The sequence below is a fragment of the Anolis sagrei genome, chromosome 1 (assembly GCF_037176765.1).
Source record: "Anolis sagrei isolate rAnoSag1 chromosome 1, rAnoSag1.mat, whole genome shotgun sequence".
Taxonomy (NCBI): domain Eukaryota; kingdom Metazoa; phylum Chordata; class Lepidosauria; order Squamata; family Dactyloidae; genus Anolis; species Anolis sagrei.
In genome coordinates, this window is record NC_090021.1 from 80,411,308 (window position 1) to 80,555,486 (window position 144,179).

The following is a 144,179-nucleotide window of genomic DNA, read 5'->3' on the forward strand; positions in this document are numbered from 1 at the left end:
ACATTGACATTAATTGCAAACAAATTAAGCTTACAATTGTTCTTTGTTTGTTTCTTTCCTTTTTTTCTTTTTTTGCATTGCGTGAATTAGTTCACACAAATGCTCTCCACCCATCTGCCACTGGGCCAGCCCATGTCTGATATATGCAGATTATATTATAATGTATAGTATAAAAACATTTATTGGGGCTCCACGAGAAACTTTTGCTTCAAAAGGGGCTCCATGGCTGAAAAGGTTTGAGAACCTCTGCATTAAAGAATATAATGCTCAGTAAAGTAGAAGGCAATAGAAAGACCACATTTTAGATGGAGTGACTCAGTCAAGAAAGCCATGGACTCAAGTTTGGAAGGCCTGAGTTTGGAAGGCCTGGAGTTCTCTCTTTCATAAATAAATATAAATTGAAGATGACTTGATGCCAAATAACAGCAAACAGAAGTATAACGAAGTCTACCAAGTAAATTTTAATATAAAGAATTCTAAGAAGCTGGAAAACTTTTGATAACAGTAGTGTTTTATTTCTTCTACATGAGATGCTAAATCATGAAGGAAATCAGCAAAAACAGATTTACAACTTATCTGCAAATGGCTCCAGGGATTTTATGTTATAAATATGATTACAAGTTGTCTGTTTTTCATTTGGGGTTTATTTTCTGCTCCAAATTCTACTGATGTTCCTGCCACCTCCAGTCCTACAGGAGCTGAGTTACTTTTTCTCTTTTTGAAAGGAGTCTTCGACTTCTTTCTGAGATTCTGAAATGCCTTGTACTAAATCCTCAGGTGAAAAAGTACACATGTTAAATTACTAAAGGGAGGAAAAATCCCAAAAGTTTGATTTTGCAACATTGCTAATATAAAATATGTGATAAATCCACAAGGGATCTTAAATATTCTTGGAACAGAAAACTACTTCAGTATCATCAGCCAGGATAGCAAAATGGTAGAAAACCCCTGACTGACAACAAGAGTCAGTAACCTATTATCCTGAGGCCCAGCATGGTTCTCACATCCACCACCCACTGGTGCTGAACACATATCCACATGACATGTGATATGCACCCTATAGACTCATGTATAAATCTAGATATGTTAATCAAAATTGTGCCTTAACTCTTATAAGAAAAAGTAACCATTCCCTTCTCTGAATAGAGTGGTGAAAGGCAAGACCTTGGTCTATCCCAGGAAAATGTAAAAGGAGCACTAACCCTCTCTACTCTGTACTGTGGCACTGTTTCTGGACTTCGTGAATGGCTTGATTGGGAAATGACGGAGGCAGTTGAGGGAAGACTGGTGCTCTCCCCTCTCTAAGAAATAACTCTTGAGTTATTTACAGGACATAAAAAAATCTACAGTTTTCACCCCAAAACCTGCCCTCAACTGATACATGAGGTTGACTTATACATGAAGTACCATATATACTCATGTATGAGTGGGCTGGTCCATGAGGTTACGAAGAGTCGGAAATGACTGAACGAATGAACAACAACTATATACATATACATATACGTATACGTATATATATATATATATATAGTCCGGAAAGCAAGGTTACAAGGCACATAGCTCTCATGGGGAATTTTCTCAGGGGCAGTTAGTTGGTATCACTGCCGTGTAGCAGGATGCCAGTGGAAGTGAACGTGCTGTAATAAGCGCAGCTAAATGCTAAGGCCATGAACGTCGCTGCGATTTATCACAAAATCATTTCAGTTTATGGAGAGTACGTAATGTCAAGACAGCATATGACAAAATGGGTATGGAATATATTGTGAGACCATGAAGAAACTTCGCAGAGCCATCCAAAACAAACGTCGTGGGATGCTGACAGCGAGAGTTTATCTCCTTCATGACAATGAGCGTCCACACATCGCTCATGCAACACAAGAGTTGTTCATTTGGTTGGGATGTTTTAAGCCCCTCACACAACCCTGATTTCCCACCCAGTGACTATCATCTGTTCACTAAATTGAAGTAACACCTTGGTGGAAAACACCTTTCTGATGATGATGATGATGAGGTGAAAATTGAAGTGACAAACTGGCTGAAAAAGGCAGAGGGAAACTTCTATGACACATGCATCAAAAACTCATCCCACAGATGACAAAATGTATTGAACTGGATGGTGATTATGTGGAAAAATAATGTAATACCTATGCTACAATCCATATAAGTTTTATTAAATTATATTTGTATTTTTAAAAAATCTTGTAACTTTGCTTTCTGCATAACAACTCATATAAGGTCAGTGCATTGCATACTGTATTTCCGCTACATATTACATAATAAATATGTCATTTATTGCATTATACAATATAATTTTCTGAGCTAATTCCAATCCAATAAGCCTTTATTGGCATATGCATAGCAAAAAGGTATAAAATACAGTACAAACCACAGAAAAGGGAACTTCACATTTCCTACACATTCAGTTCACAGACTTTGTTCAGGAATCTTGCCACTAAAAGGCAACAGTTAAAATCTTGACAATTTTAAAAACAAAATTACTTTGTCTGGATCACTGAGATAATTACAGAATTGTGAATAGAACCAGTGTATATGTAATAGAATTTTACTATTCATGTGCAAAAACTCATGGAGATGTGATTGCAAAGACCAGCAGAAAGTATGAAATGCTCTTTAAAATGGTTTCAGGAAAAATCTCAAAATTAATTTTTTGATATAAAAATCAATGAATGTATATAACTTCATTGCCACCTAGAGGACTGTTTGTAAATTACGGATACTTCTACACTGAGATTTCATCTACATTTCCTCTTCTTTTTCCTCAACGTGTGCCCCGCTTGATAACAGGGACTGCTTTACTGGTTTTTGTATTATACATTTCCTGTACATTATAATGCAGGTAACAGCATTTTCTTTTCTTTTTTAAGTCCATCATCATTATTTTCAAAATATGTGCCACATTTGGAGCTATTAAATATGTAACAAAATTTGAAAAGTTTTCTGTTTCTAGTTTGAAAATGTTATTTCGTGTTTAACTGTGCAATACTTACTTTAAAAGTAGTTGTTATACTCTAGAAACTTCATTTTTCTACTTGCCACAAACTATGTTGAATTGGTTGAGATTATTCAGATATTAATCAGGTAACTCATGGAAAAACTATAGCAAAATGTGCTGCAGGATGTCCCACAAAACCAAAGTTTTTGCAGTTTAATAAACTTTTTCTATTTTTTATGATAGAATCAATTAGGAAATGACATTTATAATATAGGAACAAAAATTGTGTTACATAGTGTTATCCATCTTAAACATAGATCTCATTCAAACTGCCATATAATGCATATTGACTGTATTACATGAATCTACACTGACCATTATAATACAGTTTTAAACTTCATTATATGCCAGTGTAAATGGGTCCACAGTTATCTAAAACCCAAAGTATGTGTATGTGAGAAGGATCTTCAACAATAATTAATGCAAATTTCCTCATGGGGGAGAGGGGATTCAAATGAATTTAATTTGGAAAATGACTAAAAAGCATAAAAGACCACCCCACATAACTTGAGTTATGTTTAAGTCTAATATCTACTACTGATAAATATTTTTAAAGTTTGGTGTAAAAAGATTAATTTAAACATAATTAAAAATACCTTTAAAGGGTTCCAGACATGTTCAGAAATATGAAAATTACAAAGAAATAAAAATGATATGTCGCTATTTTCTTGTATATGAATGGTTTAGTCACCAAAATATATTAGCAATTTAAAATATAAAACCAATACAAATTTATTTATTTATTTATTTAATTGTGTCATCAGCAACCATACCATTGTGTTACAATTCTAACAGAACAAAACAATACAAATTGTTCTGACCAATACAAATAAGTTCAAATAGAAGAATCTGACCAGCAATGTATCAAAATTCACTACGTTTAATCTGTTGTTCATTCGTTCAGTCGTCTCCGACTCTTCGTGACCTCATGGACCAGCCCACGCCAGAGCTCCCTGTCGGCCGTTACCACCCCCAGCTCCTTCAAGGTCAGTCCAGTCACTTCAAGGATACCATCCATCCATCTTGCCCTTGGTCGGCCCCTCTTCCTTTTGCCTTCCACTTTCCCCAGCATAATTGTCTTCTCTAGGCTTTCCTGTCTCCTCATGATGTGGCCAAAGTACTTCAACTCTGTCTCTAGTATCTTTCCCTCCAGTGAGCAGTCGGGCTTTATTTCCTGGAGGATGGACTGGTTGGATCTTCTCGCAGTCCAAGGCACTCTCAGCACTTTCCTCCAACACCACAGCTCAAAAGCATCAATCTTCCTTCGCTCAGCCTTCCCCAAGGTCCAGCTCTCACATCCGTAGGTGACTACAGGGAATACGTTTAATCTAGGAAGTTTTAAATTTGAGCTGTGTGTAATGTAGTTGCCTTGTAATTGAATAGGGTTCATTTATCTACAATGCAATAAATTAGAAACTCTGGAACTCCCTTCCTAAAGAAGTTAGAATGGCTCCTTCACTACTATCATTAAGGAATCAAGTAAAAACTTCCCTGTGAAACCAGGAGAACAATAGTACTGAAAATGCCAGATCTATCGTGTGCAATGTTTGAACTGCAATGGACCTGACTACAACCTAAATGAATTGATACCAGATGGGGTTTTTAATGTATTGAATGTTTAATTGCATTTTTGTTAGTCATTAATGTCCATTTTTATCATTTTATTAGATATGGCTATGCTTATGATGGTTTTGCCTACTTTTATTGCATGCTATGTTGTTGCTTTTTGTATGTAGTTTGCCGCTTTGATTTCTGAGCTGGGAAAAAAGCAGGAGAGAAATAAATAAACAAGAAACTGATTGTTTTACTGACACAAAAAGACAGTATGTCACAGCAAACGAGATCTATATGCTGGATTTCGTATCACAAAATCACAAGTCAAACATTTCCCAAGTGTCTAGGACTGTGTGATGTATTTTCAAATGATGTGCGCTGATCCATCATAAGGTGGCCTTTTACAGTTGACAGATTGTCATTTTGTCGATGTTTATTTTTTCCAAATGCTGGCTGAGATCTTTTGGCAAGGCACCCACTGGGACCACCTGTACTGGTCTTTGCAGTTCAATTAGGAGCCCCCGGTGGCGCAGTGGGTTAAACCCCTTGTGCCAGCAGGACTGAAGACCAACAGGTCGCAGGTTCGAATCTGGGAAGAGGCGGATGAGCTCCCTCTATCAGCTCCAGCTCCTCATGTGGGGACATGAGAGAAGCTTCCCACAAGGATGATAAAAACATCAAATCATCCAGGCGTCCCCTGGGAAACGTCCTTGCAGATGGCCAATTCTCTCACACCAGAAGCGACTTGCAGTTTCTCAAGTCACCCCTTACATGACCAAAAAAAAAAGTTTGATTTTGAGTCTTGACAGCGTTTTTCCTGTTGTTTTTCCTCAATGTGACTGTCACCTGGTATGGCAACATCAATAATCCAGACTTTTTTCTTTTCCACAATTGTGATGTCTTGAGTGTTATGTTCCAAAACTTTGTCAGTCTGGATTCGAAAGTCCTACAGTATTTTTGCATGTTCATTTTCCATGACCTAAGAAACTTATTATTATTATTATTATTATTATTAGAAACCAATTAATTGGACTGACCCTAGGGACTGACACAGGAACAGCAGAACAGTAGAGTTTCCTAAATTTAGGGTGCATTTGTTTATTTATATCCATCCCGCTTTATCTCTCCATATAAAGATAAAGCTGACATTAATTAAGTCTAGTTGTGTTCAACTCTGAGGGTTGGTGCTCATCTCCATTTTTAAGCCGAAGTGCTGGCGTTGTCCGTAGCCGCCTCCTAGGTCATGTGGCCAGCATGACTGCCTGGAACACTGTTATTTTCCTGCAGAAGCAGTACCTATTGATCTACTCACATTTGCATGTTTTCGAACTGCTAGGTTGACAGAAGCTGGGCCTAACAGCAGGAGCTCACCCCACTCCCCAGATTCAAACCGCTAATCTTTTGGTCAGCAAGTTCAGCAGCTCAGTGGTTTAACCCGCTGCACCACCAGGGGGCTTTGATCAGAGGTTCAAATCAAAAACATTACAACTTCAAATATATCAAAATAAAACAGTATATTATATATTATTAGTAAAGGTAAAGGTAGTCCCCTGACATTAAGTCCAGTCATGTCTGACTCTGGGGTGTGGTGCTCATCTCCATTTCTAAGCCAGTGTTGTCCGTAGACACCTCCAAGGTCATGTGGCGGCATGACTGCATGGAACGCAGTCATATATATATATATATAGATAGATAATATTATATTATTATATAATATAATTTTATATATATATATATATATATATTAGTAGTAGTAGTAATTATATTTAATATATTAGTATTACTATATTAGAGTATTATATATTATTATATTGTATTATTAGTAGCATTATATTGTATGACATCTATTGCATCTACACTGTATAGAATTAATGCGGTTTGAGACCCCTTGAATTGTCATCGCTGGAGGCAATGGAAGCCTGGGATTTGGAGTTTGGTGAGTAACCAACCCTGCTTGAGAGGGAAAGGCTAGAGATCTCCCCGGCTTCCACAGCGCGCTTAAAAGTCCTGCCAAACCCATTCATTCTGCATCTCGAAGGCGGAGGGAGAGGAAATCCTCCTGTAGTCTTATCCCGTTGAGGCTGAGTGAGCGCCAGGGCGCATGCTCGCCCTGTCCTGCTATCACGTGCCCTCCCCGCCGTCGCCTAGCAGCCGCTCGTCCCGCCCCCTTCCTCTTCGAGGTCCCCGGCGCGCGCTCAGCGGTAGGTAGGCGATGACTTGATTGGCATGTTCTGAGGGAGGGGAGGGGGGATGAGGGCGAGGCGAGGGGGCTTTGCCGTTCCCCTCCTAAAAGGTGCCCGTTATTCCCTTTCTTCCCTCAGAAGAAAAGTCTCAGTTGGAGGGCCTTCTCGCGTCCCTATGGCGAGCTTTTGTTTCCCACCCTTCCCATTTGGAGTTTAACCCAAAATGACTGTGTGTTGGGGAGGGGGGAGGGGTGAATCCGTAATTGAGAAAAACCAACAACCATAAAGCCTCCTGTGAAGGCAGCGAAAGCCTCAAATCTCAGGCTTTCTCTTTGGGGCCTCATCCCAGCCTGGATACAGTCAACACTTGCCAAGTGGAGTGAATTCGCTCTATGTTCAAAATACTTCAGCAGGGGGTGCTAGAGCCCTTTGGAAAGAGCATTAGGAAGAGGCCAAGGGTGTGCTTTAGTTTTTATGTTTTTCCTCTCTGGGATGAATTAAACCCATGGAGAGGTAGTGAGGTATGAGCTGCCTTGCCTCAGTCCCACAGAATGCTGGGGTTTGTAGTGTGTGTAGCTCTCTGACAGAAGGATGAAGGTGAAGCAACAAAGCCCAGGGCTCTAGAGCAGTAACCAACCCTCTTTGAAACTTGGGCAAACTTGGGCCCTCCAGAGGTTTTGGACTCCAACTCCCACAATTCCTAACAACCTCAGGCCCCTTCCTTCCCCCATCCTCAAAACATCTGAGGGGGTGGCAAACTCTGGAGGGCCCAAGTTTATCCATAACATTGAGCCAAATGATGTCAAACAGATACGTGGGTTCAATGAAAAGTAATGCCTCCCCCTTCGTAACTTCTCAACAGTACTGCTCTCAACCCCATCACTATTGCAAACACGGTTAATGGGGATGAGAGACAGGGCCTTCTCAGCAGTGCCCCCCCCCAGAGGGAATGCCCTCCCTAGAGATATCAGATTGGCCACTTCCCTCTCGTCTTTTAGAAAGAAAATCAAGACCTGGTTATGGGACCAAGCATTTGATCAGTGAGCAGCAAGTGGAAGAAGATCACATAACTTATGGCAATGAATTGACGCGGACTTGTTTTTGAATTTTGATTTTAATGGATGTGTCTTAATTAATTGTTTTAATTTTTAAAAATTTGATTGTACTGTGGTTGTTTTTATGATGCTAGCATCGGATGATGCTTTTGTTAGGCCGCCCTGAGTCCCCCTTCGGGGGGAGAAGGGCGGGGTATAAATATAGGAAATAAATAAATATGCGGCAGGTGCTGGCTTGTTCAGTAGACTCTCCTCTACAGTCCCATTTTGACAGGAAGCCTTAGCATTGAATGCTTGTGTTGTTATAATGTGAAGTATGGAACCCTGTGCAGACGATCGGCCAGTGCGACTTAAGCAACGTGCAGTCATTGAATTCTTGACAGCAGAAGGTGTCACCCTAAAGGAGATTCATCAGAGAATGCGAGCTGTTTATGGTGATTGTGTTGATGTGAGTACTGTAAGTCGTTGGATGAGAAAGTTTAAAGATGCTGTGGTGGGAACATCTGACTTGCATGACAGACAAAGAGTTGGACGTCCTGTGATAGCAACCACCGAGCTTCACAAGCAAAAGGTTGACAGATTGATTCAGGATGATCGTCGTATCACTCAGAGAGAAATTTCAAGCATAATCGGCATTTCACAAGAACGTGTGGGTCACATTATTGCTTTGCTTGGCTATCGGAAGATCTGTGCATGATGGGTATCCACGATGTAGACTTGAAAATTCAGAGACTGGATCTCACCACCATACAACATCCTCCATACAGTCCAGATTTAGCACCGTCAGATTTCCATCTGTTCCTGATAATGAAAGAAGATCTGCGGGGGCATCAATTTGCTTCTGATAAAGACATAGAGAGAATTGTGAGATGTGGGTTGCGGATACAGAGTGTCGACTTCTTCCGTGATGGCTTCAGAAAACTTGTTCATCATTGGCAGAAATGTATCCAATTGTCTGGTGATTATGTGGCAAAATGAATAGCAGTAGTTAAAGAGCACATTCTAAGGATTATTTCTGCGTTTGATTTATGAAAATATTCCCATCCAAACCCAAGTTATGAAGGTGGAGGCATTACTTTTCATTCAACCCTCGTACAATTCTTGCAGTGTGGCTACATTAACAACATTATATCCCACGTTTTCTCTCTAAAAGGAGACAAAGTGGCTTGCATAGCATAGGCATCACCCACTGTTTTGTTATCAATCTCTGCCTTGTGTGTGGTGTATTTGAATTTCAAACATTAGTAACCTTTATTTATATCCCACCCCCTCTCCACAAGGACTCGGGGGGGGGGGGGGAGTTTGCAACAGAATCAAGTTACAATACATACATAAATAAAAGCCAAAAAAGTCAAAACATAATAAATAACCAATAATCATAAACAAAAATCTTGAAAAATGATAAACACGCAGGTTAAGAATTATACTGGGTTTAAAAACATACTGCACCGTGGAGGCAAAACCAGTTTAAAGCCAATAGGTATTGACAAGGCTTAAAGACCACCATCATAATGAATAGTCAACCGTTTTCGAAAGCCAGCTTCCAATTCCAGATTTTTAGTTCTTTCCTGAAGTTAGCTAGAGTGGTCACCTGTATGATTTCTTTAGGGCAGTGGTTCTCAAGATGTTTTGCCCTTCAATTCACAGAAATCCTAACAGCTGGTAAACTGGCTGGGATTTCTGGGAGTTGTAGGCCAGAACACCTGGGGACCCACATTGTTGTGAATCACTGCTTTAGGGAGAGCATTCCAAAGGCAGGGGGGCACCACCGAGAAGGCCCTTTCTCTCATTCCCACCCGCCATGCTTGTGAGGGTGGCGGAACTGTGAGAAAGGCCCCTTGAAGGACCTTAAAGCCCGAGGTGGTTCATAAGGGGAAATGCAGTCACACAGATAGGCTAGACCGAAACCCTAAAAACATTGCCAGAATGTTTTTAGTTAAGATGGTTGCTTAAAAAAATAGAGATTATTTGTAATGAAATGTAACACATCATTGATAAGTTTAAGTTTGTTGTTGTTGTTGTTGTTGTTGTTGTTGTTGTTTTGATTACTGGCTGTTTCATTTTTTCCCATGAAACTTTTCCTCTTATAAAACTAAAAAACAAAACAAAAACCCAATTCTTTATGGTCTAGAACCCTTTGAACTTCATGAAAATCATCATATTTTGACAAGCAACCTGAAGCCACACACACAAATGGCCCAAAAAGCAATGCAGTAGACCCTTAATTAACAGGAACTCAAGAAAACAGCAATAAAATTAACTAAAATTACATTAACTTATGTTTGTCTTGGAGCCTGCGGTGATGCAGCAGGTTAAACGGCTGAGCTGCTGAACTTGCTGACCAAAATGTCGGCGGTTTGAATCCAGGGAGTGAGGTGAGCTCCCACTCTTAGTCCCAGCTTCTGTCAACCTAGCACTCCATGCAGTCATGCCGGCCACATGACCTAGGAGAAACCTACAGACAACATCAGCTCTTTGGCTTAGAAAAGGAGATGAGCACCACCCCCTAGAGTAGGACACAAATAGACTTAATGTCAAGGGGAAACCTTTACCTTTTATGTTTGTCTTTATTTGTCTTTATTTTCTTTTAATTACTATATTCCAATATTAATATCACATCAATACAAAGTTTCTGGTATAGTATGGAGTATAGTACTATGCTCATATTTAGGAGTAATTCTCAAGCAACAAGAAACTAAATGTATCCAGCACCAATCCCCATGGGTGCCAGTTAACTTAAAGTCTACTGTATTTTGGACTTCATGGTTCTATTTATGGAAGTTTGCTATACATAATGTATAATACTGACAACCCTGCATCAAGTGGATTCAGCAAGGCTTAGTTTTGTGCAGAAGAGGGTTGAACTGTAAATTAAAAATAGAGTTCTTATATAGGACGAAGCCCTATTGTAGGCAAACCTCCTGGTTGTTGCCTATTTCATTAGGTTTGTCTCTGAGAAGCAGATATTGGCATACTTATGCCATATAATAGCCTGCTTTATTGTGTTCTTTTGTTAGCTATACATCATGATGGGCCTACTATTCAATACATGAGTCCATCCAGCTATTCATTGGGTCTTGGGTGAAGATGGTTTCTGAGTATAGAAAACACCGGATTCGGAATCGAGGAGTTGAAAAAGGCCGACTAGGTGATAATTGTTTGGGTACTCCTTCCATCCCTCTTTGAAGATAAGGACAACGTGATGATGCTTCTGAGTAGAACCTAATGATGAAGCAGTATGATCAGAATTGATAAACCTATGATAGCTTTCTGCATCACATTTTATAATTTGTCTTTAATTGTCATTTAGAAATGGTCTCAATTAGTAATACCCTGTAATATGTTTGGCTTTTTGTGCAGAATGAAGAACCCGGATGAATACAAGTGCCGTATGTTGAATTACATTTGAGAGACATGAAAATGCCAGCAGGTACAAACATTTGCATACCATATAAAATATTACAATATCATTAAATAGTTGCCATAGTATTGTGAGTATATCAGGATAATCATCGGTTGTTATTTTTATGAGTTCAAAGAAGTGTTTTTAATTCTGATTAATTTTTTTCATGAATGAATGCTTGGGCCATGGTTGAGATACAGTAGTCTTGCTTATCCAACATAAACGGGCCGGCAGAACATTGGATAAATGAAAATGTAGGATAATACAGAGTCCCCTACTGCTCCCTGTCTGACACGGTGCTAGACACCTGGAATAATGACAACAAGGACTCAAAGGGTTAAGGCAAGGCAACGCCGCCAGGTTAGAGAAGCCCAACAGGAAGTTCCTGGAGGAGCATGGAAATCACAGAGGGAAGGGGGGAAGACACTTCCACTTCTGTTCCTGCCTCTTTTTCCCCTTTCTGCCCTCCTCCTCTTCCTTGTCTTGCTTTTTTCACTTATTGGGAATGGAGAGAGAGTTGGGGAGCACTCCTTTAATTGAAGGGGAAATGCTGGAAGCAAAGGGGGCATGAGATAAGAGCGTAAGATAATATTTAAATGAAAGATTTTCATGTGTCCCCATATAATTTTTATTACAATATATGTATGTTTCTGTATCTTTTATAAGTTGTTTTAATCTCCAGTTTGCTAGTATAACTGAATTACTGTGTTGTGAAATGATCAATGTTTTAAAAAGTGTGTCACCAACATGCTCAGATCTACATGGTACTATGCTGACAAATGCTGCAACGGTGAAATTGTGAAGATAGAATTCTCAGGGCATTACTGTTATGTCTGCTACAATATCTTTTTTTCCTGTGCAAAAATAGCACTAGAGATCCATAAACATGTCCCTCCTCCACATTGAGGACTGTCTTCTGAAAACAGGGTGTTTGCCCAGGCTTTTTGTACAGCATGGAATTGTTCCTCTTGTATTACTTATGTACAACATTTTGAGAGACAGTTTTCTTTCTTGAACTAGCTGAAGTTATCACATTCTTACTTAATTTTTCCAGAGGAGAGTGAGGCCAAGGCAAAGACCAAGGTCCGCTTTGAAGAAATATTCAGGAGCCATGTTGGCCTAACAGATAAAAAGAAATTAAAAGAGAAGCAACAAAGTATTCCAGATAATATTGTGGTGAGTTTGATGGGCTCTCTTTGTACACAGTTCTGAAATGCAAACTACTTTTTTGTTTCAATGTGAAAGTATTTGAAATGTTGTAAAGAAAATTTGTTCCTTTCTAAGCAGAAAGATTGATAGTCATACAGTTTTACAGATATTCCCTACCAACACCATTTCCATTTTGGATTTTGAAAACTACAACCTTTTTATGTTTCAGATTTGATATTGCTGTCTTTGTCATTACTGCTGGCATGCTGTAATTAGTAGAGGTAGGGTAGTGATTGTACTGTTTTATCATTTCCTTTATAGAACACAGTTTTTTAAATTTATTTTTCTGTAATAAAATATTTCTACCCTGCCCTACAGGCTAAGACCCAAAAGGAGCTTACAAATAAAATAGAACAGGTTAAATCTGTTAAAGAATAATAAAATCAATTTTAATTAAACAAAAGCATCAAATATAATAACAGTATTAGAAAAGACTCGAGAAATATTAGAAAAATTCATAACCTTTTTATTCAGACAGTCTTTTAAAGATTTGGGTTTTTAAGATCTAGTCAGGGAGTGCTGTGGTTTTTAACTTATGAATATATTTTAATGGATTATATCTGAATTTTTTTAGTGCTGTTTGTGTTTAATTCTGTTTTAATGTTTGTATATTTGTATATTTCAAATTGTATACTAATGCTTTTATGTCAAGCCATTTTGAGCCACTTTTGGGGAGATAAAGCGGGGTATAAATATAACAACAACAACAACAACAACAACAACAACAGAAATCAATGAGGCTGTGATGAATGGCCAAGTTTTCATCTTGCCTAAGTGAAATAAGTGTTAGAACCTATTGGATCTCCAGAGATTGGGTGCCAAGATTGAGAGCCCCTTCTTCCATGTCCTCATACTATATACTACATTTAGTGTCAATTGAGAAAAAAGAACAGGAGGTAGAAGCTTATCAGTATTTCAGAATTACTGCAGGTTGCACAAAATCCTTGTACAATATCATTAATTACTGCTAAGAGTTATTACAAATTGTTTTGATTGCTCTAAAAGCAGTAATTGAAGCAGTAACTCATGGCACCTATGCTATGGTAATCTAAGGTGATTTTAGGACTTTATCACACCAGCCTGTTATCTCACACCAGTCATGTTTTGGAAGCGAATAGGAACATATTGGCAACATACTGGTCTTTCCACATACCCACCTCAATTTATTTCTAATCATCAGAGAAATAGATGTGATTCTCTTTCTTTCTTTTTTCTTATCACCTTTGATAAGGGGTTAACTGGGAGAACAACGTTGATATTATCAGCCTTCATAGACTATGTTTACTTCTCAGATGGGTCTCTAAGGTGCTTCCATATCCCTTTTGTATGTGAATATTCCAGACCAACAGAGCTGTGTCTGAAATCTATGCCAGGATGATAAATCGAGTATAATAATAAATGGAATATCATTGTTCTATCAGAAATACTGTGAAATTATCTCCTTGCCCCTTGCCTTGCAGCTGATTGTATCTAATGGAACTTAGCAGTACTTCAACCATAGCTAAATCAGCTTAGATTGTTGCCCTTCAGTTATGCTTCAAAGACCATCCACCAGGGTGGAAGAACTGGGCTTACTGTACCTGAAGCCAGAGTAAGAATACGAAGATACAGTAGTATCTATGATTATAGGAATAATGAATGAGCAATTGAGAAAGAAGAGATAGATAGAGTAATAAAATGGACTAAAAATTGTCCTATTGGTTCAAGAGTTCGTTATTCTGGCTCTAGTACTGTCCTAGAAGGGGTAGGAAGAGTAACTTCATTCTTTTTTGTTCAAAAGTGTATTACTCTCACTTTATTACTGTCCAGTCAGATACCCCCAAAGAGGTCATGATGAAGATAGGCTAGCCCTGTTTGTCTCCACCACCTTGCAAATGGGTGTTTTTTTCCCAGTGTTCTGCCCCTAGGTGGATATGTGGCATTCTGTTTAAGATATTGTCTTCTATTTTCCTGCCTTTTTGCTTTTTCAATTTTGTTTTGTGTTGTATAGTGCCCTGAAATATGGGACGGCAAAGGGCAATTTAAAATGTTTCCAGTAATCATTTCTGTTTATGAAATTAATTGACTTGTTTCCTCGTCTCTAATTAGTGTGACATTTTTAGCGATTTTGCTGCATTCTTGAAACAGTTGTATAAGTTGGACCTAAACCACTGAAAGCTTTAAAGGTTAAAATCAAACCTTGAATCAGGCTCTGAAACAAACTGGCAAACAGTGAAGGTGCTGTAGTAGGGCGGTGGTATGCTTCTTGTGTCCAGCACCTGTTAGTAACATGACTGCAGCAATTTGGACTAGTTGGAGTTTCCGAGCACTTTTCAGGGGCAGCTCCACATAGAGTATGTTAAATTGGATGGCCATCTGTCAGGGGTGATTTGAATGCAATATTCCTGCTTCTTGGCAGGGGGTTGGACTGGATGGCCCATGAGGTCTCTTCCAACTCTTTGCTTCTATGATTCTATGAGTATAATCATAAATTGGAATATCAGTGGGTTGTAACCAAGGCATGGACTTCCATGGCCAGATCTGTCTTTTCAAGGTAGAGACACAGCCGGTGCACAAGCTCTAATTGTGCAAAGGCCCTCCTAGACACTGCTGACACCTGAGCCTCCATATTTAGTGCTGAATCCAGAAGTACCCCCAAGCTGCGGACCTGTGATTTCAAGGGGAGTGTTACCCCATACAACACAGGTTGCCACCCTATACTCTGATCTGCCTTACAACTGACCAGGAGGATGTCTGTCTTGTCAGGATTCAATTTTAATTTGTTTGTCCTCATCCAGTCCATTACTGCTGATAGGCACCAGTTCAAAGTCTTGGCCATTTCCTTGGCTTTTGGCGGAAATGAATAATAGAGTTCAGTGTCATCTGTGTACAGGTGGCACAGAACTCCAAAACTCTGGATACTCTCTCCCAGCGGTTTCATGTAGATGTTAAACAACTTGGGGGAAAGTACTTGTCATGCAGGACCCCACATGACAATAACCATGAGGTTGAGCAGGAATCCCCCAGTACTACTTTCTGGGTCCCTCTTTCCAGAAAGGAACAGAGCCACGATAAAACAGTGCCCTCAAGTCCCATCCCAGCTAGATGGTTCAGAAGGATACCATGGTCGATGGTATTGAAGGCCGCTGAGAGTTCCAGGAGGACCAACGGGTACCCACACACACGCTGTCTAGTTCTCTGCGTAGATCATCTACCAAGGTGACCAGAGCCGTCTCAGTCCCATGGTTGGGCCTAAAACCAGATTGAAATAGATCTAGAAAATCCCATTTCATCCAGGAATCCTTGGAGTTGTGGGCTCACCACATTCTCCAGAACCTTGCCCAAGAATGGAAGGTTAGAAACTGGGCAGTTATTACCCAATGTTGATTTCTTTAGTAAAGGTCTTACAACAGCCATTTTCAGGCTGGATGGAAATTATCCTTGACTTAAGGAAGCATTTGCCACCCTCTTCACCCAGTCTACCAATCCCCCCCCCCCCGGCTTGTTTGATTAGCCAGAAAAAAACTGAACTCCTAACTTGAAGCTCCCAAAACAGGCAGCTTGACACATGAAAATCCAACATTGATCTCCCCACCAAACATTGACTACAATTTCTTAAGAATACTCCCTCTTGCCCATGAGTTCACTCTTTCTCACACCTGCATTCCCTTTGTTTATCTTTCAGTCTCTTGGAACATCAGATTTGTCTCTGTTTTGCACTATCCTAGAATCAAAGAATCATAGAATCAAAGAGTTGGAAGAGACCTCATGGGCCATCCAGTCCAACCCCCTGCCAAGAAGCAGGAATATTGCATTCAAATCACCCCTGACAAATGGCCATCCAGCCTCTGCTTAAAAGCTTCCAAAGAAGGAGCCTCCACCACACAGAGAGAGTTCCACTGTTGAACGGCTCTCACAGTCAGGAAGTTCTTCCTAATGTTCAGATGGAATCTCCTCTCTTGTAGTTTGAAGCCATTGTTCCGCGTCCTAGTCTCCAAGGAAGCAGAAAACAAGCTTGCTCCCTCCTCCCTGTGGCTTCCTCTCACATATTTATACATGGCTATCATATCTCCTCTCAGCCTTCTCTTCTTCAGGCTAAACATGCCCAGTTCCCTGAGCCGCTCCTCATAGGGCTTGTTCTCCAGACCATTGATCATTTTAGTCGCCCTCCTCTGGACACATTCCAGCTTGTCAATATCTCTCTTGAATTGTGGTGCCCAGAATTGGACACAATATTCCAGATGTGGTCTAACCAAAGCAGAATAGAGGGGTAGCATTACTTCCTTAGATCTAGACACTATGTTCTGTTGGATGTGTAAATGCTGGGTTATCTGTAACCGTCCTGTCTCCTCCACATTCCTATCAGAGTCAGTCCCTGGCCGATTCTCATGATTGGTCCATGACAACAGATCTATAGATAGTTCCTCCATCATCATCATCCCATCCTGTACAGAAGATCAAGTCCAAAATGTGTCCAGCAGCATGAGTGGGGCCAGATATAACCTGGGACAGTCCATGGTTGTCATTGCAACAATGAACTCCTGAGCCACCCCTAACAGGCTAGTCTTGGTGTAAACACTGGAGTCCCCGAACACTATTAACCATTGGGATTCCCATGCTAAGGCAGAGACCAGTCTGATTAGCTGAGAGGTAGGGAGACTACTGAGCAGTGGGGTGGGCAGTACACCAACAGAATTCCTATGCTGGCTGCCAACCTTTAAATAGACACCCTCGAACTTGGGTGATTGCAGGATGGGGCACCTGGTCAGGGAGATGGAATCCCAATAGACCACTGCAACATCTCCTCCCTGCCCCCCAGGTCTATTCTGCTGCTGTGCTAAAAAAAAACTGGAGGGCAAAGCCAAGAGAGAATACCCCCCCCCCACTCCCTAGCTTCACCCAACCATGTTTCAGTAATACATACCAGGACAGTTTGTTCATCCAGGATCAAATCCTAGGTGATAGTTGTTTTGCCATTAACTGACCTGGCATTTAACAGCAGCAGCTTCAACCTTTTGGAACTGCCATCTTGGACATCCAGGTTATGTACCGGAGGCGACAATCTGTTGGTGGTAAGGAATCTCCTACACTCCCCATGATGGTGATACTGTCTCCACCTCAACATCTCCTGCCCTGAATCACTTCCCCTACAAACACAATCCATCTACACTCTGTACAATTCATGCAAGAAAAGCTGACTGGTACTGGCAGCAGTTGTTTTGTTTGTGCAAAGTGTACAAGCAGTCCAAAGAAATAATGCAGTGGGTTTACGTTTGCAGAGAAAAACAGTAAAGAAACTGGGTTCCTCCAGACAAGGCATTTATTGTGGTAATATCCTTGTGTTATTTATGGGTTGTTGTTTTTTTTTTTTCGCAGTGGGTGGTCTGTGCCCTTCTTGTATTTATTTCCCACATTTCCTTAGATACTTTCTTGTCATTAAAAGACATCCACGAGGAAGTCTAAGTCAGAATAGCCTTACAGTTTTCAATTTGATAATGTTCTATTGGAGGGTGAAATCCACCATGTGTTCAGTAGATCCATGCCTTTTTGTCTTATAAAAATAGTCTAGGACTTTCTTGATGGCTGTTTCTAAGCTCTGGAATCCCCTTTCTTAAAAGCTTAGAATGGCTGTCCTTCATTTGGCAGTAAAGGCATTTTTATTCCACCAGGGCTTTAAGAATGATATGTTTTTATTGCACATTTAATTTTTTGCATTACCACTTTTAATTGGCTTGCTTTAAACCATTGTTTAATTTTTTCATTTGTATGCTTTGAATTATCTCAGATTTAATTACATTTATTATTTTTTGCTATATTATATTTGTTTTACTTTATAAGCAGTATTAAGTTAAGGTTTGAGGGAAGAGTTGAATATAAATAAAATTAATAGTAGCACTCCTTCCAGTAGGAACACTCCATCTAGCTTCTGAAGATCTAAGAGGGAAGAAGGACAAAACAGAAATTTTTGGTAATGGGCAGAGAGTAGGAGCCAACTTTAGATATGAGTAAAACCAGACTTTAAGGAATATGGATAGGAGAAGATGTTTACAAATATGCATAAATACTTTAAATCTCTCCAGCATTTGTAATGAGTTGTCTTTCGATGAAAAAATGATACTTTAAAGTTTAATCTACATTCAGTTGTTCCCAGTTGGAATAGATTCATTGGATCTGTGGAATGTACATAATTTTGAGTTAGCAAATTCCTGCTGACTTTCTACCACTGCGACAAATAATTGGATATAGACCTTAGTGCGGGTTTTTTAAAAGTCTGCCCTTTAAACATTTTTTGAGTAGCTTTCTATCATTCCTAGCATATAGATACTTAAAACTGTTTTAAATGAACAGTTTGGCTAAATCTCCTTAAAGATGTTGTTCATATGTAACAGAACTTTCAAAATATATTTTTTTGCTGTCTTATCTTTCAATTTCCCACTTTTTTTTCAGAAGTGCTAGGTCTGTGATTAGTCACCAGACATGTACATCCTTCCTCACATAATAGTTATGTTACATATAAATTTGATGTGGAAAATGTTTGAACATGTATTTTTAAAATATGTTATTTGGGCACATGAGCAAAAGAAGGTACTCTAGAATGTGTTTGAGGGATTTTTTTATTATAACAAAATTGGAAACTGAGTATGAAAAACTTGCTGAAATTGAGACTCCTCATGTTTCAAATGAATTGCATCTATTGGATGCTGCTTACAAAAAGAGTTGTATTTTTTTTAGTTCACAGAATACAATTAGCATTGTACCTAACATTAATATTATTATAACCTGCTTGTAATTTACTGATATATTTTTCATTGTTTTTGTTTTGATTGCAGCTTGAGACATTCAAAAACCATCTTGATCCTTCCAAAGAAAATGATGAGATCATTATAAACAACACTTATAACCCAGAGGAAAGAAGCCTGCACAAGCTTGGAAGCAAAGCCCCAGTTGCCGTAAAAATAAATGATAATGTTGTTAGTGGAGAGAATATCAAGCAAACAAAGACGAACAAGAAGAAGAAGGCAGCATTACAAAAACAACTTAATGAGGAGGAAACGTTATCTGAAATGAAATTGGATGGTTTTGAAAAAGAGCTTCATGTTTTTTCAAAGAAAAAAACCAAAAGTATATTACAGGCAGATGCACTTCATCAAAAAGGGGACAGCAACATAAAAGGTGCCTTGAATGGAGTGAGAGATATGTCTGAGTTAGATGAGGAAGAGCAGTTAATCCAAGTTTATGAGCAGCAAGTGGCTGAAGAGGAAGCAAATGCAATTAAGAAGAAAATAAAAAAGAAACTTAAAGAACAGATGTCTGAATTCACCTCCAATGTTCAAAGCCATGAAGTAACACTGAACAATGAAATGAGTAAAAAGAAGAAAAAGAAAAAAGAATTCCCAGTTTTATCAGCAGCTCACTCAAGGTATGGTGGGGAAAAGTAAATCAGCTTGCATTTCAGTCTTTCAACAGTTCTTTGACTTTTTTTTGAGATTGGAAAGAGTTTTACTTCTTTTATTCATCATGATTTTGTAAAGGAAAATATAATGTTACCGTACCTATAAACATGTTGATTGCATCAGTTTTTTCCTCCAGCCTGAAAAATATACCTATCACTGGGGGATTTTGTTGTGATTCATTAGAAGTGTAAGGTTTTAGTTTTTGTACTTTTACTCAGACAGAAGAAATAAGTGAAATAGGGCTTTGTGCACAAACATATACATACATACATACACACATAAAAGTTTGGTTTTGAGCCTGATTCATTTGTTTGGATCTCAACCAAATTCCAAGATAAATACCATATTTATGAGATTCTAATGTTCACCTTTTTTATATAAGGGGGAGGCCCGGCAAGCCAGAGTGAAGGGGGTTGCTTTTGCTGCCTCCTCCTCCACTGCTGCCACTGCTTCAGGGCCTGTGGCTGAAAAGGGAGCTGGCCCTTATGAGGCAGCAACCCAGGCAAGGAGGAAGATTGTAAAGGCAGCTGCTCACCGCAGGTCCCAGGAGCTGAGGAGGCTGCTCCTCCACCTCCTTTTCCTTTTCTCCTTGGCTTCTGGGACCTCTTGCTACTTTGCCGGCTATCCCCAGGAGCTAGCCCCAGGAGCCAAGCATCTGCTGCTCTTCCTCCTCCACATTCGCCTTCACCTCTTCATCCTTGGCTCCAGGGGCTTGCAGTGAACAACCAGCAAAGGTACCTGTGATGCAAGCAGGGCTTTTGGTGCAAGCAGGGCCTTCAGCAAGGGCAGGGCCTTTGGCACGACTGGGACTTGCATTGCAAGCAGGGCCTTTGACATGATTGGGGCTTGTGGCACGAGTGGGACCTTTGGCAAGAGTAGGGCTAGTGGAGAGCGCAATGAGCAGCCAAAACACAGAAAGCAGACAGCAAAGGCACCGAGGAGGAAGAGGAGGCAGCTTGTCAGGGTCTTTCCCTCAGTGGAGCCACCTTTGGCTGCACCGCTTCAGAGCTCCTTTCCTTTTTTTACTTTCTCCCTTCCACTTTTCCTTCTTGCTGACTTTTCTTTCTTAAATCTTCTTTCCATTCTCTTTCCCTCTCGGTCTATTCTTTCAAGACTCCTTTCTCCCCTTCCTTCTGGCACATTCTTTCTATTCTACCTCCTTCTCTCTGCCTTTCTTTCAAGATTCCTTTCTCCCCTTCATTCTTGTAGCTTCTTTCCATTCTCTTTCTGCTGTGCATTACATTTGCCAGAAAATCCCCTTTTTTGGTTTCAGTGTTTGAAAATTGAGGTAAGCATTAGATTTGATGGCACATTAGATTTGAGTAAATATGGTATTATTGTCAAGAACTGAGATAGGTTAATAGTGGGTAGCAACAGTATTTCTTTTACAAGCAGCAATTATGGCTTTGACATGTTCTGAGGCCGATGTGTTGTGCATATATCAATGTATCCTAGATAACTGTGGAATCTACTTTGTTACAGTGTCATGACCCTATCTGAACTGCAGAGATTTCCAGAAGAGGAAAGTAGCAGCAAAAAGAGTTCATTGGAGAGACCACTCATATCAAAGTCTGCAGAAGATGCATTAATAGAGACACCACACTGGGAGGAAGATGCTGAAAAACCAAAATCTAAAGGGAAAAAAGTAAAAAGAAAATCCAAAAAAGGTTTGTTTAGGTAGAATTCAAACCCATTTAGCATTATTTCACAAAACTGAGATCAGACTTGCAAATTGATGTATTGTCGGTTTTCACCCTTCATTTCAGCATTTCTTGTGGCAAAAAGCTCTAATTTTTTTTGTGTGCTCAGGCTTTCCAAATGTATATTGATGAATTGTCTTTAACCAAATTAAGTATGGAGCTTTAAGGTACCCATTGGAAATCAATCTTCATTCTTTGTTTAATTACATATATATGGGAACAAATATACAATCGAATGTACTGAGTCAATTTTCATAAACAATTGTGCATATGGCAGACTAGTTATGATAATAACTATGTGTTGTAAAGTTTAATTTAAATGATTATTCACTCACAGAAGGCTATTTTCTTCATCCTAGCACTTGAAGAAGATGCTGAGCAACCAGGCGAAAGTACGTCATATGTTGCTTCTAGTGTTTCAACAGAACCAAAACCAATTTTTGATGACAGCCTCGTTTTAGGTGTTTACATCCACCGAACCGATCGGCTTAAAACTGATCTCATGGTGTCACATCCCATGGTTAAGATTCACGTGATTGATCAGAACACTGGTCTGTATGTCAAGAAAGAGAATAGGTGATTTAAACAACTTTATAAAAATCTGTTTTATATTATTATCATCTTTTTTCTCTCTGATTTTTCAAATGTTCAGTTGAATTGTTGATGTTTCTAAATTAGGATGGGCAACAGTCAGGAGCTAGGGTGCTACATGGGAAGTTGTATGACCCTGAAGTTATATAGATACAGATATAGACATATTGGATAGATAGATACATAGATAGATATAATTTCAATGTCATACAAGTGATACATATAATTTCAGAGTCATACAAGTGTGTGTGTGTGTGTACACATATACACATATACATACAATATATTATTTGTGTGTATTTGCAGTGTTTCACTGCAGTTGTTTGACCTAAAATTATCCAGTATAGTGAACATGTGGATGTGGAAAGAATGCCCTTTTGTAACGAGATGACTTCAAGTTGTGGGAACTGTGTGGCTTTCAAGATAAATTTCAATTTGAATTAATTCTTTAATCAACCGAAAGTTACTGAGTTTAATATACAAAATATTAACATATTATACGCTGTTTTGAAAGATTAAAGACAAAATGAATTTAGTATTCATATCAATTTTTTCTGGCCTTGAGGGAGCTGGGGGTGGTAACGGCCGACAGGGAGCTCTGGCGTGGGCTGGTCCATGAGGTCACGAAGAGTCGGAGACGACTGAACGAATGAACAACAACAAAGAGGAAGAATATTTGTTCCCATTTAACTGTGCAGACTAGACTAATAGGAATTCTAGTACAACAATTTCTGAAGGGCTACAAAATCACACTAATCTAATAATGGATGGTGCTTTATTTGAAAAATATCAAACACAGTTGGACTCAACATAATTTATTGTTTTCATACAGCAGCCGACCTGTTTCTTCTTTCTATGAACAAGAAAAAGTAGGACACATTCTTCCTATTATGACCCAACCTTATGATTTCAAAAAATTTAAGTCAACACTTCCAGAATGGGAGGAGCAAATAATATTTAATGAACGTTTTAACTATTTTCTTCAAGATTCTGAAGAAAGCCCAAGGGTGATACTGTTTTTTGAGGTATGGAATCATGTTTTACATTTTCCGTTGTATGCCCTGCTTAATTCTGTCTTTCCTGAGGCTTTCATTTATCTTGTATATATTATTTGATACTAGTGCTTTGATTGTGCTTTTCCTGTATGGCAGAGGGTTGGACTGGATAGCGCTTGTGATCTCTTCCAACTCTGATTCTATGAAAGTCATGAAGAGCTTAAATTATGATATATAATATATAATATTTATATAATGGAGAATCTTGATCGTGCAATCTAAATAACTAAATGAAAGCTTCCTTCCATGTGCCTACTGAGTGCTTGATGGCCAGAGTGATGTGGGAGGGGGGAGAACAGGAATCACTTCCTCTTCCCTCCCTTCTCCAGTTGCTTTGGTGTTTTGAACATTGGTCCAAATGACGAGTGGCTGACATGAGCCATATCATGCCCGCTGGCCACCACAACAGTGACTGGAGGGTGAGAATGGGGGCAGGGATAATGTGTGCTATTCTGTGTCCCTAGGCTGCCTACACCTGGAGAATATGGAGTGACCAGGTAACCAGTTGTGGTTGGTTCCATTTCAGAACTGACCCAACTGTTCATGTGAATCCGAAGTTGGGGTTTGCTCCAGTTCTTGGATAGTATTCAGAACAACTCACAATTTTGCTTAACACAGTTTGAGGTTGCATTGAAGTGCCCTATGTTAACCTGGAACAGCTCCATATGGCATTTAACTGCCATGGAACTGACTCGCCAGCCCTTCATGATAAATTGTAGATGCCTGCAAAATAGTAGCTGTGAAACTTCCTAGATTTCTAATTTATTTCCTCCCCTTTAAAAAGAAAACGTAGAAAGCCACCATCTATCATGAGTTTCTGTTTTCTTCTTAGTGGGTATCCCATTTTGAATGATTTGGGATTAATCAAGTATAAGAGCACTTTGAATTTCTGTTCTAGATATTAAAATTTGAATTCACCATGTAGAGTATTAGTTCGGGGAAATAATACCTAAAATGACTTGAAAAAACATTCATGTTTGCTACATAATTGACAAAATTGTGTGTGTGTGTGTGTGTGTGTCTAATTGTTCTGAATGAAACTGATTTTCTACTTTTCTTCCAGATCCTTGATTTTTTAAGTATGAATGATGTGAAAGCCAACTTTGATGGTCAAGCTCAGGAAAGTGGCTTTCGAAAAATCTGTTGGGCATTTTTGAAGGTATTTCAGTGTTTGTTTTTCAAGTGTTTAAATAAAAGCTCTGTTGTTACATTTGGTTTAACTGTAAATATTTTGCTCTTTTCAGCTTGTAGGTGCAAATGGAGTATTGAATGTTGGGGGAAAACTGCGTCTTCAGCTATATTCACCTCCTCCCAGGGCCAAGTCACAGCTAAACGTTGTGGAAGTTTATGACTGGTGGGCAAAATGTCCCAGAAACCATTATCCTTCAACACTCTATGTAACCATAAAAGGCATTAAACTTCCAGAACATGTAAGTTAGGTTGTAGGTATGCTTACAAAAAATCATTGAAGATATTTATGTCAACATGGAACTGGGAAAATTTGTTTTTGGGAGTCCTTATAAAGTTGCTGTGAAAAGGAGCCTTGCACATCTGCATGTTATTACTTTAATCTACTTTGGTACTTTAAATAAATTTCTCAATTTTTCCAATAAATACATGATGATATTCATCAAACATTTTACATCCAATTCAGTAAAGCAGGCTGAAGTAGCATTTTTTTTTACTTAGATGAACCTACTGTATATACTTGAGTACAAGCCGACCCGAATATAAGCTGGGGCACTTAATTTTACCTCAAAAAACTAGGAACATTATTGACTCGAGTATAAACTGAGGGTGGGAAGTTCAGCAGCCACTGTTGGTAACATATGACCATATGACAACTGAGCATATACAGGTAAATGGGAAGTAATGGGAAAAAATAGGAGCAGTTCTCAAAAATGATGTCTCATGAATCATCTGAAGTTGTCAAACAAAAACTAACATGTTTAAGATCGTTCCCACATTGCATAATAATAGCAGGTTCTGTCCTATGAAATCTTAGGATTTATAGTTTGGGGATTTATAGTTTGTAGATATATTCTGTATTCATGTCAGTTAAGATGGGAGTTGTGGGAGTTGAAGTCCAAAATCCCTGGAGGGCCCAGGTTTGCCCATGCCTGCTCTAACCTGGAGTGAGTTGTAGGAGTTTAAGTCCAAAACCCTTGGAGGGCCCAAATTTGCCCATACCTGTCCTAACTTGGATGGAGTTGTGGAATTTGAAGTCCAAAACACCTGGAGGCCTCAAGTTTGCCCATGCCTGCACTATGGGGCTGGTGAAAATAATCCTTGAAGATGGCAAGGGTGTGTTCGTTGGTGATGGTAGCCTCCTCTTTTTGCTATGCACCTCCCTCTGCTAACCAGGGAGTAGCCTCCATCATCCTGGCAACCCCGGCCTTCAACTCTTTAGTAAAAGGAAGGGTGCGCACCAGTGGCACCAACTTCCTGTTCTTGCTGCACACACCTCTCGCCTCCCTCTTCTTTTTGCGCGAAGAGGGAGGTGAGAGGTATGTGCGGAGAGAACAGAAAGTTGGTCCTGCTGGAATGTACACCCTTCCCATTACTGAAGAGTTGAAGGCCGGGGTTGCCAGGGTGACAGAGACTACTCCTTAGCTTTCCCTCAGCTAGAAGAGGGAGGTGTGTGGTGAAAAGCGGAGGCTGCTGCCACCAACGCATGCGCTCTTGCCATCTCCAAGGATTATTTTCACCTGCCCCATAGTGCAGGCATGGACAAACTTGGGCCCTCCAGGGGCTTTGAACTTCAACTCCCACAGAGCTCACTCAAGTATAAGCCAAGGGGAACATTTCAGCCTTAAAAAGGGTCCCAAAAACTTGGCTGATACTCGAGTATATATGGTATTTCTTGGTAAATCCATATTTTTAAGCTATTTTTTCATCAAAAGTCCAGAAACATTGGTTATTTTTAAAATAACATTTGCTACTGGTAGACAAGCATTCAAACCTATTTCAGAGGGCAGGGCAGAAGCATATTTCTCTTTTCCATTGTGAGAAGTAAATATTTAACATAGGAGGAAAATAAACACTTTCCTTTGGCTTCATGTATGTATGTATGTATATACATCTGTATTTATTTATATCCTATCTCTTTCCCAGCCCAGGGACTTAGTACAGATTTTACATAAAACATGTAGATAAAAAGCTCACACAAATAAAAAATGTAACAAAATTAAAATATCATTAAATGATCAGTGGAACTAAAAGCTATTAAAACCATATCCATCAAAAAAATAAGAAATAAGAGCACTATAGCACAATTATTTAAAAAGTCAGTTCCTAAATGTCTGCCAGAATGAGAAGATTTTTATGTACTGCCAGAAGAACATCAGGAATAGAGCCCACCTGTCCTCTGTATAATGTGAGTTCTAGAGCCTGGGATCAGTTACCAACAAACCCTCTCCCGCATTCTCACCAGAGGTACCTATCAAGATGGCGAGACAGAGAGGAGGGCCTTCTTTGAAGATATCAAAACTTGGATAGACCCATCTTAGTGAATCATCTACCACATAGTGCCTTCCTTCTTTTCTGCGTGATAGGCTTGACTTACTTAGCATAAAATAGTGATGCCTCAGTTTTAAGGGAAATAATTTGTTAACAATTTGGACAATGCATTGATCATAGCTTAGTGAAATACCCATTTCTCAGTGATACAGCATCTGTTTTGCACAAAAAGATCCAGTGCTGTGGTTTTGGCTTTACCTGCTAGAGCAGGAAAGGACCTCTGTCAAAAACCATGGAGAGGTGTTGTATATCAGTGTTGATAATATTTATAATACAAGCCTGTGTATGTTTACTTGAAGGTAAAACCTATTACATTAAATGAATATTTGTTTATTTGGGATTACAGACTTAATTGATTAATTAATCTGTCTTATTTATACTCTTAAGCAATGTTCTTTGCCTGTATAGGGATGCAGCATGCTTAGCAATTTGAGTTGATTCATACATATAAATACTTCACTTGATGGCTGTAATCCTATTGTTACTTCAGTAGACTTTACATACATTTTTATTCAACATTCAACAATTTATCCACTGGGTGTAGTCAGGACTCAGTGTCAATTTGGGTCAATAACTTCAATATCAAATGCTGGCTTTCTTCACTTGATACGGCAGCATCATGGCTTCACCTGCGAGTGCGCCATCACAAAGCTAGCATTATAGAAGATCCTTGTATCACCATTAATATTTTCAAATTCTATGTATTTGCTGCTGGGTCTGTTCATATATATTTAGGTTTGGGCCATAAAACAGAAATAAAACTGTATTACTCATCTTAATTGTGTGCTTAAAATTTAATAATGAAACAAGTTTTAATAGTATTTTGTTTAAAAAATGTACATTTCCATATTGTTTGATGTTTTTCTGTTTGTAGGTAGATCCTTCATTACGTTCTATGATGGCTGTTCAGCAAGAATACAATTCTCCATCATTCTTGGAGTTACAAAGGGAAGTAGCTAAAAAAGCTAATAATTCTGGTCCACAGAACAAAAAGGAAGAACCTTTTAAGTGGTCAAAACTCCCTGGACAGGCAAGTCCTCTTAAAATATATATTTTTGTATGTATACATTAACTTTTTGTAGCAACCCATTTTTTATGTAAAGACAAAGTTGATGTTTTGTTTTTCATTTTCCTCGGTGTACAGGGAATATCTACCACAGTTAACTTATATGTCATTTGTGGTTAGTTTGCAGTTGTCCGAGTAGAGACTTAAATTTAAAATATGATTTTTTATTAAGGATATGACAATCAAATGAAGGCATGGCATAATAAGCAACCTGTGAAATGCAGTGGAGAGCAGTATTACTACTGGCAGTTTTCATATTGTGTGAAGGCATTGCATCACTCATGGTATTCTACATCTGTTATTGGCAAAAGAAAAAAAGCCTTGAGCTCATGCATTTCTTGCCATGCTAGCCTCAATGCAGAAAGTCCATTATTAGTGTTTTCAGTAAAAGATGGATTTATTACAAGATCCATCTTACAAGGATTAAGGATACGCCACTCATAATAGCAGGCTCTGCCTGGCTCAAACTAGGTCTTTGTGTTTTTACAGGAGTATGGTTATAGTGATGCCTTTATTCTTAGAAAAAAAGTAGTTTATAATCTTAGTCTGAAATGTGCTTCAGATATGGTCTGCGGTCAAATGTTTGTTTTACGTCAGTCTCTACAGGAAGCAGTTTGACCACCTTTAGAGCAAGTGGTGTTGCGGCCAGTGGTGGTGGGATTAAATCGGAGATTGATACAGACCCAGAATACACAGAATGTAGTTCCACAGCTTTTTGTTCTTCAAAATTGTCCAGTTTAACTATGCTTTTATAAAAATATCAATATAAACCTACCCAATTTGGAATTTTTCTAATGTGCAAGATCACAGCTTTCAAAATCAGTTGAGTAGCAGCAGTTCCCCATGGTTTCGGGCAAGGTCATTTCCAGTCCTACCAGGATGCATATCATAGCTAGCACTGGGATAATGAGTACACGTGTGAACTTATAGGTAAAGGTAAAGGTAGTCCCCTGACATTAAGTCCAGTCATGTCTGACTCTGGGGTGTGGTGCTCATCTCCATTTCTAAGCCAAAGAGCCAGCGTTGTCCGTAGACACCTCCAAGGTCATGTGGCCGGCATGACTGCATGGAGCGCCGTTACCTTCCCGCCGGAGCGGTACCTATTGATCTACTTACATTTGCATGTTTTCGAACTGCTAGGTTGGCAGAAGCTAGGGCTGACAGCGGAAGCTCACGCCGCTCCCCGGAATCGAACCTGCGACCTTTCGATCAACAAGCTCAGCAGCTCAGTGCTTTAACCCACTGCGCCACCGGGGGCTCCGTGAACTTATATGTTTCTAAATATCTAGAAAGAACCACATTGGAGAAGGTTAAAATAATGCATAAGTTGGAACTCTGCACTTGTTACCAAGTACCTGTTCAGAAGCAAGCAGTAGTGAGGAAGATGTAAGAATGATATATGTCAATTGAAGCCCTGTTACCGATTTCACATGTATTCACGAGAATGAAAAGCAACCAAATTAATCATATAATTTTACTGTGTACAATCCATCCATATTTTATAATCTACCAATTTGGGGTAACATTATACATCTGATAGAGTATAGTCTATTAAAGTTTATATTATAATGTATTGATTTAAGTGTTTGAAATACCATACATATATATATATATATCTTGTAAGCCGCTCTGAGTCCCCTTCGGGGTGAGAAGGGCAGCATATAAATGTCGTAAATAAATAAATAAATGTGCCTCTTCATTTTTTGTGGTTGAGGCTAATGCCGCTGTTCTGGAAAGAATTCAATTTATCACACTGTTAATATAACAGTTGTGCCAATCATTATTTCCTTTGAAAATGCAGGTTTGTCGTATACCAAACAAGTATCTGTTTTCTCTACGAGCCGGAGATATGGGATGTTTTTGTATTCGCTTCTCAGAAGATGGTCGGACATTAGCAGCAGGTTGTGCAGGAAGAGATGGTTATCCAATTCTTTGTAAGTTACAGTCCCAAGATATACTTGCATTTCAATATAGAAACAAAAAAGTTTTTTACCACATTTGGTTTTGTAATAAAAAGCTTACACTAGAAAATGCATTTTGCTGTACGGCGAAATATTCCTTAAAAATGACAGCTAGGATTGAAATACCTGTATACAAACTACAGAGCTTTACCTATGCTCTGGTGTTTTTCTCACCATTTGCTCCTCTTACAGTTGTCTTTGCTATATCTCAGCTTTTTCTGTTGGTGAGCTGCTGTGGAGCATGAGAGGGAAACTGAAATAAGCCATTTTTTTCCTTATTTGTCCTCTCTTTTAGTCATATTTAAACAATTTAGGCTTGATATATTTTATACTTGCCAAGCACTAGATGGCAGCAGCTCCCTGTTTGGTTATTCTCAATTTAAATAGAATAATAGAATCCTAGACTGGAAGAGACCACAAGGACCATCCAATCCAACCCCTTGTCATTCAGGGATACACAGTCAAAGTTGTCTCAACAGCCTCTGTTTGAAAACTTCAACATACATCCCAAGGCAGCATATTCCACTATGAACAGCTTGAGGAAGTTTTTCCAAATGTGTAGGTGGGTCCTAAGTACTGCACATGTGATGGCTCTTATTCCTTTAGGTGGAACACTACAGATTTTACCTAAACACTGTAGATTCCACCTCTTGGTTCCCTCGATGATCACCCTTTACTCCTATTGATGCAGCCTAGAATCTCACTGACTTTTAAAAACTGCTATGTCATACTGTTGACTCATATTCAGCTTGAGGCCTATGAAGACTCCTAGATCCGTTCACATTTATAGTTTTCAAATACTCATTTTTTAATTTTGCATTTCATTTTTTCTACGTTTTGCCATCTTCTCCATTCAGTGGCCCTATAATTTCTTTCTTCTTTTTGCTACAGACATAACCTAAAAACACTTTATTGTTTTGAATCTTTCTCTAGTAAGACTGAGGTCATTCTGTATTGGTTTTTCTGGCTGTCTCCACCATTCATTTGAGTTCCCACTTTTCCTCTTTCTTGTAAATGTTGCTTTTAAATCAGTTCAGTTGAAAAATCCTTTAGTGATTCATCCTAGTTTCCTTAGTATCTGTAGCTCTAAACTCACAGAATGATCCCCATACCTTCTACTTCTGTGTGTCATATTCCTCCAAATATCTGACTTCCTCCTTGGAAATATCCCCTGGGTGTTCCTCATCCAGGATAGTCTGTTCCATTCTGTCTGAGGAAATCTCATGCTCCCTTAATTTGCTGGACCTTCTTTTTCTCTCAGGCAAACAACTTGCATTTATTGTACGTGCAGTTACCCACATCCTCCAGCAAGAACACAAACATACTACAGTTGTTTCAGGTGACGGCAACAACTTCCTCACTATATTCAGAAGTGTTAATGGCACAAAAACAGAAATCTAGGCTGCCTCTTCACAACTCCCATGTGAAATACCTTTTGGCAGAGCTCCTGTTCAACTTTTAATGATATGACTATTCACTGCATAACACGCACCACTGACCCTGTGAGTTGTAAAGACAGAGGAATTCAGCAGAAGCCCAGCCCTCTTGGGCCATGTGCTCAGACAGAGCAGACCTTCAAAAATAAACAAGGGCCCCACACAAACCTTTGAAAACACAGACACTGAGATTGGAAGATAATTGAATGAATACATTAATTGACAATGAAAATAGAGTATATGATTTTATAGCATTCGTTATTGCAAACATTAGTTTATATGAATTGTTTTTCAAGGCTTCAATCCTGCCTGTGGTTACCTAGGAGTCAATCCCACTGAACTCTTGTTGTGTGCCTTCATGTTGTTTCCAATTTATGGTGGCCTAAGTCATACTCTTACAGGGTTTTCTTGGTAAGATTTATTCCTCTGAGGCTGGGAGAGTAAGACGCATACCTAATTTCTATGGCTGAGTGGGAATTTAAATCCTGGCCTGCAGAGACAAAGTCCAACACTCAATCCACTACAGGACTTAATTCTACATAGACATTAATGGTTGTATATAGTCAAACTGTTTATAATAAAACAGAAAGAGTCAAAGTCCTGTCTGGTCCAGTATTCTTGTTTCCATGTTGGTCAGTTAAATGCCTGTGGGAAATCCTGAAGGACATGAATGCAATGGCACCCTTCACCCTGCTTTAGTTATCCAGTAATTGCTATGTATGGAGATATTGCCTTTAATGTTATTATATATAGTCATAATGTCTTACTTTTCATGAATTCTTTCTTACCTGCCTTTAAGACCATCCAAGCAGGGAACTATTGGTAAAACTTGTGGCAGTAAATGCTATAAAATATTTATGCATTATATAAAGAAGGACTTTTTAATATTACAGACTTCATAATTTAATGTATTTTCAAAGCTTTACAAATTCATTTTCTGTGTTCATTAGTATATGAAATTCCTTCTGGGCAGTACCTCCGGGAATTTTATGGGCATTTGAATATTGTCTATGATATTTGCTGGTCAAAGGATAATCAACATTTACTTACTGCATCATCAGATGGCACTGCAAGGTCAGTAAAATTGTGTTTGTCCTATTAAAATTTAGAGGGGGGGGGGGGTCAGCAAAATACCTCTAGTTGTTGCAGCTTCATTATAGGAAGGAATAATTTGCTTATTTAGTCATTCAAATAAATAAATATGGATTATTTTAAAAATATAACTATTTTTCTCATAGATAGTTTTTCTAAGATGGCAATCCCTTGAGAAGAAAAAACAAAACTGTAAAGCCTTCCTTGCTTTACAGTATTTTAAACATATAATAATAGTGCTGCCTTTCTCACAAGGTTCGGGTTTAGAATTAAGAATTTGGTGGATCTGCCACTGCAGGAGCTTTAACTGTATTTGTTGTTTTTTCATGGGTATGCTTTTAAATCAGTTGTAATTCTATTGCTAATTTTCATATATTTTAAATTGTATATATTTTAGTGATGTGAATTTTTATCTGTACAATGGCCTCTCCAGATCTGTGTGAGTTTGATTCCAGTACCTATGTGGATGCTAAAAATAGTGGATGATCATGCTCTATATTATCAAAGAGTAGCAACATTCACATGGCTCCCTGTTCACATTGCCACCATTTTTGTGTAGGACATGACAGTCTGTAGTCAGTGGAAATCATATATCATGAGCTATTTATTATTTTATCTTTTGTATCCACTTGGAATCCTAGAGATGGGAGAAGGTAGGAGATGAATACTAATAATGATAAATCCTCTCTGTATCTGCTCCAAATTGATATCAGGAGGTCCTCTGGTGCTAAATCTCTGGGAAGAGACATACAACACTAGGAGAGCATCTGTTTAGATCTTAACAACTTCAGGAATAGTGACAGTAAAATCAAGAGTGAATTCTCCGTCTCCACAGCAGCAGATTCACTGGCCATTCCTGTCTGGGAACTTTATGGTAGTGCAATAGAAATGAATTATGTTGCAGATAGAGAATGCGAATATGGAAAGTAATGTTAAGATTTGCTTGGATTTAGATTCTGCTGTGCCCTGGGCAAGTCACAAATTAATCCCATGGTCAGGATGAAATGAAAAAAGGCACTTGTTATGTAGCACTAAACTTCTTTAAGGAATGAGAGAATACAAATGTGATTACACAAACTACCTAAATAGCTATATTGTTGTATTTTGTAATCTACAGTGTATCAGCTACAAAGTAGTATTGTTTTACCACGGTTGATACATAAGAATAAAGATTGAAACAATATATACTGCTTCTTAGGAAAGCATGCTATAAAGTCCTTTGTAATTTTGAAGGCTTTAATCTATGTGTCCAAAGCTTTCTTTCTTGTGTGACACATACGTCTTCTTTGAAAAACAAATGCTGCCATGTTGCTATTCAGTACCTGGCAACATGTTCCACACTGGAAATTTCAGCAGTATCCCAGGGCGTTTTTTATATTTAGCATCATTACATGTTTGATCTCCAAAGTACTCTTTGTCATTTTAATTGCCATGGCTTAATGCTAAGGAATCCTGGGGTTTCTAATTTAGTGAGGCTTCAGCACTCTTTGGCAGAGAAAGTGAAACGTCTTGTAAAACTACAATTTTCATGATTTCATACCACTGAACCTTACGGTTAAAGTGGTGTCAGACTGCATTAATTCTACAGTGTAGATTTACCCATCCAGATGAACCCTCTTCCCCGTTCTATTTTAAAGCAAACTTTAACTCTTATGCTAGAAGGGAATAAGGCTGTGGAAGAGAGCAAAGTAATGTTACAGTAGCACAGGTTGTGAGCCACCTTTCATACTGTAGCCATGGGCTGCTTTCCTAGGAATAGTGTCATTTTCAGGGCCAAGACATCCAAGACACAGGCCCGTAGCCAGGATTTCGTTTCGGGGGGGGGGTGAATTTTTTTTTCGGGGGGGGGCTGAGTCTGAGTGAAAGAGGGTCTAGCCTAGCAAACCTTTTGTATCATTACCCCAATACCCCCATGCATATGGGATATATTGAGTATGGTGATCAGATCATGATATGAATAAAAATAACAGTTTAAATAATGCACCAATAAGGCCTTTTCGCGAACCACCATGAGAATTTCGGGGGGGGGGCTGAAGCCCCCCGAGCCCCCCCCCCCCCGGCTACATGCCTGCCAAGACATCTCCATCCTACTCAGGGTTGAATGTAGCCCATGCATTCTGCTGAAAGAATGCATGTGCTACATATGAAAATTAGCAATAGAACATCGCAAGATGGGGAAGATCATCACAGTCAGCCGTTCCCAGTTATCCCACACTCCTAATAGATTTTTTTCTTTTTTTATACTTCTTTTCCAAATTTGGCTACATGCCACTTACGTTTGCTCCATTACTTTTTAGGTCAGAAACTGAAATTGAAGGTTATGAAAAAATTGAGCGCAATGTTGCATTAGCAGCACTTTACTAGTTGATTCCAGACACCTTAAAACATCTTAATATTTTAAATATTTTAAAAAGTCAACTAGGAATTCTTTGGAAGAATGCACATAATAAAGGATATCTGCCTTGTATGGAAACTGAATTTATAAGCACAGAAATGATAGCTATTTCACATAAAGTAGATGTCAAAAGCATATATTTATCTGAATCAACTTATTTGCAGATTATGTTTTTATAATAGGTTTACTTATTGTTGCTTGCTTCTAGGATGTGGAAATTAGAAATCCAGATTACCTCTGCCATGAAAGTTTTCCCTCATCCATCCTTTGTCTATTCTGCTAAATACCACCCAACAGCTGAGTATATCATAGTGACAGGATGTTATGATGCAGTGATAAGAGTTTGGAACGCAAAAGTGAAGGAAATACATGGACAGCTTGTACAAGAGTTTGATGGCCACAGAGGATTTATCAATACATTATGTTTTGATGCAGAAGGTATGCATCAGTTACCCATTTCATAGTGAGACACTGTAGCTAATGATTTCTACCTTGTAATCTGTGAGGTGTCATGTTAGAGTTGCCATTTTGTAAAGTAATTTAGGGGTCATTTTTGGGATTGGGAAGGACCATGTTTGGTTTTGGTTTGGTTTGTGTGTGTTTAAATTTTTTAGAAATGTAAAGGTAATAGCCACATTTTGTGAACGTGCAAGTTTTCTGCTCTTTCTTCTTCGTAGTCTCTGTGAATTACACATATGGGACTTTCTGTGCATGGGCATTCTGTTCAGAATCTCCTAGAAGCTCTAGGACACATTTTGGCAGCATCCCAGCCCAGACTCCCAATGAAGGTATCTAGCCAGTGGGAAGGGCTGTAAGCCTCGGCTGTTACATCAATACCTCCTTCTTCCAGTGGCCGTTTTTACTGTGCCAGTGCCACAGGAACTTTCTTGTCCCGCTCTCCTGCTGGAGTTAGAAGACATGCGCACTATGGCGCAAACCACTCCATCAGACTCCCAGCCCCCACCATCGGCTGATGAGCACCAGACCGGCACCCCACCTGTGTTGGAGTTCTCAGCAGAGGCAGGAAACAGCACCTTGGGCCCTTCCTTGGCTCTGTTGCCCTCCTACAGAGCGAGGACTGAGTTTCCCTGCTTGGAGAGCTCTAAACCGAGATTGTGTGGGCGTTCTACCTTCCAATGATCATATCATATTTAAAATACTGCAGTATTCTTACTACTCAGAATTGAGAGATGGGTCACCTGCAACACCATAGTGGACCTCCAAGTTATGTAGCCCCTCCCAAGGCACTTTATATTACTGGGGGTCCTCACCCTGAGACCAGGGTTTTTTGTTATCACTCCCCTCCTTACTATAAGGAAAGGGAACTTAGAGGCTTCGAATTTGGCGTTGCAAGTGGCGCAGTCCTCTATGCAAGTGGCTGCTGCATCTGCACCCCCCTCCCTGCACCAGCTGATGAGTCTGACAAAGATTCTGATTCATCCAACGATATGCATGAGACTTCCCCATCTGTGGCCCTGGCTGAGACTGAGCTACCCTCAACTGATGAATTCAATAATTTCACAGCACTGGTGGTGTGCCTAGCATGTGCCTTAAACTTACCTACGGCACAACCACCAGCTCCTGTGGATAATACTATATTCCCTTCAGAATAGCAGTATGCTCCAGTTCCTATGATACTGCCCCTGCCACCCTATCTTCTCCAGTTGACTAGATTTCCAAATCTCGCCCCAGCTTCTTCCTGGCAGTGTCAAAGCAAATTGATAGTCTATATCATGCTAATTTGGCATCAACAGAAAGGGCGGGTAAACCACACAAGCCCAACTCTGTGCATAGAGGACCAGGCTACTTGCAGAGCCAAATTCGAAGCAATTTCCTGTAATACTGAATTTGGTGCAGTCAGTGTGGTTAGGTGGCCCCAATGACACTCCTCATCGCCGGATACAATGGCCAAAAATAGTAGAAGGTGCCTCGAGGCGAGCGGTGACAGTAGTCCTGGTAATCAGGGACATAATAAGGACCTCTGAATTCCAAACTGACTGTGCAGGAAATCCCATATGTGTGAATTTCACAGATGACCACTCGAAGAAACATGGTTACAGGTACGCAACCCTTTCTTGTGCGGCATATTTCAAAATAAAAAGTGAACATTTCATTGTTTTGTTATTTTGTAAAAGATCTGTGTGGGTCTTTGGGGAAGTGTCATCTTTGTGCAAACACATCCCAATTTTGAGGGGTGGATAAATTAGATTACAAAAGATTCACTGATTTTACAAACAGATTTTTTATTTTCCCTTTTCACATTGGTTGTAAAAGTTTTATGTGTATGTGTGTGTTTGCTATTCCTACAACTGGTGGGAAGAAATATTAGGCGGGTGAAGTGGAATACAAAATCTCTAAAGGAATGGAGAAAAAGGATTGGAGGAAAATGAATTTTTTTAAATAATTTTTATTGTGCATTTTAATATTTACAACAAGACTGAGTGAAACATAACTTCATAGACATTGAAAACATCCAAAACATCAAAAACATCGTAGACATCAAAACATCAAAAACATCCAAACATCAAAGCATCAAAACCATGGTCGCACAATCATCCCAAACACCCAAGACATAACATCACCACCACCATCTCCCACCATTACATTAATAGAGTGAAGGCACTTCCCAAAGTCTTCTGTGGATTAATTAACTTTTGGATTATCTTAAAATGATTCGTTCTAATCTTCTCATGATCACTCAAGTTGATTTCCCTTGGTTCACAGGTTAGACAAATCTATCAAAACTGGAATCTTTCTGGATTTAATAAAGTCTCTAAAGCCTGACCAGTCTGTTTTTTTTGGGGTGTTGTTTAGTTTTTGAGTTAGACTGTCAATTTGTACTAGATCAAATACCTTGATTATCCAGTCTTCCACTATGGGGACTTCTTCTTGCTTCCACAGTCTTGCAAGTTGTAGTCTCGCTGCGGTACTAAGTAGAAAGAGCATCTTATCTTGGTTTTTGGTTAGCGTTGCTTCAGATACACCTAATAGATAGGTCTCTGGTTTTAGGGGGAAGCTAGCTTTTAGAATTTTTTGGGTCAGAGAGTGAATTTCCTTCCAATATTTTTTGATTCGTTTGCATGACCACCATGCATGAATGAAGGTCCCTTTTTCTTCCTTACATTTCCAGCAGGTGCTGGATATCCCTTTGTTAAATTTGGCAAGTTTTTCAGGGGTATAATACCAGCGGTATAGCATTTTATACCAATTTTCTTTTAGATCATTGGCTGCCGTCTATTTTAATTTTTTGTTCCAAATTTCTTTCCATTGGTCGGTATGTATACTATGCCCTATATCTTTTGCCCATTGTATTTGGCAGTTTTTAATTTGTTCCTCTTCTGTGGACCAGGTTAGAAGTTTTTGGTATATGATTTTAATCAATTTCTTATCCTTATGTAGAATTGAATCCCAAAATCCCTCCTCCTGATTAAAGCCTATTTTATCATAAAAATAAAATTAAAAAATTGGTAAAAGAGAAAAATGAAATTTTACCGGATTTTCATTTTTGGGTGTATTTTCTTTAAAATTGTTAAATGGTTTGAATGTTAGAACAGCTCTTTCATCACTGTAAGTGAATATATTATTATTTTCTAGGATTTCACATGTTTTCTGGAGACAGCACAGGACTAATAATTGTCTGGAATACTTATGTCAAAGAAAGTTCTCAATCATCAGTCCAGCATTGGGGAATTGATAAGGTCTGTTATATGTTCTTAACAACTTTGTAATTTTTATGCAAGCAATAGAGATTTTAAAACATAAAGACAAAGTGGCTTCAGAGTTAGTAAATACATAGCTATGATTAGGGATGCTTGTAGGTTAATTTCATAGTAACAGCACTAAAATAATAGAATTAGGTAAAAAAAGTTTGCTGTCTTATTCTTACACTGTTAAAACTTAGCTAGCATAAATTTACTTACACATTTGTTTGTTTATATCTAGTGTCTAATAATTTATTTGTAATATAGTTTAAAGCATCTCTGTTTTCCTGTTTTGGTAGCATATCTTATAATTTGTCATTAATAACCTTTCAATGTGGCTTTAAATTTTTGATTTTCATTTGGCCCCTGATATTCTAAGAATCCAGTCTGTATAAATTTTAATTCCATTGCTAAAAATAACCTGCTTACTATGCCTGAAAAGGGATACAGTCGTACTAGAACAGTTTAAGATCAAGGGTTTGGGCACATCTACACACACCGCTGATACAAGAAAATATTGTAATTTTGGAGCTTTTTACTTTAGAAAAATTGTTAATGTGATTGGGAAGAAAATGAGAGAACCTTATAACATATTCATGGGGGTATTTATCCCTCCCATCACAATTCTGTGACTCAAAGTCATCCAGTGAAATGGCATCCAGTGAAATGGCATGGTATGTAGATGCATCTTCACACAACTCAAGGTAGGATTAGGAAGCCAGCTCTTTGGCTGGCTTCCCTCCCAACAAGCATCAAGTAAACCATGGATTAATTATCAAGTGAGAGATGTATAATAACTGGTAGCTTCCATTTCAGTGGAGTTGGTAAAGTGACCCTGGGTTTTAGTTTGAACTTCAAAGGAGAGACAAGGTGAAGCTGTTGTAATCACATCCTCTTTAGTGGACTTTTCCTAGATATCTAGAAAATAGACTTTGGTCTAATCAAACAGGCCTCTTCACATTCATATGAACATACCGAATTCCATCCACATTTTAACACTCATTTTATGTATTTATTTGTTTCTTGATTTTTTTGTACTTATAGGAAATAAAAGATGATGATATTAAAGGAATAGCAGTAAATCATTTGCAAGTACATCCAAATGGAAGACGTTTACTTATCCATGCCAAAGACAGTACTATAAGAATCATGGATCTACGAATGTAAGTATCTTGAAGTGGTTTGGTTTTGAATTACAAAATTAATAGTAACTGTCATCTTTCTTATTTTCATAAACCGATAGGAGTACCTTTCCAGCCCCTGAATGTTCTTCAGAAGAAACAACAATCTACAGCAGGGGTAGGGAATGTGTAACTCTCCAGTTGTGGTTGGAGTACAGCTCCCATTTGCCTTAGCCAATGGAGGTGTTTATGAAAGTGCTAATATATAATGAATGAGAACATCTGGAATGCCACACATTCCCTGTTGTAGATATAGAAATTTCATTTTAAGGGGGGAGGAGACCTCAGAATCATCTCTGTCTTGTGAGATGGTAGGCAGACTTTCATATTATGATAAAGGAAGAATTATCTAACTGTGCTTTGCTTTTTGTAGTTTTTTTTAACATTTATAGAATCATAGAATCATAGAGTTGGAAGAGACCTCATGGGCCATCCAGTCCAACCCCCTTGCAATCTTGACAGCATAAAGTTGTATATCTTCACAGCATAAGGTTGTATGGATGGAATTTCTCATATTGCTGTGAGCAATTCCTCCAGTAATACAAAATCATTTAGGGTGGCTTGGTCTTGAAAAGGAAATGTAGATCTGCAGAAAATGGAAAAGGAAATGTAGATCTCCTGTATGAAAAGGATGTGCTGTTCCATTATAACCGAGTCTCACAAAAATTTAATATGTAGATTTGATAAATGTTAATTTAATGTGTGGGTATGAATGGAGTTGAATGAAAGAAATGAGTGAATGAGAGTTAATAATTTTCGAAACACCAGTAACATATTAAGAACTGCAATGATTAATACCTGTTTGAGGGACTATAATTAAAAGTTGCTAATGAGACCTGCCATAGTAAACTGGGATAAGAACTGTGAGAATGGTTGTTTTAACTTCAGGAAATGTTTAAAATCATAGAATCATAGAATCAAAGAGTTGGAAGAGACCTCATGGGCCATCCAGTCCAACCCCCTGCCAAGAAGCAGGAATATTTCTGACAGATGGGCATCCCTGACAGATGGCCATCCAGCCTCTGTTTAAAAGCCTCCAAAGAAGGAGCCTCCACCACACTCTGGGGCAGAGAGTTCCACTGCTGAACAGCTCTCACAGTCAGAAAGCTCCTCCTCGTGTCCAGGGAAGCAGAAAACAAGCTTGCTCCCTCCTCCCTGTGACTTCCTCTCACATATTTATGCATGGCTATCACATCTCCTCTCAGCCTTCTCTTCTTCAGGCTAAACATGCCCAGCTCCTTAAGCCACTCCTCATAGGGCTTGTTCTCCAGACCCTTGATCATTTTAGTTGCCTTCCCCTGGACACATTCCAGCTTGTTAATATCTCTCTTCAATTGTGGTGCCCAGAATTGGACACAATATTCCAGGTGTGGTCTAACCAAGGCGGAATAGAGGGGTAGCATTACTTCCCTAGATTTAGACACTATGCTCCTATTGATGCAGGCCAAAATTCCATTGGCTTTTTTTGCCACCACATCACATTGTTGGCTCATGTTTAACTGTTGTCCACAAGGACTCCAAGATCTTTTTCACGCATACTGCTCTCGAGCCAGGTGTCCCCCATTCTGTATCATGCTTGTCCTTATTTTTCCTATGCGAAACAGCCAGAATATTAGATGCTTTACTAATTGGGGAGTTCCTTTGATTTCTGTGATTTTATTTGCCTTTCTCTGTATCTTTTCCTGAATTTTTGCTATCTTTTTCAGGTGTAGTGCTTACTGTAATTCAGGGTCATTTTTGCATAGCTTTAAAAACTTCAGTCATCATTCAGATTTTTGGTAGGAGAATCTGTTGCTCACATCCTTCTACAGGAAGAACTATTTACTCTTATTCATAAATGGCTTTGGGAAATCTTCTGTTTGATATTTTGTTTTCATGTGTGATATAAAAGGTTGGATTTTTCATTTAATTTTAGTTGTTAAGTTATAATTTGCTTTTATATGTTGGGTTGTCAATTTTCATTATTATCTGTGTATTGTTGTTTGTCCAGGTATTGAATGTTTGCCTTTCATTATTGGAATCCACCCTGAGTCTCTTGGGAAGATAGGGCAAAATATAAATAAAGATTTATTATGATTATGACGATTATGATGATTATCATTATCTTACTGTGTTTTGTACTTTGAGCAATATAGGATCTATATTACTGCAATATGGACTCTAGCAGACAGTTTGCAAGTTGCAGGTGGTATATTATAGCTGAATTTTCAATGAGGAGGGCCTCTTTTTTCCTTTTAATATTATAGCACTATTTGTTTTCAAGTCAGGTTGACAGAGACACATTATGGGTGATTAAATAGCAATATTAAGCCCCTTTAAGTGACATTTTTTTTAAAATAATAATAATAATAATAATAATAATAATGAGATGAGCAGTTATTGCAGGTCCATGTGTAGTTTACTTTATTGCAAGGTGGCATTTTTTCTGCACACTTAATAAACACTTTCTTATTTTGATCTGGATGCAAGAACAAAAAGAATAATAGGCTCCTTCCACAAAGCTGAATAAATTCTCACATTATCTGCTTTGAATTGGAATATATGGCAGTGTGGACTCTGATAACACAATCCAAAATAGATATTGTGGGATTTTCTGCCTTGAAATTCCGGGTTATATGACTGTGTGGAAAGGCCCAATGAATCACAGAACTGGAAGAGACCACATGGGCTATCTAGTCCAACCTTCTTCCAAGCAGGAAAAACACAAAGTACCCCTGAGAGATGGCCAGATTCAGATGACATCATAATACTGTTCAGTGATTATATATTGTATATAGGGACTTTCAAATGAAAGTTTTGCAAAACAGGGCAACAAAATTTGTGTTATTGGCTCTAGATAGATAGATATTGCGTAAAACACAGGAAAAAGAAACAAAACCTCAAATTACATCTCAGCATTTGAAAATTCACATTTGTATTACAGTGAAAACTCTTATACTTGTTGACAACTTTTCTATTGAGTATCTCACAATGATGTATTTACCCTTGTCAAAAACAAGACAATTTCAATTTTTCTTTATATTATTATTTTTATTATTATGTTTATTTATATCCCACAATTGCTTTCAACCCAGAAGAGGCATTTCCTTAACAAGGAAGTAAACCAGAACTCAGTTTCAAGTTTACTTCATAATTAATGAAAGGTCTCATATAGGCTGAAATCTGCACATAGGGTTCAAAATGTGACAGAATCCGCCACACACTTTTAAGTAAAAAGTAAATAATTTTTTTAAGTTGTTAGGCAAAAACTGCAGAGGATTGAAGGCCCTGAGGTCTCCACTTTGCCTAGCTTGTTCTAGGCATTACTTGAACTCAGAGCTAAGAGCATCCTATTCTCTTAACAACTGATTCTGTATTAATTTTGCTTCTAGTTTGAATTTTCCTCTGTTTCATGATTCTGAGGGAAGGTCATTTCAGAGATCTAGAAATGTTGTCTAGCTTCATCCTGAAGTGAATTCTTATGTTGAAGTTCAGCTGATAACTTCAGGTTTGGATAACTTTGCATATATTTAAGAATCTCTGAGGGAAAATAATTAAAAATGTGTATTGTTATAATAGAAACAGTTGCTGAATTCTGAAACCTTTTTAACAAACTCTTTTAGCCTGGCCACAAAGAAATACATAGGTGCTACCAACTATCGAGAGAGAATTTGCAGTGCCTTAACACCATGTGGAACATTCCTTTTTTCTGGAAGTGAAGATGGGAAAGCATATGTATGGAATGCAGAAACAGGTACATGAATTTGTTGCGTTAAATTTCTGGGAAAGTTAGGTAGTCTTTTCATGTACATAATAACTTATATTTTAAAATGGCTTTTGTGATGACTGTGCTTGGGAGAGGTGTTCTTCAATACATTTTCAATTAGCCCATGGCTTGAAAATATTTTTTTAATCCAAAAAGCAAAGTTAGATTTTTGCACTTTCCATAAGGGACCAATTTCTTGCATGATTATAAGTAATGGGACTTGAATGTCTACAGATTCTGATTGGGTGGCGTGTTGAAGCCAAATCCCGGTGGATACCAAGTGCATAGTAGTCACATTTTTACTGTGTGTGTGTCTCTCAGTATCTCCCTTAATGTGTGTATCTCTATTCCATTCCACTCCCAGACACCATCTTTTTCATTTATATTACTGTACTTTCATTTTTTGATTAAAATATTTGTTTTTGCACCTGATTCAAATGCAAATAAATATATCTTAATATGCATTGAATGAAAAATATGGAGCAGAATAGATTTAAATGCTGAATAATTTCCAGTGAAAAAAAGCAAAACAGAAAAAAGGTGTGGTTTCTTGGTTTTTGTTAGCTGCCATCAAGTAGACTTCTACTTATAGTGACCTCCAAATCACTTTATTATCAATAACCCTGCTCAGGTCTTGCATACCCAGGGCTGTAGCTTTTTTTGACTGAGTCTATCCATTTGGAATGTGGTCTTTCTCTTTTCCTACTGCCTTTTACATTACCAAGCAATGTTGTCTTCTCTAGTGAGTGATGTCTTCTAATGATCCAAGTGCGACAGTCTCAATTTAGTCATCTTGGCTTCTAGGGAGAGTTCAGGCTTAGAGTTTAAGCTTGAGTTGCTTTTTGTTGTTGTTGTGTGCTTTCAAGTCTTTTATAACCTATAGAGACCCTAAGGGAAACCTATCACAAAGTTTTATTGGCAAGATCTGTTTATAGAAGTTTCTCAGGTCTTGCCTCTGAGGCTAAGAGAGTATGGCTTGTTCAAGGTCACTCAGTGGGTTTCATGGTCCAACAGGGATACAAACCATGATTCCAGAGTTGTAGTCCAGTGCCCAAATCAGAACACAATGCTTGCTTTAAGACCCATTTATTTGTCCTTTGAGCAGTCCACAGTATCCATAGATCACATTTCAAATGAGTCGATTTTTTTCTTGTGAGCTCTCTTCACTGTCCAACTTTCACAACCATCCATAGAAATGAAGAATGCAATAACGTTCACATTCAATTAGATATCTTTACACTTCAGCATCTTGTTTAATTCCTTCATAGCTGCACTTTGAAGTCCTTCTTCTAATTTCTTGACTGCAATCTCCATACTGATTAATGACTGTGCCTAGGTATGGAAAATGTTAAACCAGTTCCATGTCTTCTTTGTGTACTTTAAACTTATGGAAATAATCTGTGGTCATTATTTTTGTTTCAACTGTAAACCTGTCTTTTCTTCTCTGACTATCTCCAGTAATTGTTTCAAACCTTTGCTAGTTCTACCTCCCATCTGTATTTCTGTCTAGATAACAGCTTAGAAAATTACTGGAATTAAACAGATTTGTAGTTTCATTTTGGTAAGAAGAGATGCATATGATTTCAAGATGTTTTGTATGAATTTGTGGAGACCTATGTTCTGAGTCATATTAAGCTAATAATGTGAGCTGTCTGAAGCCTTTTAAAACAGAAATCACATGTCAGTATTGAATGTACTGTCATATATACATATATAGAATTCCTGTATATGTAGGTTTCCTTTGAACTGTAACATTTGAACCTATTGGGGACCAAGATCAGCAGAACTGTAGGTGAGCATTGCCAAAGATGAAATATCCCTCTGAGTAGATTGAAATGAGCATTCAAGAATGAGCATACGAGACAGACTAGAAACCAATTGAGGAAAGATATTGAAAGCTAGAAAAGTAAAGCCAGAGTTTTGCCCAAGGCAGGAACCAAGTCTCACATAGAAGTATAGCTAGGCCAGAACTGTATGGAACAGTAAGCTTCCTTGATTTTGGATCATGTTAGAGTTTCTGAAGTAGAATATTACTGATTCAGTTTTCTGTCTCAAGTCAGCTGCCAGTGATACTAGTGAGCCACTAAAAATTTTAGTAGGCAGAATAAATGGATTGAGTATAAGTAATCATTTGTTATAGAATGTTCCTTCTTATATTAAAAGTAATGTGCATTTATGTCTTTGAGCATATGCTTGTGCACCCACCCTCTGTTGAAGTGAAGAAAGCCCTTGTGGGTTTGTTCTATAAAGAACACCCTAACACTGACAGGAGTGTAAATTTGTAAAATCATATCACTAGAAAATATGTCAAGACATATTAGCTTAACTTCTTGCACTAAGTAAATAAATGCATAAAAGAATATGTTCATGTAATTTCCTCTTCAAAATGATGAATGAAGGATGATACAAATATATGAAGAAATTACCTTAGCTTTTCAATATTTGGAGTCTTTTATGGGTGTTTTAACAGACTTTTCTGAATCCTAGATTGCTCCAGATATATTATTTATTGTATGTCATACAAAATAAAATCAACTTAATTCTCAAAATTCCTTGTTTTCCTCCCAGTTAATTTCATTAGAATTAGAATATCCACCTGCTACTTCCAGTCCCCAGCTGGCTGATTCCAGCCACAAGGGGAGGCAAGGAGTATGCGAAGGTAGGAAATATGACTTTCTATGTGTGTTGTAGACAATGACTAAATATTCTAAATATGAACTGAGAAGAGTTGCATTCTTGTCAGTTTAGGGCAGCTGATAATAAGATAGCAGTTTCTACAAAATTAAAAGATTGGAGAGGGGGAGAGACAAAGTAAAAATTTGAGATAATACCTTTGAAAATATTCTTTGATAATAGGGCTCATTTGAATGGGTTACACAAAAATAAGCATCTATACAGAAGAAATGTGTGTCTTTTGAAATAAAGTGTTTTCTGCTACTTTCCTCTCTCTTGCAGGTGATCAAGTAGCCATGTACTCTGACCTTTCTTTCACAACTCCTCTTCGTGATGTTGCCTTTCATCCACATGAACATATGGTGTCATTCTGTGCCTATGGTCAAAACCAACCAATACTCGTGTACATTTATGATTATAGAGGTAATTTATAGTCTGTATCTATACTCAATATTCAACAATTGCAGACCAGAATGTTCTGACAGAAAAAGGCAGGAAGATGGTCTTTGAGCTGTTGGTTTCTAGTGGGATTCAGATCTCCACTTTTAGTTGTTGTGTGCTTTCAACTTGTTTCAATTTATTGTGACCATAGGGCAAACGTATCATGACAGGGAGTTTGTCTTTGCCATTCTTTAAGGTTGAGAAAATGAAGGTTTCCATGGTTGAGCAGGGATCCAAACTTTTGTCTCCAGATTTGTACACCAACGCTCAAACAACTGTATCACATTGGCTCCACTAGAAAATATTTCTCTGAAATCCACATACTTTTTATTTCTCTTTCCTAGAGTGAAGAGAAAAGGGAAGGAAGACACACACACACCCCACAGCCATTGCTTGGCAGAGAGGCTAAAGCCAGTTTGCTGAGCATTGGCTGAAGACAGAATGTTCAGTTGGGCTTTTCCAGCAAGAAAGGTAGATGAGGGAGAGTGGGGGCTTCTTTCGCTTTTGTCGGTGATGCTGACTGAAGAAAGGAAATTAGTGACAAAAAGGCCAGTTAACACTAGAATCCTGTCTATGTCTGTCAATATAAAATTTGTATAAATCTAAAATAAATATACTTCAAAAAATTAAATTAATTCAAAGAAATTTGCTTCATGCCTCACCCTTCAACCCCACAAATTTCCTCTTTCCCAGCTGGAATTGTGACAGTTTTATTTGCAGAAGACTCAAAAGACACTCAGCATTGTGAAATACTGCTTGAGAGTATGGGCCCTGAAGATGAAAAAAACAGTGATGTGGTTAGAGACAAATGGATGATCACTTAGTACATCCCGGCAGCCAGCTGTGCTATTTACTGTTCAGGCCCTACAGGAGCATCTTGCCAAAGCCACTTTCTCTTGTTTAATGTGCTTTTAAAACTTTTCTGCAAGACTGGGCCTGCATTTATTGCAAGCTGCATTTTCCTTTTTGTAGTGCATTGCTTTGTCGATTGTTTCAGAAATAGAAAGAAATAACTTAAGGAGAAGCCAAATTCATTTAATGCCAATTAAACATAAAAGCAGTATTAGAAGCAGCTGTAAGAATTGAGAAGGAATAGAGGAAGTTATTGTATTCTCACCAGTAGCCTTTATTGGTAGTGAAACATTATTGAAATAAAACAATAAGAAGTGTGTTTGGGAATCAAATCAAATCTAGGTTTCTCTTTATATGACTCAATTACAGTAGGGACCTAGTTTAGATTTAAATAACAGTTTATCGTTATAGGGCGGGATACAAATAACATTGTTATTGTTGTTATTGTTATTGTTATTATTATGTGGAGTTTGGCTGGCATGAGGCAAGTTCGTTGAAGTCAGCAGCAGAAGCTAAGATCAGACGTTTCTGGAGATAAACTTACACCACCATGAAATGGGTTACTTGTTTGGTATTTTTACAACTTCAACATGATTCCAACCTATAATGACTTTGCCAGGCCTTCTTCTAAGCTTCAGAATGTGTGATGTGCCAAAAGTCACTCAATAGGGTTCCATGGCTGTGTGTAGATTCAAACCCAGGTCTCCCTGAGCCTTCAGCATTTAAATCACAGCATCATGCTGGCTCTCTGTGCCTAATCTATATATATAGAAACTTAATTGATGGTGTGTGCATATTTTAAACTCTTTCTGCAAGATCAGTAGTCCATTTTCATATCTTCTCTGCATCAGTGTTCTGTAATATTTAGCAATATTTTATGAATGAATCAAATTAATACTCTTCATTGTTTTCCCTTTGCAGTTGCCCAGCAGGACGTTGAACTGGTAAAAGATTTTAGTGGACTACATTTATCCACATCATCCAGAGGCCCACAAATTCTTACTGGTATTTCTGCACAGAAGGATACAATAAATCATCCAGCGGATCAATTTGCAAGTGTTGCAGGAGTATCAATGAGGATGCAGAAAGTCAAACAAAAACTAGATTCTGTTACGGTATGGTTAAATTTCTTTGTAATCTTCTAAAAGACTTGTGTCTAAAGTAGATCTACCTTAACATTTTATCATGTGTCTGTAAAGGAAATTAGTATTGATGAACAAGCTATATGCAGTTATATATACAACAGTATTTGGGATGAATTAATGAGGCCAAAAAAGCTTTGATGAAGAACCAAGTTTTTAACTTGTGGCCTACATGAAATGAATGTTGGTGCCTCCAAAGAGAGAATATTCCACAATGGTAATGCCACAGCTGAGAAGGTCTTCTCTCACACCCCAGTACAGTGTCTTTATATCTCACTGGTGGGACACAAAGGAGGGACCCCCGCCCCAGTAGACCTCAACCTTCGAGGGGCATATAATGGGAAAGGCACTCCCTCATCATTTATGTCACAAGCAAATTAGGACTTTTAAGTGCATCACAAGCAGCATGAATTCAGACTGGAAACATATTGGAAGTGAATGCATTTCTTTTAAAACTATGGTATTCAACTCAGCAGTTGAGTGGCTTTATTTTGCACAGACTGCAACTTCTGACTCTTCTTCAAGGAAAGCACATTAATGTCATCTAATTGGAAGGTTACCAAGGCATGGACTGCTGTGTCTGGGTTATCTCCATCCAAGACAAAATGTTGCTGACTCAGTAGTCAAAGCTAGTGCCCAGCATTTTGAACCAGAGATCTACTTGAGTCCTGAGTGATAGGGGCAAATTTAAGAATACTCCCTAAGTTATGCATCTGTTTCTTCAAGAGGAGGCAATATGTAAAGCAGACCTGATGGCCTACCCACCCAGTTCCTGGACCTGAGAAATTTATTGGTTCTCATCCAGCTCTAAATCCCGACAAGACACAGAATTTGCCTGCATTGTCCCAACTGACTCAATAACAAGGAGAAATAGAAGCCCAATAGCACTATTAATATTTATGCTGTAGTGTTGAAGCAGCATCCACTTTTGAAGAACATAGATTTTGGCTCTATGAATTTCTGTTGTGATCTTCCAAGACCTTTATTTTAAATACTTAGTCCAAAAAAAAACTGCCAGTGCTTCTAAATTTTTATATGTAAACCTAACCTGATAATTATAATGTAACAAACCTTGGGTGTTTTCCCTTTCCTATGCAAAAGCAATTATCCCCAATGGAACACAATTCTATGTTAATGTAACATGTGAACAAACAGAATCAGTATCTAGCACTATAAGAATATAATCCTTAGGGAAGAAGGCTTATTAAATGAGGCTAAGTTTGGGGTTTATGATGTCTCAAGAAACATCTCAGCTTGTATGAAGAAGTCCCTATAGAGTTAAATCCAAAATTATAGTAAGCTGTGTGAGAGAGACAGAAGAATTCAGCAGGTTATTATCTAAGATCAATACAACATCAAAAATGTAAGTATATATAAATACTGCAATTACTTGAGGCAAAACAAGTACATTGTGCACATCTTTTTACACCCGTCAAAGGCAAATGCATAAATATTTTAGAACTAAATTAAGACCTATGTAAACTTTGAATGAAAAAGCATAATTACAGTTTTTAACATACCTTATAAATGACAAGTATTTATCTTATGCCTCCTGAAAGCGTGTACAATTAGGATTATCTATTGGGACTATGAATAGGCAGTGCTGGTTCAAATGCAGATGTATCCATGCTTTTATAAAATAACATAGTTGTGGAAATTTCCATTTGCATTTATTTGACATTGTTGCAGATTTTCATTCTCATAATAATGTTTAATAAATGACATCCACTTCTGCTTTTCTTTCCCCCCACTACCTTTCCTTTATGTTTGAAAACATTCTTTTTAAATAATAATGTTAATATTCTGTATATACTTTATAGAAGTCTATTCAAAAGGATACTCTCTCTTTTTTATCATAACAGTAATAACATTTAATAAAAGCTTGAAGTTTTTTCTCTAGTTTTTATTGTTTCCCCAGTTTTTCTGCTATGGATTCTAGTATTTCTAGAAAACAAATTTCAGCACTCCAGTGTTCTTGGAATTGGCACTGAACTGTAAGCCCATTTCCCAGCGTAGGTATATAGAGATTCTCACTGACTGGACGAGCACTTCAAATATAATTGCTTTTGACCCATTTGAGGTGAATCCAGATCTGTGAACTGGTCACACTTGAGATCTCTTCCACAGCCACAGTTCCTCTTCTTATTTAAAAACAAACAAAACCATTTACAATTGCAAAGGGAGGGGTGACAAACAGCAGGCGCAAGCTGGAAGCCAGATTTCTGGTACACCCCAACAGGCTCTAGAACTATAATTAGAAATATTGTTTCTTGTATTTCTTGCTTGTTGGAGTCCCATGTGATTTTCCTTTTAGGGATCAGAACTATGTTCCATTATTTTATTGAAAATTACAGTTGTCCCTGCAAATTTGCGGTTTTGATTTTTGCAGATTTGATTATTCATGCATCCAATTTAAAAAATCTTCTCTAGGAGTCTGTAGTGTAACCCTTTGGTCAGCTTCCTCCTGGCATGCTGGAGAACTAAAGAGCTCTTAACTTCAATGCTGGAGTGAATCCTGTCTTGTTGGATGGTCCCATTGCCATTCCATTGGAGAAGCAGATATAGCTTGCTTAAAAAGATTTAGAAAGAAACTACTTATAGCCAATTATGTGATATACCAAGACTTTAATCTAGAATAGTAGTTCTCAGTCTATGGGTGCAGATATTCAACTCCCAGAAGCCCTTGACATTATGACCAGTAAAGGATTCAGGGAGCTATAGTGCAAAAAGTATGTGGGGACCTATGGATACCATTGTATTAGCACACAATAAACTTGCATGTTCACAGTGGGAAGAGAATATTGGAATTTGGAAAGAGCTGTCTTCTGTTTGCTGAAGTGGGGGGGGGGGGGGTTTGGGAGACATAATTGGAGTCCATCACATGACAAATAATTAGGAAATGGGTCACACTGTCATTGAAATGCATAGAAAATTTCACATACATTGGAAAGTTAGACAATTTCAAATCGGATTTCAGATTATTTCCTTCCATGAATTGGTTCTTCTTTTTGTTACTTGGTTACATGTAAAATAGCAATAAGTAAAATATTTGTATGGAGAATTAAAATTCTAGAATAAATTGTGATACCATAGGGTAAAACTAATAGTAGTCCTCCACAAAACACACCCATTGAAATTAATGTGACTTATTAGTCACAATTAACTTAGGTGGCATTGGAAAGGAGAAAGTCCTCTGGTAGAGAACAATGGGGTATTTAGTTCTGTATTTAGGATTAGTGGTTTTGCATGTGGGACTCACTCCAGCATTGCGCAAAAAAGATTGCAGATTTTCTTTGAGCTGACAATTGTCAGCTTCATCATTTAGTGAAATCACAATGTAAGAACTGTTTGTTTAAGATGAGGCTGCCTGAAATGGATAGAACATCAAAAAGGAATCTTAAAAAGAAAAGGATAAGGCACATTGCAGCCTAATTTGACTTGCAAGTATATATGAAAATTTTGATTTCTTTTTTACCTGTAATGGTCACAACACTGAATTATTAAGGAAACGCCAGAGAAATTGTTTTCAGCTTGCTGGGTCTTGAACTCAGTTTGGATTCTCTTTATTTTTAATGTGCATTTCACTTTTTTTGCATGAAAATTAGCCCCATTGAAAATAAGTATTTGCATAATTTACATGAAGCTGCCATAATACTAAAATACAAGAAAGAGGATGCAAATCAGCTTTGTTTAAACTTGGCAGAAACTGTGGGCTTCTTTTTTGTGACTTTTTTATCTTTTAAAAATACACATGGACATACATTTTATGCACTTGTAAATTTACTCAACCCTGGCTTTGTAGTAAAACTTCTGTGATAGAACAGCCGTTTTTGTGTTAAGCAAGCAAAGTGTATTGTGAAAAAAATGAGTTGATTAGTGTTTGCTATCTTAGCCAATCTTTACTTATTGTTGAAAAGGTGTTTAGCAATCCCTTCCCACAGCCTGCATTTCAGAAATGGTGATTGCTTCACTGTAGTTGTTCTATAGGTATTATTACATGCTACCAAAATGAAAGAGTTGGAAAAGTTTAATTTAAAAAAGACAGTATGTGGACCTAAAGCTTAGGTTTTATCTTGTCACAACTGGGGATAATATTAACCTTAATCAGCATATAGTATATATATCTTGTTTAGAATTCAAGCCTGCACTTTCTCAGGATACTCTCGGGAATTGAAGTTTCGTCTCTTGTAGTAGATGTATTTTGGACTTCAGCTCTCAGAATTCCTGACCATTGAACAAACTGACTAGGATTTCTGGAAATTGGTAGCCCAAATGCCTGTAGAGTTACAGGTTGTGCAAGCTTTATTTAGATATAGCACATTGTCTGGTGAACAGCTTGACAGCATTGTGTAAACATAAGCCATTTCTACTGTTCCATGGGGGGGGGGGGATATCATTTTCTCTCTCCTCCCCCTGCTGTACCACCATGACATATTAGGTGGAAATCTGTCATTACAGGCCCAAAATGTGGGACCTATCTCAGTTTTTTACTAGAGGCGCCCAAATGACGCTTCCGGTAAAAATTCGGAATAAACCAGGGGTCAGTCTCCACTGCCATCCCACAACTCCTGGGCTCTCGCGGCGCCTACCCCCTCCCTTAGCCCCCCGATTTCCCTCTAAAACTTACAAAAAAACTACCCTTGCCACAGTAAAGCCTCTCCTTGCGCCCTCCTGGTATGAGGAAATGATGCCAGAGAAAACCCGGGGCGGGAGGAGGGAGAGATTTTCCTCCTCTCCCCTCCCATCTTCTCAAACGTCATTTTCTCACACCAGGAGGATGTGAGGCTTTATGGTGGCAAGAGACTTTTTTTGAAAATTTTGCAGGGGAAATGGGGATCTTCAGGTTGGTTTCATGCCATCCCAATTTCAATCCGGATGGCATGAGCCCCCCCCCCCCCCAAAGCGTGGGGTTTGGGTGTGAGGGTGGCTACTTGCCATCCGGATTGAAATCAGGCTGGCATGAAACCAACTTAAAGATCCCCAATTTAAAGTGCTTCAGTGTGGGTTTTAGGGCTGTGTGGAAGTAGGATATTTGGATCAAAACTTGTGTTTTTAATTTACGTTGTAAAATCATATTGGTAAATTGAATGGTTCTAAGATAAATAATGAAAGTATTATCTTCCTATTGGCATGTACTGAGTTTTATATGGGGACCTCTGTTCTTAATGGAGACAGAAATTTTCTGCTGTTGTCAAATGTGTCCATGAAGATGTTAAGCATATTTTATCAAATAAAAAAATGATAAAAGTTTTAATACCAAGATAGTCTTACAGAAACAAAAGAAGATGCATATCTTTCTTCTAAATATTGTTTTACTTTTGGAGAGGCAAAGTTTTGTGGGTCTCCAGTTTATGTCACTTTTGGCTAATATGATCGGTGGTGAAGGACAATGGAAACTGCAGTTCAACAATACCTGAAAAAAATACAAGCTGCCCAATGTTTTTTGTTTGTTTTTGGAGGAACAAGAGTAGCACAGATGCTTATCTTTTTCTTGCCTTAAAAAGGCTTCATTGTCCATGCAATAACCTTATGAGGAAAAACACATTATAAACCTGTATTGTTTGGTAATGGGGGGACAGCAAGCTGAAGTTAAATATTAGTGCCATGTTCTTCTCTGAGTAGCATCTTTGACATATTCCTACCACACCTATATCCAATGTAGGGGAAATTAATGATTTAATTAATATTCTATTCAATGTAGACAAGAGGGGAGAAACTTCTGATCCCCTGAGCAAGCAACTCTCACTTGACCACTCCCCTTGGCACTATGTCATAGCCACTGATTAGTGGGAGAGGGCAGGAGTCAGATGGGTAAAGAGAATCATTGCCACCACTGCCTATGTCAGAAAGCCATACAGGACTTGAGGCTTTGAATATTATTTTCATCCAAAGACCTCGGGTGGCAAAGAACAATTGTTCACAACCTGTGGGTTCCCAGGTATTTTGGCCTACAACTTCCAGAAATCCCAGCCAGTTTACCAGCTGTTGGGATTTCTGGGAACTGAAGGCCAAAACACCTGGGGATCCAGGTGCTGAGTACCACTGGCATAAAATAAAATCAAATTTAGTCATAGAATCCTAGAGTTGGAAGAGACCTCGTGGGCCATCCAGTCCAACCCCCTGCCAAGAAGCAGGACAATCACGTTCAAAGCACCCTCAACAGATGGCTATCCAGCCTCTGTTTAAAAGCCTCCATAAAAGGAGCCTCCGCTACACTTTGGGGTAGAGAATTCCACTGCTGAACAACTCTCACAGTCAGAAAGTTCTTCCTAATGTTAAGGTGGAACCTCCTATCCTATAGTCTGAAGCCATTGCTCTATGTCCTAGTCTTCAGGGTAGCAGAAAACAAGCTTGCTCCCTCCTCCCTATGACTTTCCCTCACATATTTATATGTGGCTATCATGTTACCTCTCAGTCTTCTCTTCTGCAGGCTAAACATGCCCAGCTCTTTAACCCACTCCTCATAGGGCTTGTTCTCCAGACCCTTGATCATTTAGTCACCCTTCTCTGGACACATTCCAGCTTGTCAACATCTCCCTTCAATTGTGGTGCCCAGAATTGGACACAATATTCCAGGTGTGGTCTAACCAAGACAGAATAGAGGGGTATCATGACTTCCCTGGATCTAGACACTATACTCCTATTTATTCAGGCCAAAATCTCATTGGCTTTTTTGGCTACAGCAACACATTTTTGGCTCATGTTTAACTTGTCCACAAGGACCCCAAGATCTTTTTCACATGTACTGCTGTCTATATTCTGTATCTTTGCATTTCATTTTTTCTGTCCAAGTGGAGTATCTTGCATTTGTCCCCATTGAACTTCATTTTGTTAGTTTTGGTCCATCTTTCTAATCTGTTGAGATCGTTTTGAATTCTGCTCCTGTCATCTGGAGTATTGGCTATCCCTCCCAATTTGGTGTCATCTGCAAACTTGATGATCATGTATTGTCGAAGGCTTTCATGGCCGGAATCACTGGGTTGTTGTAGGTTTTTTCGGGCTATATGTCCATGGTCTAGAGGCATTATCTCCTGACGTTTCGCCTGCATCTATGTCAAGCATCCTCACTACCTCTTAGAATGCTTGCCATAGATGCAGGCAAAACGTCAGGAGAGAATGCCTCTAGACCAGGGGTCCCCAAACTTTTTAAACAGGGGGCCAGATTACTGTCCCTCAGACCGTTGGAGGGCCGGACTATAGTTTTTTAAAAAAAACAATGACCAAATTCTATGCACACTGCACATGTCTTATTTTGCTAGTGTTATGAATCGTAATGTAAATATCTGATATGCACGATGTATTTTTATTGTTACAATCTGAACATAAAGCATAGTGATTAATCACAAAAACAATATGTAATATACATTGTGAAATATTTATTTCTAATTACAAATAAATGAAATTTTGATTTCAAACATGTCACAGCATGTGTAACAGTCTTAATATAACAGCAGGAAATCCATGACTATGTTTACTGTTTAGCCCTCAGTGAGGACAAAACTATATAATTTGTTTGTAACTTGGGGACTGCCTGTCCAGGTTGGGTCACAGGGGTCACAGAGACTACTGTACAGAAGAATAATACCTGGTAAAGTCAATGAAAGATTAAACGTCTCTGACCTGGAATGCTAAGCAGGGCCAGTTCTGGTTAGTATTTGGATGGGAAGCCACAAATGAATAGCAGGTGCTCTATTTCAGAGAAATAAACTGACAAAACTATTTTTGAGTATTTCCTCTCAAAGAAAACCCTATCAAATTCATGGGGCCACCATAAATAAAAGGAGACCTGAAGGCACATACATGCACACACACCCAACCATGGGCTGCTGAAAGCAATATAGGAATACATAGAAAAATATAGCTTTAGCATTTCTGAAAATAAAATAGTTCCAATGAAAATGAGGAAAAAAATTATATTTTTGAAAGTGGTTTTTTGGAATATGTAAGCATGAGTCCCCTTTCAGGGGGAGAAGAGCAGGGTATAAATATAGGAAATAAATCTATATAAATAAAAAGGTAATGTTCGTTTGTGGGATTAACAGAAATCAAAAACCATTGGACACTTAACAACCCAATGTCCTTCACTCAAAAAAAAATGATTTTGACATTTGGGAGTTGTAGTTCCTGGGATTTATAATCAAAGAACATTCTGAACCCCCCCCCCCCCCCGCCAACGATGGAATGGAACCAAACTTGGCACACAGTTCTCCCATGACCAACAGAAAATACTGGAAGGGTTTGGAGAGGAGTGTCCTTTGGTTTTGGAGTTGTAGTTTACCTTCATGCAGAGATCGCTGTGGACTCAAACCATGTTGGATCTGGACCAAACTTGGCCGGACCAGGCTTCTCCCTCCTTCCTTCCTTCCTTCCTTCCTTCCTTCCTTCCTTCCTTCCTTCCTTCCTTCCCCCTTTCTCTCCCCTTCCTTCTCCTTTCCCCTCCCTCCTTCCCTCCCATCCTTTCCTTCTTCCTTCCTTCTCTCCCATGTGGCAGGGAGAAGCCTACCGGGTGGGGACACCAGGCCAGGCGCCGCCTCCACTTGTTCTCCTGGCATGGCTGGGAGGGAAGTAGGAGGCACCTCGTGGCCACAGAGAACAAGAGAGCGTAGCAGAAGAAGATCTGTGGCCATGAGGTGCCTCCTGTTCCTCTCCCAGCCGCGCCAGGAGAACAAGCGGAGGCGGGGCCGGGTGGGCGGGGCAAGGCAGCGCTGGCTTCCTCAGGCCGGCATCCGCACCCAGTAGGCTTCTCCCTCTCACACGGAAGGAAGGAAGGAAGAAGGGAGGGAAGGAGGGAGGGAGGGAGGGGAAAGGAGAAGGAAGGGGAAGGGAAGGAAGGAAGGAAGGGGAAGGGAAGAGAAGGGGAAGGGGAAGGAAGGAAAGAAAGAGGGAGAAGCCTGGTCCGGCACGACCCCACCTGAAGCCGCTCCGGAGGGAGAGAGAGAAACGGTGAGGGGCTTTGCGCCAGGCCGCGTGGGCCAGATAAATGCCCTTGGCGGGCCGTATCCGGCCCGCGGGCCTTAGTTTGGGGACCCCTGCTCTACACCATGGCCATATCACCCAAAAAAACCTACAACAACCCATTGATGATCATGCCTTCTAACTTTAACTAAGTCATTAATAAAGATGTTGAGCAGGACCAGGCCCACGACGGAACCCTGTGGCACTCCACACATCACTTCTTTCCAGGATGAAGAGGAAGCATTGGTGAACACCCTCTGGGTTTGTTCCTTTAACCAATTACAGATCCACCTAACCGTAGTTTTGCCTAGCCCACATTTGACTAGTTTGGTTACCAGAAGGTCACAGGGGACTTTGTTGAAGGCCTTACTGAAATCCCGGTACGGTACATCCACGGCATTCCCTGCATCTACCCAGTTTGTAACTCTATCAAAAAAAAAAGAAATCAGATTAGTCTGGCATGACTTGTTTTTTTTTATAAATCTGTGTCGACTATTTGTGATGACCGCATTCGTTTCTAAGTATTTGCATTAAAAATAAATAAAATGTAAAATACTAGTTTAAAAACACATTAACTTACATATTTAATTAAAACAATTTAGACAAATGGAGATCACATATATAAGCCAGAAGTCAGAAACAACTTGAAGACGCATAACAATAATGAGATTTGAGATTTCAAGCCATTGGGGGCTTTGAGCATTACCTGTATTGACAACTAGTACAACACTTTTAAGACTGATGTTGTGCAGTTTATATATGACGCTTTAATCAGCCATGTAGCTGTTGCATTTTGCTTTAGCTGCAACTCCTGAACCATTTTCAAGGTTAGCCCCATTGTTGTGGAAATGAACATCTCCAAAATTAACCAAGTTATTCCCCGAATCTGTCATTAACTGTATATTTCAAATCCAGAGGGCACATTACTTTACATAAATCCCATAGGGCACATGCTCATAGATCTTGGTTCAGACTACATCTGAATGAGGAAGAACCAGGTTAACCCTGCTTCCTCTGAAAACATGGAGTCATAATTAGGATGTACACAAATATGTATGACAGTTACGCATTTTCTAGTTTTTTTCTAGATCTTTTATGTGTCCTTTCATTGCTACCTAAGTAACTTCTGTGTGAAAACCAAAATGGGAATTACTAGAAAATTTGAAGGGACTCCTGTGTAGAACAAACCTCTGTTCATGCAGTGAGACTTTTTCTTCTCCGGTGCATACACTGAGACTTTATTCTTGAAGTTCTTCCATCTCTGGAGTTAAGTTTGAGAATATGTATGGTTATAGTGGAAGGGAAACTCTGCTTTCTAGTTCTTCTCATGTAAGTAACAGAAAAATAACATATGTTATTTATCTTCTCAAAGAAAAGTAAATAAAATCTTAAAGGAGTGCTTTCAACCCAACCAAAAATCAGTCAGGGAAAACATGTTGTATGGTATGGTCCACAATAGATGAGGAGGCATACTGATCATCCTACAACTGGGAGACAACAGTGTTGCTGTAACAATTAAAACAAAAAGGCTACTAAAAGAAAGTGTTGGTGTGTTCCTTTAGCACACGGGATGGAATCAGTCATCTTTTAAATATTTTATGGGTTTTTCAAATTACAACACCTTTTCACAATTGAAGCTGTTTCAAGTTGCTCTTCCTGCTTTCAAAATGAATCTCCTACTCCCTGAAACTAATAAACCTTCTACTGTTTAGTAAATGTTTTGCATTTTATCTCTTCTATCCAAATTAGGAAATTACAATGAACCTTTCTTTTCTAGGCCAGCTTCAGTCCTTTGACTCCTAGTCCATCTCTGCTTTCACCACACTCCAAATTAAGACTGGCAAGTACACTGGGTGAACCACCACAGATTCCTCTGTATCCTCTTCCAAGTCAAAGTGGTAATGTAGCATACTCTGTTGCTTTGTCATACTTGTTTTGGTTCTGTATTATATTAAATTACTTTTCTTGCTCACTGATACCTTTCCTGTAAATTCTAACATGGTTAGATTTATCAGACTCTGCTTTGTACAAATATATGTAACACAGACACAAAAGAGGTCTGGGGTCCAAATTTTAGCAGCAATTGTCCAAAACAGTAAGAAGGAAGAATGAAAAATGTTATATAAAATTGTTACCACTGACATAAAATAGCTGTTAGTCCAAGTCTCGGCCTTGACAGGCAAAAATCCTCTGGAGGTCTAAAAGTCGCTACTGCTATTTCTGACCCCCAAACTAATCTGGAGGATTTACCTCCATCAAAATGTTGTTGAACTTCATTTTCCATCAGCCCTTTCCAGGCTTACCAATAAAGAGGCATGATGCAATAGTGGTTTATTAATACCCAGAGAGTCGAACATCTCAAATATAAACTCTTCACTTTGGCAAAAAGAAGGCAAAAGTTACAACAGTTCATGGAATCAGGGAACACACAGCCAACTGCAAGCAGTGCCTTTTTAGTTCCAAGCAGGCTCCTGAGTGTTTGTGGAAAATCATTTGCTTATGCAAATATCCCTTCTTGACTATGCTCCAAAACCGTAATAATCACTTCCGTCTTGTCATTGCTTTAATTGCAAAAGAAAGCACATGCAATTGTGCATCAGCCTCCTATAAATCTCAGTTGTCAAGTGTGTGATTTGTCAAAAGTTTATAGCTCCTCACAGCTGATTGAAATATCGTTCTGTATCTTTAATACCTAAAAATGATGTTCTTGACAGCAGACCCGTTTTGATAATAAGCCCATCATTTATCCCTTGCAATTGTATATTTGTAATCTTCTCATTGGTAAGACAGACAAGAAACAGACCTTTTGAAAAGCAAAATGCATTTTTATGTACAAACAAAGCTAGCAAATATAAATTATTGTTTATATTATACTTATTGTATTTATTTGATGCTTTGAAACTATATTTAATGATGCTGTCAGATAATGAATGCTGATTTGAAAAATCAAAGGTTAGTAAGAAAATATTATTAATCTTATTTAAAATGCTAATTTAAAAACTATGTATTGTGGGAAGGGGAATGCCATGAGAAAAAACAAGTCTAACTATTACAAATGGCATTGTTCTGTTGCAACAAGGCAGTGTTGCAATGCTTCTTCACCATTGGCTATAAAATGTAAGAAAGATCTTTATTCTATGACCTGGTTTGGTTATTATTCCTATAGAAATAAGTAGCAGGTTTAAGAGAAATACCATGAAATATTTGTTGCCTTTCAAAAAGGGATTTCTGTGGTTCAAATGCAAACTCATCTATAATTTACATATTCTATTATAAACTTCAGAATGAATTTGGTTAGGTTTTTTTTTAAGAAACCTCGTTATGGTTTTCCTTTCCTGTTACTCCATATGATCTTATCCGGAATAATTAGTTTCACAAGCAGAATTTCTTACTAACATTTAGAGCTCCTTCATGCATAATGTGTACTTTAGCATTGTTGCTAAGCAGTCTTTGAATAAGTGTTTCAGAGTTCTTAACTGATAAGTCTCACCTCATCACAATAGCTCTGCATTAGACCCATCTTTGCCTTGAGATGATCACATAAGGAAATGGCTTGTCTGAGTGTTGTACCACTACGGGGTAATTTAGAAATTTATTCTTTTCCCGCTTGAAATAAGCCATCAATGACCGCCTATGCCACTATGATTTAGTGACCACTTTGGGTGCAAAGGTCTCATTCTGTTTTGTTGCAATACGGGTTGAGTATTCATTATCCAAAATGCTTGAGATCAGAAGTGCTTTAGATTTTGGGGTTTTTTAAGTTTTGGAATACCTTTATCTGCATATACATACATAATAAGATATATTGGATATGGGACCCAAGTATAAACATGAAATTTATTTATATTTCATATACAGTGGATACAACTGAAAGGTCATTTTATCCAATATTTCTGATAATTTTATGCATGAAACAAATTTATCAGAAAGCAAAGGTATCATTGTCTCAGCCACCCGTTTTAGATTTTGGAATATTTTGCATTTTTAAATTCCAGATAAGAGATGCTTACCTGTATTGGGAATGTACTAGGTACAGACTGGGTGTGATTGCACTGCTCATCTCTGTCAGCAAAACCCCAAAATATTTTTAGGAGTTCCCAGGAAAACTGCTGAGTGTTGGTTCTTACTTCTCCAGAATTTGTACATTACTACATTATACCATTATTATTATTCCAAATCTCAGCAAAGAAGGGAGCATACATAGAAGCATGGTAAAAAAAACAAGGTTTTTTTTGTTTTTGTTTATTTGACTTGACATAGTGTTTGTTGTTACAAACTAACTGCATACTTGCTCACCTGTTTGTTCCAAGGAGAAAGAGGCAAGTGTAAAAAAACCCTGTTGTTCAGCTTCAGTATGGTAATCAAAATCAATACAGTTCAATTGGAACAACAATTTTATTCATTCATTCAAGGTGGTATACAGAGTTTGCAGATGGTTTTTAAACTAGACACTGACCAGACCAATCTGATCAACTTCATGTGCATTACACCACATTCTGAGATTAAACACACACACACACTTAGTAATGTGAAAACATACATTGTTGCAACAATAGATTAAAATACTAAGTACCATATATTCCGGCATATTAGACGACTTTTTTTAGCCTGGATAATCCTTGCTGTACTTGGGGGTCATCTAGTACGACGGGTATAAAAATTCGCTTCCTATTTTGGGGCCAGGCAACGGAGGCGGGCAACTGCCTAACTGCTGCGCTCCTCCAGCACCGCTTGTCTCCCACTGCTGGGCTTCAGCCTCACCGAGGGGCTCCTCCACTCCATGCCCGCCTTGGTTATCAGGGCGGCGGTGGAGGAGGCGATATACGCCACACTGACAACCGAGGCAGGCATGGAGTGGAGGAGCCCCTCGGAGAAACTGAAGCTCAGGGGCAGCCCATTCCGAGGTAGGCCTGGAATGGAGGAGCCCCTTGGCTTCCATCCGGCAGCTGAATCACCTCCTCCTCCCCTGCTGCCGCTGCTGCATTGGCAGCCAAGGCAGGCCTGGAGTGGAGGAGACCCCTCCATTCCAGGCCTGCCTTGGCTGCCAATGCGGAGGAGGAGGAGGCGATTCAGCCGTCCAGTGGCTGAATCGCCTCCTCCTCCCCCGCTGCCGCCACTGCATTGGCAGCCAAGGCAGGCCTGGAGTGGAGCAGACCCCTCCATTCCAGGCCTGCCTTGGCTGCCAATGCAGAGGAGGAGGAGGCAATTCAGCCGTCCGGCGGCTGAATCTCCTCCTCCTCCCCCGATGCCGCCTCTGCATTGGCAGCCAAGGCAGGCCTGGAGAGAAGGAGACCCCTCCATTCCAGGCCTGCCTTGGCTACCAATGCGGAGGAGGAGGAGGAGGCGATTCAGCCATCCAGTGGCTGAATCGCCGCCTCCTCCCCCACTGCCGCCACTACATTAGCAGCCAAGGCAGGCCTGGAGAGGAGGAGACCCCTCCATTCCAGGTCTGCCTTGGCTGCCAATGTGGAGGAGGAGGAGGCGGGGATGGACCGGAGATGTCCGTGCTTTGAATCATAAAATCATAGAGTTGGAGCAGACCTGATGGGCCATCCAATCCAACCCCATTCTGCAAAGAAGCAGGAAAATTGCATTTAAAGCACCCCCGACAGATGGCCATCCAGCCTCTGTTTAAAAGCTTCCAAAGAAGGAGCCTCCACCACACTCCGGGCAGAGAGTTCCACTGCTGAATGGCTCTCACAGTCAGGAAGTTCTTCCTAATGTTCAGATGGAATCTCCTTTCTTGTAGTTTGAAACCATTGTTCCATTGCGTCCTAGTTTCCAGGGCAGCAGAAAACAAATGCGCTCCCTCCTCCCTGTGACTTCCTCTCACATATTTATACATGGATATCATGTCTCCTCTCGGCCTTCTCTTCTTCAGGCTAAACATGCCCAGCTCTTTAAGTCGCTCCTCATAGGGCTTGTTTTTCAGACCCTTGATCATTTTAGTCGCCCTCCTCTGGACACATTCCATCTTGTCAATATCTCTCTTCAATTGTGGAACCCAGAATTGGACACAATATTCTTGTGGTTGTTATTATGGTTGTTATTAAGCAGGTCAGTGAATGGGAAATCTTCCATTATTAAAGATCTAATCCTGGAAGAACAAGCTGACCTGGCTTGTATAACGGAGACCTGGCTGGACGAGGGGGGAGGGGTAAATCTCTCCCAACTCTGTCCACCAGGATACTCCGTTCAGCACCAACCAAGGCTTGGAGGGCGGGGAGGCGGAGTTGCAGTGGTCTATAAGGTTTGTATTCCCCTGATCAGGTGCCCCATCCCACAGTCATCTTCTTTTGAGTGTGCCGGCTTCAGAATAGGTGACCGGGACAGGATAGGGATTCTGTTGGCGTACCAACCACCCCGCTGCACAACAGTCTCCTTACCTGAGCTAGCGGGAGTGGTCTCGGACTGGGCATTAAGCTTCCAACGGCTTATAGTCTTGGGGGACTTCAATGTCCATGCCGAGACCTCTCTTACGGGTGCAGCTCAGGACTTCATGGCCGCCATGGCAACCATGGGCCTGTCCCAATTAGTATCTGGTCCCACCCATAGTGCCGGGCACACACTGGATTTGGTCTTTTCTCAAAGATGGGGTGAAAGTGACGGGGTGGAGGAGCTGACCATCGCTCCATTGCCATGGACCGATCACCACCTGATCAGGTTTAGACTCACTGCGCCTCCTAACCTCCGCAGGGGTGGTGGACCTATTAGAATGGTCCGCCCCAGGAGGCTTATGGAGCCAGAAGGCTTCCTGACGGCTCTTGGGGAATTCTCCACCTTCATGGCTAGCGACTCTGTCGATGTCTTGGTCTCTCGCTGGGATAGGGAAATGACCAGGGCAATCGACACAATCGCTCCGGAACGCCCCCTCTCGAGTAACCGAGCTAAACCTGATCCTTGGTTTACCGAGGAGCTGGCAGCAATGAAGCGAAAGAAGAGGAGGCTGGAGTGCGTGTGGCGCCGGAACCCCACCAACCCTGCCCAAACACACCTGAATGCCTTCCTAAGGTCCTATGGTGTGGCAATTGCGGCGGCACAGAAAACATTTCTTGCCGCCAACATTGCATCTGCGAAGAACCGTCCAGCTGAGCTGTTCCGAGTTGTCAGGGGTCTGTTAAATCCGCCGAAAAGCGAGGCCCCTGATAACACGGCAGCTCGCTGTGAAGCATTTGCTCGATTCTTCGCGGATAAAATTGGGCGGATTCGGTCGGGCTTTGACGCCACATTAACGGCAGTCTCTGGGGATGTAACGAGAGCATCTGCTTGTCCAGTTTTGTTGGATTCATTTCAATTAGTTCAGCTTGAGGATGTGGACAGGATCCTTGGAGAGGTGCGACCCACCACATGCATCCTAGACCCCTGCCCTTCCTGGCTGATCAAGGAAGCCAGAGGGGGTTTGGCAGGGTGGGTGAAGGTGATGGTTGATACCTCCTTACAGAAAGGAGAGTTTCCAGCGAGCTTAAAGCAAGCTATTATAAAACCGCTGTTGAAGAAACCATCACTGGATCCCACCCAATTCGACAACTATCGGCCAGTTTCCAATCTCCCCTATTTGGGCAAAGTCATGGAACGTGTGGTGGCAACACAACTCCAGGGGTTTCTGGTAGACACTGATTATCTAGATCCAGCACAGTCTGGCTTTAGGCCGGGACATGGTACTGAGACAGCCTTGGTCGCCTTGGTAGATGATCTGCGCAGGGAACTAGACAGGGGGAGTGTGTCCCTGTTAGTTCTGCTGGACCTCTCAGCGGCCTTCGATACCGTCGATCACGGTATCTTTCTGGGACGCCTCATGGACATGGGGCTTGGGGGCACTGCTCTGCGGTGGCTCCGATCCTTCCTTGAGGGTCGGTCTCAGAAGGTGTTATTGGGTGACACCTGTTCGGCTCCACAACCGTTGTTGTGTGGAGTCCCACAGGGTTCTATTCTGTCCCCGATGTTATTCAACATCTACATGAAGCCGTTGGGAGAGATCATTCGGAGTTTCGGAATGAGATGTTATCTCTACGCAGATGATGTCCAAATCTGTCACTCCTTCTCACCTGTCACCAAGGAGGCTGTTCAGACCTTGAATCGGTGCTTGGCTGCTGTGTCGGACTGGATGAGAGCTAACAAATTGAAATTGAATCCAGACAAGACAGAGGTCCTACTGGTCAATCGTAAGGCCGAACAGGGTATAGGGTTACAGCCTGTGTTAGACGGGGTTACACTCCCCCTGAAGACGCAGGTTCGCAGCTTGGGAGTGATCCTGGACTCATCGCTGAGCCTGGAACCCCAGGTCTCAGCGGTGGCCGGGAGAGCTTTCGCACAATTAAAACTTGTGCGCCAGCTGCGCCCGTACCTTGGGAAGTCGGATCTGGCCACGGTGGTCCACGCTCTTGTCACATCACGTTTGGATTACTGCAACGCACTCTACGTGGGGTTGCCTTTGAAGACTGCTCGGAAACTTCAACTAGTCCAGCGGGAGGCAGCCAGGTTGCTCACCAGAGCGGCATACAGGGAGCATACCACCCCCCTGCTATGCCAGCTCCACTGGCTGCCAATCCAATTCCGAGCACAATTCAAGGTGCTGGTTTTGACCTACAAAACCCTATACGGTTCCGGCCCAGTGTATCTGTCCGAACGTATCTCCCTATACGTCCCACCTCGGAGTCTAAGATCTTCTGGGGAGGCCCTGCTCTCGACCCCGCCTTTATCACAAGTGAGACTGGCGGGGACGAGGAGCAGGGCCTTCTCAGCGGTGGCCCCCCGCCTGTGGAATTCACTCCCTGGGGAGATCAGATCAGCGACCTCCCTCCTCTCATTCAGGAGAAAGCTGAAAACTTGGATGTGGGACCAGGCTTTCGGAAACTCTGGCAGCTAAAAGAAAAAGAGAAAGACCATAATGATGGGCAAACAATGAAGAATCTGTTGGACCTTGGAATGCGAAACACTGACCATGAGACTGTTCATTACTATGCTATGGTGCTATATATTGATGTTTTTAATCTGTTAATTATTTAATGATTGTAACTGTTTTTTATATTTGTATGTATTTGGATATAGGCATCGAATTGTGCCTTCTTTTTGTAAGCAGCCCTGAGTCCCCCCTCGGGGGTGAGAAGGGCGGGGTATAAGTAGCAGAAATAAATAAAAAAAATAAGCAGGATGGCCACCTATCATCCCGATGTGTGTTTCTGCCTGGCAGAATTAGAGTTAGACTGGCTGGCCATTGGAGTCCCGTCCAACTTTAGGGTTCTATTGTTGTTGCTGTTGGGGAAAGGACGTTGGACCTGGCCCTGGGCTCACTCTACGTAAGGTAAACATTTTCCCCTGACATTAAGTGCAGTCTTGTCCAACTCTGGGGGTTGGTGCTCATCTCCATTTCTAAGCCTAAGTGCCACCTACGGAAGAGGGGTAGTCTTGTATGGTGAATATATCTCAAACTCTATATTTTAACTGGAAAATGTGGGGATCGTCTTATACGCCCAAATGTCTTATATGCCGTAATATATGGTAGTTTTTTCAGCATTCTATCCCAAATCTAAAATGACTTCAAATTCACGTTACACGTTATACAGTATTGGCAAATACAATTCTTGATTCAGCCCAACATTCTTTCTCTTTAATGTTGCAACAAAGAGCTGTTTTTCCATCTTCTTTCTAAAGAATCTCACAAGTTTGAGTCTTATTTCCTTAAAAAAAGGTTTTGCTGCAATAGTTAGCCCAATTGGTGACAATAGATACTTAAACATTAAGTAGACAGGGACACAAGCATGCCACTGTTTTTAAGAAAATATACTCCTTAACTTTATTCTCTCTCCTGAAATCCTTTGCACAGAAAAAAATATATCCACAACTCGCAAAAAATGCTCTTAATGCTATTTTCCTAAAAGCTCGGAAGCAACAAATGCACTAAACTTATTATTTGATTATATTTAAGTACCTGGGATACTCTAAAAGATAAGAGATATAGGAACAATCTTAGCTACAACCAAAACAATAGACTTTACCTAGCAAGATTGGTTGGAATATATCAAAATCTTCACTCAAACCTAGCACCTTAGCACAACCATTCTCCGTAACACACAGGGCCTTAAAAACATAGACAAGCAGCAGTAAAATTAGCTCAATATAATGTCGTTGTGTTATCCTCCTAAACCCTATATATACTGTACAGCAACATTACCAAAAGTTTTTGATATTAATCAAATAATTTCCCAACACTTCATCAAATCTTTCTGGGACCATTCCAGCATGTCTGCTCTTGGCCAGCTACAAGGCATCTATGCAAATGTCCACCAAATCATACTTAACTCAGTTTTAGTTTTGTTCAGTGTTGTTCCACTCAAACCATCATCAATATTGAACAAAAGGAATTAACTCCACACTCACACTCCATGTAGTGGTTTCTATCAAATATTAGCTTTTTTCACTTTCAGAACATTGCATAGAAGTGAAGGAAGCTGCTACAATGATAGTGCATTAGTTAAATTACACTTCATCATTAGAATAAAAAGAATGTATATTTTGATTTATGTACCATAACATCATATTTCATTTCCATAACAGAATAATACACAGATATCCAAAGATTCATTTTAAAATCCTAAAGTCAGGACTATAATTTGGGGCTAATAAATTGTAGTTTTAACAAAAATAAAACTTTTTGGTTGGGTAGAATGGAAACAAAACATTATTTTGTTCATCCAGTTTATATGCACTTTTTCTTGCTTCATTGTTTTTCACACATTGAGAGAAACAAACTCACCAAAATCAAGGTATGTGAACCTGCCAGAATCTTCAGATTTTCAGGTGAGGGCCTTTTTTGGGTCCTGCCACCACCATCACAAGTTTCCGTGGTGAAGATGTGATAGAGCGCATTCTCAGTGGCTGGTCCTGCCCCCTGAGATTCCTTTCCATGAGAGGCCAGGTAGTCCCTTTCCTTGCTCTCCTTTTGCCAGCAGACAAGAATCTTTTTTGATGAAGGGGGCTTTTAATATGTAATCACTCACATGAAAGCTTCATATTGGGGCTTGTGCCTTATATATATATATATATATTTGAAAGCAGCTGATATGCCACTCAAGAAAATTATTCAGTGTTGCATTACTGAAACAGCACAGAAATGTATCAGAAAATGAAATGTGATCTGTAGTATAAATCTAGAAAGTAACTGTTGTTTGACTTTATGAAAAATAAATTCAAAGTTGTATTAAAGAATGAATTTTCAATGACTGTTACTCACATCATAGTTTTTTCATTTTTATTTTAGAAGTTCTCTATAGTCTAAGAAAAATAATATAAATGTCAAAATAAGGTATTATTTGATTTGTTTTGACTTGCTAAATTTGTTTACACTGAAATAAAAACTGCATGGATTCTCCTCCCACCCTCCTCATTATACATCTGTGCACTTTAATTATGATGCTTAGATATAAAACTATAGAAATACTGTGCACAAAACTAGCTGCAAAACTTTGAAGATTCCAAAAGCTTTATCGAGAGAACATAATTCACATTTATGTGAAATCAGTATATGTTAGTATAATTATTGCTGTGCCTTTGGGATAAAGGAAGTTCTGTCAGCCAAATTATACAAGGGTGTGGATTAAATCAAGCATTACTCTTTACTTGGCATTGATCTCTGTAGGTTGCAAAACCAAGCTATGACGTAGTAATGTTAAAATAACATGCCAAAATGTGTTCCTACCTCTTTTTTAATTATATAGTACAAAAACAATCTTCATTCAGCTGGATAAAAGGGATGAGCAGAATTAAATTAGTGAAGACTTTAAGGGGTGTTAACAAGAGCAGTATTAAAAAAGAAAATAAAGCCATGTTACATTTAAATCACTAAGTTAAAAACCCAGTTTTAAATAACAATAATAAATGCAACTTTATAGACCACCCTATCCCCCCAAGGGGACTCAGGGTGGTTTATACACAAAAAGCCAAACATTCAATGCACAAGCAAGTGCAAATACATTAAAGCAATTCAGCATAATACAAATAATGACAACAGTGAGATAAGAGCATAAAATTATTAAACATAAAAACAATTACAAATAATCACAAAAACACAATACATGAAAAACATGATCAACATCAAAACATCTATCATGGTAATAACAATTAAAAATAGGTGAGCATTGGCTATTATAGTTGTTCTTTAAAATGTACCATAATGCCCATGAGATACAAGTAAGTCAGCCAGCATTTCAATGGCATTGATCTAAAGTGTCCTAGTTCTCCTCCTCCCCATATGCCAAAGTACAGAAGTGTGTTTTCAAAAGTTTTTTGAAGGAGAGGAGGTTAGGGACCATTTTTATTTCTTTTGGAAGAGAGTTCCAGAGACGGGGAGTGATCACAGAGAAGGCCCCCTATCGTTCCCACCAGGGATACCAAGGTGTTTGTGACGGGGATAGAACCAAGAGCAGGGCCCCCTCCGCTGACCGCTGTGCACGAGATGTTCTATATAGGGAGTAACTGATCTTAAATCAGGTTACTTGGTTTCAAGTTAATATGGTCCAAATTATCATGCAGTCTAAATGTTTGCTATGATAATTAAAACAGAACAGCTCAAAAAATTTGGTTATTCAAGCCATGTGTCTGTTTAGAGACCAATAACAGATTTCTGCATGTCTTTCAGGACAATATTGGTATGGAAAATCACTTTAAGCCTATGGTTATAGCCCTTTGTACTTATATGCAGAAATATAAGTTGACAGGCAAGAAATCAGGTCCAAGACTTTACATGCACTAGGAAGTGGTGGGAAAAATAGTCAAAACATGTATTTCATTTTTGGGAAAGGTATTAAAGATAAAGAGCAAAATTAAGGCTTGGTACTCTGACATGATACAGATTATTTGCAGCATTTCAGTTTGGGCACAGATACAAATTTGGCATTGGAACAGCTTTTCTCACTCAGATAAAAAGAGCCTGAGTACAAACCTGTATTTTTCCTGGACCTCTTGGTGGTGTTTGAAACTATGGACTTAGCTTTGTATGTTGAGCATTGGAACATAGTGGCATGGTCAGTTTCATAGAGTGGCATCAACATTTTCAGTACGACCTTCCTGCAGTTTCAGTGGTGGAGTTTAAATATAATTCCATCTGATCCCACATGTTTTTAGCAGTTACAGTGAAACTGCAGGTGAGGCATCACCAGAGGTAAAAGTGAAATGTCACTAGTTTGCTGTTAATGTGCAGCAGTTTCCCACTTTCTTAAATGAGGCTGTGTAGATCATCACCTGGTGCCTAGATTCAATAATGAATTGAATGAGGCCCTATAACAGGTAGCTGAGTTATGACCAGATGTGGAAAGCATCTGCGGGAGGGGTGATCCACTGGTGCCAGAAATCTAGGGTGAATCAGCCCAGGCTATAGATTTGTTGCCATTAGTGGGAAAATTAGGTCAGATCATGCTTGAGGATGTATGAGGAAATGTCTTTTCTTTATTTCTGCACCTGTTGTTCAGATTACATAAAATTTCTTGGAAGTACTGTTAGAATAAAACAATGACCCTCTGAATAGTGAGTAGCTGGTATTAACTATAACTGAGTGTTTCAATTGTTAAAGTAGGACTTTAGAGCCAGTGTAGCATAGTGGCTTGAGTGGTGGACTACAACTTCAGAGACCAAGGTTCAAAAGCCCGCTCGGCCATGAAACCCACTGAGTGACCTTGGTCATACATTCTCAGAAGAAGGCAGTGCCAAACCTCTTCTGAACAAATCTTTTCAAGAATACCCTGTGAATTCACTAAAGCTTAGAAATTACTTGAAGGAATACAAATGATACACATTTTACTATTTCATTTTTCCATGCTAAACAAAGAAGTTTCCTGTACATTGGGTAAAAACTCAAGAACTATTGCATGAAAACATTTTTACATACAGACACTGTTCGATAATACAAGCAATGAATGCCCTGAATGTATTACTGTACATTACTGCTATTATGTATTACTGCTAATACTGTAACATAGCTGACATGTTTTAATATATAGTGCTGCTATATAGCAGCACTCAAAACACCTGAAGAGCAGGAGAGAGACAGCTGAAGGCAGAAGAAGAAGAAGGCTACACCTTCCTTCTGGAAAGGATTGCCTGAACAAGAACAACAAATACACAGAATTGGCTTTGTTATCAAAAACTACTTTGTGAAGCATCTCTCTGAAGCACCCATCAGTGTTAATGAGCAAGTCTTAACCCTCCAAATTAAACTTGCCAAAAACTAGCAGGCAACTACCATAAGTGCCTACGCACCAACATTAGATACTGACAAAGACATCAAGGAAATGTTGTACTTTCAGCTGGATACCATCCTATCTGAGATACCAAAGGACAAAAATATCCTGGGTGATTTTAATGCAAGATCGGCAAGATTTCAATGGCCAGGGACTGTAGGGAAAGAAAGGATTGGAAACAGAAACTCAAATGGCATCTTACTGCTGACCAAATTCCCGGGCCACAACCTTGTCATCACTAACATATACTGTTGCCAAAAAAATAAGTTTAAGACAGCATGGAAGCACCCCCGGTGAAAGCATTGGCACCTCTTAAATTGTATAATTATACGTGCTAGAGACCAGCACGATGTACTTCTCAAAAAAACCATGACAAGTATTGATGACTGCTGTACAGACCACCAATTAATTTGCTCTGCAATTCCCATCAAAATCACTCCCAAATGTCATCTCCAGGGAAGAAAGTTAAGGTGTAAAATGAACATTGAAGAGCTCTCTAAATGACCCCTTCTCCAAACAGCATTTAAGGATCATCTACCAATGGAACAACCTTTAAATGTTGAGAAACACTGAAATAAACTGAAAACCTCTATCATTACAGCCTGTGATTAAACCATTGGATACCAAACTAAGACATAACAAAAATTGGTTTGATGAGAATGATGAGATTCAACATATAATTGATAAGAACAGATGGCAAAGATAACCAGTTGTACCACTATGAATAAGATCTACACTAGTACAAAATCTGAGGTACAAAGCAAAACTAGAGAACTTAAGAACATCTGGGGATCAATATCACCTAGAACAGCCATGAGCTTGATGGACTGAAGAAGGCAGCTTTATACGTAGGTTCATACATTTGGTTTCCTGTGGATGTCTGAGCCATTGCAAAGTCCAGCTCAGTTATGACCAAGAACTAGGCTCACTGGCTGATAAATCTGACAACAGTAAGGTTATAGAACATTTAAAAATTAAATTCACTTCTTGCATTAATTATAGTGATGATTGTATTTCTTGAAGCTTGTAATGAGCAGGTAAAATCCACCCCTAGAGGCCTTGTATACTTGAAATTATAGTTAAACGTATATTTGTCTAAATTGTTATGCAATTTCTGAGGTAATCGAGATTCCTAGTATAGTTTTTTGAAAATGAATACCCTTCTTTCTGACAGTGCAACATCAGGGGAGAAACAGAGCTAATATGTCAGTGGTACCTAATGTATCTGCAGTAATTACATCAGAGGCATAATTTACAACTTCCAGAATGTCCCTTGAGAGGTTGCTTCAAAGGATTTTCCCCTTCTCAGTAATGTGGTATGAAAGCAATGGTTATACATTCAAATGTTTGGAGTTTTAGATTTCCTTTTGTTGGCCTTGCTTTTAGTTAATAAAAATTAATAGAGTAAAGTGTGCAATGCAAAAATGAGATTTTTAAAATATTGTTGGATGATTATATCTAAAATGATTTTGCACAGGATTTTTTTCTTGAAAGGTTCCAAATTGTTATGCCACATATTCAGCCAAAATGCATTTTAGCTGTGACTTAGATAGTTTAATATTGTTATAATTATTCAAGAATAATCTGGGATATTTAGGATATTTTTCTTAGTTAAGTTCTGGAGAGAGCAAGCTGTTTTTAGCTTTTGATGCAAAGTTCTATCCTGCTTCATGTTGCAGTTCTTGCTTCCAACTGCCATACCAGCATCATCATTCTAATCATTAGAATGTATGATGCTTAGAATATGCTATTCTTTAATGGACAGAGACATTTGTGGAGGCAAACAAAGCGAAAGAAACAGCCTTGACAAGTGAGTCAAAAAGGCTTGGTTGGCTTTATGTGACTCGTAGACTGAACAAATATTTTCATCAAGGCTGATACAGGAGCTTCCATACATCAGCGGACAATCACAAGATCATAGTCTGAACTCTTATAACTTCTAGTATTTACATTTAGAGTTATGAATGACTGAATGAGTTGCCCCAAACCAGTTTCTCAGAAACTGGAGATCATGGAGCACCATGTAACAAGTAGTTGTGGCGGGAACCCAAGGGGTATATCCAGCTTTGAGAAGTGCAGTATACAAATACCGCAAATAAATAGTAAATAAATAAATAAACATCTAAGTTGTTTAAAATAGAAGATTGAATTATTGCAGTTTCAGCCTTTTGTTATTAGGTAAGAAGACATACAAATTAGTATTTCTCTTTCTAATTTTCACTATGTTATCCTATTTTCCTCATATCACATCTGTGTACACTGAAAGAATACTGTTAAGTAATCCCTGTAAGCAATTAGACTCATTGGCAGTGAGACCTTTCTGATAGGGTAGTGAAGGAACTTGAAATATTGCTACCTACCATACATGTGATTATCTGATGCTGTGGCAATTTTAGTATCTGTGAAAAAAACATGTGATCATTTTCCCATAAAATTCCTAAAGAAGCATTAGATGTGTTGGATGCTAACTATATGCAATGTAATCTCTAATTAAAATGATGACTACTTTTACTCTTTATATTTGATTATTTGATCTTTATTGTAGCTTACAGCTCTTTGGCATGTTTGTTTAGTTTTTAATTTGTTTGTTTTTCACAAATTCCAATTCAGCAAGTGAAAATATCCATCATATATAACTGAAAATGTATATGAACTTACTCTAAGTTAGGTTTAGGCATTTACCCCAGATATGGCCATAGTAAAGCAGGCTTGGCAGAGTAATTTTGAAACCATTGTGCTATCAAGCATGTGAAATCTCTCTTTTGCCCAAAAGCACACATAAGAGTGGGTTCGGGGTTATTTGTTTTTTAATCAGGGGCGGGAAATAGTGACAGACTACACTGAGGCATCAGGCTTGCATCTAGCTCATGGCCAGTCCTTTACACTCCTCTTCATTGCACTGCCTTGTTGACATATGTCCTTTGTGCTGAGCATAACAGACCTTGCTCCATTCATGCAAATCTCGAGTGATTCAAAAGTATACACATAGAACCTCTGTACAACTGTGGTGCCTGGCACAGTAATATGAGACACTTCCAGAGGATATAGGTCACACAGATGAGAGCTCAGCATGTATAATTAGTTGCCTTATGCAGATACTCTGTTTCCTTGCTAGATCTTTAGACAGATATCAAAATCCTGGCAAGACTTCCCTCCTTGTTTAGAACAACTATTAAATATGTTTTGTTTGCATTTTTATAAATCTGTAATAGCATTTTGTTGCTATAATCAGATGTCTTGATGTAGTTGCCTATTAAAATCCTGAAAAGAAGTGTATAAGAAGCATAAAGCCTCAAATTAATGTATGTCTTTACCTTCTCTGTGAAACTTCTTATTACAGAACAAGGTAGGGATTAACTTTGGATAGACCACACCTTAAGCCTAACTCAACACAGATCCATTAAAGGCAGATTAAGAGAAAAAACTTAGATATTCAGAGTGAATCAATTTCTGGATCCAATACAAATAACTGACACTTCCAGGTTATATTATCCTTGTAATTATATTAGTCCTTGCTCGTTCAGTAAGTGTTACAAAATAAGAGTGCTGGGAATCCTATAAAGCAGAGAAGGATGTAAAATACAGAAAGACTCAAGACTATGCACTTTTTTATGGTGTCAGCATGACTGTCCCAAGTTTTGTAAGCCTTGCAATATCGCTTCTGACATGGATTTGAATTTGTCTATTACACATACCACTGTATAGTCAAGCTAAGGAGGGCATAAGCAAGATGGGGAAAATACCTGGTGCACATTAGATATTCAGAGCAAGAAGTGAAGGTACCATCAACAGGGGCTTTGAGGGAAGGGGCAGCGTTTGTTTCTCCTGTTGCCTCTGGCTCAGCTTCTGTGGACTCACTTCTGGCAGAACCGAGGCCCTGACCTGCAGCTCAAGGCCAGCAACAACACCTGCTTGCCCTAGAGGCTGGGGCATAAAAAGAACCATGCCTGCAGGTCCTCAGGCCTAAGCAAGAAGTGAAGGTACCATCACCAGGGGTTTTGAGGGAAGAGGCAGCATTTATTTCCCTTACTGCCTCTGGCTCAGCTTTTAGGGACCGCTTGGTGCTGCTGGACTCTATCTTGACTGGCCTCCATTTCAACATCCTTGGGTCAGCACAGAGATACCATCATTTGTTTCTTCCAGCCATGGCCCTGATTCACCTGAGCCCTCTCTTGAGTGAACACTGCCATCCCGGTGTGGCATCTCATTCTTTCCCTGACGGAACATCTGCTCTGTTAAAACTATTTTTAATGTTTTATTCCATTTTATGTTTTATAATTTGATATGTTATATTTATTATTTGTTGTTGCACTTATTGCATTTATATATTTTTTATAAAATTTGATACGTTATATTTATTATTTGTTGTATGATGCAGCATTGAATGTTGCCATAATCTGTAAACTGCTCTGAGTCCCCTTCAGGATTGAGAAGAGTGGGGTATAAATACAGTAAATAAATAATAAATAAATAAATTAGGAGGGATATAGAAAGCTTATATTTTTTTCTGAACCCCAGCATGATTCTGAGAAATTTACTGGGAGTATATAAGGGATTAAGGAGCATTATGATTGAGGTCTGGTATTTATTACGGTATATTGTTGTAAGTCCAGTGTGTGTGTGTTAAAGGAAACCTTGCAGAAAAGCCTTGCAAAGTGTTAATGATTAACTGCAGCTGCAAAAGCTAGCTCAGCTCAGCAAGGCTGGGCCACGCCTCTTGAATGTAACAGTTTTCTGAGGCTTTTGCAAACTGTTAGCAGTTGGCTGTTTGATTTGCTGGAGAGCAGATGCAAGAAGCTCATGTTATGGTGAAGTAACCATGTACTTTTGTTATGCTCTATGATTTATAACACAGAAGATTTATTCTGTATTACTTACAGTGACTATGTAAGTGTGCCAAACTGTTTTATTTTCAAACTCTACAACCAAGAGTAAAGTTCTACTGTTTTATTTCTTCTAACTGGTCTGTGTCTTTGACATTGGGTTTTTGGACATGTTGGACATTGCTACTGCGCAACAAATTGATTCTGTGCAACAGTATTAAATTAGTTGAAATGATAATCAGCACTTTTGTGAAGATATCAGTGAGTTTAGTCCATATTTGTCATTTGTTATTCCACCTTCTTTATTGCATACTTTCATATGTAAGTAAACAACAGAAAGTCCTGAATGTCTACTACAGGCACCATAATAATTTTACATAATTTTTTACCGCTTTTACAGTTACTGCTAGGAAATACAGTTCCTTACCCTATCTAACTAATAGTCAATTTCCCGTTTTAGTTCCATCTCAGTTAACTTCACAGGTTTGTAGTCAAGGCTTTCCTTTGACTATGTTTCACTTTACAGTGCAAGTTTATTGTATTCCCCAGCCTTCTAATCTGGTTTGGGATATGCTTTCTCAAACCACCAGTTGTGATTTCAGGCTCAGTCCTTCTTTAAGGCTTCTTTCTAGAATCTTTCCTTTTCCACAGACAAAGGTCTGGACTCAGGATATTTCATTTTAGACCAATATCTGGTAAATTTGAAATATCTGGTAAACTTGAAAAAATCTCACTTGGTAAACTTGGAATCATAGAGTTGGAGGAGAACAAAGGACCATTCAGTACAGTCAGGAATACAAAACTCCGGGTGTCCTCTTCCAGCGGCTTCATGTAGATATTGAATAACATGGAAGATAGAAGTGAGCCTTATGGGGCTCCACAAGCCAGCAGCCAGGGGTCCGAGCAGGCATCCCCCAATACCACCTTCTGGCTCTGACCCTCCAGAAGGAGGCATTGTAACAGAGTGCCACCAAGTCCCATCCCGGAGAGTCAGCCCAAAAGGATATCATGATCAACAGTATCAAATGATCGATGGTGACTAAACCAAGGGAAGTAATCGTGCCTCTCTATTCTGCTTTGGTCAGGCCTCACTTGCAATACTGGGCACCACAATTTCCATATCTGGGCACCACAATTCAAGGGAGATATTGTCAAGTTGGTACGTGTCTAGAGAAGGACAACTAAAAGGATCAAAGGTCTGGAGACAATTAATCTCTATGAGGAACCGCTTAAAGAGCTAGGTATGTTTAGCCTGCAGAAGAGAAGGAAAAGAGAAGGGATGAGCACATGTTTTCCACTCATTATATACTCACACAGGTTTCCCGTCATGCCCAGGGACAAAGAGAAATGATGTGAAACTAGTCATTCTTCACATGGCCATGACTCAGCTTCTTTAGCCAGCCCCATTTGTTACACTTACCAGTTACTTAACTCTTTGGTGGATTTTCGTAACAACATGTTCAGAAAGAAGATTTTTTCACACATACGCAATAAAACATACGGATTTGCATACAATGCATTTCTAACTACCAAAATCCCATTAGCTTTTTTAGCTGCTGCATCACACTGTTGGTCCATGTTCAACTTCTTGTCCATGAAGACTCGATCTTTTTCACATGAATTGTTGTCAAGCCAGGCATCACACATCTTGTATCTTTGCATTTCATTTTTTCTAAGTGTAGTATCTTGTGTTTCTCCTTGTTGAAATTCAACGAGAAACATGACAGTTTTAAATTATTGTATTCTGCAAAGCGTGATTGATATAGCAGATGGTGTAGTGGTCTGAGCATTGGACTAAGACTCTGGAGACCAGGGTTTGAATCCCAACTTGGCCATGAAACCCACGAAGTGTCCATGGGCAAGTCATACTTTATCGGCCCCAAAAGAAGGGAGTGGCAAACCCCTTCTAAACAAACCAAACCAAGAAAATTCTTTGATAGGGTCACCTTAAGGTGGCCATAGGTTGGAATTGACATCAAAACATGCAACAAAAAGTAGTTATGCCATGAATACTTTTTAAAGCAGGTTCTTTTTATTGCAATTTTCAGTGTGAGATGGTATATCACAACTTTTACAGAACCTTTACACAAAGAATGACATTGAACATATTGACATACAGATTCTGTGTAACTGCATTGGATTCACAAACAGCTTACAGTTACATTGGTTAGCAAACAAAGAAGGGGGATTACATTTTTTACTCAGCATTCACATACATATGAACATTCATCCATCCTCATGCATCCAAATATTACCATATCCTTTTCTCCCTCCTTGGAGAAGAACGCCTGCTAGGCCAGACCCTACTTCCCTGCAGCCTGCCAACGCATAGTTCTAAAACTGCCAAAACTTCAAACTCCCTAAGAACATGACTCTAAAACGCATTCTCTTGAGAAAAAGAGGCAAATGAACAGCTGACTTCCTGGCAAATCTTCCACTCTCCGAATACACCATCTCTTTCCATAGAGCATGGCGAGTGAACAGCTTTGCTGGCTGTCACATTTGAGAATTATTAGATTGAGTCTTTTATAGGAATATTCTGCTGATGTAGTAAATAATTGCCCTGTTTGAAATAATCTTGTGTCTTCAGCTCCTGACATATAAGTTGATCTTCAAGTAATTAACCATTATGTTCTGGGTTTGACTTGAAAGAGCATTGTCTTCGACTAATATAAACAGAGATCATTTCCTTAAGAGTTAATCTCGTCTTTGGTCAGCAAATGTTGGCAGATGTAAGGAGATGTAAACATTTATCTTATCACTGTTTATTTTTCAGTTCTCATTAGCAACTTTTAATTACAGTTCTTCAAGCAGGTAGTTAGTAGTCATTTCAGGCCTTAATCTTAGAATTGTGTCTTCAAAATGATTAACTCTCATTCATTCATTTCCATTCAAACCATATTTCATATTAAATCCACATTTATCAAATCTGCACATCATATTTACTAGGGCTGGGCGGTTTCGTTTCGTTAATTCGTAATTCGTTAATAATTCGTTAATTTTTTTAATTACAAAACGATAACGAACCATTCTGGAGCAATTTTTTTAAAAAAACGAATTTTTAAACACGTTTTGTAAATGCTTCGTATTTCGTTATTGTATTCGTTTCGTTATTGTTCTGAGGTCGTTTCGTTATTATTTCCGCATGTCTGGGGCAAGTTTTTTGTTTAATTAGTGAAAAAAAATTATAATATCACACCAACAGTCAACAACAGAGGGAGAGGGAAGCTTCAGAAGTTTTTGGAGGTTTTTTAGCGTATTTCGCGGTCGCGTCCGCCATTAACGAATCGATTCGTTATTGTTTCGGAAATCGATTCGTTAATGTTTTGTAATTTTTTTCACATTTACGAAATTTCATAAATATCGAACTTTTTAAAAGGAAAATTTTGTAATTATTTTAAATAACGAAACGCAAAAACCCCCAAAAAACGAATCGATTTTAGAAACAAATTTTTCCGTTGTTACCCAGGCCTAATATTTACGTGACAGTCAATGTACTCATTCAAATATTTGTGATTTTTTAGAAATCATTGTGATGCGTTTATACAATTAGAATTCCTTTTCTGCTGTTGGGTGCATTGATACTTAATGAAACAAATATCCAAATGGATGCTTCCGAACACATTCGAGCCATTGGTGAGCACCATTTGGGTTTGGCTTGCCCACCAATTACAAATCCCCTAACAGTAGCAATATCTAGTCCACATCTTACTATTTTGTATGCAAGAACATCATGGGGGACTCTCTTGAAGATCTTACTTAAATCAAGATATTCTACATCCACAACATTCCCTTCATTTATCAAACCCATAACTATCAGAAAAAGAGGTAGTATTATTCAAGTATGACTTGTTTTTGAGAACCCCATGAAGACTTTCTAAGAAGCATCTTCATAGCACATTCTTTTCTATCAAATAATATGTAGAAACATGTTGTTTTTTTCTTTTTTCTTTCCTCCTTATCCTCATCCTTTTACTCTTTTGTTCCTTCCTGCTCGTTCTCACACTTCAACCTGACCTTCAGGTGTTTCCTCTTTCTCCCTTTTTTACTAAATGGCAAGGATGTTTATATTTCTTTTAGCTGTGAAATAAGTTCTGGGACCTTCTTGAGATAAATTTGCCTACAGTCACTGAAGAGAAATTAATAGCTTAAGCCTATCAACAGCTTTGTCTCTAGTGGTTAGGAATGGCAGCAGAAGTCTGCTACCTGGTGACTAAAGATTATACTGCACAATGCAGACAGTTTTCAACTGACTGAAACAAATGAGACATTTTTTTTTTTAAAAAAAAGCAACCCTGAAATGCATAGTGTTAGCTTTCTTTAGTTTCCTTCTTAAATTTCAGGTACCTCAGAATTATGACAGGGGTAGCAAACATCCATGTATATACTGTTTTTTCATGGTACATGTTAGTGTACACACCACTTTCATGTCTTATTAACACTCCAGGGTAGCTTGCAGCATGTCAGATTATACCAGGATAAAATCATACCTATAATTGAAAATGGTGATGAAGGTAGTAAAACATAGGTTTTAATTAATATAGTTTGCAAAAAGTGTTCCATGTAGCATATAGTGTAGTGGTTTGAGCATTGGACTATGACTCTGGAGACCAGGGTTTGAATTCCAACTTGGCCATGAAACCCACAAAGTGCCCATGGGCAAGTCTTAACTTTATCAGCCTCAAAAGAAGGCAGGGGCAAACCTCCTCTGAACGAATCAAGCCAGGAAAAATTTTTCATAGGGTCGCCTTAAGTTTTTCATAGGTGGAAATGATGTAAAGTCATGCAACAAGAAATAGGCAGTGTACACGTTCAAATATTTGTGATTTTAAAAAAATCATTGTAATGAGTTTATTCAATTAGAATTCCTTTTCTACTGTTGTGTTCAGTGATACTTAATGAAACAAGTATCAAAGTGGATGCCTCTGAACACATTTGTAGAGTTGGTTTCTAGTACCAGACTGAAACTGAGTTTACACATAAACACCACTTGTGGTCAGGGCAAACTTTCTTCATTTTAGCAGCTCAATTTAGGTGGGAGGAGAGTTATTTTGTTGATATTGTTAAACACCTGGGCGGCAGAAAATCTTGCTAATCTACTGCAGATCAAGCAGCGATCAACCAGTAGGTCCCATTTTTTTTCCTGCACACCCCTGCTGTAGGCCATTTAGTTGACGACACATTAGATTGTACATTTTTCGCTGGCTGACTGCTAGCAGATTTATTGCACTGGCTTGTACAGAGCTTGTCGAACTCAGTGTACAATTTATCATTACATCTGAAATAGTTCTGTCATGTTTTTATTGACTTAAAACAGGATTCTTAAAAGCCAAAGAAAAAAATTAATCACTGGATCTTGAGGACAGAAAGTGGCACCTTTCATATATTTTGACAGGGTAGTATTTTATGTGTGTGTTCTTGTACAAGAGAAGCATTTATAGTCAAAAATTCACTTTAAGGTAAATGTTTATAGAAATGGAATACACCTATAATACTCTTGTAATATAATCTGCTATGAAATCAATGACCCAAATGTCTCTGGAAATCATTTGGTCAACCTCTAAGATCAGTCCCACAAGTCTGAATAAAGTCAGTTGGGAGCAGAAATGTGAAATCCAGCATAGTGGTTCTAGAAGGGGCTTTTCATATATATATATTTTAGAAAAGGCAGAGGAACGAGAGACCAGATTGCCAATATCTGCTGGATAATGGAGAAAGGCAGGGAGTTTCAGAACATTGACTATTCTAAAGCCTTTGACTGTGTGGATCATAATACATTGTGGCAAGTTCTTGGTGGGATGGGCATATCAAGCCACCTTGTCTCTCTCCTGAGGAATCTGTACAAGGACCAAGTAGCAACAGTAAGAACTGACCACAGAACAACAGACTGGTTCAAGATTGGGAAAGGTATATGGCAAGGCTGCATACTCTCACCCAACCTTTTTAACTTATATGCAGAACACATCATACGATGCGCGGGGCTTAATGAATGCAAAGCTGGGGTGAAAATTGCTGGAAGAAACATTAACAACCTCAGATATGCAGATGACACCACTCTGATGGCCGAAAGCGAGGAGGAGCTGAGGAGCCTTCTAATCAAGGTGAAAGAAGAAAGCGCAAAAGCCGGGTTGCAGCTAAACATCAAAAAAACCAAGATTATGGCAACAAGAATGATTGACAACTGGGAAATAGAGGGAGAAAATGTGGAGGCCATGACAGACTTTGTATTTCTAGGTGCAAAGATAACTGCAGATGCAGACTGTGGCCAGGAAATCAGAAGTTGCTTACTTCTTGGGAGGAGAGCAATGTCCAGTCTCGATAAAATAGTAAAGAGTAGAGACATCAGACTGGCAACAAAGATCCGCCTAGTCAAAGCCATGGTATTCCCTGTAGTAACCTACGGATGTGAGAGCTGGACCTTAGGGAAGGCTGAGCGAAGGAAGATTGATGCTTTTGAGCTATGGTGTTGGAGGAAAGTTCTGAGAGTGCCTTGGACTGCGAGAAGATCCAACCAGTCCATCCTCCAGGAAATAAAGCCCGACTGCTCACTGGAGGGAAGGATACTAGAGACAAAGTTGAAGTACTTTGGCCACATCATGAGGAGACAGGAAAGCCTAGAGAAGACAATTATGCTGGGGAAAGTGGAAGGCAAAAGGAAGAGGGGCCAACCAAGGGCAAGATGGATAGATGGCATCCTTGAAGTGACTGGACTGACCTTGAAGGAGCTGGGGGTGGTGACGGCCGACAGGGAGCTCTGGCGTGGGCTGGTCCATGAGGTCACGAAGAGTTGGGGACGACTGAACGAATGAACAACAACAACAATATTTATCTATAGCAAAGTGAAGGGCGAGAGAACAGTTTTCACAGTACTAGTTAGAGCAGGTATAGGCTAACCTAGGCCCAGGGGCCAGATACGAATCCTTGGGCTCGTTTCTCAGGCCCTCCTCTTTCTCACCATTTTATTCTTCCTTCCTTCTTTCTTTCCTTCTTCCTTCCCTACCTCCCTTCCTTCCTCTTCTCCCTCTTTCTCCCTCCATCCTTTCTTCCACCCTTTCATCCTTCCTTCTTCCCTTTTGTATTTCCTTTTTCTCTTTCCCCACTCCCTTTCCTCTTTCTCCCTCTCTCAATTCCCCTCCACTCTTTCTTCCTTCCTTCTTCCTCCTTTCATGACTTCTCTTTTTCCTTCCTCTCTCCTTCGCTTCCTTCCTTCTATCCTTCCCTTCCACCCTTTTGTCTTTCCTTCCCTCTTCCCTCCCTCTTTCTACTTCCTTCCTTCTCTTTTTATCTTTCCTTCTCTCTTTCCTCTCCCCTTCTTTTTCTCCCGCTTTCTCCCTCCATTCCCTTCCACCCTTAGGTCCTTCCTTCCATCTTTCCCTGCCACTTTTTCATCCTTCCTTCCCCTTTGTCTTTCCTTCCTCCTTACCTCCCTCTCTTCCTCCCTCTCTCCCTTTCTCCTATCATCCTACCCTTCCATCCTTCCTTCCTTCTCTCTTTTCTTCCTCCTTCCCGCTTACGCCGCTCCCCGGATTCAAACCTGCGACCTTTCGGTCAACAAGCTCAGCAACTCAGTGTTTTAACGCACTGCGCCACCGGGGGCTCCATTGCACAGATATTACACCTCTATAAACTTTATGTTCATTACATTAATTGGCTCTCACCACCAGCACCATCTCCCTCCAATGCTGAGATGTTTAATAACATTACTTACACATTCTTTATAAAATATCAATTTATTTAACCTTCATATGCAAAATTTGTTGTTAAATGTTTTTGTTTTGAGTCAGTGCCCATAACAGGAACTATCACGATCCAATTCTATGGTTTCCTTGTCAAGTTTTATTGCCAGGTTTGTCATTGCCTTCCATTGAAGCTGAGAGAGTGTGACTTCCTTAAGATCACATAGTGATTATTGTGGCTGAGTGGATATTTGAAGTTTGATTTCCCCATACAGACCTTTATACCACATTGGCTCTTAATCAAGACCACCTATTTATTTATTTTTTTGCTGCATTTCTATAATTCTCTCTCACACACCCAAAGGGAGACTCAGGGCAGTGATTTAACCTGTTGCACCCTATGTAATTTTATTCTCAAAAAGGATTTTGGTTAAAATTGATCTTAATTCTTTCTGACATTTCAGTCTTATCTTAATCTGGGATATTTTCTGATCCCAAAAGAATTCATGGGTATAAAATATAAAGAGCCAGAAAACAAATGATGACATAAAGTGGAAAATTTCTTTTCAGTATCCAATACTCTTCTCTATAGTGTTTACTAAAATGTAATAAACACAGATGCAACAGATTTGATGGGATACTATTTGTTACAGATGTTCTTGTTTGTTAAAGAATTTATATATATAGCAGGTACTTAAAACTCAGGACCATTGTTTGTACTCTTTTGGGTAATAATGTCCTAAATGTAGTGTCGAAAGCTTTCATGTCGAGAATCTCTGGGTTGCTGTGAGCTTTTCAGACCCATCGTGAGCACTATTGGATTTCCTATATACAATTTGGCAAAATTTCTGGCCTCACAACGACAAATGCACATTGGACTCACTGCACACTATATTAAGGACTCATCCTAATTTCATAATCATAGAATGATTGTAAATTCCTCAGGTGGGAATCCTAAAAAAAAAAAATTGGCTTCATTATCCCTGAACAGCTATTGATATGCATTTGAATATAGGATGACACTATAGTTCAGCACTATCTATTCAAAATATTAATAATGTTATTAGTGGGACACACAAATGAAGAAAGCACCTACCTACATATTATCTCCAACTTCGTACATAGCTTTTTAGGGAGGTCCACTGTATCCTTCAAGAAAACAACTTGCCAATGACAAATGCATATATACTACTGTGAACTGCAATAAACACAATGTATCCCAAATTATCCTGCCATCATCATCATCATCATAATCATGACAGGGTTCATATTGTGCCGAATTTCCCCCATGGTTATAAAGTGTCATGGAACTATTTTGGCTGAATTGTGTCCAAGACATACCAATAGTTATGTGTCTGTAGTAGATAAAATTCATAAAACAATTCATTTGAAACCTTGTATTGCACATCACAAATTATACACTAATAAGAATATTTAACATTATTATCTTAAATTGAATTCTTTCTGAAGTGGTCATGCCTTTATTTAGGTTTATGGTAACTGAAAGGATCATTAGCTTATTAACAGTGAAGTTACTCATGGACAGAAAGATTTTCAAAGTCAAGTGTTTGCAAGATTGTGGGCACACTAGCTCTTTGAGGTGATGCCATCTAATTACATATATAAATATCTTCCAGTGTTCAAATATTTGTGAGGAAATTTCTTATGAGTGTGACTAATACCACTGGCTTAATGTAGACAAAGTGCAGGTGGAGGTTGTGCAAGCTTTCCCATGGATATCTGCCAATGCACCTGAGTAATTTCAACCAGAAACTTCCCATTAGTGGAAAAATCTGGGCAACTAATGAGCAAGTATAACCTGCAGCACATAACTGAATCCTGTGTGAATGGATGTTATTACTACAATGCACCTTTTTTTAATGCATGATGGGATGCATGCTGTTTTAAGAATATTTCTGATCGGGTTTTGGCATGTGTCTCTTGCAAAAGAATTGACTTCAATTACCTTTATATTCCTGTTCTTGAATTCAGGATTCTAAGTTGTTTTCTTCCATAATTAAACTATGTCGTGATAATCCAGATACCTATACATTTTTTCTTGTGCTGAAGCTGGCCATGATGCCTGTTGAAAAAAAAGGCATAATGAAAAGGACTATTAGATAGCAAAAGAAGGTTACAAAGGAATTATTGCTGTTGTGCCTTAAATCCGCCGAGTCAAAAGGGATTTTTTTCAACAGGGGATAGTAACATAATCTAAAGGACTGCCTGCACTTCCATGAATATACAAGAACACGGTAACTATGGTGGAGGAAGGATACTTCTCATTCCTCTGCTGTCTGAAATGTGGAAAATCATAATGCAAAAACAGTATCCATCCAGATTGTAATATCAGATGTATATGAGAGCTACTGACTTTTTTTGACATGATGAAAAACAAATCTTCTCAAACACAGCTTTTATAGGGATCCTTTTGAACCGATGGATTTTGATCATATATTGTGCTTTTGATACTGTTATTTGGTCACTTTATTATTTTAGTCATTTGTTGTTTTGTCATTTTATTGTTATTTTTAGCAACCCTAGTGGTCCCCCTTTGGTTGGAAGGACAAGATACTAAAATATTAATAAATAATATATTTTTCAAAATCCTTCCTTTCTCTTGCTAGTAGACTTCACTTTCCAGCTATCTGCTTTGCAACAGGTGTAATTTAGATCACAAAAAATTCCAAAGTACAGAAAGTAGTTTGAAAGAAAAGTTAATTGAATTTCAAAGGAAGAAAAAAAGCTTATTGAAAACTTAGACATCATTTCTTGGTCAGACATGCAAAAATTCTTAGGATGCCATCACATGTTCTCATAAGTTGCTTAAAAGGCTAATACAAAAACTTGGACTGCAGTGCCCAGAATCTCTCAACTAACAAGCCCTTTGAAAAAAGTTTAGGTAACAATACCAAAATAAAAATCCTAAGGTTCTACAAATTATCAGACTAGGTCAGTAAGGAAAATAAGTGGAAAGCTTGCATTTCCAATGTTTCCATTAGACAGTATCACTTTTTTTTTTCCAGAAGAAATCAGCTAGCGCGTAACAGAATATGGAGAATAGCACCACTTTTTCATCCAGGTTCAGACATGTTCATCACAAGTTTGTCAGTCATCCTTTTAGATTATCATACAGTGACACGGCTCTTCCAGTTTTATTGCAGTTTAATTAACTGTAGTTGATTTCATAAACTGAGAAACATAATGAAATCCCAATATTCATACAGAGATTGCTTCTTCAATAGAGAATTTGTCATGAATGTACCATGTTTGTATCTTCAAAAGAAGATACAAACCTTCAGCCATATTAAGTAAATGACTCTAGCTTCCATCAATACAACAAATAACTTGAAGAAACACCAAATGTTAGAGAGAGTACATGGGGATTCCTCTGTTTCCTCTCCTTTAATGAGGGTGATTAGTCTAATATTGCCTTTTTTAATAGAGGTGAATAACCATGGTACCTTTTTATTTTGGATTAAAGCCTTGATTTATGCACTGCTGCACAGCCATAAAAAAATCTCATAAGTCTTGTATAAACCCTGACACTTGTACAAACAGGAAGAAATGTGAGTGCTCATTACCAAGTTCATCAAGCACTTTTGCTATAAATTATCCCTGTAGTAATGTAGATGATGTGAAAAAGAATGGCTCAAACCTGTAGAATTTTGTGACTATAATTTTTATCTTTCTCTGTATTTGGTAGCATTTTTGTACAGTCTTCATTTTGCAGTAATTCCTTTTATTTATTTATTTATTTATTTATTTAAAAACATCTGGTCCACATGTCTTATATAGTGTTGGATGGATATTGAAAAAATGTGGAAGTTTAATTTGTGTGGCCTTACTATGATGATAAATGGAAAAGAATCCAAAATTACAAAAACATCATTTTGTAAATATACCGCACAGTGTTGGAAGAAAATAAAGAGCAAAGTGTTTTACACATTGTGTCAATGTACAGGTTTTTCCATCTTCTGATGCTGCAGTTTTGATGCCTCAGTCTTTGTTTGCAGATTATAGACAAGTTCTATTTAATCAACAAGAGGTTTCCTCTTTTGTCAGGTCTTCTTACCTACAGAAAGAACAGACCTCTCCTTGAATCACTTTAAATGAATGCAAAAGCTCTTTTAGCTTTATCACACAGAAATGTCATAAACTTTACAGCTGATTCCACTTGCAATGGTCCCTGACCCATTTGATAACTGGGAGCTTCCTGCATATCATATGTGAAAGTCTTTTGGGTGTATTGATTTGAGTGTTGGACTAGGACTCGGAGACAAGGTCCAAATTCTTATTCAGTGTGGAAACCCACTAGGGTGCCTTGAGCTCTCTCCTCCCCTAAGAGGAAGGCAGTGGCAAATCTCCTTTAAATAAATCTTGGTAATAAAGCCCTAGAATAGGGTCACTGTGAGTTGGAGTTGCTTTAAAGCAGTGGTTCCCAACCTATGATGCATGGACCACCAGTGGTCCGCAAGAACTAAAATATGGTCCATAGCCTCACCATTACTACATTGTGTTAACAGGAGCAACTGGTCTTGCAAAACCCTCTTATCATTCCGAGGCTTATTAAATATAGTTTTCTGTGGGCAAGTAGATGACGACTACTGGATGGCATATGTTCTGTATCAGAAATTAGAGCCAATGTGGTCTATCCAATGCAATTTTCTGAATCAGCATCCCAAATAACCAAAACCAAATCTAAAGTTGGCCAAAAACTGATTCGTATCCCTTTTGGTACTAATGTTGGAGAGTGGTCCCTGATCAAAGTGGTCCCTGGTCAAGTGGTCGTTGGTCAAAAAAAGGTTGTGAACCACTGCTTTAAAGACACAGAACAACAACAATAATAACAATCACACATGTGGTCAGCAACACTCATCCCACTTCCCTTATATTTGCAATGTTATGCATTGCTGTGTGACAACATTTACCACTTTATTTTGTCATGTGCACCACAGGGAAGTAGTTGCATGTGAAAAACTGTTTTGTCACATGAAAAATTAAAAGGACTCCAATGTAGACTATGTCTCTGTCTAACCCAATAAACTAACAGTACATCGTACTGGTTCACTCAGTCTCTCTCTTCAGTGGGTATTTGTAATTTACATGGAGGTAGGGAATTATCCTTTTAAAAGATACATCTTTAATGTTTCTTTCCTTAGAACTATATTCTTGTTGAGTGTAAAAAGAAAAGAAAAAAGACAGAAGACATGCTTATTGAAAAGATGTGTGGAAGCTTAGTACTTAGTATAATAATAAATGTGAAATGATCCAAAATGACAAATACATCCTTTTGTAAATGTACTGCACTGAGCAGGGATAAAATAAACAGCAAGATATGTGATGCCAGGATGTCATATGATCAAAGAGAATACATTGAATAGCTCATACCTATTATTTCAGATAAAATGAATAATTCAGTACAAAGGTGTTGTGATCGCTTCTGATGGAGAGAGAGAAAAAATGTATGTATGACTCAAAGATTTAGTGACAAGGAAACGCAGTGCTGCTTTTAAATAATAATGTCAATTCTGAGTGTGAGGTGATGTACAGGTTTTGCTAGTGCTATTTTTCCAAATAATTTGAATGGAAATATTGGATTGGCTAACCTTATGTCAGGTCTGTTAGTTAGATAAACCTTCCAACTGTTCCAAACTGAAGGATGTATAGTTGGGACTGAAAGCATCTGCTGCTTTTTTATTCAGCGTTTTGTAAAATATACTATCATCACGTTTTAAAAATAAAATGATTTATTAAACTGAAAGGAGATCACAATAAAAAAATACATGGCTTTGTCTTTTCACAGGGAGCTTCATCCCAGTAGGAAATCCTTTTAGCCGAACTTCATCAGCTGGACTATGCATGGTAAGGAATACCTGCTTTTGCATATATATAAAAAAGAATATAAACATTTAAAAATCCTTCAAAAGTTATCATTGTACATTGTGCTTCCCTTTAAGGATAAAAGGACTGCCTTCTAAAAAAATAATCCTTCATGTAGGCTTTCTGCCTCCTATAGTTGTTCTCTGAAAGCCAAAGAACAAAAGATCCAATATTATCTATGCACAGTATGATTGTAATTCATTAGAATGATGTATACCTGATTTTCTGTCTTCAGTATTTTTTAAGATTCGTAGTTATGGAGAACAAGGCAGAGATGACAGAACTGGAACTCAGATTGGAAGTTAGTTGTGCTGTAAACTGAACAGATAAAGGTTGAAATGAATTTAACTTCTGTTAAATGATATGTTATGTACAGTAACTCACTTGTATAATAATTATACATTGAAATCATTGTGAGTTTTTGTTTACTTTCAACCTTCTTAAACTTATGTGTCTGCAAAATATTTTCCAGGACTGTTGATTAACAGGCTAAAATCAGTGGGTTCACACTTTGGAATTTTGCATCTTTGTGGGAAATTTTGAAGAAGGGAACAATAATTTTGATTGTGATGTCAACTCCCTTGTTCCCATTATCAGAAAATTACAAATACTGCTTTAAGAGTCTTCCTTGGCTTCCAGGGGTCCCACAGACAATTCTATCTTTAGGTTCCTGCACTAAATCTTTGTTGATTCACAAAGAATATTGGCATGATTAACTACATTTTTAGCTTCTAGCTAAATATTTGCTAAAATTCAGTACAGTGGAGCCCCCATTTCCTCTGGGTTCCTGGATCCCCCATAGGCTTGCTATGTACAATGATGTAGGAAAATGACGCCCCTTATATAAATCAAAGCTTGGGATTAAAAAATTCCAGCCATAGATGGTTGACTATGGAAGCAGATTCCATGGATACAGAAGACAAACTATATTTATATGCTTAAATATAAGAATCATCTGCTTCCTATTTACTTCAGAGCTTCCTTTGCTGTCAGCCTCATACACTCATAATTTTCATAATCTAGTTGGGAATTCAAAACATAAGCTGTTTTGGCAGTGGAGTTTCTATCATGCACAACAGGGTCTCTGTTATTTTTTAATTTCTAATTTACTGGCCTTCTCTTCTAATTATGTCCCTGGGTTTATATTTATATGTTGTTTTTTGCCACTTAGTACTGAAACTAGTCTTGATTGATTGATTGATTCTGGCTACATTGGCTTGCAAACACTCCTGAGTGACAATTCTATTCAGGTATCTTGATCCATAATAATTTTGACTAAAGAGGGAAAATGGAGTGGGAAATCCATAATATAGCATTCATTAAGTTGTCTTATTTGATGGGGGGCACATTAGTGATAGAAAACTTCTCCTAACAGTATGTAAATTGACATCCTTTAGAGTTGAAAGTGAAGTGTTTCTGATTAAAGAAGAATTGATCAAATAGTTTTGGAGTGTGCCTGAATACATCTTAGCAGTTGAATTATTTTACCTACTTTTCCATTCATCCTTAAAAAAAAAACCCTATAGACTTTGTCATAGCAGCTGTGTTTGCATTTCTTTTTTGTGTTTGTACATTGCAGGACTCACTAAAGTGCAGCCTGGCACAGCTTTTCCTCTAGACAGATTATAGATTCCCATGCTCATTAAATGCTTGAGGACTGTAATCAAATGAGGATCATAGTCATCTGAAAACTCAGGAAGGCAACCATGCTAGTAATGGTATAATTTAATGATCGAGGCTCCATAAAGACCAAGGCATAACAGTGGTTCTCTTATTTCTTAAATTTTAACTTTTAAACTTCTAGTACACCTGTGTTTTTTTCCTTCTCAGTTAGGCTCTAGATAGTTTGTTTAGTGCTTAGACCATAGGTCTTTCACAAATAGGACAGACAAATAAATGTATAAAAACCAGGTTATAAAATGCAATACAAAATACACTATTAAAATACTATTTAAATCATTAGAATCATTAAATTGCTACATAAATTGATAGCGAGATACACCCTTAAAATACTGCATCTATCTATATATCTAGTTAGGTTGTATCAATCTTTTATCCATGCTTCAAATTCTAATTAGTGGATGAATTCCAGTTGTAGTATGGGGACTTGTCCATTGATATGATCTCACTTGATCTTCTGTATCTGCCATCATCTACATTTGATTGATTCTTATTTGATTATTTGATTATTGTATGTATATGATGTATATGTATATGATGCATATGACTTACAAACAGGAAACAAAGTGAACTACAACCCAGTAACAAGATTAAACAAAATTGAAATATCATTTTAAAACCACCAATTAAAATGTACAATGGTTTGTTTTTTTTAATGTACAAAAGTTAAAACGAGAGTATCCCTCACACATTACCTTAAGAAGGCACCCTGCAAACTATTAGTCGTGTTTGCCTGGTGGGGAAAGAAGAGCATGAGAGTAATTGCGGCCTCACCATAGCCTCCTTTAGGTACAATGGAAAGCTTCATGACTCTCATTACTCATGTAGCCAGTTCATCTTTCACTGTTTTTGGAAGCCAGAAAGGTCAAGGATCCTGTACACATGTGGTGGCTCTTGCCTCTCCAAGGGTTTTGTCCTGTCAGGCTGCACAAATGAAACATATTAAGTAATGCACAACAAACAGGTGCCAAAATTACTACTGGAGCTATATCAATCACAGCATCCAAGTCAGAACACATCTAAGCTATTTTGTCTGTAAAGTATCTTCTTCACATAGTACTTTTAACTGGAATACATTACCCCCAAATTACTCTGCAAGATTGAGGACCTTTTTTTAGCATTGGCAGAGATGGTGCTAAGTAAAGTACAGGCAAAAGAGAATTAGAAAATATTGCCCCCCCCCCCCTCAGCTTTGCAACATTGAAAGTACTCTGAACTGAATTCTGTTTAAGAAATGCTTGACCCAACAGAAGAGAAGCTGATTTCAACACACTATTTTTCTGTTGCAGAACAAGAGTGGACATCTCAGGCTGCATCTACTCTGTAGAATTAATGCAATTTGACATCACTTTAATGGTCAACACTCAATGCTGGGGATGTTGGGAGTTGTAATTTGGTAAGGCATCAGAGCACCCTTATAGATAAGCCTAAAATATTTTAAATCTACATCTTCAGGATTCCACAGCATTGAATTATGGCAATTAAAGTGATGTAAAACTGTGTTTATACACCCTCAGTCCTTTGTGCAGTTGCAAAGAGTGTTTGAATAAATTAAAGTACTATTCCAGAAGCACTTTCATTTACTTTGCAAATTATTTTGCTATACAGATATGTTTATTGGTTTTAATATGGCTTTGTGATTATGGCTCTGGTGGGCCATTCTCCCAAAAGGAGGTGGGATATAAACAAAACAATACAAACAAATTGCATGCCACTCAAGGTATAGTTAGTAGAAGGATGGGAGAAAGTGAAGTAGTAGTTGTAGTAATATCAGCCATGATAATGTAATAGTTAAAGCAACAATGAAAATACGTGGTTTGGTAATGGCACAGTGACAGACAGGAAGGTGCTCCAAAAGGTCACCTCTTCTGCACATTAGCTGCCCTCTCCCTTTTTTGGATTAACTTTATAGGTCCCACAGCTCAGAGCATTCTTGGGAATCCATCTCACCCGGCATATTCTTTTTTTGAATTACTGTATATACTCGAGTAGAAGCCTAGTTTTTCGGTTTTTTTTTTAAGCTGAAAAAGTCTCCCTCAGCTTATACCCGAGTCAAGGTTTTTTATTATTTCACTCTATTATTATTATTATTATTATTATTATTATTACATTAATCATTTTACTCCTATTATTATTACATTTATTATTTTATTCTTTATTATTGTTATTATTACATTTATTATTTTACTCTATTATTACTGTTATTATTACATTTCCATTATTTTACTCTATTATTATTGGAAGGATATGTAAACACATTTACACTGAAGAAGGTTAGAATAATGCTTTAATCAGAGGACAGTCTTATCTTAACTTACAGTTTTATTCAAAAACATTTAACCTACTGATGCCTCAATTAATGCAATGTTACTGGTATCTATTTTTATTTTGGAATTTACCCGTAGCTGCTGCACCCCCCCCCCCCCCTCGGCTTATACTCGAGTCAATCCGTTTTCCCAGTTTTTTGTGGAAAAATTAGGTGTCTCGGCTTATATTCGGGTTGGCTTATACTCGAGTATATACGGTATTGCCATCTGGCAGACAGTACAGAGTGACAAAGACAAGGACAAATAAACTGATAGATCGTTTTTATCCTAGAGCTGTGGCTATGTTGAACTTCAAGATTTTGCACTGATGTGGCATTGGGGGTTGTGTAGTGGTGGTTGGAGTGTAGAGGGATGGGTGTGTTGTTTTGTGATATGTGCTGGGGAAGGCATTTGATTTCATTGTGAAATAGCAAAATGACAATGAAGTTGTCATAGTTTAAATAATTTCAACACTTTTTAAGACCACTAATATTTGAGCATATATCTTAACATGATATTTATTCCTCATTTTACATCAGTGAAGGGGGACACACACATATTTAAACTGGCCCGTTATTATCTCCATTCACAATTTGCTTTCAGAATTATTTTAGCATAAGGCTTGTAAATCAAAATATTAGTTATACAACTGCAGTAAAAGCCATGTGCTGCAGCAGCAGTATATAAAGTGCCATCCCAGTGAAAGACATGAGAAGACATTTCTCTTTGCAGTGTCAGGCAGTCACAATCCTAACATGCATTTGTGTAGATGTCTCTTTCTGACAGCACTGATGTATCTTTCTGCCAAACTGCAGCATGGAATTTATATAAATTATCCCATGGGGTACTTCTCCATAATGTGGTGGACTATTTATGTGAAATCTTATACAATTCAAAAAGATTGATTAAAACTGACATAACATCGAGATTGTGTTGCTGGACTTGGGCTGTAAAATTGAAGTGATGTAAATGTGGGGGAGCCAGTAACATAAGGAATAGGCCCAAAGTGCCTGTGACTGCCAGAGGTTGCAGCTGAGCACTGAGTGCCTAGTAAGAGTCATTCCGTTCTCTGCTTGGCGCTTGGCTGCAATCCTTGGCAGTCTGCAGGCCACACACACACACACTGTAAAAGAGAGTCTCTTTCCAGGTTACTGTGTGTTGAAAAGTACAGGGGGGGGGGGGGGGTTGCTAACCATTTAAAAAGGTAATGGAGTCTGAAAAAGAGCCAAGGACTGCAAAAACAGCACCAGTGAGCCACAGACTGCATTTTGCTTATCCAGATTCAGAGACAGGAGTTTGTCCCACCAATCCTAACAACTCAAATGAATGCTGGAGAGAGCCTGAGAATTAATGAAATGGTGAGACCCTCTAGCCCTAAAACTGAGGGAAAGTGGAGCGTGGGATGCCCACCCATTGCCACCAATGGGATGAAAATCAGGTGACCAAATGGTTACCATTCCCACTTTCCTTTTGTTTCGTTGATATACCAGAGGGGGCGTACCGTTTCATGCCATCCTAATGGACAGGACAAAACGGAATAACTTTTTAGATACTTAATCCTTAAATATGGCCAAACTCCTATGACTCCCAAAAGCATTAAGGAGTTATGGACACGTTATTAATTATGCCAAAAAATGTAACTGCATTATTTCTCAAAAGGAGTGAGATTTATATAGTCTTATTACACACAAACATTGTTTCACAGGTAATATTGTTTGTGATGCATTACTTACAAGTTACAGCATAGTCAAGGGGCCGGTATTTGTGTTATCTGTTTATTTCGTGTTTTGTCAGTAATATAATAGAATACTTCCTCAAAAATGAACAACACTAATGAGAACCTTTAAAACATAACAAGCAACAACTTCTAAACTCTGGAAGACAAGACAAGCTTCTTTGCAGCAGCTGCTCTGTATGGCAGCCATACTATTTGTTCACTCTATTGATTTGCCCTGTTCTGTGAAAGATTTCCTGGAAGTTGCAGATATCACCATGGAACTACCCATATGGCAGAGCTTTACATGATAGTTGCTGAATATAAGAGGAATAAAAGAAACTGCTTTATACTGATTCAGCCTCCTGCCCGTCTAGCTCAGCATCATACCTCTTTCCAGGAAAAGCCGACTTTCCCATATTGAGGATAGACCTTGGCTGCTTCCAGCTGTAAAAATGGGATTAAGGTCGATCTAGAATTTTCAACAGAGAAATGTATAATTGGACAATGTATTATTTTTGCTACTACCACTTCCCCCAGTGATCCTGTTTCCTTTCTCTCTTTTTTGTATATTGCTAAGGATGTTTCCTCAGTGTGTTTACGTTTGTGTTTATGTATATTTATTAATGTAAAATGTATGCCTGTTTTGTATGAATATTTCAGTCTTGAGCTGCAAGTATTATGTTGTCCAGAAATTCACTCATCTCTGATTTCACTGCAAGCCTCTTTGAGCATATTATTACCAAGGGAAAGCACCATGCCTATAAATGAATGGTCAAGTTGAAGTCAGCCCTGTGTATTATATTTCAGACTTGCAAAGCAGAGTTCAGGTTTATGCAAGATTCCTCTGAAGGAATCTCTAGAACAATGAACTTTATTATAGTGTAGTATTTATGTACATTTTAAAGAAGGGAGAATGGTTCTCTCAAAATGCTGTCTGCTAGGTAAGCTTTGTGAGGAATAACCTACAGGCCCCACATTTTCTGAATTGTTTGTACATATTTTCTCTAGGTAGAGACTTTTGAATTCACATTTTCATAAAACCACAGTAGAGTATCTGTGAGATTTCAAAATATCCTAGGGCATCTTGAAGTTTTTAATCTGTTATTTCCTAACGCTTACCTCAACTCAAGGAAGCTTCAAGGGGCTTTTTGGAAAGCTTGTAAATATCTTTTTTTAAAACAAAATCATTAGGAGAATAGGAATAATAATCATCATCATGAGTCATAACTAAGTAACAAGAGCCACTCCTTCCCTTCCGGTAAAACTCACTACCTCCATAGTGCTGCTGCCCTACAAACCCTCATTTCAGGAAAAGAAAAACAAAGAATAGGTTTAGACCTGCCCTCTCTGTGTGGCAACACAGTACTAAAAAGTGATAGTAAATCATAGTTAAATCCACTGGATTACTGGTTTAAAAGATTAAATTAGGCCAGTAGGGCCAGATTATTGTGCATGGACTTGGATCGCTTTTTAAAAATTAGCGACAGGGAGTTTAACAGAAAAAGAGCAAAACTGTGAGGTGCATAAAGATCTAACTTTAGTAGGATTTTATTCCAAATTCTCAGGATTTCACTGTCTGTGTCTACTACAAAGTAGCCAGATCTTGGTCAAAACTAGGTAAATTCAGCTAGTCGAATAAATTCGACTAGTAGCGTCCCTTTACCTTATCCTTTTAATGTAATGGGAACTAACAAGTATTATATTGATTGCACTCCATGCAGTCATGCCGGCGACATGACTTTGGAGGCATCTATGGACAACACCAGCTCTTCGGTTTAGAAATGAGCACCACCCCCAAAGTTGGACACGACTAGACTTTATGTCAAGGGGAAACCTTTACCTTTACTTTTATATTGATTGATAACACTTGCAATCGGAATTTGGAAATAACTAGTTAAATCTGACTAGTTCTTTTACCCTTTTCTCCAACAGATCTTAACAAATATATTTGCTGGTTAACAGTACTCTTTATTCTTGTGGCACTATGAATGCAAGGCTTTATCCAGTTATGCATTGGAGGAAGGAGACTCAAGAGAAAAATAATGGTTGAAAATGAAAGGGATTGCCCTTAGGAGCCCTGCTGAATGCATGCAGAATACTCAATTTAGCATTGATCTTTGAAGCCTATGTTTCTTGAGACTAAATGAACCAGGAGTTAAAGAATGCAATTCTTCAGTAGTGGAGCACTAGTCTAGGCAAGCAAGTGTTCTGGATATGCCCAGAATCACTCAAAGTTTTATAACTTAATAATTCTGCTCCCATGGTAAATTCAGCTCCCATGATCTATCAATTCATCTGTGTGATTATTTGTTGCTGCACCCCAATATTGCAATGGCCTAACATCTTGTGATTGAATTGAATACATGATTCCTCTTTCTTACTTGAAAATTAAATACCCAACAGTGTTTGAATTGAAAATGAATACCTTAGATGTTGGTCGAAGGGGGTAACAAAGAGGAATAATTAGAAAGGATGACAAATTGCAAAAAAACAAACAAACAAAAAAACACCCACACCTTTTAGTAATGGCTCAGTCAAATGTCTACCCCTTTCACTACATTTAGTGCATTCTGACAAATTCCACTGTGAAAAAACATTATTTTAAAGGACTCTTATAGATGTGGTTTAACATTGTAGGGAATGAAGAACAGCAGGTTTCCCATTGTCCATATGACCAGGTTAAAATTACAATGAAGTCATTACATCCTTAGGCCACCTGCCCATGGGCTGTTAGCTACTCTCTTCAGTTTGTGATAACTTACAGCTAAATTTGTTGATACTGAATGATAGCATCCACTACTTATTTTTTATTTTATCTTTGCTGGATCATTACTTGTATGATCAAACACATAAAAATCTTGCAGAATATATTCTGATAGTGTTAAATACTTTCTTACAGAATGAAGAGTTTCCAACTGCAGCTTGTGGCAAAGGAGACAATGGTTCCACTCCTGTCCAAGAAACAGTATGTACTGTGCAAAATTTTAATCTGTGTTCTCTTGTCTATTGATATTAGTTGTTTAGCTTAAAGATTATAATTAATTTTTAAGTGACCTTATGTTCTCACCACAACTTTTTGAAATGTAGTAGCTTTAACTATTTCAGAAGTAATGTCAAGCCAGGATTTAAGGTTCCATAAGTGTCAGCAAAAACTTTCAGCAGGCAACATCTGAATTACATTGGCAAGAATTGTATATGCTATACATTTTCTTGTGAACGTGACAGGAGTTAAGGCAACATATGCAGATTTTTCCATTTGTAACATCACACATTGAAAACCCTTGTAAAGGACCAAAATATTTTTCACATTCCAAGTTTTTATTGCAAAAAAATAATCAGTTGTCATACAAAATTACTGGGCAAAACCCCATGTACATTTTTTCAGAAAAGTCTAATACATTTCATATAAGTTATCATAAGAGGAAGCAAGGTTGGTTGTATTAATCTTAACAAAAATCTGTGTTGGCTAGAACTGCAGAACAACATAATTTGGAAGGCAATATTTTCCCACTCTTGCATTTGATGAAGTTACCCTTCTTTAGAAAAATGAGTGAAAACGATTAAGCAAAAACCTTTCTTTCAGTATATGTTTTTGTCATATGTCTCCAATTGAGGGGCATAGTCAAAGAGAATGCAAAATAAGAGCATTGGTTTCTATTTAAGAATTTTGCCCCTCCAAGTGAAATTTTTCTTCACTCTACAAATTTCCAGCATTTCAAAAAGTAAGGCACATTTCAAAGAGTAAATCATTAACAACTCTAATTCTTACATTTGCTGTGTTTGCATTGTCGTAATCACTTTGACTATTTTTTTCCTATGGATGGCTAAACTCTGTTTCTAGATGTGCAACTGCAGAATTAAGTGACTGCAATGCTAGAAATTTGTAGAGTGAAGGAAATCTCATGGGGGGAGCAATCTTATAGGGGAGCAATGGCCTCGTTTTGCCATCTCTCCATGCAGACAAACTCTGAAATGAAGTAGGCTCCTGAACACAATTCTAGGAAAGTTAGAATTCTAAGAAAGAAAATGCATCAAACTTTATTTGCATATAAAACTAACAGCTGCTGGTGCTCTTGTTGTTTTTGAAGCTAATCTTGGTGCCTTTGAATGCTCTTAACCCTTTCTGGCATCCCACAGGCCTTTTATCTTGCCTCTCCTGCTGCGTTCCCACCAGCCCCAAAACCTGAGGCAGCCTCAAGCTTTCACCCAAGTGGAGCTTTGGTTACAGCAGCATTTCTATTAGAGGAAGTGAACGCTGGCCTTTTGTCTCTGTGGTACAGTAGTGATAAAGCTGTGGTGGTCTTATCTCTCTTTTAGGTAGTGGCTCTTTACAACTACACAGCGCATCGATCAGATGAACTAACCATCCACTGTAGGGACATTATCCGAGTGTTATACAAAGATAATGACAACTGGTGGTTTGGAAGCCTGGCAAATGGTCAGCAAGGCTATTTTCCTGCCAATTATGTGGTTGGCGAAAGTATGTATAATGCTTTTTTCTGTTGTGTTGTACCTGTGAAGCCTTAACTGTATTTGTATGGCCAGTTCAAATGTTATACATATATCAAAATAAGTGAAGTAGGACTAAATATGAGAACAAACATATTGATTGCTAAAATTTGTATACTACATGCTTATTTGGGTAGCAGCCTTCCAAGGCTTCAACGCAGAGGGTTCCCAGCCTTGTTCTGTGTGATCTTTTATCTGAAAATGCTGAGGATTCAAGCTGTTCATTCAGAGAAAACTCAGAGAATTGCTGAGAAATTCAAGACCATTTTATTTAAAATAAAATTCAGAAATATCAAGCATCATCTGCAGAAGCATATCCCCTTTAATCTCAACATAGGAGAAAATATGACTTCTGCTGCAATGCATGCCCATTATCTAAGAACAAAGAAAGCATGTTTCTTTTTTCATAAGTAGTGGTTTATTTACATGCAAACTGATGAACAGTTAGTCAACTAAAATAAATTAATGCATCAAAACAAATACAATTGAGCATTTAAAAAACAAAAACAGTGGCCAGTATAAAATGCAGGTGAACACTAGTGAATCCTTATAGTAAAAAAAACCCTGTGAAACAATTGAAAAATTGGTAATTTCAAATGAGCAACACTAATTTAAATCTATGACTGCCTGTATAAAAGCTTTGCCATTTTCTTGCCTATTTTTATTTATACCTCATTTTTTCTCTCTAAAAAAGAGACCCAAAGCAGCTTAGAGTAAAACCAATATACAATTTAAAACCAAAAATATATACAAACATTAAAATAGAATTAAATATTAAAGGTAATAAAAACCCTTAAAACATATTAAAATATATTCGTAGCTTTTCTTTTCAGCTATTCTACCCATAGATAGTTCTGTTATCTTGCTTACATGCCATAAAGTGGCTATTTGTCATGTAAAATGTTAGGTAATTTGGGCAAAAATAATCAGGGTTTCTGTAACAATAAATATCTGTAAATGTAGGTCTTTTTAAAAACTTCTTGGAACTTATATGACTTCCAGGTTTTTTTTTAATCAAGGTAATGGTCTACTTTAGTTGTTCTGGTGCAAGTGAAGTGTAGTCATCTCTTTGTATCAAGTGTGAGGCAACACATTGGAACAAGTGTGGTAAATCTGTCACTGTCTCAAGTCAGCACAATCCCTATAAGAATAAGAATGTGTTTCCTTTTGCGAAGCCTTCCTACTAGTAATCACTGTGAACTGGTCCAACTCATGTTAGGGCTAGTCTCCACACCAGAGGGCACTCTGTACAAAAGTCTATCTATGACATTTGCTTCCAGTTAATGCTGTTCATGTACCTCTATATCTCATGTGATGAGAACCTTAACAGTTTTAAGGGAGGCATATGTCTTAAACATGAAAGCAGCAACTGAGAGAAAAGGCAGACGACACCGCATTTTTCTCTGTATTTTGGAAGTGTCCATTTCAGTTTAATGTATTTACATATTAAGACATTTCTATATTTGAAAGATTGTAAGATCATTTGCAGTATTTAAACCCACAAAACAATAAAATGTGATAATGAGGCGATAATAATTTCACTGAAATCACCAAATTCTTGTTTTATGTCACAGTACTGATTATGGGAATACATGTAAAGACTTTGTAGTTTTTTTTTCTCTATATCATATGCAGAAGTCCTTGGGTTGGTACAAAATCAATAGCACTGAGTTGTAGCAATGCATATATAGAGTAGCATTAAAATCTGCCAATCTAGGCCATGGAGGAACTGACCCAAGAATGCTGTGTATTTAATTAGATGGTCCATTGAATGCCCTTTTAAGCTACAGTGCTTAATAAGTTCTGTTTTAATTTCAGCACAATATGAGGAACAACTTTCTCCAGGATTAGCAGGAGATTCAACTCCGCTTCTATTTAGTGAATTGGCAGAAGGCACATCACCAGCCGTGCCTGAGGTACTAATTTGGGAAGAAGGGTATATGCCATACTTATGCAAGATTGGATTGCTTGTGGTAATAGATTAATTGCCAGGTGCTTCCAGCACAAGGTAATTTTAATGTGTGGACTTGCTTGGATTTAGCCATTCTCAAAGAGTATAAACCCAGAGGTTATTATGCCAGCAAAATCTGCTGGGAAATATTTCTTATGAAATTAACTGAGATAATACTATTGTTACAAATTAGGTGGCCTGATTGTTCAGCAAATATAGAATCTTAGAAACATAGAGGTTCCCATGGACCATTGAATCCAGTCCCAGCTCCACCCAGGATCTCCAGCTGAAGCAGCTCTCTCACACAACCAGAGAAGGAGACCACACCAACTCTACAACCAGTTGGTTGCTGAACTGCTTTCTGTCAAAAAAAAAAAATAGTCCATAACGACAAATAAAATGAAAGCTGAAATGGTTAATTTTATTGCAAACTAGTTTATTACCCATATTTATTATTCATATCTCGTGGTAAAGACAGCGTTACAGTGGGTGTCCTGTGTTTTGTAGACACAGGAAAAGTCCTGAGCCCTCTTACAGGATAATTCATTCTTCTGGACAGAACTCTGCCCATTGGAAGTAAAAAAATACTGTGGGGAACTGTGTGTTGTGACCTAAGAAACAAACTTTGTGCAATCTTTTACTAATTTGGTTACACTATCAAATGTAATTAGGCTATTCATCCCATGTCCCCAGATGTGTTTGACAAGAAAGCATAGCATAATAGGAAAACCCAATTGTCTAGGTTGCTGCAAAAGGGATAAAGGCACAATGCAATGATAGCTTTAGTTTTGCAAGTTGAACATGGTTGCCTGTCCAAAACTATATTCAATCGGCTGTTGTGCTTATTAAAAATGGAAATGCAACTACAAAAGTCCATTGTTTTCTTCTCAAAACATTGTGCTTTACCCCATGAAATCTAATATCTGGTAAGTGCACGTGAAGCTCCCTTTTCCACACGTATGCTCATTAATATCAAGAAAGCAATTCTGAGAGCCAGATTAGACATAAAGCCTTTTGAAAAGTGGCAATGGATGTGTAAAGTTTTCAAATTATGCTGCAGTTTGCAGCGTTAGCAACCTCTGGGTCTTTGTGTGTGTGTGTGTGTGTGTGTGTGAGAGAGAGAGAGAGAGAGAGAGAGAGAGAGAGAGAATGTGTAAGAAGGGGAAGATTTATCTCTTTTGCTCCTATGTATGTTACAAGGAAAGCCTCAAACACTCCACCCGAATCCATTCATGATCCTGAGATAGTTCAGACTTCTTTCAGCTTCTCAATACATAGCAAAAACATGTATTAATTAAATTCAGACAATGGATACCAAGTATAGTTTGACTCTCAGTGCACATTTCTTTGAACCCACAACAAATGAATGACAGTTATTGCTCCCACCATGAAGAAGATGTTGGCTGCTTTTTAGGTGAGACAGAAAATCTGGTATATCAGGAGCCCCATCTGGTCAAACAGTGGGCTCCCATATAGTCAGGGAAATTGGTACGACCCTTTCTCCCTCTTGTAGTGTAATACCATGGTATTGGCAGAGCAGGAAAAGTTAATCATCCAGGTCAACCCTGTGAACAAAGAGATGAAAAGACTTTGAGAGACTGAACACACCTGAAATGCACCTGAGAAAGCATAGCAACAACAAAAGGAAAAGGTAGTTTTGGACTTAGCAAGAGACAAATCTTTTCCTCCCAGAATAAGCCAGCCAGCACTTAGACTAGCCCGTTATACCTTGTGTATATCATTTAGAGAGTACTTTGGGTTTATCATATTAGATGAGTGGCAGCTTTACTTAACTAAGCATGTTGTTTGCTTACACCTTAGCCCAACTATTCGTTTTTACTCTTTATTCCCCAATTTTAAGAACAAAGAACATGAATCTCTGGATTGGGGAATGGAACATTTGGGGCGGGGGGAAGAGAGACATCAATGCTTCACTCAAGGTAGCTTACAACATATAAAATTATTGTAAAAAAATCACAGCAATATAGTCACACATTCACTGACCATATAGTCACCTTACCTACAAATAGTGGTTATTGAACAATAATATTTTTAGGTCACACTGCATTAGTCTTCAACAACTGCAGTGAACATCAGCCAGTCTATGAGATGGAAAATCAATATTTTATTTGAGTAATCAGAACTGAAATGAACACATTTTTTTTTTAAAAAAAGATGTTTCTTTGTGTGACTGCATGTAAAAGTTAACTGATAATTTCTGTATCAATAAAAAGTACACTAAACCACATCAAAGAACATATATAGTAGACAATATCAGATGCTGCCTGAATTGTCAGTGAAACTCAGTAGAGAGCATTTTATTTTTCTCATGATCATCCAGGGGTTATCATATGCTTAAACGTCAGCATAGAAGTGCGGCATTCTGACCATATTTTGAAGAATTTCACGTGTCCTGAAGGGGTTTGGTACTTATAACTGCTACCCCACCTCCGCACCACATGCCAAGGTTAGGGGCATTCTGAAACCTGGGGGAGTTTTGAAACCTGGAGGAGGTTTTCAAGCAGTTGTGGTGTCACATGAGAAGCTCCTGTTTGAGAAGAACACATAAATTCAAGATTTTTTTTCCAGTATTTATTTTCTGTTGACTGCATGTAATAATAATAATAATAATAATAATAATAATAATAATAATAATTTGTTTTAAAGAAGAATAGCAATAAAACCATACAAAAATTTTAACAATGCTTTTTTAAAAAGGAACAGAAAAGCAAAGCAGATCAGGGAACAATCATAAACTTGCCCCTATTCAAACTGAGGCACAGGGGTGTCAGACTCATTTTTACTAAGGAGCACATCAGCTTTATGGTTGCCTTTAAAGGGCCATTTGTAATTGTAAAATTGTACGAATGTTACTATGTTGACCTGATATTGAACACCTTGTGAGCCACTTAAAATGGCATGAAGGCTGGATTTGGCCCACGGGCCTTTTGTTTGACACGTGCACAATAGGGCATGGCAGAAATGCACTAACGCCAATGAAGAAGAGAACCTGCCAGCACTTGGGCACAGAAAAGGTCTACAGGCATAGATATACTTCTAGTGGTATTCCTGTCAGTGGTAAGGTAAAAATTGGGGCTTTCCATGGGCATACTGGGAATAGTCATAACTTCACAGGATTAAATATCCTCATCAGATCCACAGAATAAGCTAAAACTAAAGCAGCCTTGGAACTGGAATTAATTCCTATCTCACTGTGAACACCAAAAACACCAGCATGAAAAGAAATGTCAGTCTCTTGCTCTGGCCACATTCAGTTGGCGGGACTATGACTGCAGCAAGTTCTTTCTTGCCAGGTTATGTGGGATCACTTTGTTATAGATAATCTTATGCGGAAGTCAGAACAAATGTTTTGTTTTATACCTATGTAATATCAAGCAAATGAGATGAGACCTGCTGCATCCTCTCACCTCTGTTTCTTGCAGCAGTGTGGTCCAGAGTAGAACTTCAGAAGATTTGTATCAGTCTAAATATAGTGAGCAAACTAGTAAACTTTTTTATTCTTTTGATAATTTCCTGAGGGATATGTAACAAAGAAATTTGTTCTATACATTGGATGGATTTACCTACCATTTTTGCCATGGCATATAATTAATATTGTTTAGTATTCAGTGATTTTCTCTCAAAATAAAGTTATTAATCACAATTACATTGGCCAAAATATATGAAAAATACAGGTAAGATAATCCTTGCTTAAGACTCACTGAAGTATGGGTTGATAATTCTGTGTGTGTGTTTCTTAAACACACCTGAACACTTCAAGGGTTTTTTAAAGCTGTGAAACTGTTTCCTCCCTTTTAACCGCATACAATGAGAATTTCATGGGTGACAAATCTTCTATATGAAGTGAGGTATATTCTGTCCTCATTCAGGAAGCCCGTGGGTTTTTCATTAAACACGTGTTGACCCCATTTTATTTCTCTTTGCCCTGCTTTCCCCTATAATGATTAAAGTTTTCCTCTTTTTGCAGATGTCAGCAGTCATCAGCCAGTCAGGAGACCAAAGATTTATTTCAGAGAATGACACAGACTACTTGACCAGACAGTAAGCATCCAGTTTCCTTAAGCAGTCTGGTTAATTCCATTGCTTCCATGGAGCTGAAATTTTTTGTGTACATGTTGTATGTGCATGGGTGCTCCTTCATGTCACCTGTTGACTTATGGCAACCTCATGGATTTCAAAGAGTTTTCTTAGGCAAGAAATTTTATAGAGTTTTCTTGCACAAGGAATATTCAGAAGTGGTTTTGCCAGTTCCTTTTTCCAAAAAATAGCCTACAATACCTTGTATTTGTTTGCAGTTCCCCATCCAACAACCTGCTTTGTTTCCAAGATCAGATGGGATCTGATGCCTTTAAGGTATTTTATAAACTGATATTGGTTATCTAGTTCCTGGTTACACTGTCTTCAAACTATTTCAGTGTGTTTTCCGTGGAACTGCCCTTGAAAGAATCTGGAAACTTCAATTGGTGCAAACTGTAGAAACTAAGTTGCTAATGAAGTGCACAGAACTGTCAGCAGTGACCAACAAATACATCAAGCACAAATCCACCTTTGATTTTGCCACCATTCTTCCTGCAGTTGCTGAATTGAATGGAATCTGCCACTGCTGGATGGGGGCAAATCCACCTTTGATTTTTCTACCACTTTCCCCATAGCTTTTCCTAGTTGAACTTGGAGCATCTGCAAGAGGAGAATTTGTTAAATTACATCAGTATTGAGGTGTCTGCATTAATTGCCATTGGTTTTCAGCGTTCTGTTACAAGTGTTGTTTCTAAAATCAAAATCTGGGAATGGCATAGTTCCCACCTGTTCTGAGAGACTACTGTCTCCAGGTACTGCTGCTCAGTTATTAGCACAGGCAGGAGAAGGCCTTTCAATTACATTCTGAATTTCAGAGCTCTTCTTGTTGGACACAGACCTTTTCAGTTGCCAGGTCTGGAACACATTTTGTCTGGATTTCATATAGATCATCTGCATTTAAGAAGAGAGTCAGGCCCCTTCTACATTGCCATATAAAATCTAGATTATCTGCTTTGAACTGGATTATATAGCCGTGTAGACTCATATAACTCAGTTCAAAGAAGATGATGGTGATTATCCGATTTGATAATCTGGATTATATAGCAGTGTAGAAGGGGCCTCAGTTCACATATTGTCTCCTTTAAATTTTGTTTTATTTTATTTTTCCTTTTGTTTTATGCTTTTACCTGTTTTTTTCAACTTCCCTACATTGGTAGGTTTCAGAAAGAGATTATACAAATATCATCACTAAATACTTGAATAGTTCAGGGAATGTTTAATAGAAAGATAAAACACAAACATTCTGTTATACACAATAAATAGAGTATTTTGAAGTTTTACAGTCATCTGTTCAGCAGATACCTTATTTACAATCAAAGTAATATTTCTTATAACGAAGGTTCCAAGTCATGAGTTTAAGACAAACAGAATTAGGATCAGTGGTAGAAGAATATAGCCAAGAATATTCCATCCAAGGATGATTTTTAAAAAAACTAGGTAAAAATGATAAGGGACAAAAGCTTTGTGAACTGGTAATCAGTAAGTATACATCATCCAATCGATTACAAATCTATTTCTTAAAGTGACCAATGATTCTGTGTTATCCACTTACTTGGAAAATGCAAAGGAGATGCAGTTCTTAAGTGCTTAAAGAGCAAGATGGAATATATCTACACTGAATAGTTGAAGCAGTTTGGAACCATGTCAGTCATGACTTCATGTTTTAGAATCTTGGGAACTTTAGTCTGGTGATAGAATTATTTATCTTCCCCAAATAGCAGGCATTCTAAGTCTTTCCTCACTAAACTACAAATCCCAGTACTCCAAATTCTGGAACAAAGATGGTTCAAGTGATATTAGACTGTTATAACTGTGTACACAGTGTAAATATACTTTAAGTTGCACTATCTATTAGAAATGTGTGATCCATTAAAAACAGTTCAAAGGTCATTACAGATCTGGAGAGGGACTGTTTCTAAAGTATTTCTAAAGTATAGTTCGTGAAAAATTTGGTTACTGTAATAAGAGTAATGAAATTTCTTTACTATTTCATTCAAGTAATTGTGTATAAATTACTAGAATTGGGGAAACTGCAAGGACTCCTTCCTTCCTCAGTTTAAAAGATATTGGGGTGAAACTTGCTGCAATGGTAGAACACATTTACCACTGTTAGCCCATCAAATTTCAGAAAGTTTCTCTGATTCACTGATTTTTGGGAAATTTTCAAAATTTCTATACATTTTCATGGAATCCTGGAGTTGGAGGGGATCCCCAAGAGCCATCTAGCCCAACCTCTTTCTTCCAGACAGAAGGGCACCATCAAACTCTACTGACAGATGGCCATGCACTCTCTAAACTAATTAATATGCTTCCCCTATAGTATGGGAACCATCCATTTAGGAATTTCTTCCCAGTCCATCACAGAGATTTGCTTACTAGAAGTATCCATCAGTCCTCCTTGTTGCAGATTCAAGCATTCACTGGAACTTTCACTAACTACTGTTAGGGAGGGAAAAATCTTGCTTTCTGCTACCCTGATTGGTGCTTTCTGATGCTGATGCATTCTGGGAAATGTAATTTAGGACAGGGCTTTTTGAATTCTCTGGCATAGAGCATCTCCCCAAACTACATTTCCCAGAGTTCTGTGCTGTTCCAAGCAAACATTGCTCCCTCTTTTCCTCGCTCCTAAAGACAAGACTCAATTAATTTAGAGAAAAGGCAACACAAGGCACTAAGGCAGCCTTTTTGGCTTGGCTTTGCTTCCTTGTGCTGAAAAGGAAATTGATTTTGGCAACCTTCTGAGATTTACAAAAGGTAAGTTTTGATTCTTAAAGTTTTGGCACGGGCCATGCCCACATGTCGAATATTGCCTAGTAAGTACAAAATTTAATGAATTTGATCCTAATTATGAGGCAAACAAAGAAAATGCACACCTCTACTATTTGTAATGAGCATGTCTGCTACAGGAGTTTTGACAGGCATGCAGAGTTGCATTTATGGAATCCATATCTTCCACTGAAAATCTAAAAATACTTATCTTATGCATCTGCTCCAAAATATCCTTTCTGAAAGCACTTCAAACACCATTTTCTTGTTCTTTCATCATTGGTATGTCCCAGAATGAGATCATGTAACCTACAAAAGTTGAATGTAAAAGCCATTATTTTGGAAAGAATGGAAAAGAAGCCCAGTCCACATGGCTATAGGCTAAGAAAAATAATATTTAACCTGTTTTTATCATAGAGGTGCAAGGAGGAAAACAAAGAAGAAAGCTATGCATATGGAGGAAAAAGAATACAAGACTAATGTAATTATGCATGATGACTTCTCATCTAATGCTGTTGAGAATGAGTTTAAGAAAAATCTGATGATGAAAAAAAAGAAGAGGTCTGCGAAAAACACAAATGGAAGTGGAACATCTAATGATGCCTTCCAGCTGGATTCTCTCAACACGTAGTATCCATTTGGTTCTTTGGTGTTGTTTGCGAGGATAAAATGCTGTGTGGAAAATATGGTATTAGTGTTTGTTGTGGGATGATTCTCTGACATCACTGAGAACATGAACTATTGTTATACACATAAATTTACCCACAATTATTATCAATTTATCATAGGATTGCTGGCACATAGAGCTAAATAGAAGAATGTGGACTGAATTTTCCACAGAAACTCAAGAGACATTAATGCATCCGTTATAGCATTGGCGTTTTCCCACAGTATAAAGCATGTTGAAATAGCTTGCTATGCAAACTAATGAAACAGGTAACTAATTTGTATTATGCCTGTTCGAGCCAGTGAATCAAAATGTTCTAGGAGTAGATTGTTTTAAAGTTGAAGTAACATTCACAGAGAAATTGGGTTTCTGATGAATATAGGTGTCTTAAAATTGAACAAAAACAATTTAACTTAGATAACTGAACAATTTTATATTTTTTATGAAGAAAAAAAACTAGGTAGGAGTTTGAGTATTTTTAAAAATAAGACCCTTTTCATCTTCCTGCTGCAGAAATATTTAGGATATCGGTGTCTCATTATTTGAATCTACAAATGAGAAATCGCAATAATACAACTGAATTTCTATATAAATTAATTCCAGGAATCACAACTAAACAATACAATATAATACAATAATAGCTTTTGTGTCTTGGTTTTTTAAAATGAAAGCTTTTAGTGTTAATATATTTTATTAATACAGATGTATTAGAGCATGCCTTTTGTAATACAAAAAGGTTTTATAGAGTTCTATTTCTGCTGCTCTCAAAGCAGTTTTGATGAATTTCTTCCCCTTTATTTTGAAGAACTGTTTGACATTGGTATGTGGGTGAGGTATATTTTTATGTAGTATGTTTTATGTTTATCCTCAGGTGTAAGTGTTTTTAAACTATAAAGCATTAAGTTATGAATGATTGATTAATTATTATTTCCGGGAGTTTTATTTAAGATCCCCTTGTTTACATATGTTGACTGTGGGCGTCCATGTTATTTATGCTATCTTAGGAAATTCTGCCCCCTTCCTTTCTAAAGCAATAAATAACATAAAATTAGAAACCTCTTTTTTTAGTAGTCATGGCATTTGATTCCATCTAAAAAAAAGAAGTGAGACTAACTACGTCGACCACTGATCTGCAAAATAACATCCAGATGCAAAGGATTATGTTTCAAATATTATAATTTCATCCTCATAACATTTTCATTAAATGTAGAAATACTTCTGTCTGTATAAAACTCAAGAGTCTCATTTCAAAATCTTGTGCAAATGAGAAAGCATTGTACTAGCCACTCTGGATGTAACACGTAATTTAGTTTCAAGCTGTTTTTAAACTTCAGCAGCTACAAAACACATGCCAGCAAAGTGTACTGCAGCACAAATTAAGGCCTTTTAAAGCACACCAAGACCTAAATCTAAACCATACTGCACGTTGAAATTGGCTCTGAATAATATAAATTGCATTATAGACATCCACCTATGCTGGAGAATTTTGAAAAATTTGGAATGAGAGAGGGGTTGCTGAAAAACCCCAAGAGCATAATTGGGCAGCAGGGGGCAAACACATCTTAAGGGACATAATGAATTACCTCCATTGCTAACTATCACCTTCCCGTTTTTTAACCTCATATACCTCTGAAACATAGTTGCACATCTTGACCATAAATGGGGGAACACATTCTCCGGCAACCACCTTCCATGATCAGTGCAATGACCTCTCTGGCCTCAAACCTGTTCCCAACATGTTATTCTAATTATCCACACAGCAAAACAGGTTTCCCGCAAACCAGTTCCAAACCCTTCGCCACAATATAAGCCAAAAAGCCACATATGGGACCTGTAGCCCAACAGTAGCTTCCTTCAGTCCCTACTGATACTGATCCCTTTTAATCCCTACTGCTACCAAAGGTTAGTCCTTGTTCCAGAATAATCCACAGACTTCCACTTGCCCTGTCCATCTCACAGTGAAAGCCATCCAAGGCTGTTTCATTCCCAAGACCAAGCTGGGACTTAGAATGGAATAGCTCACACCTTGGGTCCCCCAATTTCTTGAATCTTAGACTCCTTGGCCATTGGTTTCTGGAACTTGAAGTCTGATAACATGAGTATTCTCCGTTGGATAACTCTCATTTAGTGAAATGCTGCTGTGCGTATGATATGTATTTTTCAGTACGACAGTTGATTGTAAACATTAAATATTTGTTCACTTAAAGTTTAAAGGACTAAAATTCCATTGTTATACAATATGGAAATAACATTTCTAATTATTCTGCTTAATATTCTAGGATTATAACGTTCACCTGCTGCTATTTGCACTTCTTTTTCTTTTCTTTAAACACAGTCTCTGGTTTTGAAAGTCAGGGACTGAGCATGACATCACGCTACGTATTGGGGAGAGTGGAGAAGTAGCCAAAGTCTTGCTGCTCGCTTGGAAGGCATTGTTAACTATTAATTTGACATTGTGGAGAGTGAAGATAGAAATAACACTTCACATAAACACCATAGAGATGTGGTTGCTGTAATCAAAGGCACAGCGCCTCCTTTTATGCTTGCAAACTGGGGCTCCAATTATGTTCACTGCTCTGAAGCTGAATAGAGCTGCTTTGCCACACTTTCCAAATTGAGAGAGGAGAGGCAGCAGCAGTCTCTTCTAAGGCACTGTTCCAAATAACAATTAAGGGGAGAAATCAGATAAAAGACCAACGTGAAGATTTGTGAAGCTGAAAACATACTCTCCCAAAATGGTGTTGTCGCTATTGTCGTTATGACAAAAGTGGGTTTTATTTGCATTCATCTTTCCTTCCAAGTCATAGGAGTTAGGTTTTTTTTACTGCTTTACATTCTTTAGGTGCAAAATTAATAGCTACCTGACTTTCTTTGTTACATCAAGTACACAGATATGTTTTGAACAAAACAGCATGTAAATTCAGTGCCAAATGTAGACAGTAATATTGTCTTAATATGACTCTTTTCTCTAAAAACAAGAAAATGTTAGTACACATAACAAAAACTAGCTCATATCATTGTTCCTGCCCTTTTCAGATATTAAGCTGACAAACTAAAAAAAACTTTTCAAAGAAAAAAAATGCATTCCCAGAAACAACTACAGGTGGTGGTGGTAGTGTTGGTGGTGTTTAGAATATGAAGAGATGCTAGTAACTTTCTCGTGTATTTTATTTTTCACTACTAAGGTAGACTTTCCATCCATCCTTCAATGACGTCTGGTGTGTGTGAGGGTATGTAAGAGAGATGAGGAGAATAAGTAGTTTATTATTTAAATTTATTCTTGACAGTTTTGCTTTGTTAGTGACTGTCTGTATATAGTCTTGATATGATATGTAATTTGTAAGCTTAGTTCCTTAATTTTTTATCAGGTTTGTCAATATAATTACAGTGCATGAATAGTATCCCCTCTCACATATGTGTGATATCCCAGTAATAATTACATTTATAGTCTAGATTGCATACTCCATCTGAAATATCTATAAATTCAAGTAGCATTATTTTATACGCAAACCTAAATCAATTTTATTTTTTCTAAAACCAGTGATATTGCAATATTTGGAAGCAAACCCATGTTTTATTGGTATTGCAAAAGTTATTAACATAAATAAATTTAAAAGAACACTGTGTAAGAACATAGGACCTATGCTAGAAATCTGCATGGTTTAGGCTGCAGTCCTGTTCACGTATACTTGGAAATAAAGCTAAATGAATACAACAGGGCTTGCATTTAAGTAACTATGCAGTTGATTTTGCTACTGTACAACTATTGTTCAAGACATAATCATGTACTGTTGATCTGGCATGAAAAACCAAGGCTTTGACATTGCTGGACCACAAGTTTTCAGATTTCCTAGGCCTAGCCTGATTGAGGGATTCTGCAAATTGTAGTCCAAAAGTGTTACTTTACAAAACTCTGTGAAAGGTTCATGAACACTCAGCAGGAAAGAGTTTGAAAGAATCTTATTCTAAATATAGAGTTAATTATAAAAACTGCTTTCAGAGTTCAGCAGGTGACATTCAAGACTTGGAAAGTTTATTCCATTACTCATTACAGCGTTTAAAGGGTATCCAATGGCCCCTATTTATTTTGCTGAAGATAAAAGGTAATTCATCACTTCACTGTTTGTGTTGCTCATTATTTTTTTCTATTACTTCCCTTACGTTTCGAATGGGAAGAAATGGAAGGCTGATTTTTAGAATGACATGAAACTTGAAAAATTATTGAAAGATACCTTAAAATAACTTTCAGAAATAACGAAAAACAATTATCATTGCAGCAGTAAAGTAACTTCACTCTTACTTGTTATATTGCTGAATCCTAACTCTATGCCATCATGATTATCTCAAAAAAGTAACTAATTGGGATGATTACTTGTAACTTCCAGACTCTAGTTAAATATATATGGCCACAGTGGGAAAGGAAGCATTAATTCTATTGAAACAAATAAAATTGTGAATGTGCTTAGTCTCATTTATGCTTTATGTAAATGTATACACTTCATTTGCCTGACACAATCTTTTTCATCAGATGTTGTATTTGTTCTTTTCTGTGCCCAAATGCTTGGGATTTTATTTCCTTTAAGGACTGCTCCATCTAACATGTGGCTGTTTCCGCAAAGACGCAGCAAACAGCGTAGACAAATGATTAAAATGTTGAGGAAGAGATGACACATATGTCCTTGCCGTCTTCTACAACCATCATGTTGCATTTGGGTTTGGCCTGAAAAGTCTTTTAAGGAGCAGACATGGCAAATCAGAAGCCGGGTACTTGTAGCATCACTTAATTCAAAAGGCAAAAGGGGATGGATCACAATCAAACAAGGGCTAATGAGAACACAGAGGAACATGACAATTGAGAGTCTCCGTTGACTAGCGAACTAAGTCCGCCGGCTGGACCCAATTGTCTGCAGAAGAATTGGATGTCAGGATCATTTAGGGTTAACAATGGTCCAATACAAGCAAAAGCAGACAGCTATGAAAAATAGCCGGCATGGTAGCCATTCTGCACAGACCAGGGACACAAACTTGATAATGAGGCACTGCATTCACTACATCCTTCTGCTCTAATTACTGAGGTGAATAGGAAATACTTAATCTAAGGCGGGAAGAGGATAAAGAAAAAAAACTTGTTTTGTAAACACAAATAGGAGAGTGTTTTTTAAAGAAACTTTTCTGGTGCATATGGAATTACTGTAACCAAGCCTATGTTAGCAGGTGCCATTTATTAAATATTTGTCATCAGTAAATAACTGGGAGTTGTAGAAAAGGAACTGTTCCATAGACAAAATTTTTAGAAGGTAACTGTCCGATGTGATTATTTTTTTAAGTCATAGATGAAATTGTTATCCTGAATTCTTAGTAACTGGGTTAAAAACAATTTGTAAAAATCTATTTCTGTACAAAATTGAACAATTTGCATCAACGGTTATAAAGGAACATGTTATGGTCTTTTTAAAAAAGTACATTTGTATGTTACAGAGTTGTAGGTATTGGAGAAGAGGGGAATGAAGGCATAGCCCGCCATATAAATTTTGGCAATTTCTCTTTAAAATGCTTTTCTCATCTTTAAAAATGGTGCCACACAGGTTATCACCCAAAAATAGGAAAATAAATTATTTATTTATTATTTCATGCATTTCTACCCCATCCTTCTCCCCCAAAGGGGGACTCAGGGCGGCCAAATTATTTTCTTGTTTTAGTCCCAAACTGGCAATCTCATATATTTAAACATCAGAGCAGAAGATATCATCTCATAGTCATTAATATCTAACAGTTTTCAATTTTGTTAAGGAAATCCAAAGTTAGGGTTCCTTGATTTATTACAGGTATTCCCTGCATTTTGTTTTGTTTCTCTGCTTTATAGTTTTTATTATTAATAGTAAATGAAGGAAAGCTAAACAAGAGCATTTTTCACTTGGAAGAAAAATACCATCATGTCATCTTTACTTTTTCATGATGTTGCATATGGAGTATAACTGTGTGGATTTGCTCAGTAATATGATGGCAGAGAGCATGGCAATTCTTTCAGTATGGCCCAGAAGACATGAAATGATTGTACTTCCTTAATGGTTTAGTCTGGCTAAAGATCAGTCACATTGGGGTATTCTTGACTGGAGGCTGGGTTCCTACACCACACTTGTGTATGTAAATGTTGTTCTATGCACACACAGCCCTCTCTGCTAAATACTGACATTGCACATCCAGCTGCATACCTGCAAATGGTTTTGCACATTGACCCACTGTGCAATGGAGAATCCACTATGACTATTTGTTGTAAGCAAATCCCAGTAAATTAAGTGGTACACGGGGGCACTGACCAACACCATCCAAGAATGTGGAATAGTTACACTTACAGAATTTCACTTACACAGTCATAAACTGGATACTTCTGTTTTATGGTGGCCTCTCCTGCAGCAGAACTCATGTGTATGTATAGGACCAATAGGATTCTGGCAAGAGTTTCATTTCATCTCCCTGTGGATCCTTCTGAACAGGTTCAATATGTGTATATAACTGTTTTTGGAAATTGCAGGGTCCCAACAACTGCCTGGACCCACCTTCAATAAAGGATTCCTACCCAATTCATGAAAACAGAATCTTGGGACTAGTCCTAGCTGGCATTTTAAGTTCTCACAATACCTGCAATGAAGATTCATTCTGGAGTGCTATAGAAATTAAACAGTATCTTCCATCAGAGACCCCGCATTGCTGGCATCTACTACCACTGCTACATTTTGACCAGTGGCTCTGCTTGTGAAACCTGTTGTGCTTAATTGGTTGCTGTTTTGTGCTTTGGAAGAATTATCTTTCTCCATCCAGTGTTGAGGTATTTGTATCTTGTGAATCAGAACTTGGAAAACTGCCCTTGCTGACCGAGAAATTAGGAGAGTTACATTCTAAATATGTAACTTTTCCCAGTTCTGTTGTGACTACACTCCTTAATAAAGATCTCTTGCATCAGAAAGAACTGGATTCAGGAGGCTACCTAATCATAGCTGGTTACTGAATTATAGATTCTTCACCTCCAAAGCGCATGAACATTTTTCATGATCTGTTGTAAAGAAATATTATTATTCTCGTGGTCCCTCTTTGGTTACATATAAGTTTAAAATCACAGTGACATCTTAAACTAAAATTGCATTTTAAAGAGCATTGTCTAGGTGGTTGACAAACTCCCTTTCGTGTGCATTAAGCTTGTGCTTGTCTTTTACTTGAACAATGCCTCTTAGCAGTAAAGACATACATGAATGCATGCAAAAAAATACTCCAGTCTTTAGTTACACTTCTATAGTTAGGCAGCCTGGGAGTACAGCAAGTAAGCAGCAGCTGTAAATTTTCAGAGGATTTATCTAACCACAAATACAATGAAATGGGGAAATGGGGCTATATTAAACTGTGCAAGATGCTGCTGGAACCTAGCCACTTCTGCAACATCCTGTAATTAATTTATTATGACAGGTCTGGCAAACTGAAACTCCCAATTCACTTGCAACAAACTTGCTACGATATAGTTGTCTGAAAGTCTGTAGTCACAAAAGGGACAGGTGACAGTGACCAAATATGGCTGAGGCATACAAAAACACAAATGTAAAAACTATCTTTCCCATGTTCCTGCTGCAACAGTACTTGGCCAATGGCATTTACTGCCCAAAGTGAAGTCCTTATGCCCTTTGCCAGAGGCAAAAGATGTTGCACCTTGACTGCCCCATTCAGACATAAATTCATGCTTCTCTCTTCTTCATAATGTTGCCTATGTAGATTGCAAACTCTGTGTTTCTAACCCTTTATGGAAAGAAAAGAAGTATGGTGAAGACACTTGTCAAGGGTTTTCTTCTATAAGGCTTTCAAATATAAATGCTGACCTTATTTGTTTAGGTTTCTATCCCATTTTTCTCACCAGACTGTACTCCAAGGTATTTCAGAGCAAAATTATAAAAGAAGCAAAACTAATAATAATACTTTACACTTGTAATACTTTACAACTAATATGTAAAAGCTTACAAAAGTTTATAATGTTACAATGGTAATTACATATACCAAGAGAGGAATTACAGAGACTAAGATCTTCTGGGGAGGTCCTGCTCTCGGTCCTACCACCGTCACAGGCACGATTGGCGAGGACGAGAGAGAGGGCCTTCTCGGTGATTGTCCCCCGTCTATGGACCTACCTCCCTGGCAAGATTAGATCAGCCCCCTCCCTCCTGTCCTTCAGAAGGATGGTAAAAACTTGGCTGTGGGACCAAGCCTTTAGACAGTGCAATAAGGCAGTAATAAGAAACCCACTCCACTGACCGGAGCCGGTATGGTTGTTTTAAGATGGTTTTAAACAAATGATTTTAAAGTAAATATAACTGATTTTAGTGCTTGTGTATATTTATAGTTAATTTTATGTTCCAGCATTGAATGCTTTCCATATATATGTAGTGCTCCGCCCTGAGTCCCCTTCGGAGTGAAAAGGGCGGAATATAAATGTTTTAAATAAATAAATCTACTGTAATTAAAATATTAAATTGAATGCATGTTTCAAATTTAAAAAATCATTTTAAAACACTTTTTAAATGCTTAGCACCAACATGAAAACCCCTTTCTTCAACAGCTAGTTAATTGGAGAAAGCATTCTGGGTTGAAATGTGTTGCTGTTGTTGTTGTTTGCCTGTTGATTGAAAAAGAATAGCTGCCATTAGAAGGAAATTGAGAGCCTGACTGAGATAGTTACTCTCATATCTCCAGCAAACATAATTTATAATATCATGCTGTGTAGAAAACCCTTTTCTAGTTATTTAAACGTACAAAAAGGAAACATGCCACTTGCAAACCCAAAGCTTTCCATGACTTTTCCTCTCCACTGCTTGAGTTCCAAGAGTGAAAATGTTTTGGCCAGGGGCTTTCCTGCTACTGCAGAAAGTAGATTGTGTAGAGAGCGTGTTTGTGGCATGTGGCTCTTTTTCCACTCAGAGACCACATATGATGATAATAGCATAGTAACCACCAAGAATGTAATTTAATTATCAAGGGAGCAGCAAGTTCTTTTTGGCAGTTCAGAAAAATGGGCAATTTTCAAATACCAGTTACACTCCAGCTCAGTTTAAAAACCAGGGAGCTTTACCAACGGAAGGAGTTCTGTAGAGTTGGCAAGGGCAGTGTTGTAGATATTGCTTTAGTGAAGAGCAGGGACAATTGTAACTGCTATTTGTATCAGAGCTTGCTGGTGGGCAGGAGCTGGACATGTCATCCTTCAGCACCTTGGTCACTAATGACACAAAACTTTTGTTGATATGGCCCTCTGACTTTTAAGGTGGGCTACAAGGGGTCAGATTGAGAGATGTATTGTAGCTACATCTTTCATGCAGGATTGTGGCCACTGTAGATAATTTTGAAAATATGTGTTTACAATGAACCAAAGCACTATGTTTTTTGATCAGATGACAGCAGAAAACACCTAGGGTTGTCACAGATCATCTACTTTCCCAACTCGGGACTGACAGGATAGATTGTACTATTTTTAACAGAGTACCCCAAACAATCACATCAGCATATCACATCCCACAAATGTTTAGCAGAAAGAGTAACAATTTCCCAAAATGAGATACCAAATTGAGACGCCATGCTGTAAATGCTCAAGAATCGTTAGGACTTTAAAAAATTTTTTTTTTTATTTTGTATCAAATATAACAATGTAGGTGTAACATAAAGCGAAGAAAATGTGTCATGGTGTACCAATATCCTTGTACATATCTTGGTTTGTGTCCGGAAAGAGATTTATAGAGGTGGAATGAATCTCGAGATGTGAAATAGCTTTGGGTACATTAGCAGAAAAGAGAGATCCTGTAACAAGCACACTTATTATCTGTGTTTAAATATTTATCTTCATAATAGTGGCAATTTGCATTATATCCCCATAAATACAATGTTAATAGTTTTTGTCTTTGTACATTTGTGCAAAGCATCAGTGTCTCATGTACATACTTTGTATGACACCTAGAGAATTTTAATAACAACTTGTCCCAAAGCAATGGAGACAGGAGTTTAATTTTGTCTCAGGGCTTCCTTCTTGTAATGAGTTACTCTAACTTGTCTTGTCACCACATAATTGTGCCAGTGATGATTGTGGGTGACATCAGCCTTCTAAAAATGATTTCTATAGCTGAGTTGTAGCCACACGCTATAAGCCTTTAATAGGCTTATAAAAGAGGGAGGAGGAAAACAGGGGGTTAATCCTCATTATGGTTTGGTAATATGACATAATGAGAAAGTGACATTTGAAAAGTACACACAGTGAAGAACAAATGGCTCAAGAGTGTGCCATGGGTACCCACAAACCCTCCCCATCCTACCTTGTTAGCAAGTACTGAATGTATCCCTCGTCATATGCTGTGTTTTAAGCTGCTGAGGCTTTGGGCTGGCCCATGTCTACACTGCTGGTTCTTCTCTTCTTGCTTCACTCACTCCAGTGTACACTTGGATGCATGGAGAAATCAGAATTTATATCCCAAAGGCATTTCCTGTGACTTTGTGATCTACTAGCTGCCTTAACTTGTTCTCATCAAGAGCTTGGCTCATCCTGAGCTTGAAAAGTTATGTTGCCTGGGCTATAGTGCGAACAATCCACCAGCTTGTTTGCACACTGGTTGAAGCTTAAAGATTCTGGGAGTTATATTCCACAAAGTAAGTTTTCAGAGCTCTCCTTGTCATACATACAACTAACACCATGTGGATACCAACTGCTTCTACACAAGTGCACTTCCATCTCATTACTTGGCTGTTGTGCGTGCTTTAGTTTGAAAGTGAAAAAGATAACACAGCACTTGCCAATGATGTGAATAAATGCTGTGTTACAATGACATGTGCTTACACTAAAAAGTATGAGTAGGGAACATTTGAACTTGCAGAAGGTGTGGAGTACAACTACCACAAAGTACAATTGGCTACATGTATGGTAATCCAACTTTTCTCCAGCAATCCTCTAAAGGATCTACATATCCCACCATTCATAAATAAGGAAATTGTAACCACAGAATCTACCACAATAGATCAACTCCAATTGGAAATAGAGATAACAAAGAAATTCAGGAGGAAGTGCAGGTTGGTGCATTTGAAATTCAAGTTTTTGAAGGCAACATTAAGCAACCTTAGATATAATTGGCCTCTAATGTCTCCTTCCTATGTTAGTTCATCTTTAGAAATTTCTCAGCCCAGGTGAATGGCTTTCAGTTGTTTTGGGAAATGGTTTCCCACAGCAGCTATTGTCTACCATCTAGTAGTTACACCATATTGGGCCTACATTGCTCCAAGGCTGGGATGGATCATGGCCAGAACAGCTGAACGCCTTGGAGTCGTTGTTCTCTTGGAAAGAGGAAGGCTTCTCTCTTCCCCAAGGCTTTATTGTGTTCTTAAATGAAGATGTAATTATGATAGAAAGATAAGAAATTCATGTTAGAGTTAGTGGCCTGAAGAAAAGTAGGCAGCCCCACCTCCACACACATAAGACAAGAGGGTGTTTGCACACTGCATTGGATGGAGAAAAGTAAGGAAAAACATGTAATATAGTTTATTATCACATACTTGTATGAATCTTTAAAGCAGTCATTCTTAAAAATGGCCCCATTTTCTTTTGTTTTTGTTTTCCTCTGTGGTTCCTCTCTAGCAAGAAATTGGAGCTGTGCAGTATTTTAGAAATGGTGGCTACCATCTTGTTAGTAACATACACAGGGTAAGTTAACCTTATACCTGCACATGTCCTTTTCTGCATGATATAAAGGTTGCTATTCCCATCATCCCTCCATATCATTGAAACTGCCCCACACACAAATGCAACTTGCTATACAACTACTGCAGTCTCCCCATTGCCATTCTGTGACCGATGGAGAACAGGGAAAGTGTCAGAAGAACTTCAGGTTGTGTCCCAAAGACAAAAATAATTACTTTTGCAGCAGATGTTGTCATTTTTTGTCTAGATAGAGGGACCAGCAATGCTTATCCGCTCTCCAAACCAATCTTAGTAATTGCTTTTTTAGTTACCTTTCATATGCCCCCTTTCCTCCTGTGAAGTCAAGCTAACAAAAGCAGACTCCCTCTATTATTTCTATATCTTCTCCGCAATCTTGTGAGGACAGTTAGGCTGAGAGAAAGAAACTATCTCAGGATCATCCAGTTAGTTTTGTGGCCCATTGAACTCAGATCTCCCATAACCCCAGTCTATCACTCCAGTCACTATTGCAACACACATGTTCTTCCAGTGCCTGGGAACACAATGTATTGACTGTATGGAGATTTGTATTTGAATAATTATAATGTATAGATCTGTAGTGTAAACAAATCTAATGCTGGTTTAACAGCCCTGTCTCTCAACTCACAGTGTTCTAATGAGACCGAGTTACAAGCTGTGTAGATGCAGAGAATGCCCTGGATGTAGCGTATATGGATTTCAGTAAGGCCTTTGACAAGGTCACCCATTACCTTCTGGCAAACTAGCAAGTCATATGTGGGCTAGGCAAAACTATGGTTGGGTGGCTCTTTAATTGGTTAAGTGAACGAACCCAGAGGGTGATTCTCCCCAATGCTTCCTCTTCATCTTGGAAAGAAGTGACAAGTGGAGTGCCGCAGGGTTCTGTCCCAGGCCCGGTCCTGTTCAACACCTTTATTAATGACTTAGATGAAGGTATAGAAGGCATTATCATAAAATTTGCAGACACCAAATTGGGAGGGATAGCCAATACCCCAGAAGACAGGAGTAGAATTCAAAACAATCTGAACAGATTAGAGAGATGGGCCAAGACTAACAAAATGAAGTTCAACAGGGACAAATGCAAGATACTCCACTTAGGCAGAAAAAAAATGAAAAGCAAAGATACAGAATGGGGGAAGCCTGGCTCGAGAGCAGTACGAGTGAAAAAGATCTTGGAGTCCTCATGAACAACAAGTTAAACATGAGCCAACAATGTCATACGGAGGCAAAAAAAGCCAATGGGATTTTAGGCCGCGTAAATAGGAGTACAGTGTTTAGATCCAGGGAAGTCATGCTACCCAACTGTTCTGCCTTGGTTAGACCACACCTGGAATACCATGTCCAATTCTGGGCACTGCAATTGAAGGGAGATGTTGACAAGCTGGAATGTGTCCAGAGGAAGGCAACTAAAATGATCAAAGGTCTGGAGAACAAGCTCTATGAGGAGCAGCTGATAGCCATGTATAAATATGTGAGGGGAAGTCATAGGAGGGAGCAAGCCTGTTTTCTGGAGACTAGGACATGGAACAATAGCTTCAAACTACAGGAAAGGAGTTTCCACTTGAACACGAGGAAGAATTTCCTAACTAGAACTGTTCAGCAATGGAACTCTCTGCCCCAAAGTGTGGTGGAGGCTTTTTCTTTTAAGGCTTTTAAACAAATCCCTTTAAACAGCTTTTAAACAAAGGCTGGATGGCCATTTGTTAGGGTGCTTTGAATGCAATTTTCCTGCTTCTTGGCAGGGGGTTGGACCAGATGACCAAGGGAATTTCTTCTAACTCTATGATTCTGTTACCTTGGAATTCCGCACAAAACTACAATTCTTATGATCTGTTGGGGAGAAAGCATGGTATTTGGATTTGTTTAATTATAGATGTACCCTGATCCTCTCTGTGTTGCTCTGGGGGAAAGTCCTACTGCCTTCCATTTTCTTAAGCATTTAAAAAAAAAACACCTGTTTTTTCTTGAAAAAACAAACAGAACTGATAGAATGGACCCTTGGTTTCCAGTTTGGTTTCTGGACACCTCGCACCCCTAGATACCAAAATCCATGGGTGTTCAACAACATTATATACAATGATGCAGTAAAATGGTGCCTCTTAAATAAAATGGCAAAATTCAGGTTTGCTCTTGGATTTTTGAGTGGGTGGGAGAGGGGACATTTTAAAACTGAACATAATTGAATCTGTAGATGCAGAATCCCTGGATATGGAGGTCTGTTTATAGATGGAAAAAATGCCATTGTGGACGTTAGAAATTTTGTATGGCATATGATAATGATACATTTTTTAAAAAATTCTATTCTAGTAGTGTATCCTGCTTTGTTACATACCTGGGTAGAAACTGTAGCTCTAAGGTAAGGTACATGCTTTGCATGCAGAAGATTAAGTTCTTTACAGTTCTGATTTTAAAAGTATCAGGTAGCAGGTGATGGAAAAAGCCTGGAGAGCTCCTGTCTCTCATATCTGGAAATACCTCCCTCCTCAAGTGTCTTTCAGATATGTCACACTACAGCTACTATGAGGTAGAGTTAGCCTGGGCAATGGTTGGAGTTTACAGGAGTTGTAGTTCAAAACAGTTAGAGAACCATATTGGGGAAGGCAGACTAGATGGCCAGACCATCTTTCTTGGTATAAGCAGCTTTCATTCTTCCTCCATGGTGGTGGAGAGAAAACTGGATGTATCTCTTGCGTGGGAACCTTGGTATGTTCTCAAAGGCTGGGATATGAAAATGAGGTTGCATTTATTGGAGATTACCTTCCATTAACTCAGGGAAACTCACTTCTGAGTATATGTGCTTACACCTTAACAGTAAATGAAGGGCAAGGTGACACCCAAGAAGTATGTAGATGTGTTATGTAAACAAGGGCCAGTTTCAGCATTGGACACAGAGGAGCAATTGTCTTAGGTGTCAGATAAGTGGCACTAGTGGCAGACCCCCAGTGTCCCTCCATAACTGGAGCTGTTTCCAGGTCTAAATTTGTCTGCTGCCATTGGATGAAGTGGAAGACCATCTGTTCCATCACTCATGTTGATGTAGTATCAACCACCAGTTCACTTGCCTTTTGTAAATGTCAAATCTGAGCCAGAAGTGAGGGGACCTTGTTTTTCACTTCAGCTGGCAAAATGGCTTGGGCTAGCCTTATATGTAATATATTACTGTTGGTGCATTGATACTTCACAGAGGAATAAAAACAAAGGGGTTATTCCTTGTCCCAGGATATTACATTCTCAGGGCCCTTCCAGATGGCAAAAAATATGGGCCCTGTTGGACTTTTACCCATCGACTCCTCAGGTAAAAGAGGGTTAATTTGGGACAAAGCAGGGAAAGCCTGCTTTATCTTGAATTAATTATAGATACGCTATTAGACCTGCACCTTCCTGAAAGGCTCAGGTCTAATGGGGTATGGGCACTGTGGGGACTGACTCCCGGGTAATCCCAGTGGTCAGTCCCCACCCATCTCACTTCTTAAGGCTTCAAAAAGCCCAGGAAAATGAGCAGGGTGCTTCCCTTTCCCAAGTCTCTCTCCCCCCGCCCAAAGCCCTTAAAATAAAATATTACTGGGCTGCCATGCCTCCTCTCCGGCAGGCCTACTGGCATGTAGAAATGATGTACCAGGAAGCAGGGGTGGGGGTGAGGAGGAAAATAACTCCTGGCCCTCCCAGCTCCTGACGCATCATTTCTACACACCAGGAGGCCTGCCGGAGAGGAGACATGGCAGCCTGGTAAGTTTTTATTTTATTTCCAGGGCTTTGGGGAGGGATTGGGGTGGCCCCATGCCAGTGCGGTATTCTTTCGGGCTCCCATGGGGACAACAATGTGGGTAAAATGTGTTACTTTAAGCCATTTTCTCCCACAATTGCTATCTAGAAGCACCCTCACTTGCAACAGAGGGAGAGAGAAAAATTTACATCCCAAACAATTGTTTTTTCTACATGCCTGAGCCATGGAACCACAAGGGCCTTTGTTATATCTATCTCTTGGGATTTTGTTCCAAATCCCTCTTTGTATACCAAAATCTGTGGATACTCAAAACCCATTGTATACAATGGTGTGCTAAAATGACGGCCCTTATATAAAATAGCCAAGCTTTGTTTTTTTGATGGTTTCATTTTTTTTAAGCTGTAGAGAGTGGAATTCATGAATGAAGACCCTGGGATATGAAGGGCTGACTGAAATCTTAAGCAAACGAGTGTTGACCACAAATGAACTAGTGAAAGATCTGAAGGCAGAACTTCCCTACTAAGAGGTCCTTTTCGTCCTTCTCCTTTCCATATATAAAACTTCCCTGACTTAATAAATGAGGTGTAAAGCTTACGCAACAAAGAGAACACACAGGAAGAATGGGAGTCTCAGTTTGTCATTTGTTAGGGCCTACCTGTGTGAGGTTGACAGCGCCTATTGTTCAGATACAATTGAAGGGCGTCCAAGTCCTTTGCATCATTAGATTATTGCCATGGTGTTAAGGCTTCAGTTCCTGTCCGATCCAGGAGTTTCAAGGCATCTTGAAGCATTTATCACTTTCTCTGATCTAATCTCTATGAATGAAGGAGCAAAGCATTTCCTATCCTGCATAGAAGCTCGTGACCACACCTGATTATGCAAAATGGCCTGGACTTCTAATCACAAGGAGGGGAATGACATGTTAAGTACCCATTTTCCTGTTTAATATACAATGGAAGAAATGGACACAGCTTGTTCAGATAGTGAAGATACCAAAAAAAGAAATATTGCACAGTGGGCAAATAAAAGGAGGTAGTTCAAATACAAGTGTGTTTTGGATACTAACAAGCAAACTTTATTTCTTTCTAAGATTTATATCCTGCCCTTCAAACACATTATCAGGGCAGTGGTATGGCTGCTGTAAAAAATGGGGTCGGATCCAAATTATTAAAAAAAAACAACATACCTTAGGCAGAAGGGCTTCTTTTGTCCATTGGAAGCTTTGATCCAAAGGTGTTTTTTCACAGGTTGAATGCAGGGAATATTGGGGGGGGGGGGGGGTGTCTTTGCCAATTTGCCCATTCCCCTGTAATCTCCTTAATTCCCCAATCTGCTCTTAGGAACAGCATAGGGGGTAGTGTTGGAAGATTCTGATAGGAATCCAGTGAAAATTTCCTTTCTACTTAGTCTACTTAGCTTAAATACACTCACACCACCAATGTTAAAAGTATTTGGATCTAACACATTATTTTCTGCAATTTGTCTCTTGTCATTATTGTTGTGTGCCCTCAAGTTATTCCTGACCTATGGCAACCCTAAGGCAAAGATATCACAGGGTTTTCATGGCATGTTTTGTGTAGAAGAAGTGTGCATTGAGCCAAGGCTGAGAGAGTGTGACTTGCCCAAGATCACCCAGTGGATTTTATAGCCACATGTGGATTTGAATGCTGGTCTCAATAGTCATAGTCCAATGCTCAAACCACAGCATCATGTTGTTTCTCTCAAGTGTATCTTACCTTGCAGCTTTATAGAGATTGGGGTATTAAAACTGTGTTGCTTTTGTTTTCAGAGGTGTAGCATCTTTGTTGATGTATGCCTTCAAGTGGTTTCCAACTTATGGTGACCCTAAGGCAGTTGTTCCCAACCTTTGGGCCTCCAAGTGTTTTGGACTTCAACTCCCAGAAATCCTAGCTAGTTTACCAGCTGTTAGGAACTGTAGGAGCTGAAGTCCAAAACACCAGGAGGCTCAAAGGTTGGGCCACTGTCTTAAGATGGTTTCTGAGAGTGTGTCTCAGACAAGATTTCCATGGCTGAACAGGGAAAGGATCCCTTGTCTCTAAAGTCATAGTCCAACCATGCTGGCTCATATGGTGTAGCTACAAGGAGGGTGAAATAAGGTAATTATCCCTGTATAAGAATTCTTCTCCTACTGAAATTTTCTTGCAGTTCTCAAATGAGTAGTATTGCAGAGAGTGAGACAGTGAAAATTATTCACAGCTAGGATGCTTCTACTTGAGTCTGAATTCCCTTGGAAACTTTACTTCTTTTCTTGCCTAAACTGTGGTTCCAAATGCTCTCTCCTCAGATGGGCTCATTTCCCTTTGTATGCCGCTTGCTCTCCATTTTCCCAGTGAAACCCATTAAACAACACAGATGTACTTTCAACCAGGATTTGTCAGGAAAAAGGGAGAGCAAGTGGTGTATACACCACTGCTGCAACATGGGAGGCTTCTCATGTTGCCTTCAGGACAACATGTGGGGGAAGCCACAAGGCAATGTTTTCCTCCACATGACAGGGTCCCAGGTAAGTTGAATAATGTAGGGCATGGGGCAACATGTTCTCCATGCCCCTGCTGGTATCTCATGAATTCACCAGGATGAGTAGAAAATCCGTGGACTTTTGTGATAAGATCCTAAAGTTTTGCTGAAATCCTAGCAATTTGGGGACTGAAATAAAATGTCATTGGAAACTAATTATTTTTGGGAAGACAATGACCTCTTTTTTTGTGCCCCACCTTCTATAGCTACACCCCACTGTAGATTCATCAGCAATAAATACTTGTATCCCTGGTTCTCACTTATATACTAGGCCTGTTTGATCAAGAAAAAATTTGTTTCTAAAATCGATTTGTAATTGGGGTGTTTTTTTGTTTCGATATTTAAAATATTTACAAAACTTTCCAAAAAAATGTTTTGTTATTTACGAAATTTCGTAAATATTTACAAAACATTTTAGAAACAAATTTTTTCTTGATCAAACAGGCCTAATAAATAATAAATAGCCTGAGTAACTATGAGGAGCCACCTACCTGCTTGGCCAAAAGATCCCCCTCCAGAACGCTATCACTTTGCTCTCCTGGGCGCCGCCATCTTTACTGCTCGACGGGGTGAGCAAAGCATCCCTTTCCCTGCTTCACCTACGGAAAGCCTGAAGGGACATACTTTCTTCCTCAAAAAAAAATACGTATTTGAATACTTGCTTGGTCTGTGAAGCTTGGTTGGCAGGTTGAGGCGTGTGTGGGGAGGGAAACTGATGGTCAAGGCGAAGGCAGGGGAGAAGGGCGCGCGCGAAAGGGAGGGAGATGTGATTGGCCGGCGAGGCAGATGATTGACAGAAACAGGAGAAGGTCGTTGCAGCCAAGCGAAGAGAGAGAGAGGAGGGCGCAGCAGCCGGAGCCGATCGGATGGTGCGCGCGCTCCTGCGCCCTCCTCCTCCTCCTCCTCCTCCTCCCAGCTGTGTTGCAGGAAGTGCCAGGAGGAGGAGGAGGAGGGCGCAGGAGCGCGCGCGCCATCCGATCGGCTCCGGCTGCTGCGCCCTCCTCCTCCTCCTCCTCCTCCCAGCTGTGTTGCTCGCGCCGCCCCTTCGCCCCGCCCGCCCCATTTACTGCTGGGGTGCTTGGGAGCGCCGGATTGGCTCCCAGGCACCAGCAGCACAGCAGCCTCCATCCCATTAACGAGACGAGCTGAAGCTCGTAAAAAAAATGGGGCTGTTGTTTCGATATTTTTAAACTCTTCCGGGTTTGAAAATATGTTTTGAAATCGCGTCGGATATGGTAAAAATAACGATTAAATTACGAAATAACGAATTAACGAACTAAAACCGACAGGCCTATTATATACTACACATTTTGTCTGTCTGTCTGTTGTTACTTAGTAATGGATATATTCCGTGTTTCTTTGATGATCTACAATCGGAACACTCCCAAACAATCCATTGCCCTCTGATTTTTTCAGTTGTCTTTAAAATATCCAAGTTTCTTTTTCCTCGTCCCAGTTTCCCCCTTTGTCCTCAGCTTCCTTCAGTTGCTGCACACTAAGTTAAAATTGCAAAAGCAGTTTGCACTCATTTGATTCAGTTCAAGAAAGGGACTAAGAGGGGGAAGGATCATGCTTTTCCCAGTACACTCAGGTGAAAGCAAACTGCTGCAATCTCTCTAAACTTCTGTGTCCTTAAGTTGTTAGAATAATCCTTGAATAACTTGACCACTCCCTGCTGCTTCTTGTCCACACATGTTCCAGTTTAAAACTGTGAAATATTGATGTGTATATTGTGGCCTTTTCTGTGGTGGCCCCTCGGCTGTGGAACGCCCTTCCCATGGAGGTAAGATCAGCTCCCTCGCTAATGGTGTTCCGTAGAAGATTAAAAACTTGGATGTTCGAACAGGCCTTTGGTTAATCAGTGCAATGAATGTGACGATCACAGGGACTGAAATATGGACGACGAATTTTGGATCACGACTCTAGTTATGAGACGCATTGGGTTGTTGCTGTTGTGTAATATTGTATACTGTGCTCTTTTGTTTTGAATTGTATATTGTTGACTGATTTTATCCTGTTGTAAACCGCGTTGAGTCGCCGGTTAGGCTGAGAAACGGCGGTATACAAGTAAAGTAAATAATAAATAATAATAATATTGTCTCACATTTTGTAAGACCACCTAAATATCACATCATGGCTCAGATCAATCATTTTTATTTCTGGGCCTCACTGAAAGCTACCCAATCTCCAACCCACAGTCAGCCTAGAGGCCTCTTTGAGTGTGTGGTTAAAGCATTTTGTGTACACAGTGTCGAGAGGGGATGCCCAACTCTAATCACTGCTCTTTTTATATTTCGGCTAACTCGTCGAATAGGTCATTGTGTGACATTATTGGAGCAAAGCCATCTGGAGGCACCCTACTTCTCCCACTGTTCATTGATTTATCCCTCCAATTAATAAGCTCAAGAAGCGGCATAATCAAGTGGCAAGCAACCAAGTCTGGCATGGTGCGGGCGCACGTGTCCACCAGCCCACTGGTCAGCAAGGTTCGCAGAGCTTAGAAAAGTTACTCTTTTGGAGCATAACTCCCCAAGTCTCCCAGCCAGCTTGGCCAGGGATGGAGGATTCTGGGAGCCCTAGTCTAAAAAAGGTGCCACTTCTTGCTCTACAAGTTTGCATATTAATGTCAGTTTGAGTTCTGTTACAACTGGTCTGATACACAATTTGTTTTTGGATTTTTAGATCCCCCAATGTGTTATTTGAACAATTTAAGAATCAAATTCTGGGTCACGTTAAACAGGAAGAAAGCAAGACTAATTGGGGGCTGGGATATGGAAGACCGGTGCTGGGAATACAAGGAGTCTAGACCCCTGGTAAATTGTGCATTAGGCAAAAGGCAGCGTGGCTTAAAACATTTTTAATGTCTCATTTTCCCAACACCCACACAGGGAGAGATGGAGAGTTTTCTGCATCCCAGCAGTGTAGTTTCCATTGTTGGCATCCCTTGTAAATGTGCTGATTGCCGCTTAATTAATTCCTTTGAAATAATTCAGTATATAGAATATGGCTCACAGGAGGCAAATCAAGTCTCCAAAGTTGGAACTATAGCGTTCTCCAACCACCCCAGTGCTGTCCTTCCCCATTTCTGTCAAGCAAAAACACCATCCACTTGAAGCACTGGTTTTCTGAAGCCGACATTGGCCAGGCAGCTGCAAATGAGCTGGTGGTCCGAAAAAGCCAGCCGAGGCCAGGATAACTCAGCTCTTTAGTGGCAGCCATCCTGATATATGCCTTTTCCTGTACTTTGTGAGATGAACTATCAGTTGGATGCATACTCAAAGGCACAACATTCTAGTTCAAAGAAAAAGAAAACTGCAAGGCATGTCATAGCCTGGTTCATTATATTTAAATTACTAAATAATCCAGTTCTCCTAATAAGGCACATAGCCAGCCCTCCACATTGACTGGGGTTAGGCTCACAAGACCCCTGCAAAAGTGAAAAAATGGCAAAATATACCAAAAAGAATACCTCTCTAGAAAGCTCTACATCAGTGGTTCTCAACCTGGGGTCCCCAGATGTTTTTGGCCTACAACTTCCAGAAATCCTAGCCAGTTTACCAGCTGTAAAGATTTCTGGGAGGGAAAGATGGAGGGTCATTTGTACACCTTTAAAAATAATTGGTAATACATCCAATGATCTTTTTTAAAGGCAGGTAGTGGAATCCTGTTTGGCCATTACATACTAGATAGCAACTACATTGCTGCACAGTGGATTCTGGCCAAATGGCACTCCCCATCCTCACTTTCCAGAAAACAGTTGCTAGCTTCACTGGGATCTATTTCCCTGTTGAATGACAAGTGACTTCCTAATGTTCTCACTCCTTTCCATGATTAACTCCTGGTACAGTTGGCAGAAAAAGGACACCTGTAACAAAGCCACCTCCTGCCAGAGATGGCTCATATGAGGGGAGTGGGGGTGGCAATGTCTGATGGTTGCTTCTCAGTTGATGGGGAATGGATTCTCATTGGTTTGGGGGACTTTCATGGTCACTATAGAACTAGGGGCTACATACGAATACATAGCAATTATATATTTGTAAGCGCCAAACAGGATTCTGGCAGTATTTCAAAATCTGTCAGTACAGTTAGGAAAAGTGCTTACTTCTCCTCCCTGCTATTCTGAACAAACTAAAATAATCTTGTTCTTACTTTATTTCCAGGACATTTGAAGTTGTTCCTCACAGCCACAAATGGCTCTATGAGATTTGCCTGTCATTTCATCTGTCACTGGTTTCCAAAATATCTCATGTCCTTTCAGAAATTGCCACATGTAGCACAACCATTAGGGCTGTTTCTGATTTATATCTTTTTCAGAATTCTCCATGTTAAATACCTCCTTCCAAACCATTGACTTCTGACTGATTATGTGCCTTGTTTAGATCGTATCCAAGATTCTATACACTTTCAATGACGTGTAAATATATGACAAAATAGTTCTGTTGGAATCCACTGTTGCACAATAGGCGCCATGGCCTTGAGCTCTCCCCTTGCACAACCATCAATTAGCTCCCTATCCATCAAGTCAAAGGTGAGAGAGACGGAGCTGTGTGTGTGTGTGCTTGCAAAATGAGTGGCTTGCCTTAGGGACCACACTTATACAACCTCTGGGAAAGTACAACTATTTGTGCCATAATTGCATTCCAGCAACTCTTCTTCTTTTATTTTTATAGTTCTATGTATGTTGTTGCAAAGACATTTGTAAGATTGGAGGAGGATAATAAATTGTTGTGGTTGCTGCTGTTGTTGTGTGCCCTCAAGTAATTTCTGACTTATGGTGACCCTAAGGTGAGCCTATCATAGGGTTTTCTGAGACAGAGTGGGACTCATCCAAAGTGAGTTTCCATGGCCAAGCAGGAAATCAAACCGTGATCTCCAGAGCCATCCTCCAATGCTTAAACCGCTACATAATGTTGTCTCTCCAGGATAATAAAAGCATTCCATTATTAATCTGTTTTCCATATTTTCATCCACTATGGTTGGCCACTATGGTTGGTCTTTCAGGCATACTGTATCACCCCCACCATATTCATGGGTTTGGTTAGTGAGAACAAGAAAGAGGGTCTTTTTGGAAGCATTTCCTAGAATCTGGTACTTCCTCTCTGGAGACGCTAGAATGACCCCCTTTTAGTCTCCTTTAATCAGTAGTCACAAAATGTTTTCATTCAGGCAGGCCTTTGAAAATGAAAGTTTTAAAGGAGGAAAACACTCTAAAGAGGATCCTATGTTGTTTCAAATTGTATTGTTTTCACTGCTTTTTTTATATAAAATATGTTTTATATTTCTTTCATATGTATAGAAATATAGTTAGTATTGACATTGGATTGTTTTAAATTTTATTGTAATAATTTTTATTTATAAGGCACCTTAATTCCCACTTTTGAGGAAAATAATTTAATAGCAAGCACAATAATAGCAACTTTAAAATATAATGCTCTGCCTAGCAGAAGATACAGAATCATAAAGACCGTTTTTGTCTGATATCTAGCAATCCTAACATCTGATACCGTTTCTGTTGACTCAGTCAGTGGGATTGTTTTTTGTTTGTTTTTTTTGGTTTCTACACCAAATTTAATGGGGTTTTGGCAGCTTTACTTTGGCTCCTCAGTAAAAATTCCTTTCTGATTTAGGGGACTCTACTAGTAGCAATATTACTTTCTGTGCAGAAAATTGCTGTTTTATATGTGTGAATTGTACATAGGATAAATCACTCCTTGTAATGTGCAGAAAACAGCTTTTTCTATGATGGAATTAATATTTCTGTAATGATATATTATTTTCCATGTAGATAATGCTGTTTTCTGTGCAAAAGAACCATGTGTGAATTTTACACAAATGGTGAAGCTTCTCACCAGTCCAGAATTCTCAGCAGGATTTATCAAGACATCAAATTTTAAAATAATTTTTGAAGGTTTTAAAACGACCCTAAAATATACAGCAAAGCATCCAAAAACAAACAAGATACAAAAGTTGAGCATTCAGCTCATTAACAAGCAGAGCATGAAGTGCTTTGTGATGTGGCTGTAAAGAATTTGGAGCTTAGGAGGCAAACACGCAGAGTCCAATCTTTAAAAAAACCACAAAAGGTTTATTTATAATAATAAGAAATAACTGTGTTTCTTAATAATCAAGAACTGGGTCTGAGCTACTCTAACAACCATCTCTTCTAAGGTTTCCATAGAGGGGAAAACACCAATCACTACATCTCTCCTGACACACAAGCAGAGAGAGATCTTAAAGCACACAGCACATGCTCTCCATATTAAAGTGTTAAGAAGTCAGAAGTCAGATTCAAATAGCTTGCAGTAGAAAAGTATCCATTTTAAACAACCAATCAGAATGAGTGCGGAAAGAGAAAAGAGAGATGAAAAAGATACATTCCCAACTATCATACAAGAGTCATTGGGGAAGGGAAATCTCTCATCCTAAACCAAACTAACTGCTCCTCATTGAGGACTTGGGGGTTGGGCAGTGTGGGGTTGAATTCCAGCCGTTTCTACCGCTACTAGCACCACTGGAAGGTAGTGCCAATAGAAAAATACCAGAAAATTCATCTTCACTCTCATGAAATGATGGAATACTATATTAAATGGAAAAGCACTTAGCAGAGTTAATATTAAGCATGGATTTTTTAGGATGAAACCTTGTTTTCCTTATTATTTGCATTGCAATGAAAGCTCTTTCTACTCCTACAGTTGCTTTCACTGTCTCTTAGGTTCTGGCCCTTAACTACTGAAAAATATGTAGATCAAGTGACTTGGGGATGAATACAACCAGAAGGGCTCCGTACCCTCCAACCGTTCTGATTCATCCTCTGCCATGCCACTTGTTCAATTGGTTTTAAAATGTCCCAGTTCTTCTACTTTTCTCCACTTTCCTTTTTTGTTTTCTGTTTACTTCAAGTGCTGAAAGCTGAGTTCAAAATGCAAAAGCAGTTTGAACTCTATTAATTTAGCAAGAGGAGAGGAGAAGGCAAAATTTTGTTCTTCCCAGCAGGTTATGGCAAAAACCAAGTGTCAAGAGCCTCTCCTAGTTTATATGTTCTTCCATATTTGTTATCTTGTTCACACTTTGACATTACTGAGCCATTGATGTTCCACCTTTCATCTGTGACGTGCTGGAGGGTATGTCTTTCTCTTAACTATCCTGTAGCCAGGCCACAGAAGCTGAGGTCTTCCTTGTAGCAGCTATAGAAATGCAAAGATTTCTCAGCCACCTGTCTTGGGGAAGAAAGAGTTAATCAGTCTCAGGAAAACATTGACAATCACCAGGGACTCCTCCATGAGATAAAAACAAGACTGCACCTGGATTGACGGCAGTGGCAGGCAGGCAGGCACATCTTTGGTTGGCTATTTTGCTCGCCTGCTTTGTTCCACCAGCTGCTTCACTGCTTTGGATGCAGGTGGATGGATGGACTTTGCTATCTATAAAAATGTTTTCAGAGTGAAGACCAGCTTCCGCCTCACCTCCCGAGGGATCAAAGTCAGTGTGTCGCTATGCCAGACAGCACAGCAAAAACTGCACAGGGCAGGCAGAGGGGCAAGGTGGCCTCTCCGTGACAGCAACAAGAGATGGAGATGTGTGCCTTTTTGGTGGTGGGTGAATTGCTTGGGGAGACTGGGGGAGGAGACATGTTGGGGACGAGAGAGCCAGACATCTGAAATGGGGCCACAGCACACAGAAAGGGCCAAGCATTCACTCTTGATCAATTAATTTCCATGCAGGAGTGTGATGTTCTTCTACAACCAAGGGGGATCCATTGTTTTTGTTCATGTATGCTAATGGGAAGAGATGGATCACTCCACAGGCTCTCTCGCAGGAAGACCCAACAAAGCTGTGCCTGGCAGAGCAGCACTCACAAAGGGCACTAGGATTTATGTCCTGCCTGTTGTTTGTTAACAGGGAAATAAAAAGGCCCACCTGCTACTGAAGTCATGCTCATTGGCACAGGGGGTGGGGGAAACCAGGCGCCAGTAGGGCTTCCTAAGAGGGCAGTGAATGAGCATGGCTCCCCTCGGCTTCGGAGGCGGGCATCACTTCACGTTTCACCGTGGCAAAGAGAGGAGAAGGGAGAGCCCCCAGGAGGTTTCTTTCAGCCAGGAAGACTGCTTTTGAAAAAATATTTTAAGAAGGTCTCTTTTTACATCTGAAGGAAAATTACACAAAATCTGAAACAAAAAGACCATTCTTTGATGGTCTTTTTAGGTCTATGGGAATAAAAAGACAAATAAATAATAACAAAAGAATCACAGGAAGTTTCTTCCTTTACTTCAATTGTGATTTTCACCAGAGACTTATTCTCACTGAAATAATCCATTTGTTTGTTCTACAGTAGTGGTGGTAATAAACCAGGAAGACCTCAGACATTGTTGAACTTCAGCTCTCAAAGCTCTTACAATAGGTTATTCCACCTGGAGATACTGGGATATGAAGCCCAACCACATTTGGAACCTAGGTGTGAATTTCAGCAGATAACTTAATTTACTAGTATTTTGAGTTTGGGTAAGAAGAAGCAGACAAAGTTAGACAATGGGCAAGAAGGCATGCATTTGTCCATATTTCCTGTTTTGTTATGTTGCTACCACATTGGGTTCAAGCTCAGATGACAGGTTTTGTTTATAAGAGTGTCTCTGTTATTCTGCCTTATTTATTGATGTGTTTTGATATTTAAATACCCTGCTTGTCAAGGGAAAAGATTTTTACAAAGCAGCTCTTAGCACGTTTTTGGTCCATTTTGCAACTCATAATTCCCCAGAACTGCTTATTATAACCAGTGAAGTTAGGCAGTCCCCATGTGGAGGCATACCACTTTAAAACTTCAAAAGAGAAAGGGAATGGGTAGGAAAGAGTGGGAAATTGAAGCAAAGAGGAGAGTTACCAATACTTCAATTAAAGAATGGAATCACATATATCAAATGTGATTCATGGGCATACATAGCAGTTCAGCCATAGAAGGTCAGGATATTTGTAGTAATGTGACAACCAATAGCTCAAGCTATAGGATGGAGAGATGTATGTGTGTGCACTGCAGATGTTTGTGATTCATGCTTGGACTTCAGAGACAATGCATATGGCATTAGAGCTGGGGCCAGCAACCCCTCATCCTTACTGTATGTGTTGTTGTTTTATGCATTTTATTTACTTCTTTCTCTTTCCTATGATAATCATGCTTAGTAAGGAGTGAGAAACATGTGGGCCTCCACATTTTTCTGAATTGCAAATCCGATCAGCTTTAGCCAACAGGATGATGAAGAATGCTGGCAGTTGCAGTTCAATCATCTAGGTCTGCATAACTACCATCTCTTTGTCAAATGATCTGGGCAGTCTTTCCTCACAGAGGTGTTGTGGGATCATCATTCATTGGACCAGTGTCACATTGTGGAGAAGCAGGGTAGACCTGAGGATATTAAGGGTGCAGTCCCCAATGAAGCAAGACACTCACTAAGGCCCCTTTCACACAGCTGAATACAATCCCACATTTTCTGCTTTGAACTGGAAAATATGGCAGTGTGGACTCGGATAACCCAGTTCAAAGCAGATATTGTGGGATTTTCTACCTTGATATTCTGGGTTATATGGCTGTGTGGAAGGGCCCTTGGTGACCTTGAGCCAATCATTACCTCTCAGCCTGATCTTCTTCTTGTGTGCCTTCAAGTCATTTCCAACTTATGGTGATCCTAAGACAGCCCTGTCACGGGGTTTTCTATGACTGAGAGTGTGAGCATTACCTAAGCTCACCCAGTTGGCTTCCATGGCCAAATGAGTGGCCATGATCTAGATAAGTCCTTGCATTGCAGGGGTATCACTGTACTTGTACGGAGAGAGAGCATGAAAGATAATTTTCCAAGACCCTTTGCTACGAGTCTTTTTCAATTAGCCATACATTTTTGAATAATCCAAACAAACATGATTTGAATGACTGCCAGCAGATGGCATCTCCCTGTCCATTCTCTGAAAGTAAAGCTGCTTCTATTAGGACAGCCAACTTGGCACTTTGCAAAAATGACAGGAAAGAAAGATTGGGTTGAAACCATCACTGTAAAGTAGAATAAACAAAGTGTTTCTAAAATAAATACTCTAGCATGGTTTCTCCACTACTGGTCTTCTCTTCAAAGTGCAAAGTCTAGTATTAAAGGATTTCTTCTCAGGTCCAAAAAAGATTTTACTTACCTAAGTTGACTGAGACCTTACTTGATTGTCCTATTTTTTTTTAACATTGGTGGATTTATTGCATTTTAGTGTTGGGTGAAACAACTTTATGAGATGAGGAAAAGGAAATAAAAAAGTGGTAGGTGAAGGCAGGTTGTCCCTTCTTTCAAGTTGATTGGATTCTTCGCCCTTCCAATTTTTCCTTTCATTGCTCTTGATTGGAAGGGAAAAAATAAACCTACTCAACGTGCTTTCCTCGATGCCCTTGGGAATGTCTAAGGCAGAGCTTAGAAAATGACTTTCAAGAAGAAAGAATACATTGGGTTGTTGTAGGTTTTTTTAGGCTATATGGCCATGGTCTAGAGGCATTCTCTCCTGACGTTTCGCCTGCATCTATGGCAAGCATCTTCAGAGGTAGTGAGGTCTGTTGGAACTAGGAAAAAGGGGTTTATATATCAGGGTGGGACAAAGGACTGTTGTCTGCTGGAGCTAGGTGTGAATTTTTCAACTGACCACCTTGATTAACATATAATGGCCTGACAGTGCCTGGAGCAAACTTTTGTTGAGAGGTGATTAGATGTCCTTGTTTGTTTCCTCTTTGTTGTTGTGCTGTTGTAATTTTAGAGGTTTTTAATACTGGTAGCCAGATTTTGTTCATTTTCATGGTTTCCTCCTTTCTGTTGAAATTGTCCACATGCTTGTGTATTTCAATGGCTTCTCTGTGTAGTCTGACATGGTGGTTGTGAGAGTGGTCCAGCATTTTTGTGTTCTCAAACAAAATGCTGTGTCCAGGTTGGTTCATCAGGTGCTCTCCTATGGCTGATTTCTCTGGTTGAAGTACTCTGCAGTGCCTTTCATGTTCCTTGATTCGTGTTTCAGCGCTGCATTTAGTGGTCCCTATGGAAATAAAATTAATGATAAAGCCTCAATTGAAACTTTTTTCCCCCTGATAACTTTTTCAGGAATGTCTGCAGCTGCATGGTACATGGTAGACTCCTACAGAAGTGAATACATTACTCTTTATTTTCAACCTCATCAAAGGCCAGGTGAAGCATCTCATTTTGCCTGACTTCATCGCAGGACAGAGGAAGCAGTGTGGTGAATCTGTCACCCTATGTGCTGCTCCCTCATAGCAACGCTTTTCCCATCACACATGGGAAGCATCGCTCTCCTAGCAAGGAGCTGTGCTGACTCTTTTGGAGTCAGCACAACACAGGAAGGATCCTATGTTGGAAGAGAAGTGTACAAGAATACTTCCACCCTGGTTGGGGGCAGGGCCTCCACCAGAAGTCACACAATGTTGTGTAATGACCAGCATGGGGCTCCATCCCCAAAACAGGATGGAAGCATCCTAGGGTGCTAAAATTGCTCCATCTGATGAGGCCCCTTGACTATACTTGATCTGAAAGCATACCACAGAGTCCCTGAAAGACCTAGAGAGGCCCAAAAATACTTCTGGAGGCTATTTTGGAAGCATGGACAAATGAAACTGTGAATATTGAACCTGTGGATAAGTGAGTCCTACTATAGAACATTTGAGCCAGCCATAGTTGAGCAGTGGTTTAATGATGCTTTGAATTGCAGAAATGGCTGCCACATCATGAAGCAGTCATGGAAAGCTGCAGAGATTAAGTAGCAGGGAATGGATTGGACTGTATGTAGCCCATGTAAACTGTTCTTTGCCTGCTTGTTTCTACCAGCAATGCTGCTCCTCTTAAGTGCAATAAAAGATGCCATATTGTCATTATTGTTGGAATAAAATTCAACTATCACTTTATTGTCACCCTGTTCATCCCAGCTTCTGCCAACCTAGCAGTTCAAAACATGCAAATGTGAGTAGATCAATAGGTACAGTAGAAAGGTAATAGTGCTCCATGCAATCATGTCAACCACATGACCTTGAGGCATCTACGGACAATGCCGGCTCTTTGGCTTTGAAATTGAGAGGAACACCAACCCTCCGAGTCAGACACAACTGGACTTAATGTCAGGAGAAACCTTTACCTTTACTATCGCTGTTTTGGGTTTTGCACATGAAATGAAGGAGGCACCGAAGGGGGAAAATATGAATGGCTTTCCAAGGTCATACATTAATGGGCAGACCAAATTTCACAGTTCCAAATTTCCCAGTTCCAAATAACCTTGCACAATCTGACAACTGAAGATGGTATGAGAAAACAACACTATTTTACATACAGTACAACCCCTGTACCCATGGGATTTGTACCTGTTGTTTCACCTACCTTCATCCAACATCCTCCACTGCAACTGCATGGAAACTTCCAGCAAAAGTAATTTGTTTCCATAACATTTGCTGTCATCCAAGATTTCCTGTTTCTATGGAACATTCAGTAACATATTCCCCACAGATGTGGAGGTCATACTGTAGCTGAATGTTAGACCAATCCCAAATTCAAGCAAGATTTTTTCCCTAGTCCATCACCCAGCATTTTGCAATAGTAAGGCAGCAAGCACTATATATATGGTGGGTACATAAGGGAAGTTGACAATAATTGTGCTATAGGCTCAGGTTATGGATCCCACTTAGAATACTAAGAGGATATACTGTAATTCCACATTACAACAGCTTCAAAATCCCACCCTTTTTAAAAGGACCAGGGCAGGCTGACTGGTTCCTGGGCAGAGTTTGTCCCAAGGCAGATTTGAGAAATCAACCAATTCACACCACCTCTAGCAGCCCAGGGAAAAGATCTTCTCACTTGTGTGCCTTCTGCGCACACACAGAGATATATGCACACACACAAAATAAATGGAATCCTGCTGGTTAGTCCCTGCTACAGTACACCATTGGTTATTAGTGAGTAAATACATAGGAAAATGCAGTAGATTTAATGAGTCTACTCTATTCTGAACTAGCAGTGCTAAAAAAGACCCCCGATATCCAGGGCATAGAAACAGGATGAATCTGAGAAGGATCTGTTGTGCAAAGTGTTAACCCTTAGGCATTGTCTGTCACTAGACAAGGCTCTTGGGAATATTTAAAAGTAAATATCAAAGTTGTTGGATGCGAGTTCGATGTTTTTTGCCAAATTACATACTTTGGGGATTAGTTGATCGGTTTCCTTCTCCAGACCGTAATGAGTCTTCATGTAAATTTCCCTTTATTAGCATGACGTTGATTGTTATGGTAAGTAAATATTTCCTTCCCCAGACTACTACCTGCCAAATAACATCTGAGTTATTTCTTTCACAGTGGATGAGCCATTTTCCAACAAAGGAGATGAAGATGATGCATATGATCTGGCCTTCTCTCTTAATTATGTTTTAAAGGTAGCAATTACGGCACCAGGATATGTAACGTGTAGAATATTTTTATTTGAAAGGATCACATCCTGGAGCCAACAGTAAACATGCCCCAAGCTATATACATATAGATGGTACTTATTGATTGCAACATTTTAATAAGCCATTTTAAGTGCTGTGTGTATTCCCTTTCTGCGGTATTAAATGCGATGGCAATTAGATAAGTATAATCAAAGAAGGAAATAGAAGGAAATGTTGACAGAGCTTTGCAACCCAGGTGTTCCTAGAGAGCGAAAGATTCCCGATCTAGCCTAGGTTTTCACATTTGGATTCTGAATGGCCGTGAAGATGTTTGCTCTGCGACAGCACAACTCAACTTTGTGTCGGATCAGCCTGGACAGCTGTGGCTTTTGACAATGGGAGGCATTGTTAGGTCAATTTTAAAGTAGGTCCTTAAAGTTAATGTGATTATGCAAATGTGCCTCTAACTACTGGGGCACTCACAAATGAACACATTGTCACATTTCATTATGTGCATCCAGTCCTGCTGGTTTGGTGGTATCATTGTATCTCTCGGAAACGAACCACATCAAGGCCATTCACTGCTGGTATTACGCCAAGCTCTCCCCTCAAGCAAAGCAAACCAACCCTGACCCATAAATGAGGATTTGGGGGCCAGCGTGACTAATTCCCGACATTCGTTCTGACTGTTTTCAGAGAGACCACTAGCAGTAGTTAGGACTATATGGCTGCATGGAGTCTGGTGACAAACTATAGAACCATTGTTGGTTTCCAAGCATGACTTGATGTAATGAGGTTTCCTTCAGATGGATCATGCCATACAACCCATATACAATTCTATTAACAGGGTGGAATACCTTGTTAATGCTTTTGTGATGCCTTCCCCTAATAACTATTGCGCGTTACCATCATACCTTAATGAGGGATAGGGCCCCTCATTTTGTGGTGTAATTGTAATTTTTTGTTACACTAATAGTTATGGGGTGGAACTTCACTAAATGGTGAAGAAGAGATCTTTTGAAAACACTTTTTATTGGATTTCAAAAGTATAATTACAAAGAAATTGTACTTTTAAAGAATAGAGGAATGCATATAAAAAGTGAAATATTTCTCTTAATATGTTGACCACATTTCCACATTTTCTTGAAGCTCATGTCTATATAGTACATGACTGTTGAGGGGTAGATGTTGAAAGTATATTTTTCCCACTCTGTAGTATAAGTCCTTTTACAGCAGTAAAAGCACAAAGGATCCAACCACATTGACCGTCCATTAGATTTCATATTGTGGGGTTTTTAAAATAATAATAATAACAATAATAATAATAATATCACTAATAACTGCCAACAAGATTATAACATTCTGTTGCATTTCTGCCTTGTGTTCTGTGATGCAAATGTCCAGAAGGCAACAATGGATTTGCCTATAGTAGCATGTGAAGGCAATATGTAGTGTGTGGACCAGACCCAGCCTCTCCCCAGCTGTTTTTGTGGTCCTAGTCTCCTCTTATCTCCTCAGACACATGTTTATGTATAAGACCTCAAAGACTAGCTATTTACTTTTCAATAGGTTGCAACCCCCACAATATAACAACAACAACAGGAAGAAGAAGAAGAAGAAGAAGAAGAACAACAACAACAACAACAACAACAACAACAACAACAACTTTATTTTTGTACCCCGACTCCATCTCCCAGAAGGGACTAGGGCGGTTCACATCAGGATGATCCCAAACAACATGGTTAAAATATAGCACATTAAAATATATAAACAGCAACATAAAACAGAATAAAACAACAACATTGTTACAAAATATAAAGGTAAGCATCAAACCAATAACTAGTGAGCTCTGGGATAATTATCAGTTTCTGGGCACGAGTGGATGGACTATTGAACAGTAATACTAAATCTCCTGCTTTTCAAAACCAGAGATCAACTAGTGTTGACTCCTTGACCAGAAGAAGAGGTTTTTGTGGAGTTTTTTTTTTTGGGGGGGGGGGGTCACAAAGCGCCCATGAAGCAGAAAATTGGAGAGTAGAGCGACTGCAGTAGGACAGATTTTTGAAAAGTAATGTAACTATAGTAGCAACTAGATATTGCAGCTGAGCATGGAACTATGAGTAATTACTTTTTAAACAGTAATTTTCCATGCCTTGATTCTGTCAAGCAAACATAGATTCCTGGAAAGAGTCTGACTCAATGAGAAAGTCTGAGTAACTATTCAGTTTGGAATAATCCAAGTCATTCCATTCAAAACAAGGACTGGATGCTCCTTGCAGAGACCCAGGTTTGAATATGCTTGCTTTTGCCTGATGATGGGACAGTGATCATGAGAATTCCTTGCAACAGCCAGGAGCAAAGTGTTTGTGGTCTCCATAGCTGTATTTATTTATGCATGGCGGTTAATGAAGCACAAGAGCTCTAGTTCCTGTCCCAAGGAGTGTATATACAGTCTAAAATTTGGAAAGACACTAAGGGAGAGGGACAGAAACATGCTCATCCTTCCAGTCAGCAGACTCCATCTTGGGACTTTTAAGAAAAATGTTATGTATTGTTGAAGGCTTTCATGGACAAAATCACTGGATTGTTGTAGGGTTTTTGGGCTGTATGGCCATGTACTAGAAGCATTCTCTCCTGACATTTTGCCTGCATCTATAGCAGGCATCCTCATCGGTTTCTGACTTCACAGCCTCTGAGGATGCATGCCATAGATGCAGGTGAAACGTCAGGAGAGAATGCTTCTAAAACATGACCATATAGCCCGAAAAACCTACAACAACCCCAAAATCTTATGGCTTCAACATCTAACCAGAATGGCTCATGGGGCCTTTTCAATTACATAGTGCAAGTGTTCTCCAGGGATGCCACCGAAGGGAACTTTGGTGGACCCAGGAGGTCCCTGTGGTGCCTGATGCAGCACATCCAACATCAGTAAATTAGCTGGACATGTGCCCTCTCATTCTGCCACCCTCAACCACACAGAAATGCTCATGTTGAGGGGTTGTGTCACTTGAAAGGTTGGTTCCAGGGAGCATTCACACTAGGAGTGTTAGCTAAGGAGATGTCACAGGCCCACCAATGGACACCAGTCATAATTGT

At 38.9% G+C, this 144,179-nt stretch overlaps 1 protein-coding gene across 3 annotated transcripts; it reads left to right on the forward strand.

Annotated features, from left to right (window-relative positions):
* The first annotated feature begins 6,691 nt into the window (after positions 1-6,691).
* AHI1 (Abelson helper integration site 1) lies at positions 6,692-111,868 on the forward strand. Of its 3 annotated transcripts, none has more exons than XM_067466586.1 (25): positions 6,692-6,768; positions 11,166-11,235; positions 12,263-12,384; positions 19,227-19,816; positions 21,333-21,517; positions 21,910-22,126; positions 22,974-23,166; positions 24,260-24,355; positions 24,441-24,626; positions 27,590-27,745; positions 29,583-29,715; positions 32,129-32,252; positions 34,874-35,103; positions 38,260-38,363; positions 39,411-39,529; positions 43,150-43,280; positions 46,248-46,388; positions 48,180-48,373; positions 59,133-59,253; positions 89,892-89,950; positions 98,571-98,636; positions 99,989-100,151; positions 101,999-102,096; positions 106,120-106,193; positions 109,413-111,868. In XM_067466586.1, the coding sequence occupies exons 2-25, from the start codon at positions 11,220-11,222 to the stop codon at positions 109,624-109,626; spliced, it is 3,732 nt and encodes a 1,243-aa protein (XP_067322687.1). In that variant the 5' UTR covers positions 6,692-6,768; positions 11,166-11,219; the 3' UTR covers positions 109,627-111,868. The 3 variants fall into 3 exon arrangements, with proteins under 3 accessions (XP_067322687.1, XP_067322690.1, XP_067322688.1); XM_067466589.1 differs by lacking the exon at positions 109,413-111,868 and adding an exon at positions 106,448-107,321; XM_067466587.1 differs by having other exon boundaries at positions 6,708-6,772.
* Positions 111,869-144,179: the final 32,311 nt, after the last annotated feature.

Excerpts from the sequence above, each read along its gene's own strand:
- AHI1 (XM_067466586.1), top strand. Across the intron at positions 23,167-24,259 it reads GGGTGATACTGTTTTTTGAG|ATCCTTGATTTTTTAAGTAT; the intron begins GTATGGAATCAT and ends CTTTTCTTCCAG. Across the intron at positions 38,364-39,410 it reads AGCATTGGGGAATTGATAAG|GAAATAAAAGATGATGATAT; the intron begins GTCTGTTATATG and ends TTGTACTTATAG.